This window comes from Trachypithecus francoisi, unplaced genomic scaffold (genome assembly GCF_009764315.1).
Source record: "Trachypithecus francoisi isolate TF-2019V2 unplaced genomic scaffold, Tfra_2.0 Lachesis_group8, whole genome shotgun sequence".
In the NCBI taxonomy this organism is placed as follows: domain Eukaryota; kingdom Metazoa; phylum Chordata; class Mammalia; order Primates; family Cercopithecidae; genus Trachypithecus; species Trachypithecus francoisi.
The window spans coordinates 8,314,251-8,449,690 of NW_022681473.1; the positions used below are offsets into that span (position 1 = coordinate 8,314,251).

General features: G+C 53.5%; 11 protein-coding genes across 38 annotated transcripts in view; 6 read left to right on the forward strand and 5 right to left on the reverse strand.

The window, feature by feature from the left end:
* The window catches only part of FOSL1 (FOS like 1, AP-1 transcription factor subunit), a 9,618-nt gene extending 1,429 nt beyond the window's left edge, over positions 1–8,189 (forward strand). Inside the window, exons 2-4 of one of the 2 annotated variants that reach the window (XM_033207822.1) lie at positions 2,198–2,395; positions 6,273–6,380; positions 7,098–8,189. In XM_033207822.1, coding sequence (XP_033063713.1) covers positions 2,198–2,395; positions 6,273–6,380; positions 7,098–7,508 — 717 coding nt within the window. In that variant the 3' untranslated portion in view covers positions 7,509–8,189. The remainder of the gene's footprint in view (positions 1–2,197; positions 2,396–6,272; positions 6,381–7,097) is intronic. The other variant, XM_033207823.1, reaches the window with a different exon arrangement.
* A 542-nt stretch (positions 8,190–8,731) lies between these two features.
* On the reverse strand, positions 8,732–9,951 carry CCDC85B (coiled-coil domain containing 85B). The gene has a single exon (XM_033207824.1). It carries the CDS (start codon positions 9,581–9,583, stop codon positions 8,975–8,977), a length of 609 nt encoding a protein of 202 aa, XP_033063715.1. The 5' UTR covers positions 9,584–9,951; the 3' UTR covers positions 8,732–8,974.
* A 2,565-nt stretch (positions 9,952–12,516) lies between these two features.
* FIBP (FGF1 intracellular binding protein) lies at positions 12,517–17,480 on the forward strand. Of its 3 annotated transcripts, none has more exons than XR_004436211.1 (10): positions 12,517–12,754; positions 12,956–13,154; positions 13,353–13,479; positions 14,940–15,040; positions 15,693–15,847; positions 16,169–16,277; positions 16,355–16,418; positions 16,720–16,806; positions 16,887–17,065; positions 17,319–17,480. XR_004436211.1 is itself a non-coding variant. In XM_033207826.1 (10 exons), exons 1-10 carry the CDS (start codon positions 12,670–12,672, stop codon positions 17,386–17,388), a joined length of 1,095 nt encoding a protein of 364 aa, XP_033063717.1. In that variant the 5' UTR covers positions 12,517–12,669; the 3' UTR covers positions 17,389–17,441. The 3 variants fall into 3 exon arrangements, 2 of the variants coding, with proteins under 2 accessions (XP_033063717.1, XP_033063718.1); XM_033207826.1 differs by having other exon boundaries at positions 16,887–16,984; positions 17,319–17,441; XM_033207827.1 differs by having other exon boundaries at positions 12,519–12,754; positions 15,693–15,826; positions 16,887–16,984; positions 17,319–17,441.
* Positions 17,481–17,616: 136 nt separating this feature from the next.
* CTSW (cathepsin W) lies at positions 17,617–21,579 on the reverse strand. Its single transcript, XM_033207825.1, has 10 exons — positions 21,419–21,579; positions 21,074–21,158; positions 19,846–19,959; positions 19,036–19,190; positions 18,839–18,935; positions 18,677–18,757; positions 18,462–18,587; positions 18,230–18,294; positions 17,936–18,148; positions 17,617–17,853 (listed from the first exon to the last, which is right to left on the reverse strand). Exons 1-10 carry the CDS (start codon positions 21,503–21,505, stop codon positions 17,743–17,745), a joined length of 1,134 nt encoding a protein of 377 aa, XP_033063716.1. The 5' UTR covers positions 21,506–21,579; the 3' UTR covers positions 17,617–17,742.
* A 6,817-nt stretch (positions 21,580–28,396) lies between these two features.
* On the forward strand, positions 28,397–34,760 carry EFEMP2 (EGF containing fibulin extracellular matrix protein 2). Its single transcript, XM_033207833.1, has 11 exons — positions 28,397–28,555; positions 28,869–28,986; positions 29,213–29,261; positions 29,867–30,073; positions 30,572–30,694; positions 30,985–31,101; positions 31,243–31,362; positions 32,586–32,705; positions 32,794–32,920; positions 33,159–33,354; positions 34,126–34,760. Exons 2-11 carry the CDS (start codon positions 28,876–28,878, stop codon positions 34,285–34,287), a joined length of 1,332 nt encoding a protein of 443 aa, XP_033063724.1. The 5' UTR covers positions 28,397–28,555; positions 28,869–28,875; the 3' UTR covers positions 34,288–34,760.
* Positions 34,761–34,767: 7 nt separating this feature from the next.
* Positions 34,768–42,441, reverse strand: MUS81 (MUS81 structure-specific endonuclease subunit). Of its 4 annotated transcripts, XM_033207830.1 has the most exons (17): positions 42,106–42,441; positions 40,611–41,269; positions 40,397–40,526; positions 40,064–40,149; positions 39,455–39,553; positions 39,234–39,302; positions 38,984–39,069; positions 38,314–38,454; positions 38,017–38,109; positions 37,798–37,919; positions 37,618–37,715; positions 36,580–36,696; positions 36,382–36,477; positions 36,061–36,189; positions 35,883–35,986; positions 35,312–35,395; positions 34,768–35,220 (listed from the first exon to the last, which is right to left on the reverse strand). In XM_033207830.1, the coding sequence occupies exons 2-17, from the start codon at positions 40,743–40,745 to the stop codon at positions 35,154–35,156; spliced, it is 1,656 nt and encodes a 551-aa protein (XP_033063721.1). In that variant the 5' UTR covers positions 40,746–41,269; positions 42,106–42,441; the 3' UTR covers positions 34,768–35,153. The 4 variants fall into 4 exon arrangements, with proteins under 4 accessions (XP_033063721.1, XP_033063719.1, XP_033063722.1 ...); XM_033207828.1 differs by lacking the exon at positions 42,106–42,441 and having other exon boundaries at positions 40,611–41,537; XM_033207831.1 differs by lacking the exons at positions 39,234–39,302; positions 42,106–42,441 and having other exon boundaries at positions 40,611–41,539.
* A 114-nt stretch (positions 42,442–42,555) lies between these two features.
* CFL1 (cofilin 1) lies at positions 42,556–46,983 on the forward strand. Of its 3 annotated transcripts, none has more exons than XM_033207834.1 (4): positions 42,556–42,582; positions 45,536–45,843; positions 46,048–46,124; positions 46,334–46,983. In XM_033207834.1, exons 1-4 carry the CDS (start codon positions 42,571–42,573, stop codon positions 46,444–46,446), a joined length of 510 nt encoding a protein of 169 aa, XP_033063725.1. In that variant the 5' UTR covers positions 42,556–42,570; the 3' UTR covers positions 46,447–46,983. The 3 variants fall into 3 exon arrangements, with proteins under 3 accessions (XP_033063725.1, XP_033063726.1, XP_033063727.1); XM_033207835.1 differs by lacking the exon at positions 42,556–42,582 and adding an exon at positions 43,098–43,702; XM_033207836.1 differs by lacking the exon at positions 42,556–42,582 and adding an exon at positions 44,895–45,224.
* A 1,097-nt stretch (positions 46,984–48,080) lies between these two features.
* SNX32 (sorting nexin 32) lies at positions 48,081–70,198 on the reverse strand. Its single transcript, XM_033207837.1, is given in 14 exon segments — positions 48,081–48,505; positions 48,850–48,914; positions 48,917–48,934; positions 49,013–49,172; positions 49,251–49,337; positions 50,124–50,163; positions 50,399–50,474; positions 50,640–50,745; positions 50,946–51,050; positions 51,241–51,364; positions 51,516–51,637; positions 51,757–51,867; positions 52,535–52,639; positions 69,720–70,198. Coding segments are annotated over 14 exon segments (1,209 nt in total). The 5' UTR covers positions 69,756–70,198; the 3' UTR covers positions 48,081–48,451.
* Positions 70,199–70,292: 94 nt separating this feature from the next.
* Positions 70,293–118,754, forward strand: LOC117081646. Of its 19 annotated transcripts, none has more exons than XR_004436218.1 (9): positions 70,293–72,208; positions 78,259–78,545; positions 80,084–80,209; positions 86,944–87,114; positions 97,197–97,320; positions 103,658–103,767; positions 115,443–115,535; positions 116,757–117,047; positions 118,367–118,754. XR_004436218.1 is itself a non-coding variant. In XM_033207839.1 (2 exons), exons 1-2 carry the CDS (start codon positions 86,796–86,798, stop codon positions 103,675–103,677), a joined length of 339 nt encoding a protein of 112 aa, XP_033063730.1. In that variant the 5' UTR covers positions 86,496–86,795; the 3' UTR covers positions 103,678–103,770. The 19 variants fall into 19 exon arrangements, 1 of the variants encoding a protein (XP_033063730.1); XR_004436219.1 differs by having other exon boundaries at positions 116,959–117,047; XR_004436222.1 differs by lacking the exon at positions 97,197–97,320.
* On the reverse strand, positions 110,570–120,756 carry OVOL1 (ovo like transcriptional repressor 1). Of its 2 annotated transcripts, none has more exons than XM_033207840.1 (4): positions 120,242–120,756; positions 113,542–113,759; positions 113,063–113,252; positions 110,570–112,744 (listed from the first exon to the last, which is right to left on the reverse strand). In XM_033207840.1, the coding sequence occupies exons 1-4, from the start codon at positions 120,402–120,404 to the stop codon at positions 112,449–112,451; spliced, it is 867 nt and encodes a 288-aa protein (XP_033063731.1). In that variant the 5' UTR covers positions 120,405–120,756; the 3' UTR covers positions 110,570–112,448. The 2 variants fall into 2 exon arrangements, with proteins under 2 accessions (XP_033063731.1, XP_033063732.1); XM_033207841.1 differs by having other exon boundaries at positions 120,305–120,750.
* Positions 120,757–126,452: 5,696 nt separating this feature from the next.
* Positions 126,453–133,539, forward strand: AP5B1 (adaptor related protein complex 5 subunit beta 1). Its single transcript, XM_033204292.1, has 2 exons — positions 126,453–126,985; positions 127,085–133,539. The coding sequence occupies exons 1-2, from the start codon at positions 126,836–126,838 to the stop codon at positions 129,569–129,571; spliced, it is 2,637 nt and encodes an 878-aa protein (XP_033060183.1). The 5' UTR covers positions 126,453–126,835; the 3' UTR covers positions 129,572–133,539.
* Positions 133,540–135,440: the final 1,901 nt, after the last annotated feature.

The window sequence follows — 135,440 nt, forward strand, 5'->3', positions numbered from 1 at the left end:
CTGAGCCCCATCCCAACCCACTCCTCAGATAACAGGTTGATAGAATGGGAACAGGGACGTCGTGCTGGGTGCTTGCCACATCATTTACCGTATTTCACGGAGTCGAAGACCTCATCAATTGAAAAAACCCACCATAACTTTATGCTACTAATATTCTTTCTTTCTTTCCTTTCTTCCTTCCTTCCTTCCTTCCCCTCCCTCCCTCCCTCTTTCCTTCTTTCTTTCTTCTCTTTCTTCTCTTTTCTTTTTTCTTTTCTTTTTTGAGACAGGGTCTTCCTCTGTTGCCCAGGCTGTAGTGCAGTTGCACAAACTCAGCTCACTGTAGCCTCAACCTCCTGGGCTCAAGCAATCCTACTGAGATCCTAGCTGGGAAGCGACCTGGCCACAGGCACGCACCACCACACCCAGCTAATTTTTAAAATTTTTTTTGTAGAAATGAAGTCTCACTGTGTTGCCCAGTGTGACCTCGAACTCCTGAGCTCAAGTGATCCTACACAGCCTCCCAAAATGCTGGTGTGAGTCACCTTGCCTAGTCCACTAAAATTTTTTAAATTGCCAATTAAACTATGATTTCAGAGGTATTAAATGGTACTTCTTAACATCAATGAAATCCTGTAGTCTTCACCTGTAACAATATTAAAAATGAGGAAACTGAGGCACATGGAGGTTAAATAACTTGCCCATGGTCACACAGGCAGTAAGTAGCTGAGAGCTGAGATTAGAATTGGGACAGCCTGCCATGCCAGGTGGCTAAAGCCTGTCATCTCAACACTTTGGGAGGCTGAGGTGGGTGGACTGCTTCCGCTCAGGAATTTGAGACCACCCTGGGGCAACCTAGTGAGACCCTGTCTCTACAAAAAATTTTTAAAAAAATTAGCCAGGCCGTGCGCGGTGGCTCATGCTTGTAATCCCAGCACTGTGGGAGGCCAAGGCGGGTGGATCACCTGAGGTCAGGAGTTTGAGACCAGCCTGGCCAACATAGTGAAACCCCATCTCTACTAAAAATACAAAAATTAGCCAGGCACAGTTGTGGGCGACTGTAGTCCCAGCTACTTGGGACTACTTGGGAGGCTGAGGCAGGAGAATTGCTTGAACCAGGGAGGTGGAGGTTGCAGTGAGCCAAGATCAAGCCACTGCATTTCAACCTGGGCAACAAAGCAAGACTCTGTCTCAAAAAAAAAAAAAAAAAACAAATGTGGTGGTGCACGTCGGTAGTCCTAGCTACTTAGGAGCTAAAGTGGGAGGATTGCTTGAGCCCGCAGGTCACTGCACTCCAGCCTGGGCAACAGAGTGAGTCTCTGTCTCAAGAAAAAAAAAGCACTGGGATGGCCTGAACCCACAGCAGTGACTCTTTCCTGCCTCAGCCCCTCTGCACTGGGCACCTGCCACTTACCAGACTGTCGCACACATTCTCTCACTTGATTCTCACAGCCTCCCCATGAGATGGGAGCTGTAATTATCTTCTTCGTGCAAACAGGTGCAGGAGTGGGTAAGAGACCAGCTGCTGGGCTCAAATACTGTTTCCTACTCACTGGCTCTGTGTCTGTGGACAACTGTTCTCCTGTCTGAAAATGAAGATACTAGGCTGGGTGTGGTGGCTCAAGCCTGTAATCCCAGCACTTTGGGAGGCCAAGGCGGGTGGATTACCTGAGGTTGGGGGTTGGAGACCAGCCTGGCAAACATGGTAAAACCCTGTCTCTACTAAAAATACAAAAATTAGCTGGGCGAGGTGGTGCACACCTGTAATTCCAGCTACTTGGGAGGCTGGGGCAGGAGGATCACTCAAACTTGGGAGGCAGTTGAGCCAAGATCATGCCACTACACTCCAGCCTGGGCAACAGAGTGAGACTCCATCTCACAAAAAAGAAAAAAGAAAAGAAAATGAAGATACTACTGTGCCAATGATATGAGTCAGTATTTGTAAAGTGGTTAGAACAGTTCCTGGCAGTTTATACTTTATAAATGTTAGCTCCAATGGGGAAACAGGGGCACAGAAAGGTTATGTGACCTGCCCAAAACCACACAGTTTATGAGCAGGGATTTGCCACCAGGTCAGTCTCTGACTGCCAGGCTGTGTTCTTTCCGTTCTCAGAGCTAGCCTGTACATTGAAGGTAGACAACAGTGTAGCCTCTGCCCAGTGGAAGCCCCTCAATCCACACGGACCTCATCTGTGGCCTTCCATTTCTTATTCCTTAGAAGTTCCACCTCGTGCCAAGCATCAACACCATGAGTGGCAGTCAGGAGCTGCAGTGGATGGTACAGCCTCATTTCCTGGGGCCCAGCAGTTACCCCAGGCCTCTGACCTACCCTCAGTACAGCCCCCCACAACCCCGGCCAGGAGTCATTCGGGCCCTGGGGCCGCCTCCAGGGGTACGTCGAAGACCTTGTGAACAGGTAAGGCATTGCAGTGGTTCCGACTCCACCCAGGAGTGCTAGAGTGCAGAGAAGCTCCTGCCAGAAAGGAGAACATAGGGTTAGGAGAGAGTAAGGTAGGCTATAGGTGACTACTGCCCAAGGCTGAAAGTGATAGGAGCCCCATGGGAGGCCCAGAGGATACAACAGTCACTTCTGGATCAGGGAAAGCTTCCTGGAAAAGGTGGCATATTAGCCTAGAAGGATGGGTAGGACTGGCAGAGGCAGAGAGGAAGGAAAGTACATTCCAGGTAGAGAGGGATGGCAGGAGCAAGGATGGAGGTGGAGGCAAGAACATGTAACGTGCGCACATGGAATGGCGAGGGGGTCTCCACCTACCAACATGCATAGAGGGGACGCTTATGTTGTCTGGGAGAGAACAGGAACAAGACGGTTCCCTTCAGCTACTCCCTCAGTCTCAGTTTCCCTGTCTCATTTAATCCTCAAGAAACCTCTCTGGGGAATGTACCCTGGTTTTCCCCATCTTCCACCAAGGAAATGAAGGCACAGAGGGGTAGTCACTTGCCCAAGATCACACAAGTAGTGAGTAATGGCACAGAACTGGCCTTGGCTCCAGGTCTATCCAACTCTGAAGTCAGATCCTAACCACCAAGCCAAGGCCAGGTGCAGTAGCTCATGCCTGTAATCCCAGCACTTTGAGAGACCTAGGCAGGAGGATCACTTGAGGCCAGGAGTTAAAGACTAGGCTGGGCAACTTAGAGAGACCCTGTCTCTACTGAAAAAGACAAAATAAAATAAAACCCCCAAAACTAATCACCAAGCCACTCTGTCTCACTGGGAGCTAACAGAAGGCTCAAAGTAGAGCTAACTGAGAATTCTTGGCTCCCCAAAGCCCTTACCAAAATAACTGAATGGCGAGTCTTTAAAGGAGTGGCTCTCTTTCCTCTCCGTGGGGCATTTTGGTGTGGGAGACTATAGGGGATGAGTTTAAAAAGCTTGGTTGGCAGGTAGAGGATGGGGAGAGAGGTTAGGGCCCTGGGAAAGATGAGAGATAGCCAGGGACAGGTTTCCCAGAACAGGATGTCTGGCCTTTGTGGTGAGGAGGGACTGTGGTGTGAGCCACAGAAACGGGCCCGGGTTAAACCCTCTTGTGCATCCTTCCTTCCGCCTGGTTCTGCGGGTGACCCTTTGATCCTGCGTTCTCCAGGTAGGGCTGTGAGCTGTGAGTTGGATCCTTTCGGCAAAATGGTCTCACTCATCTGGCCTGTCACTCAATGTGGAATAGAGTGAGTGGGTTCTGTGGGTTCTAAGTCCTACTCTGGAACCATAAGCAAGTTACCCTCCATGGGCTTCAGTTTTTCATGGAAAGTTGGGTTAAGAATCTATGTTTGGCTGGGCGCGGTGGCTCAAGCCTGTAATCCCAGCACTTTGGGAGGCCGAGACGGGCGGATCGCGAGGTGAGGAGATCGAGACCATCCTGGCTAACACGGTGAAACCCCGTCTCTACTAAAAATACAAAAACTAGCCGGGCGAGGTGGCGGGCGCCTGTAGTCCCAGCTACTCGGGAGGCTGGGGCAGGAGAATGGCGTAAACCCAGGAGGCGGAGCTTGCAGTGAGCTGAGATCCGGCCACTGCACTCCAGTCCGGGCGACAGAGCGAGACTCCTCCTCAAAAAAAAAAAAAAAAAGAATCTATGTTTAAGGCCAGGTGTGGTGGCTCACACCTGTAATCCCAGCACTTTGGGAGGCTGAGGCGGGCAGGTCATGAGGTCAGGAGATTGAGACCGTCCTGACTAACATGGTGAAACCCCCTCTCTACTGAAAAATACAAAAAGCCGGGCGTAGTGGTGGGCGCCTGTAGTCCCAGCTACTTGGGAGGCTGAGGCAGGAGAATGGTGTGAACCCAGGAGGCGGAGCTTGCAGTGAGCTGAGATCACGTCACTGCACTCCAGCCTGGGCGACAGAGCGAGACTCCGTCTCAAAAACAAACAAACAAACAAACAACAACAACAGGCCGGGCGCGGTGGCTCACGCCTGTAATCCCAGCACCTTGGGAGGCCAAGGAGGGGGATCACCTGAGGTCAGGAGTTTGAGACCAGTCTGACCAACATGGAGAAACACCATCTCTATTAAAAATACAAAAAAATTAGCTGGGCATGGTGGCACATGCCTGTAATCCCAGCTCCAGCTACTAGGGAAGCTGAGGCAGGATTATCGCTTGAACCTGGGAGGTGGAGGTTGCAGTGAGCCAAGATCACACCATTGCACTCCAGCCTGGGCAACAAGAGTGAAACTCCATCTCAAAAAAAAAAAAAATCTATGTTTAAAAAAAAAAAAAGAGGCCAGGTGTGGTGGCTCCTGCTGGTAATCCAAGCTTTCTAGGAGGCCAGTGCAGGAGGATCCCTTGAGCCCAGGAGTTCCAGACCAGCCTGGGCAACACAGCAAGACCCCATCACTACAAAAAAAAAAAAAAAGTCCAAGCACAGTGGCTCATGCCTGTAATCTCAGCACTTTGGGAGGCTGAGGAGGGTGGCTCACCTGAGGTTAGGAGTTCAAGACCAGCCCGGCCAACATGGTGAAACCGCATCTCTACTAAAAATACAAAAATTAGCCAGGTGTGGTGGTGTATGCCTGTAATCCCAGCTACTTGGGAGGCTGAGGCATGAGAATCACTCGAATCCAGTAGATGGAGGTTGCAGTGAGTCGAGATCAGGCCAATGCATTCCAGCTTGGGAAAGAGTGAGACTCTGTCTTAAAAAAAAAAAAAAAAAAAAAAGGCGGGCGCAGTGGCTCATGCCTGTAATCCCAGCACTTTGGGAGGCCGAGGTGGGCAGATCATGAGGTCAGGTCAGGTGATCGAGACCATCTTGGCTAACACAGTGAAACCCCATCTCTACTAAAAATACAAAACATTAGTTGGGTGCGGTGGCGGGCGCCTGTAGTCCCAGCTACTCAGGAGGCTGAGGCAGGAGAATGGCGTGAACCCGGGAGGCGGAGCTTGCAGTGAGCCAAGATCAGGCCACCGCACTCCAGCCTGGGCGACAGAGCGAGACTCCGTCTCAAAAAAAAAAAAAAAGCCGGGCGTGGTGGCTCACACCTGTAATCCCAGCACTTTGGGAGGATGAGGTGAGCGGATCACGTGGTCAGGAGATCGAGACCATCCTGGCTAACACGGTGAAACCCCATCTCTACTAAATATACAAAAAATTAGCCAAGCGAGGTGGTGGGCGCCTGTAGTCCCAGCTACTGGGGAGGCTGAGGCAGGAGAATGGCGTGAACACGGGAGGCGGAGCTTGCAGTGAGCCGAGATCGTGCCACTGCACTCCAGCCTGGGCAACAGAGCGAGACTCTGTCTCAAAAAAAAAAAAAAACTTTGCATATTCTCAGTGAAAAAAACAAGAATCTATATAAAGTACTTGGCTGGCACATAGTAGGTTTCCAACACATTGCAACTTAATCAGCAGCACTCATTATCCCCTCCTAGTGCTTACAGCTCTTGGAAGAGGAGACTTGGTTGTCCAGAGATCCAGAAGGATGAGGGTCCTGCAAAGGGGGTGCTGAGGGGGAAAGGTCACTTCTGGCTGGGGAATAAGAGGGTTTCCTGGAGGCAGGAACATCTTAGTTGAGTCCTGAGAGATAAGGAGGGTTAGGGTTTGTGGAAGGGGAGGGCATTATGGGAGAGGAATGTTCACTAAAACTAGGTGCGAGGAGGAAATTTTATCAATCCAAGCAGACAGTGCCTCAGTGCAGAGAACTGGTTGGGTGCAGTGATCCCTAAATCACAGGCTGAGGGGGCCCTGCCATTACCTCTGCCAGGTCCTACCACTGGGCCACCGTGAGGGGCAAGTGCCAGGCAACCAGTGGCCCAGGGTCCTCCTCACTGCTGGTCTCACCCCCAGATCAGCCCCGAGGAAGAGGAGCGCCGACGAGTAAGGCGCGAGCGGAACAAGCTGGCTGCGGCCAAGTGCAGGAACCGGAGGAAGGAACTGACCGACTTCCTGCAGGCGGTGAGCACCAGCCCTGGTCCACCGAACTCTGAGGGACCCTGTCTCCCAGGAGCCCCCAAAGCCCCAGTATATGTAGCCCCTTCCCCACCATCCTAGCTCCTTGTCCGAGGGGCAGTCCTGGGAAAATGATGAGGAAAAATTGATTAAAAATTGGCTGCAGCATGTCTCACTGGTGGCAGAGCAGAGCTGAAGCTCAGCCAGCAATTTCCTTTTTTTTTTGAGACAGTCTTGCTCTGTCACCCAGGCTGGAGTGCAGTGGCGAGATCTCGGCTTATGGCTCACTGTGACATTTGTCTCCCAGGCTCAAGCAATTCTCATGCCTCAGCCTCCTGAGTACTGGGACTACAGGCACCTGCCACCCTACCCAGCTAATTTTTATATTTTTAGTAGAGACAGGGTTTCGCCATGTTGGCCAGGCTGGTCTCAAACTCCTGACCTCAAGTGATCCACCCGCCTCAGCCTCCCAAAGTACTGGGATTACAGGCCTGAGCCGCCGGCCCGTGCCAGCAATCTCCTAAAACGCCTGGGCCTGATGGGAGTCGTGCCCATTTTCTCCCAGGGGCTCATGGGAATTGCAGTCCAGACTTGCTGGGGACTCTCCACTGCCCCCCCTCACTCCCCACCCAACCCCAGCTCCTCAGAACCCTGAGTCCAAACATCTGAGGCTTCAGGATATTCAGCCCTCACCTTCCTGACTCCTCTCCTGATGTTCTACAGGAGACTGACAAACTGGAAGATGAGAAATCTGGGCTGCAGCGAGAGATTGAGGAGCTGCAGAAGCAGAAGGAGCGCCTGGAGCTGGTGCTGGAAGCCCACCGACCCATCTGCAAAATCCCCGAAGGAGCCAAGGAGGGGGACACAGGCAGTACCAGTGGCACAAGCAGCCCGCCAGCCCCCTGCCGCCCTGTACCTTGTATCTCCCTTTCCCCAGGGCCTGTGCTTGAACCTGAGGCACTGCACACCCCCACACTCATGACCACACCCTCCCTAACTCCTTTCACCCCGAGCCTGGTCTTCACCTACCCCAGCACTCCTGAGCCCTGTGCCTCAGCTCATCGCAAGAGTAGCAGCAGCAGCGGAGACCCATCCTCTGACCCCCTTGGCTCTCCAACCCTCCTCGCTTTGTGAGGCACCTGAGCCCTACACCCTGCAGGTGCCACCCTAACCAACGTCTTCTCCCCTTCCCCCACTGGTCCAGCTGGCCTGGACAGTATCCCACATCCAACTCCAGCAGCTTCTTCTCCATCCCTCTAATGAGACTGACCATATTGTGCTTCACAGTAGAGCCAGCTTGGGACCACCAAAGCTGCCCACTGTTTCTCTAGAGCTGGCCTCTCTAGCACAATTTGCACTAAATCAGAGACAAAATATTTCCCATTTGTGCCAGAGAATTCCTGGCAGCCCAGAGACTTTGTAGATCCTTAGAGGTCCTCTGGAGCCCTAACCCCTTCCAGGTCACTGCCACACTATCCGTCACCCTCTTCCTGTGATCCACCCAACCCTACCCCCGACAGAAGGTGCCACTTTGCCCACCTAGAACACTAACTCACCAGCCCCACTGCCAGCAGCAGCAGGTGATTGGACCAGGCCATTCTGCCGCCCCCTCCTGAACCGCACAACTCAGGAGGTGCCCACGGCTTCTGTGATGAGCAGGTCTGCGGATCTCAGCTTTGAGAAGCCTTCAGCTCCAGGGAATCCAAGCCTCCACAGCGAGGGCAGCTGCTATTTATTTTCCTAGAGAGTATTTTTATACAAACCTACCAAAATGGAATAAAAGGCTTGAAGCTGTGGCCTGAGCGCCTCACTGGACCCCAAGGCCAATGGGAGAGTATTTGAGCCCTAGGTCCCAGCCTTAGCTCTGCAGACTCACTGCATGACCTTGGACAAATTCTTTGATATTTTTGGACTTCGCCTTATCTGACAAGTGGGGCTACATCCGCTCGGCCTCATCTCCAGGACTGAGAGGAGAGAGTCCTCTGGGGTAAAAGCGAAGAGGCTTACCATCCCTCTTCCCGTGGGAGCCCACAGTGCTGTTGCGTGTGCCACGGTGGGGCGCTGTTATGCCCCCTTCCAGCCTCAGAGGAGGGGGCCGAGTGGTTCTAGGCCCCCAGCAGCTGCTTCCTGCCCCATTGTCTTGAACAGGAAGGAGCCGGGAAGGGAGCTGGAGCCACTTCAGGGGCGCCCGATGGGGGAAGTCCGCTTTACCACGGCCCCGCATCCCACCCCAGGCTCGAATGGGGGAATCATTAGTTCTGCAGTTCTTCTGGATAGGAATGGTACCCAGTTTCAGCACCCCACCCTCGCCCCCCAACCCCGGCGAGTACCAAACAGACGCTGCCCAGGCCGCGGGCTCCGCTTCCGTCCGGGTTTATTACTCCCAATCCAACCCCCAGCAAGTCCCTCCGCTCCAGCCTTCAGTCCCCCTGCTGCCCTGCCAGCAAGAGCGAGGGGCCCTTCTCTGTGTCAGGATTTCTTAGTCCATGCCAGCGACCCCTCTTGCGCAGCCAGGACGGCGTCCAGGTCCCGAGGTCCACAGCGGTCCCGGGGCTCGGGGAGCAATCCAGACGGACATCGGCGTGGAGGAGGCAGTGCCTTCAGTCATCGGGGGAACAGGCCAGGGGCAACTGATCCGGACTGCCCACGCTGCCAGTGCTGGAGCTTCCATCCCCTAGGTCGCGGGGCCCACACGGGGGCAGGGCAAGCTCGGGTGCTGGCCCGGCGCCTGAGCCCCCCGCGCCGCCAGGGCCGCCGCGGGGGCCCCATTCTTCGCCCAGCGCCAGGCAGAGCTCCTTAAGCGCCAGGTTCTCCCGCAGCAGCTCCTCCTGGCGGCCCTCCAGCTCGGCCAGCTTCTGCCAACAGCCGCCCAGGTCCTCGCGAACTGCCCGGGATGCTTGGGTCCCGAAGAGCTGCCACTGGCGCGCGGCGCGCCGCCCGCGCTGGCGCTCCGAGTCCAGGAAGCAGCAGAGGTCGCGCAGCTCACGGTTTTCTGCCTGCAGACGCCGGTTGAGCTGCTTGAGTTCGCGGATCTCGCCCAGGTGGCCCTGCAGCTGCCGATTCACCTCCTGCATGAGGCGGCCACGCTGCACCAGTGCCGCCAGGCGCGCCGCCTCCTCCCTCCGCAGGCGCCGCACTAGCTCTTCCTTGCCCAGCGCCGCCATCTCCTCGTCCGTCAGCTCCTCCAGGCCGCCTGCCTCGGCCTCCATGGCTGGTCAGGCCACTGGAGCATCGCCCGCCCGCCGCTGCGACCCAGGAGCCCCACGTCGGGCCCGGCGCCACTCAGGGTCGGGCTCCAGCTCCGCGCGCGGCAGGCAGTGGCCAAGGCAGCGTAGGCTGCAGCAGCTACCCCGGCTGGGCACGCGGCGGGGCGCGCGCCGGGGCGGGGCCGCACGACGTTATGAAAGGACAGCCAATCCGGTGAAACGTCCCCAGAAAGGGGCGGGGCCTGAATTCAGGGGGCCCCTTCCCCACCCACTCCTAGTGTTACTGATCCTCGCTGTCCAGGAAGGCCCGCGTTATCGCCCTCCGCACCGGTCTCAACCCGAAACTAGAAGCTTCGAACCTCCAAGTACCGGATCGCCCTAAGCTCGAGCCTAGGCGTCTCGGCTCTTCTGAGAACCAAGATTCAGGCGTCCACCCCTGACTCCTACTCATCCCCGACGGAAGTCAGATGGACCGCTCTCCAGTCCCTCTTTACCTTTGATCAAATTCGAAAGTCTGGGCTAAGGATTGCTCCCGGTTCCTCGGAACCCTAAGTCCAAACGTTCTAGCTCACCGTTAGACCACTATCCCTCCCAGGGAGCGTTTCTTGCCTGGGGGGAGGAACATACAGGATTCGTTTGTTCAATAAACGTTTTTTATGTGCAAGGCCCATGCAGAAATAAATTTAACCAAAATACTGATTCCTTCCTCAAGGAGGACGCAGTCTGTCCAGGAAGACAAGCTGTGTTAAACAAGAAACAAATCGGGGAGAAGTATGGTCTGAGGGTCCTTAAGAGGATTCCCGAAAGGGATGCTATCCAAGAGGCTCTGGTAGATCCACAGGACTTTGCCCAGTAAAGAGCTATTTCAGGGAGAGAGAATAACAAGGTAAAATACATTGGTGCCCGAAAGAGCTTAGCAGCTCTAGGAACAATGAGGATAGCTTCATGGTTTTTGAAAAGCAGATGTGTCCAGAAAACGCTGAGAGAGACAGCGAGGCTTCAAGGGTAGGTAAAAGCTAGATTCTTAAGAACTTCCAGTACTAGGTTGGAGCATTTCCAAAGGCCAGTAAGGATGTTAAGCAAAGGAGTAACATTTGTAAGGATGTTAAGCAAGGGAGCAATATTCTTTTTTTTTCTTTTCTTTTTTTTTTTTTTGAGACGGAGTCTCACTCTGTCGCCCAGGCTGGAGTGCAGTGGCCGGATCTCAGCTCACTGCAAGCTCCGCCTCCCGGGTTTACGCCATTCTCCTGCCTCAGCCTCCTGAGTAGCTGGGACTACAGGCGCCCGCCACCGCGCCCGGCTAGTTTTTTTGTATTTTTTAGTAGAGACGGGGTTTCACCATGTAAGCCGGGATGGTCTCAATCTCCTGACCTCGTGATCCGCCCGTCTCGGCCTCCCAAAGTGCTGGGATTATAGGCGTGAGCCACCGCGCCCGGCCAAGGGAGCAAATATTCTAAGATGTGCATTTGGCCGGGCGCAGTGGCTCACACCTGTAATCCCAGCACTTTGGGAAGCCGAGGCGGGCGGATCACGAGGTCAGGTGATCGAGACCATCCTGGCTAACACAGTGAAACCCCATCTTTACTAAAAATACAAAAAAGAAAGTAGCTGGGCGCGGTGGCAGGCACCTGTAGTCCCAGCTACTGGGGAGGCTGAGGCAGGAGAATGGCGTGAACCCAGGAGGCGGAGCTTGCAGTGAGCTGAGATAGCGCCACTGCACTCCAGCCTGGGCGACAGAGCTAGACTCCGTCTCAAAAAAAAAAAACCCAAAAAACAAAAAACAAATATATATATATACACACATACACACACACACACACACATATATATACACACACACACACATATATATATATATGCATTTAACTGGCCAAGATGGTGAAACCCCGTTTCTACTAAAAATACAAAAATTAGCCGGGCGTGGTGGGAGGAGCCTGTAATCCCAGCTACTCCGTAGGCTGAGGCAGAGAATTGCTTGAACCCGGGAGGCGGAGGTTGTAGTGAGCCGAGATCGCGCCACTACACTCCAGCCTGGGCGACAGAGCGAGAAGGCTCTGTCAAAAAAAAAAAAAAAAAAAGTATTTAAAAAGATTGGGCCGAACCCTGTGTGGGCCGAACCCTGCTGGGAGGGGACATAAACAGGGAGATTGGTAACTGTGACAAGGAGCAAGGAGGGCTAAGCAGAAAAACGGCTGGGGCAGTGTCAGTGGGGGTGGAGAGGACAAACAGATACTAGAAATATTCGGGAGGCAAATCAGCCGAACTGAATGTGGGGAGAGGAGTCTGGGAGAACGCCTAGGTTTCTCCTATGAGAACTGGCAGATGTTAGGGTTGTCACTGAGATAGCGACGCAGGAAAGAAACAAATGGGGAGAGCAAGAGGTCTGTCTAGAATATGTTGAGCTTTTGAGGGGCTTACGGGAAGAGTGTGGACGGACTTGGCCAACAGGCGGCCCCTCCGGATGTGAACTTCCAGGCAGAGCTCAGAAGGGCAGAATTAGAGACGTCAGTAGCTCGTGGGGATGGGGGTGTGGTTAAAACCAAGGTGGGAGCAGGAGCCCCAGGCCCAGGAGAGGTGCTCATGCGCAGGATGGACAAAAGGGTCTCCAGCAAGAGCCCGAGGAAGTCGGGCCATACCCCATTTTTGCGGAGAAGAGATTTAGTACAGAGCCCTGTGAAACCCCCTAAGTTTAGGATACAGATCAAACTTAGGAGGTCCCGAAGAGGGGAGAGAAGGTGGGAGAAAAGCCAGGAGGAAGTGAGGGGAGAGGTTGCGGGGACCGTGGTGGAGACGAAAGGAGGAACTCGCTTCGTGCTCCTGCAGACCGCCGGGGGGAGACAGGACGCAGGAGCCCGGACTCCCCCTGCCGGCGGGAGGAAGCGTTACTCCTCCGCGCAGTCCTCCCCCTCTCTTCTCTCGCCGCTCCCGCCCCGTCCCCGCCCCCACTGGCTGTGTCCCGGAAGTGGTCCTATGCTGGGTCCGCATGCCGGGAGCGGAATCTCGGCACTCCCGGAAGTGGCCTGGAGGCGGCGCGCCAGGCCCGAGCGGTGCTCACTCCTGCTCGGGGCACTGCGGCCCCGGGCGTCGCCATGACCAGCGAGCTGGACATCTTCGTGGGGAACACTACCCTTATCGACGAGGACGTGTATCGCCTCTGGCTCGATGGTTACTCGGGTCCGTGAGGGGCGTGTGGGGAAGCCCGTCAGCGGAGCGGTTGTTTTGAATGGGAGAGGGGGCGGGGCTAGGACTTGGGCATCCTTTAGGGAAGTGGGCAAGCGCCTGGGAATAAGGAGTGTTATAGGGGTAGAGGATGGAATCCCTTAAGGGCTTCTGGCGTCGGCGGGGCGGGACCTGATGCTAGCGCCCACTTTCCAGTGACCGACGCGGTGGCCCTGCGGGTGCGCTCGGGAATCCTGGAGCAGACGGGCGCCACGGCAGCGGTGCTGCAGAGCGACACCATGGACCATTACCGCACCTTCCACATGCTGGAGCGGCTGCTGCACGCACCACCCAAGCTACTGCACCAGCTCATCTTCCAGATTCCGCCCTCCCGGCAGGCACTGCTCATCGAGAGGTGCTCACCCTGTGGGATGGTGGAGACATCAACCAGTCTGACTGTATACCCATTTTCCCGGCTGAAACGGGCCCAGGGAGGGATGGGACTTACCCAGCCATCAGAAAGTTGAGAGCAGAAGGGGTCAGACCCAGGCCCCGCCAGGCCCCCTTTCCTCTCTTTTGTGGGAGGGTCAATGGTGTTGTCTGACTCCACAAGGTACTATGCCTTTGATGAGGCCTTTGTTCGGGAGGTGCTGGGCAAGAAGCTGTCCAAAGGCACCAAGAAAGACCTGGATGACATCAGCACCAAAACAGGCATCACCCTCAAGAGCTGCCGGAGACAGGTGGGCACTGCACCCACACAGACACAGCATCCCATTTGCACTTCACTCCTTCCCTTTGACCACTGCCCCAGCTCCAGCCTCTGACTGTGGCAGCAGCTTCATACCTAGTCTTCTCCTCCCTTTCCCTTTCCCCTCCTTTTTTTTTTTTGAGATGGAGTCTTGCTTTGTGCCCCAGGCTGGAGTGCAGTGGTGTGATCTCGGCTCACTGCAACCTCCGCCTACTGTGTTCAGGTGATTCTTGTGCCTCAGCCTCTGCAGTAGCTGAGATTACAGGTGCCTACCACCACACCCGGCTAATTTTTGTATTGTTAATAAAGACGGGGTTTCACCATGTTGGCCAGGCTTGTCTTGAACTCCTGGCCTCAAGTGATCATCTGCCTTGGCCTCCCAAAATGCTGGGATTACAGGTGTGAGCCACTGTGCCTGGCTCCCTGTTGCTCCTTCCAAGCTATCCTGTACTGTATGGCCAGAGTGACATTTCAGAAGCCCAGATCTGACTTTGGGCTCCCACTGCCTCCTGGGTAGCAGCTGCACTTCTTGGCTTTGACCTATGGACTGTCCTGTGATCTCGTCCCTGCAGACCTCTCTAGGCTTACATTTCTCCAGCCCCCAGGCTTTCCTTTACTCATGTTGCTCTACCTGGAGGGTACTGTTCTTGGCAATATCTACCCCTTGAAATCCAAGACAGGAGATGAGATGCCACCTTCTCCACAAGCCTTTTTGGTACGCCAGGAAGAAATAACCCTTCCGGGCCTTTGATGCCTTTCTTTTGTATCTCCTGTGAGCTTTCTGTTTATAGCTTAGCATTTGTTTTTTATTTTTTAGTTCCTGGGGCTTAGCCAGGAAAGTCTGTTCCAACTCAAACTTGTGAAAATCTGGAGAGCATGGTGCTAAAATGGGGTTGGATTTAGAGCTAAGATTGAGTAAACATTTATCCAAGGCAAGATACGGCAGGATCGGCCGGGCGCGGTGGCTCAAGCCTGTAATCCCAGCACTTTGGGAGGCCGAGACGGGCGGATCACGAGGTCAGGAGATCGAGACCATCCTGGCTAATACGGTGAAACCCCGTCTCTACTAAAAATACAAAAACTAGCCGGGCGAGGTGGCGGGCGCCTGTAGTCCCAGCTACTCGGGAGGCTGAGGCAGGAGAATGGCGTAAACCCGGGAGGCGGAGCTTGCAGTGAGCTGAGATCTGGCCACTGCACTCCATTCTGGGCGACAGAGCGAGACTCCGCCTCAAAAAAAAAAAAAAAAAGATACGGCAGGAGCTGCTAAGCATTTGAGTTGATAACAAGCACTAATAACCAATAGTTGGTTGAAGGAATAACAGATGCTAAATCAGCACTTGCCAACTGGATAGGTGGATGGGGAAGGGAAGGATGTTCAATAAGCGGTTTATTGGGTGAGTGACATGGTGGACACTCTGACCAGTCCTCTCTTCTACTTTAACTGCCCTGCAGTTTGACAACTTTAAGCGAGTCTTCAAGGTGGTAGAGGAAATGCGGGGCTCCCTGGTGGACAATATTCAGCAACACTTCCTCCTCTCTGACCGGTTGGCCAGGTGAGGAACTAGCCACCTCCCCATCCTGCACACTACTTCCCTGGGCCCTGAGGCTCGTCCACCTCCCTACCCCAACCCTTCTGACCTCCTTAGTATGCCGGGGGAATGATTATTCCACTTTTGGTCTGTACTTTTTGTTTTTTTTTTTTTTTTTGAGACAGAGTTTCACTCTTGTTGCCCAGGCTGGAATGCAATGGTGCAATCTTGGCTCACTGCAACCTCTGCCTCCCGGTTCAAGCAGTTCTCCTGCCTCAGCCTCCCGAGTAGCTGGGATTACAGGCTTGAGCCACCGCACCCAACTTGGTCTGTACTTTGGACCAGACTGACCTGGATGCGAAGCACAGTCCAGCGATTGCCAGTTGGGCTGTTGAGAGATGCCATATGTAAAGCCATGGCACAGCCCTGGCACTTACGAAGTGCTCAGTAAATAGTAACTCTTATCCTTGTGGTTTCCCACTGTATCCACTAGGAAACTTGGGCTGGAACCTTCTCTTCGCACAGATGGGGAAAGGGCGTAGAGAAGTGACTTGAGACATGTCACACAGCGACTTGAGGCGGAGAGAGGCCAGAACTCGGACACCCAGCTGAGGTTGCAGCTGCTTCCTAAGAAGGAATTTCAAGCCCTAAGAGGACTCTCCTCTCTTCTGTGCAGGGACTATGCAGCCATCGTCTTCTTTGCTAACAACCGCTTTGAGACAGGGAAGAAAAAACTGCAGTATCTGAGCTTCGGTGATTTTGCCTTCTGCGCTGAGCTCATGATCCAAAACTGGACCCTTGGAGCCGTCGGTGAGGCCCCCATTGACCCAGGTGCCTGGATGCCTCCCCATCCTCAGGACCTGATTCCCCACCAGTAGTTTCTCCCACAGGCCCCCAGTTCCCAGCATTCGCTCCCGTTCAGGGCCCACACCCAGACTCCCCCGCCCATAGAATGTTTTCCCTACACACAGCTTGTCTGCAGACAAAGGGCCTATAGCCTCTCTGTGGCCCGGGGCATGTCACTGCATCTCTCTGACACTCCATTTCCTCTTCTGTCCCTAGGGGGGAAATGAGGTAGTGGGTGAGGAAAGGCTTAGGCTATCCTAGGAGGGGATTTTATCACACACCGCAACCCCCTTCATGGCCTCATAGACTCGCAGATGGATGACATGGACATGGACTTAGACAAGGAATTTCTCCAGGACTTGAAGGAACTCAAGGTGCTAGTGGCTGACAAGGACCTTCTGGACCTGCACAAGAGGTAACCTTGTAGGGGGCCATGGGGCAGGGCCTGCAGTAGGGGCCCAGGTGGCTATAGGTGTGACCCGGTCTCTGCAGCCTGGTGTGCACTGCTCTCCGGGGAAAGCTGGGCGTCTTCTCTGAGATGGAAGCCAACTTCAAGGTCTGTGGTCCCATCCAGCCCCTGGCCCTTGGCATCGTCAGCCTCCAGTTCGCCACCCCTACTGGGCAGCTCTGCCCCTCCCAGGGACTGGCCAGCAGGTGGTGCTGCTGCTCCCTCTGGTGGCCGCTGACGGTGGCTGCTGACGGTGGCCGCTGACGGGAGCAGCTCATAAACAATGGGGACTTGGTTGATGGAGGGAGGTGGATGGATCTGGGGAGGGACCTACTCCTCCCCCAGCTTCTGTGCTCAGCTCCCAACTTCTGGGGCAGAAAGCAGAACTCCAAGGATCCCTGCCCCACAGAACCTGTCCCGGGGGCTGGTGAACGTGGCCGCCAAGCTGACTCACAATAAAGATGTCAGAGACCTGTTCGTGGACCTCGTGGAGAAGGTGAGCTGTCGTGCCCTCTGACACCCAACCTGGCCTGTTCCCGGCCTAGACGAGTGCTAAGTATTCTCTTGGGCCCACAGTTTGTGGAACCCTGCCGCTCCGACCACTGGCCGCTCAGCGACGTGCGGTTCTTCCTGAATCAGTATTCAGCGTCTGTCCACTCCCTTGATGGCTTCCGGTGAGCAGTCCTGTCCTCCTGTCCAGCTTGGCCTTGCCCCAGCCTGCCACCTGCCAGGACCTCTCCTCCTGCAGACTCAAGGTTCCTCATTCTGCTACCCTGGGGGTAGGACCAAAACTCTAGCTCCCCCTCTTAGAAGCTGTGTGATTTGGGGCAGGTTTCTTAACCTCTCCATGCCTCAGTTTCCTCATATACAAACTGGAGTTCGTCATGAGAAGAATTGTAAGAATTTTCTAAGGGCTAAATGAATGAAGGTGTAGAAAGCACTCAGGGCAGGGCCTCCACCACTGTGAGTGTTGTGAAAACTCAGCTGTCACTGTTCATGTTCTTACAGACACCAGGCCCTCTGGGACCGCTACATGGGCACCCTCCGCGGCTGCCTCCTGCGCCTCTATCATGACTGAGGCCCCTCCCAATGTCCCGCCCACACTGACAATAAAGTTGCCTTGAGTTTGGAGACTGGTCTTCGCTCCGGGGAGCAGGTGAGGGGCGTGCAGATGTGCCTGTGTTTGTCTCTGAGCACCTGGTGTCCGTGTACAAGGATGGACATTTATAGTGGCCCCTTGAGATATGACTGGGTCATATCTCAGGGAATGGTGTCTGTGCTCCGCCCATCCACCAGAAGAGTCCACTCACAAGCCAGAGGTCTTGGTTTATTCAGGCCGTATTGCGATTGGGAAGATGGGCAAAAACCTGGGGGTAGGGCTGGCGAGGAGGCAGCTGGCCTAACAGGACAGAGCTGAGGGGCCCAGGTGGGTTCAGGGAGGGCAGGAGACTCGGGGCTTCACATCCGGTTTCTGCACACGGGCAGTGAGCGGGAACTTGGTGATGCCACAGGTATTGCTCCCTCGGTGCAGCCGGAAGTAGCCCTAGAAGGTTAGGGGACACAGGGGTGGGAAGGTGGGAAGAGGCCTGTTCTGCTTTGCCCCTCCCCCAATAGATCACACTCACCTTCTCTCCCCACTGGGCCCCCCAGGAGTTCTTCAGGATCCAGTATGGGGTGGGGTGTGGAGGCTGAGGCTGAGGCTGAGACTGGGATGAGACTGTCTCCGCCCGTGTCCCCTCTGACTTGATGCTGCCAAAACCCACCAGCAGGACAGAGTGGTCTACAAGCTGGGGGTCACAGGTGGTGGGTGTGGCCTTGATCACACCTTTCTGGTATAGCTGCAGGGGGTGGGGGCCGAGGGGCTGAGTGTAGGGCCAAGTCCCCTGTATTCCCCTCCCCCGCCAGCTCCCCCATCCCACCTGCAGGGGCTTCATGTTGATGGTCACAGTGATGGGGCCGTAAGTGGCCAGGTACTGGGCAATTCCTGGGGACGAGAGCATCATCAGACCCTTGGCATGTGGGCGTGTGGGTTTCTCTCTCGCTCCTTCGCTCCCCCACCCCCTCTTGTCTTCTAGCCCTGTCGCCCAGTGTGTCTGCCTCTGTCCTGGTGTCTGTCCCTGCCATCCACCCATGTCCCTGCCCTGCCCGCACCGTGCTCGCTGTTCTGCAGCATGATGAAGTCCTGGATCCAGGCCACCTTGTGGTACTTCTTGGCGTGGCACCCTTGGGCTCTGACTTGGCCCTGGAACGGGTAGTCCTTTTCACTGGCCAGGCCGCCTGCAGATAAGTAAGACAAGGGAGGAGGCTCCGCACCTGCCCACCCTGTCCCCCTGCAGATGCACAGAGTGGCAGGGCAGCGCACTCACTGTTGTTGAGGACAGTTATGAACGCGTCCCAGACGAAGCCACCATGGCAGCCATCCCCACAGCGACCACAGTCCAGCAGTTCTGGTGCAAGAAGGGACAGTGTGGGTGACCAGGCCCTAGGCCTCCCTCCCCTGTCACACCCGCACCCTCTCTCAGCCCTACCCTGCACGGAGACATCCACGAAATCCCAGAAATGGATGCGCCACAGGGCCTCTATGTTGCCTGCTGCTGCCATGGCCCAGCAGCAGTTGCAGTTTTTCTGGAGGGCGAGAGGGTGAGGCGGGGCTAGGTGTTCGGGCCATGCCCCTCTCCTTCCCACCACTTAGCTGAATTAGAGTGAGCTGAGTAGGGGCAGATACCTGGTCCTTGATGGGTGAGATGGCACCGGCCACCTTCCGCCAGTCACAGGTGAAAGGCACTGACTCCTCTGGCTCTTCGGACCCTATCTCTCTGCCCATGCCGGGGACCCTTCCAGCTGCCCTCCGAAACCCATAGAGCTGGCCAAACTCCTCCTCTGGGGAACAGACAGGGCCACTGAGGTCTCTGTTTTGACCCCTTCTCCCTGTTCTGCCTCTCCCACTCCAGCCCTTGGTCCCATAATGCCCTGAGGGGCAAAAAGGCAAGGATAGGCTGTGCGTGGTGGCTCATGCCTATAATCCCAGCACTTTGGGAGGCCAAGGCAGATGGATCACTTGAGGTCAGGAGTCTGAGACCCCATCTCCACAAAAAGTAGAAAAATTAGCTGGGTGTGGTCGTGCGGGCTTGTAGTCCCAGCTACTTAGAAGGCTGAGAGGTTGGGGGAATTGCTTGAGTCTAGGAGGTAGAGGCTGAGTGAACTGTGATTGCACCATTGTACTGCAGCCTGGACAACAGAGCAAGACCCTGTCTCAAAAAGGCAGGGGTGCCAAGCCTAGAGAGGCTGGACTCCCTGCTGGGTGCTTCTGTGCAGCTGCTGTGCTGGCCCCTAGGCTGGGCTAGGACACAGGGCTGCAGAGATTCTGCCCCTGCACTGGGTGATTTGATACCAGCACCCAAGCCCCTGGTCCTCAGAGAAATGAATTTCCTTCCCTGGGAAGTGAAAATCGAAGGTCCACTGGGTCTAGCTGCCAGTGTCCCTGGGGAGACCGCTTCCCCCACCACCACCTACAGGCCAGAAGGGTTAATGGTACCTGTGAGGTCACTGAATGGAGTCACCCCAAACTCAGCTGTGCCCAAGTCCTCCTCCTGCAGCCGCTGAGCCTGCGCCAGGTTGTGGGCAAAGATGTCCAGGCGGCGAGCATGCTCTAGACCAAGAGGGAGTTGTCCTAGGCTGACTCCCAAACCCTCAGGGGCAGGAAGTAGCCACTGGCTGGGCATCCTTCCACCCACACCCACCCAGTTGAGCACTGGCTCCTTTCGTGTAGCCCCTACAAGGCCCCACTGCAGATACCCAGGCCCAGGAAGTGGTTACCCAGCCCACTAGGGTTGGGTTTTCCCCAGAGACAGCGAGAGGACCATCTCTGGCCACCCTGGATGGGAAGTCAGGCAAGGGGTCTGGTGGCAGTGACTCAAGGAAAGGATGTGCGGCCAGAGACCAGCTTCCTGCCAGGCCACCTCCTTTACACCTCTGACTGCAGGAGGAGAGCTGGAACATGACGGGGAGAGGAGGCGACGGCACGGGCAGCCTGGGCTAAAAGGCACACGCAGACCAGTGCCCTAGAAAGATCAGTACAGCGAGGGGGCAGGGGCAGGGGTTAGATCATGGGCTAGAGAAGAAGTCCCCAACGTCGGGACAAAATGGGTGTCCTTGGGTGTTTGCTGAATGAACGAATGACTAGGTGGTGGCCCCCTGCCCACTGCCTGGAATCGCAGGGAAGTGACTGCGGAGCCAGGAGATCATGTAGGACTAGGGCAGGACGTCACCCCCTGCCACTGCCCTCCAGATCCATAGCAAAGAATGATCCTGGACCCACTCATGCTTTCAGGAAACCAGGGAGTACATGCCCAGCCCTGCCCTGTCCTGCTGAGTGGCCTTGGCCATGCCTGTTCCCCACCCTGAGCTTCGATTTTTTCATCTATTACAAAGTGGTATGGCTGGGCTCGGTGGCTCACACCTGTAATCCCAGTCCTTTGGGAGGCTGAGGCAGGTGGATCACCTGAGGTCAGGAGTTCAAGACCAGCCTGGCCAACATGGTAAAACTCTATCTCTACTAAAAATGTAAAAGTCAAGTGTGGTGGCAGGCGCCTGAAATCCCAGCTACTTAGAGGCTGAAGCAGGGGAATCGCTTGAACCCGGGAGGTGGAGGTTGCAGTGAGCCAAGATGACGCCATCGCACTCCAGCCTGGTCAACAAGAGTGAAACTCCGTCTCAACAAAAAAGTGGGGGCTTGGAGTGGAGATGTATGTGCCCTGTGATACCTTCTGGGCTCAGGTAACTCCGGTTGAACTGGATCTGGAACAGCTTGAAGGCCTCTTTCAGCTCCAGCGGCTGGGGACCGAGGTCCTGGCAAGGAACCAAGGGTAGAGAGGGGCAGTAGGCAGAGGAATCATTGCTGGGGCCGCACCTTAGCTCCTAGCCGTGCAAGGACTGGGCTAGGGGTCAGCCAGTTAGCCTTTTCTGTCTTCCCATGTGCCCTTGGGCACGTCAGCCCCCTCTCCAGCCTCAGTGACTCCCTCTGAAAAATGAGAATGACAGGCCAGCTATTTCTGAAGGGATGACCCCAGGTGTGGGACTGGCAGTGGTAAGGTTTTGGGAGTACTTACCTGGGCCCTAAGGGAGCCTCTGATGCCTTGGGCTAGGCCTGCCACCAACAGGGCCAGGAGGCAGGAGGGGTAGGCAGTCAGTGCCATGCTGGTGCAGTCTGGAGTGGCGTGGAGGCAGGAAGCCGTGCAGATCGAGGGTGTGAGGGCAGGGCTAAAGAAACCACGAAGGGGAAGACAGGCTTGGTGGGTGGGGGGTGGACCCCTAGAACCCACAACTTGCTTAGGCCTTCAGGCTTTCAGTCCTCTGCCTGTCTGCTCCCCAACCCACCCCTTTTTCTTTCTTTTTTTTTTTCTACCCAGGTTGGAGTGCAGTGGCACAATCTGGGCTCACTGCAACCTCTACCTCCCGGGTTCAAGCGATTCTCCTGCCTCAGCCTTCCGAGTAGCTGGGACTACAGGCATGCACCACCATGCCCAGCAATTTTTTTGTATTTTCAGTAGATACAGGGTTTCACCATGTTGGTCAGGCTGGTCTCGAACTCGTGACCTCAGGTGATCCATCCGCCTCAGCCTCCCAAAGTGCTGGGATAACATGCGTGAGCCACTGCACCTGGCCAAAGGAACCACTCTTGCTCATACTATGAAGCTCAGTCACCTCAATGGCTGCCTCTTTCAAGAAGCCTTCCCTGCTTCCCCAACCTCTGGTAGAAGCTTTGCAGCCCCTTCAGCCCAGCTGCACCTGTGCCCATTGGGCATCTGCCTCCAGCCACACCAGAAGTGTTCGGTTTGCTCATGTCCTCGGTGCCCAGGATAGGGCTAGGCATGGGGCGGGCTGGCTAGGTGTTTGTTGACTAAACAATTGATCATCATAAGTTGTAAACAAGAAAGCAGGCTGGCCGGGCGCGGTGGCTCAAGCCTGTAATCCCAGCACTTTGGGAGGCCGAGACGGGCGGATCACGAGGTCAGGAGATCGAGACCATCCTGGCTAACACGGTGAAACCCCGTCTCTACTAAAAATACAAAAAACTAGCCGGGCGAGGTGGCAGGCGCCTGTAGTCCCAGCTACTCCGGAGGCTGAGGCAGGAGAATGGCGTAAAACCCGGGAGGCGGAGCTTGCAGTGAGCTGAGATCCGGCCACTGCACTCCAGCCCGGGCGAAAGAGCAAGACTCCGTCTCAAAAAAAAAAAAAAAAAAAAAGAAAGCAGGCTGGGCACAACGGCTCATGCTTGTAATCCCATCACTTTGGGAAGCCAAGGTAAGAGAATCATTTGAGCTCAGGAGTTGGAGACAAACCTGGGCAACTGAGCAAGGCTTCATCTCTACTAAAAAAATAATAATAGGCCGGGCGCGGTGGCTCAAGCCTGTAATCCCAGCACTTTGGGAGGCCGAGACGGGTGGATCACGAGGTCAGGAGATCGAGACCATCCTGGCTAACGCGGTGAAACCCCGTCTCTACTAAAAAAATACAAAAATCTAGCCTGGCGAGGTGAAGGGCGCCTGTAGTCCCAGCTACTCGGGAGGCTGAGACAGGGGAATGGCGTAAACCCGGGAGGCGGAGCTTACAGTGAGCTGAGATCCGGCCACTGCACTCCAGCCCGGGCTACAGAGCGAGACTCCGTCTCAAAAAAAACAAACAAACAAACAAACAAAAATACTAATAAAAAGTTAGCCAAGCATGGTGGTGCTCTCCTGTAGTCCCAGCTACTGGGGAGGCTGAGGCCAGTGGGATTGCTTGAGCCTGGAAGATTAAGGCTGCAGTGAGCTATGATCATGCCACTGCACTCCAGCTTGGGTCCAAGATCCTGTGTCAAAAAAAAACCAGGCCAGGCGTGGTGGCTCACGCTTGTAATCCCAGCACTTTGGGAGGCCGAGGCAGGTGGATCACCTGAGGTCAGGAGTTCAAGAACAGCCTGGCCAACATGGTGAAACCCTGTTTCTACTAAAAATGCAAAAAAGTAGTTGGGTGTGGTGGCGGGTATCTATAATCCCAGTTACTCGGGAGGCCGAGGCACGAGAATGACTTGAACCTGGGAGGTGGAGGTTGCCGTGAGCCGAGATCGCACCATTGCACTCCAGCCTGGGCAACAAGAGTGAAACTCCCATGTCAACAAAACAAAACAGGAAAGCGCAGAGTCAGAGTCCAGGAGCAGCCATTGCTGCTAGTGCCTCTTGTTCCTCATCCCTCCCGTGGTCTAGGGATGAGGATGAAGAGCCAGAAGGATAACTGTGAGCATCACAGACAGAGGGAGGCCAAAACCTAACTTGTGAGGTCAAGGGCTGGGCAGCAGTATTAACACCCGTTACTGCTGCCTTTGTTCTAAGTGGGTCCTTGGGCTGGAGACCTCCCCTCTAGGAGTTCAGGCTGAGAACTGGTAACCAAGACCAGAGAAGGGTGTGAAGAGCTGGCTCTCTAGGGTTCCATGGGGCGGGAGACAGGACAGCTGTAATCCTGGGATTTATTCACTTGCATGCTCACTACTGCATTTCTTTATTAGGATTCCTCCCAGAGTCGTGAGGCCACACTTTGTCGCCCTGTCCAGAGAGTAAGCCAAGGGGCTTCTCTCTCTGAAAAGCATGCTGCTGCCTTTATTGAAATGCTGTGGACAGACCATCCCCAGAGTGGTGCCTGGCCCTGTGGTTCTAGAGCCCAGTTATGGGCCCCAGCCAGGCTTATCCTGTTGTGTGACTGATGGTTAAGGCTCCATGTCAGCCCTCAGGTGGAGGTCCCAATGTCGGTCTCTTGTGATGGTAGGATGTGGGAGGCCACGGAGAGGAGGGACTGGAGGTGTGGGGCCCAGTGGCCTTCCTCTTTGATCCCCTCTTTCCTTCCCTTGAACGGGAGCTCCCAAGGCCAGGAGGTTTGGGTCTGTTTTTAGTCAGTGCTGTGTCCCTGGTGCCTAGCACCACAGCATCTGCTTCACAGTGGCCACTCAATAAACATTTTTTGTTTTGTTTTGTTTTTTTGAGATGGAGTCTCACTCTGTCGTCCAGGCTGGAGTACAGTGTCACGATCTTGGCTCACTGCAACCTCCGCCTCCCGGGTTCCAGCGATTCTCCTGCCTCAGCCTACCAAGTAACTGGGACTACAGGTGCGTGCCACCACACCCAGGTAATTTTTTTGTATTTTTAGTAGAGACAGGGTTTCACCATGTTGGTCAGGCTGGTCTCAAACTCCTGACCTTAAGCAATCCACCTGTCTCAGCCTCCCAAAGTGCTGAGATGACAGGCATGAGCCACTGCACCCAGCCGAGTACTCCACCCACTCACTCGTGTCCATTCACCTGCCGACCCTGCAGATCCTTGCTGGCACCCAGTAAGGGGTGGGCCACGGGCACAGGGGCCTCACTCCCTGAGAGGAGCTCACTACTTGGTCGGAGAGAGACACTGATCCAGTGGTGTCTGGGACCTTGAAAGGGACCCAGTGCAGAGCAGGCCAAGGGAGGGAAAGTCACTGAGGGTGCAGAGGACCGGGGAGGCAACTCCAAGTGGGAGGCTCACGCAGACTGGATAGTGCAAAGATGGAGGTTCAGGTCCAGTTTGTGCACCAGCTGTGCACTAAGTCATCCCCCCGGGCCTCATGTCTTCATCTCTAATTGGCAATGACAATTCTCAGGCTGAGGCTTGAGTGGAATGATACTTAGTGGAGCACCCACCACTGTGGCACACAGTGGGTGTTCGCAGGGCGGGTCCTTAATGCTCTAATATGGGGCAAGGAGTTCAGCAGGTCGTGAAGTCCGTGGGACATGAGTACAAGTCCCATGGACAAGTCTCTCAGCCTCCCTATCTGTGAAACGGGGTGATAGCAGCACCCCTTTCCTGCCTTTTTTTATATTTCCTTTTTTTGAGACAGGGTCTTGCTCTGTTGCCCAGGCTGGAGTGCAGTGGCACGATCTCGGCTTGCTGCAGCCTCCACCTATCAGGTTCAGGTGATTCTCCTGCCCCAGCCTCCTGAGTAGCTTACAGGTGTTCACCACCATAGCCAGCTAATTTTTGTGGTTTTAGTAGAGTTGGGGTTTTGTCATGTTGGCCAGGCTGGTCTGGAATTCCTGACCTCAGGTGATCCACCCACCTTGGCCTCCTAAAGTGCTGGGATTACAGGCGTGAGCCACCATGCCCGGCCTATTGTGGTATTATTACAGACTATAAAATTCACTTTTTTTTTTTTTTTTTTTTTGAGATGGAGTCTTGCTCTGTCGCCCAGGCTGGAGTGCAGTGGAGTGATCTTGGCTCACTGCAAGCTCTGCCTCCCAGGTTCACGCCATTCTACCACCTCACCCTCCCGAGTAGCTGGGATTACAGGCGCCCGCCACCATGCCTGGCTAATTTTTTTGTAGAGGTGGGGTTTCACCATGTTAGCCAGGATGGTCTTGATCTCCTAACCTCGCGATCCACCCGCCTCGGCCTCCTAAAGAAACTTCACTTTTTTGAAGTGTACAATTCAGTGGGTTTTAGTATGTTTGCATAGTTATGTGACCATCACTGCTATCTAGTTTTAGAATATTTTCATTATCCCAAAGAAAACCCAGATCCATTAGCAGTCACTCCCCATTCCCCACCTTCCTCTGGCAACCATTAATCTACTTTCTGTTTTTCTGGGTTTGTTTTTCTGGTTATTTCATATAAATGTAATATGTGTGCTGGGCATGGTGGCTCACGCCTATAATCCAAGCACTGTAGGAGGTCGAGGTGGGTGGATCACTTGAGATCCAGAGTTCGAGACCAGCCTAACCAATATGGTGAAACCCCATGTCTACTAAAAACACAAAATTAGCCGGGCATGGTGGCAGGTGCCTGTAATCCCAGCTACTCGGGAGCCTGAGGCAGGAGAATTGCTTGAACCTGGGAGGCAGAGATTGTGGTGAGCCGAGATCATGCCATTGCACTCCAGCCTGAGCAACAAGAGCAAAACTCCACCTAAAAAAAAATAAAAAATAAATAGAATATGTGGCTTTTTGTGTCTGGCTTCTTTCACTTCACATAATATTTTCAAGAATTCACCTATATTGTGGCATGCATCAGTACTTCATTCCTTTTTATGGCTAAATAATGTTCCACTGTATGGATGTACTGCATCTTGTTATTCATCAGTTGACAGATTTTGTATTGTTTCTGCATTTGGCTCTTATATATAATGCAGCTATAAACGCTGTGTACAGATTTGTGTGTGTGTACATATCTTTTCAATTATCCTAGGTTTGTGTCCCTAGGAGTGAAATTGCCAGATCATGTGATAACATTTTGAGGAACCATTTTCCACCAACAGTGCATGAGGGCTCCAGTTTCTCCATATCTTTGCCAACACTTGTTATTGTCTTTCTTGTTTTAAAGAGCTATTATTATTATTATTATTTTTTTTTTTTTTTTGAGGTGGACTCTCGCTCTGTCACCCAGGCTGGAGTGCAATGGCACAATCTCGGCTCATTGCAACCTCTGCCCACCCAGGTTCAAGAGATACTTCTGCCTCAACCTCCAGAGTAGCTGGGATTAGAGACACGTACCACCACACCGGCTAATTTGTGTTTTTGTTGGCCAGGCTGGTCTTGAACTCCTGACTTTGTGATCTGCCCACCTCGGGCTCCCAAAGTGTTGGGGTTACAGGAGTGAGCCACCGCGTCTGGCCTATTATTATTTTTAAGACAGAGTCTCGCTCTGTCACCCAGGCTGGAGTGCAGTGGTGTGATCTGGGCTCACTGCAAGCTCCCCCTCTGGAGTTCAAGCGATTCTCCTGCCTCAAGCTCCTGAGTAGCTGCGACCACAGGCACGCGCAACCACGCATGGCTAATTTTTATATTTTTAGTAGAGATGGGGTTTCACCATGTTGTCCAGACTGGTCTCGAACTCCTGACCTCAGGTGATGCCCCCGCCTCGGCCTCTCAAAGTGCTGGGATTACAGGCGTGAGCCACCGCGCCCGGCCCCTGAAGAACTATCATTTAACCTTCTGGCCCCAGCGGCTGGGAGGGATGGTGGTGGTAGAGTGGCGAGGAGCGGGAACTGCGCAGTTAACCTGAACCCCAGGCGCTCGCCTCGGGACCCACCAGCACGTCCCCTCCTCGGCCGGCTGGGGTCACGTGGAGGGCGACTGCGGGAATAAGCAGGGATGGCAAAGGGAAAGGAAGGGCGGGCCCCAGGCGGGGGATCCCCGGACACGCAGCGCTTTCCCGCCTGGCCCCGCCCAGAGACGTGGGCAAACAGAGGCCACTCCCCTTCCTGGGAGCCAGCACCGCCCATACTCCGCCCCCAAGGACACGGCCCCACTTGGGGCGGGGGCGGAGGCGGAAACCGGGCAGGGGACGCGGATGCGAGGAGGTCGAGGAGGCGCGTTGGCACCCGACCCTGGCATCCTGCACGTCGGACATCAGCCCTGCCCTCCTTCTCAGGGGCTTCCATTCATTTTGTGCCAAAAGGGAACTGCCGCCCTCGCCCCCAAACTTGTAGTTTTGTGGATGGAGGGTGCGGGGGACGCCGTGTGCAGTGAAGACCACCTGGCTAAAGACGGTCCTGGGGGTGGAGGGCAGGAGGGAGCGAGGAGGACAGTTCTGCACCTGGGAGCCTCTCGTTCCTGGGCGAGGGTCTGGGGACCCTGGATGAAGTTTTAGGATGTTTTAGAATGACGGTCTGGGGCAGAGAATAAAATTTTGAAGGGAGCAGATTGAGGGTCTGGAGGACTGGGTTAGGTGGGCTCTGGGTACCCAGGACGATCTCGGGAGGCGCAGAATGAGAATCTGGGGGCTCCAGGATTACGGTGTGGGTGCACAGGATGAAATTCTGGGGGCGCAGATTAGGTAGGATCTAGGCGAGCAGGATGACATTTTTGGTGAGCGTCTGGGGGCCCCCGGTAAGTCTGGGGGCCTGGCATCAAGGTCAGGGCCCCAGGATCGAGCGCTGGGGGACCCTGGACCCGCGTCGGGAGGCGGCTCCGGGCGGCGCCGCGGGGGACCGGGTGGGGGCCTGTGGCTGGCCGGGGGCGGAGAAGCGGGGGGTCGGGGTCCCTCCCCCTGGCGCGGGCTCAGGAATCCGCCGAAGGGCGGGCGGAGGCGCCGGGGTGGGCCGCGTCGCGGCAGGCGGGCGGGCGGGGGGCGCTTCCTGGGGCCGCGCGTCCAGGGAGCTGTGCCGTCCGCCCGTCCGTCTGCCCGCAGGCATTGTCGGAGCCAGCCGAGCCGCCAGAGCCGCGGGCCGCGGGGGCGTCGCGGGCCCAAGTGAGTGGCTGTGACCGTCCGTGGTGTAGAGCGCGGGCCGGAGTCTCGGCCGAATCCGCGGCAGCGTAGCGCCCACAGAGGCCCGCGCTCCTCGGCCTTCGCCGCAGGGGCGCGGGGCGGAGTGGCCGGGGCGGGTGGGCCTGGGACCCGGGCCTGCGACCTGGGCCTGTGAGGAGTCGGCCCCCAGCCCTGGGAGGCCCCGAGACCCAAGCACGTTGCTGAGCGGGCAGTGGCGGGGGCTGGGTTCGGACTCCCGGCACAGGGAGTGGGGTGCCGCGGCAGAGGCCCGTAACTGGTGTCCACCATCTCGCAGCCCCAGGATGCTCCCCTGTGCCTCCTGCCTACCCGGGTCTCTACTGCTCTGGGCGCTGCTGCTGTTGCTCTTGGGATCAGCTTCTCCTCAGGATTCCGAAGAGCCCGACAGCTACACGGTGGGGACAGTGAAGGCCGCTGGCCTGGGATGGGAAGGGTAGGGAGGAAGAGACTGGGACCCCGGGGTGGCTGCTGCCGGGGAAGTCTCCTTCCCCTGGCTGGTGGAGGGCTGGGGGCCCTTGTTTGGAGCAGGCCTGAGGGTGGCCAGGCTCAGGCCCTAGTCTTGGCCTGGTCAGTAGGAGGAGATCTTAGGGTGACCACTGGCCACTTCTGGTTCCCTTCCAGGAATGCACAGATGGCTATGAGTGGGACCCAGACAGCCAGCACTGCCGGGGTGTGTGTGCCTGGCGGACCAAACACCCCCAGGAACCCAGAAAGGGATTGATAGCTGCTTTCCAAGGGACAGCCCCACATCGGAGAGCTGCCATGGGAGCCCAGCAGCTCATCCTATGCCCAGCTCTGCTACACCGAGGCCAGCTCTGGTTCTCTGGAGGCCAGTTCAGCTAGGGGTGGCCTCGCCCTCTCCCCGAAACCCAGGAAACCTTGCCCCTACCCCTCAGAAGAGCTGGATCCTGTACGCCTTCTCTGAAGCACTCTCCTGTCCCAGCTCTTTGTCTCATCACAACCTGGGAGGGCAGTGTCCCTAGGGGTGGGTAAAGAGGCCCCCGCTCTTGAGCTGAGCTAGGGCTAGGGCTGTGGGGAGGGCTAGAGACCCACTTGCAGGCCAAGAATGAGGGCAACAGTGGGAACAGCTGCCCCACCTCCAGCCTTGACCAACCCTGGGGAGGGGTCCTGGGCAGGCAGACTTAGCTTGTTGAGCAGAGTGGGAAGGCTTTGCTGGGGCCACACATCTTGGAGAAGGCCGAGCTGGGCTCCCGCTCCGCTCCCTCCAGGGCCAGCCCAGGAGACTGGCTGTGCCCAGCAGGCCCCTCTCTGCAGATGTCAACGAGTGTCTGACCATCCCTGAGGCCTGCAAGGGAGAAATGAAGTGCATCAACCACTACGGCGGCTACTTGTGCCTGCCCCGCTCCGCTGCCGTCATCAACGACCTACATGGCGAGGGACCCCCGCCACCAGTGCCTCCCGCTCAACACCCCAACCCCTGCCCACCAGGCTATGAGCCTGACGATCAGGAGAGCTGTGTGGGTGAGTGGGGACTGCTCTGGTGCCTGGCTTCCAGTCCTCTCACCAAGCGTCTTAAATTCAGACCTCATGTTCCTGCCCGGCTCAAAAGGGCCGCTGGTGACATCCACACCCTCATCCAGACACTCATGTTGTTTGCGACCTGCCACAGGTGGCCCCAGCTTGTGTGCCACTGCTCCAGCCAGCTCCAGGCCCCTCCCCTTGGTTGCTGCAGAGACACTGCAGGAACTCTGCCTTCCAGTGTCTGTCCCCTGGGAGCCACAGGCCTTGGAGGAAGGAGAGTCCAGGAATCAGTGCTTCTGGGGGTGTGTGGACAAGACCTTATTTCCTATGCAACCCCCAACATGCGGTTTTAGAGGTTAGGGGTGCCTTTCCTGTTGGCTCCAGGCTGGTGAACTCTTACGTGTGCTGTTGAGAGAACTGAATTCAAGTGTTGGATCTATGTGTCATGTTGGGTGGTGTGCGGGATCCCAGGCAGGGGCTGAGTGGTGTCTCTCGCAGATGTGGACGAGTGTGCCCAGGCCCTGCACGACTGTCGCCCCAGCCAGGACTGCCATAACTTGCCTGGCTCCTATCAGTGCACCTGTCCTGATGGTTACCGCAAGATCGGGCCCGAGTGTGTGGGTGAGTCCAGGGAGCAGCTTCTCTAGGCTCTGTGTCCCTGGTCTGGCCCTTGCCCTAGCACCTGACCCCCATTCAACCCATGCTTCACCTCCAGCCCCTGCCACCTCACCCTCCTGTCATCAGACACAGAGGACTGTATGGGGGTGTGTTTGGGAGGTGTCCTGGCTGACCCTGCCCAATTCAGCTCCCCGGACACAGGCAGGATTATGGGTGGTTAAGCCTTGAGTCCCAGCTGGCTCGAGCCCACCTGCCCTCTGCCCTCCGCCCTCCTTCTCCTGCCTGTATCCCAGACATAGATGAGTGCCGCTACCGCTACTGCCAGCATCGCTGCGTGAACCTGCCTGGCTCCTTCCGTTGCCAGTGCGAGCCGGGCTTCCAGCTGGGGCCTAACAACCGCTCCTGTGTGGGTGAGGCTGGGCCGGGCCAGGCTCCTAGGTCCTGGGCAGGGAGGTGTGAGGTGGGGGCGCTCCCTTCCTGACCAGCCCAGGTAGAATGGAGGCTCTGGGCTGCTCCTCCGCTTTCATCCCTGTTTTTCCTGGCACCCCCAGATGTGAACGAGTGTGATATGGGAGCCCCATGCGAGCAGCGCTGCTTCAACTCCTATGGGACTTTCCTGTGTCGCTGCCACCAGGGCTATGAGCTGCACCGCGATGGCTTCTCCTGCAGTGGTGAGAGCTCCACCCCTGCTGCGTACTCTTCCATGAGCCCCCAGGCCCTACCTATGCCGTGCCTCCTGCCACACAGTTCTCCATTTGAGGCCTCCGCGTCCCGTCACTGTGCACCCAGCTGCCTCCTGGGTACTCCACCCCGGCTGGCTGTGGAGCACTCCCAGACCAGTGGGTAAGGCATAAGAAGAGGCAGCTAGGTCCCTACTGAAGCCTACTGGGGAGACTGAGGATGTGGGTGCCACTTGTCCCACGTGTCAGGCTCACCTGCATTTACCTGCATTTGAATTTTGCACTAGGACAAGTCGCTTCTCTCTGAGCCTGTTTCTGCTTCTATAATGGGTTGTGTTGAGGATTAGGTGAGAATGTGAAAGATGGGCTCCAGCCAGTCTCAAGCTGCAGTGCTTTAAAGTGAATTAACTGCCACTTAATGAGAACCTGCCCTCGTAGTGTGTTCCCTGACACACTTGGCCTCCTTCCTCTCAAGAATCCTAGGAGGTATGATTTTCTCCTTCCTCTACAAAATGAGGACATTCAGATCTCCCTCCAGGTTTGTTGAGAGGATTACATTAAAATAAGCACAAAGACCTGGGTAAATGGTGACTTTCATTATTCAGCTAAGAGAGGTTAAGTGACCTGCCCGAGTTCATACAGCCAGGATGAGATGGGGCCAGGGCTCGACCCTAGACTTCTCACACCCTGTAAACTGGCACATACCCCCTGTGTTATGCTTTGCTGCGGGATGAGGCCTCACTGCCACCTGGCAGCATGAGTGGAACAAGAGAAGGGAAATGGTCTGCCTGTGAAGCTCAGTTAGCTGGAGGTGACTGCTGGGTGCTCGGGCTGACTGTGGGTTGCAGGAATTGGGCAGGTTACAGCACAGGGCAGACCCACGAGACTCATCTAGTCTAACACACTCATTTTACTGATTGGGAAAATAAGATTCTCCTAAATCAGCCGGTGGGATTCACACCCAAGCCTCTAGATTCCCACTAACTTTACTCAGTGTTTCTTCCAGTTCTGGGCAGAGAGAAGTCTGAGCTGGGGCAGCCTGGGCAGAACTTTGTTTGAACCCTCCATCTCCCGGCTGAGCTTGTGGCTTGTCTCATCCCTCCGTCTTCCTACATTCAGCCTAACACGGGGCTGGGCCTTCTTAGGAAATGTTTGTGGGACTGAATGGTGAAGACTGCCCTTGACCCGGGGTCCCCATCCCCATGCTTCCTCAGATATTGATGAGTGTAGCTACTCCAGCTACCTCTGCCAGTACCGCTGTGTCAACGAGCCAGGCCGTTTCTCCTGCCACTGCCCACAGGGGTACCAGCTGCTGGCCACACGCCTCTGCCAAGGTACAGGATGCCCGGGTAGAATGGGCAGGATGGTGTCAGGAGCTGGCAGCCTGACGCCCCCGATTCTAGCCCCTCTCCCCTGGCACAGACATTGATGAGTGTGAGTCTGGTGCGCACCAGTGCTCCGAGGCCCAAACCTGTGTCAACTTCCATGGGGGCTACCGCTGCGTGGACACCAACCGCTGTGTGGAGCCCTACGTCCAGGTCTCTGACAAGTGAGTCAATTTGATGCCAGGCCCCGAGAGAAACTACGTCTCCCAGGGGGCTTTGGGGCTGACTGGCATCTATTCGAACAAGTGAGTGCCCCTGAGGGCTGATGGGAATCATAGTCCTTCATGACAACCAGTCACAGGGGTAGGAGGGTCCTTCTGGAATTCCCTTCCTTTGTAGGGTAGGAGAAATTGGGGGGACAGGCAAGGAGCTCATTCATGTCCCCCACCTCGGGGTCTCTAGCCGCTGCCTCTGCCCAGCCTCCAACCCTCTGTGTCGAGAGCAGCCTTCATCCATTGTGCACCGCTACATGACCATCACCTCGGAGCGGAGCGTGCCCGCTGACGTGTTCCAGATCCAGGCGACGTCTGTCTACCCCGGTGCCTACAATGCCTTTCAGATCCGTGCCGGAAACTCGCAGGGGGACTTCTACATTAGGGTAAGGTTTCTGCAGCCCTCAACTGACATGCACAATCTAAAACTGAACTCCAGGACGCCTTAAGGGGGAACTCGGCCAGGCTGCTATGCCCCTCCCCTCCCCAAAGCTCCGCCCCCCGGGAGGCGAGATTTCTGTAGGACGACAGGGGTATTCTAAATTCCCATGGTGCAATGGACAGGCGGTTAAATGCAATTCTAACGAAGCACTCGGACACGGGAGTTTGAGTCCCGGTACTGGTTTTCCATATCTGATCTCAATTTCACCTACAAACCAAGGCAATGGCGTGTGCAGGTGCCTGGGGTCAGAAAGTCCACTCCTTGCTGGTGGATGTTAGGTGGGAGGGGGCCAGGGGTGGCTCACAGTGAGTGGCAGTGGCATGCATGGGTCTCACCAGGAGAAGGGGTTTGTCTAGAACCAGCGCTTCTCTTTCATTTTGAAACTGAATGCTCTGAAGGGAGTCTGCTCACTTTAGGTCACCAAAGGTCCCACCACTCCCAAGAGCCACATGGTGACCTTGAATCATCAGTTAGCCTGAGTCAGAACGAGCTGGAAAGGGTGGGAAGAGCCCCAGCAGGAGATTTCTGAAGGCAGGAGCCTGGGTTGGGGAGGAGAGACGTTGAGGGTGTCAAAGAGCTGGATGAGAGTCTGGGGTCACAGCCTGGCCAGGGCTGTTCCTCCACCTCACAGCCACGGGGCAGGGAGGTGGCACTGGGGCAGGGGCCTAGCACACAGGCTGACACAGCATATATCCCTCCACCCACTGCCCTGCAGCAAATCAACAACGTCAGCGCCATGCTGGTCCTCGCCCGGCCGGTGACAGGCCCCCGGGAGTACGTGCTGGACCTGGAGATGGTCACCATGAATTCCCTCATGAGCTACCGGGCCAGCTCTGTACTGAGGCTCACCGTCTTTGTGGGGGCCTACACCTTCTGAGGAGCAGGAGGGAGCCACCCTCCCTGCAGCTACCCTAGCTGAGGAACCTGTTATGAGGGGCAGAATGAGAAAGGCAATAAAGGGAGAAAGAAGGAGTCCTGGTGGCTGAGGTGGGCGGGTCACACTGCAGCAAGCCTCAGGCTGGGGCAGGGTGGGACTTGGGGGGGCAGGCCAAGTTCACCTAAATGGGGGTCTCTGTATGCTCAGGCCCAGGGGGCCCCATTGACAGGAGCTGGGAGCTCTGTACCACGAGCTTCAGCCACCCCAAGAAGAGAGGAGGTAACGAGGAGGGCGGACTCCAGGCCCTGGCCCAGAGATTTGGACTTGGCTGGCTTGCAGGAGTCCTAAGAAACCCTACTCCGGAGAGTGCCAGGAGGCCCTGGGTTCCAGTCCTAACTCTGCCTCAAAGTGTACATTTGGATAAGCCCTAGTAGTTCCCTGGGCCTGTTTTTCTATAAAAAGAGGCAACTGGACTGTTAGTGGTTTTCAAGCTTTTCTTTTAGGAAGTTTTATTTATTTTTATTATTTTCATTTTCCCAATGAGCCCTCTGCACTCCTAAGGAAGTTTTATTTGATGAGGACCAACTGATGACATAAAATCGATTCAAAGCTGCAGTGCCCCACTGACTCCATCTCCTGACCAGGGAATCCCAGGCCCTAAGCAGCTTTGTTTAAAAACCACTGGTCCAGATGGTATCCCTGGTTCCTGCGTATTTCACAAGGTCCCCAGGGCCAGGCATCTTCTACATAACACATATGGCTGCAAACACTTAGATTCTAATTTTACCCCAAAAGATGTTGTTAAAAGGCTGGCTAGCCTGCGTGGGGGGGCAGATGGGGGCCGGGGGCCGTTTCACGGCATAGGCTCAGGTCAGGGGGCTGTAGCTGCAGTAGAGCTGGGCTAAGGTCCTGCTCAGAGCAGGCCCCAGATTCCTGCAGGAAGAGAGGCAGCGAGGGTCACGCCCTGGGCCTAGGGCAGCCTCAGTCCCCACCACTCCCTCCAGGTTCCGTCTCTTGCCCTCACCTCTGTAGACGCCCACACTTGATGGTGCTTAGCAGTGTCTCTTGTTCCTTGGGGGTGGCACAGGCATCATAGGCGGCCAGGAGGCTAGGGGGCAGGGGCTTGAGTTTCTGAGGCTGACAGTGGCCCACTCTGGGCCAGCACCATCAGAGGCCACGCAGAGGGGTCAGCATGGGATAGAAGAGTTGGGACACTGCCCCACTGCCTGAGCCTGGCACTCAAGGCCCCAGGCCAGCCTGGCTGTCCTCCTTCCCTGTGGGAACCCTGGGGCAAAACCAGCAAAGGCTCCAAACCGTCACCCTCACTCCCCCTAATGGCCCAGCCCCCTTCTCCAGGAAGCCTCTTCGCCACCAGGTGGGACGTCTCCCTCCCTCCTGTGGCCTCCACTGCCTGGGACACTGTGTGGGTCTGCTGGCTTCCTCCCCCCTTGACCTCCACGAGCACCCTGGGATCTGTCCATCTCTGGTCTGCACAGCCCACACAAGGCCAAGCCCCTCCACGAAGCATGGATTAAGGTGCATTCCATGCACGGAGGGCGGGGGCTAAGGACACCTAAGGGCCCTCTAGGGCCTACCTGGCAGGGGTGCTGTATCGATCCACCAGGGCTGCTGCTTTCTCCCCACTCACTCCGCGCACCTGCATCAGCTGCCGGGCAAACACTTCTCGCACCGACTGGGCCTGGGTTTGGGGAAGGGCTGGATCAGTGGGGGTCTGGGCCAGGCCACGTCCGAGAAGCTGGGCAGAGACAGTACCTTATTTTTGATGGCTCCTGCGTTGAAGTCACTGAAGGTGAGGAGTGAGCAGAGAGGGTTTGGAGAGGGCATGGCCCCTGATTCAGGGTTCCCAGGGGTTCCCCAGGGGCGGCTGCGTAGGGTGTGGCCCTGAGGGAAGAAGGGACTGAGGCCAGGCTGGAGCTCGAAGGGACAACTCCAGCCAGCCCCTGCCCAGTCAGCCTCGGGGGGCCAGCCTGAGAAATCTCACCCACCTTGCTGCTTTTGGGGATGCACAGGGCCCAGGCAAGGTGAATTCCTTGTGGGCTGTGTCCCGACACTGGGACAGGGGCCTCTGCTCACCTGGTAGAGTCTCTGCAAGCCCTGCGTCAAGAGGGCCAGATAGGCAGCTGACTCCTTAATGTCTGCTGTGCGCTTCACAAAAAAGCCATCAATGACCTGGGGAAGAGGACCCAAGAGAGGGAAGGTGGTTCCTGGCCCAGACCATGAACCATGGATCACAGGGGCTCCTGCCTGCCTGGCCCTGCCCTCCCCGCTCACCTGAGTGTTAGTGACAGCCTGCAGCAGTGTACTCTCAGGAAGGCTGAGATTGTGGACCGAGCCATGCTCTTCCACCAGGTATACCTGGCGCTCCAGGCCACAGCGCTTCAGGCGGAACTGGGGAAGTGGCCAGAGTGGGCAGGGAGGGTCAGGCTGGATGACCACATGCCTGGGCGTCCATGATGTCACACTCAAAATGGTGCTATGACCCTGTTCCCACCAGTTAGCCTCTGCATCCTCCCTAGTCTCTCCACCTGCCTCAGAGGGGCCTCCGCAGCTTTGCTTATGCTGACACTCTTGTCTAGAAAGCCCTTCCTCCATCTCTCAACACTGCCCATCCTTCAAGCCTCCCCTGGACCGCTACATGGCCTCTGTGACTAGGGGGTCCACCCAGCAGCAAGTACCAACGTACAGCCTCTGTATTTCCAATCCTGGAGGTTTAAGCCTTGTTTATCCAAGACTGCAGGGGCTTGGTACCCAAGAGGTCTTTTTTTTTAAATTTTTTTTCTTTTCTTTTTTTTTGAGACGGAGTCTCGCTCTGCCGCCCAGGCTGGAGTGCAGTGGCCGGATCTCAGCTCACTGCAAGCTCCACCTCCCGGGTTCACGCCATTCTCCTGCCTCAGCCTCCCGAGTAGCTGGGACTACAGGTGCCCGCCACCTCGCCCAGCTAGATTTTTGTATTTTTTAGTAGAGACGGGGTTTCACTGTGTTAGCCAGGATGGTCTCAATCTCCTGACCTCGTGATCCGCTCGTCTCGGCCTCCCAAAGTGCTGGGATTACAGGCTTGAGCCACCGTGCCCAGCCCCAAGAGGTCTTTAATATGCTCCTGAGCTCAGCCCAAAAATGCAGGTACCTGGCTTCCTACTGTGCGCCTGGACAGGCCTGTGGGGGTCTGATCCTGGAGCAACCACAGGTTGGATGTGGCTGGATTCCAAAGGGCTCTGCCTCAAGGAGGCTGCCAGAATTGCCCCTGGATTGCTCTGGGCTGCAAAGGGGGCCTCAGCAGTCAGGGAAGCCTGGCAAAGCCAGCAAAATTACCTTCTGCTCCCGGAAGCGGCCGTCAATGATGCTGCTGCAAAGGTCATCCAGCCGCTTGCGCTCTACAATGTGGTCCAGTACCAACTCCCCAGGGCTCGCTGCTGACAAGCCAGCCGTTAGCTTGTGATCCCCCACCCACCAAGCCCTGCCCCTGGCGCCAGCCTGTCCACGGCCCTTCACCTGGGTCTCTAGGATTGGTTTCCTGTGCCACCCATACAAAATCCCCAACGTGCAGCTTGCGCACTGTGTGGGTCACGTGCAGCCGCTGTAGCTCTCGGAGCAGCTCCGGCCTGTGCCCGCCCCTAGAGTGGCAAGGAGGGAAGCCTAGATCAGGGTAGGGCAGTGCCTACCCCCCAGCCTCCTCCGATCGTCTACCTCATTTCTCCCCACCTCACTCACCCCCGGGTCTCGCCAATGTCCACACACAACAGCACCCTGTACTCTCCAGGCCTCAGCTCCAGTGATGGCTGCTGGAACCCTGCTTCGCTGGCACTAAGTGGGGGGTATCGGTATGTGAGGCCAGAACCCCTTGTGCTAGGGCAGTTGCTCCACACCCATGCCACCCGACACCCACCACCCACCTACAGTAGGGAGGCAGCCACAGCTCAGCTACAGGTGATGGATAGAGGTGGGGTTTTGGCCTCATTTCCCATCCCCACCTCCCTGTTTTCCCCCCTCCTCTGCCCTCCTACTCACAGCTCTGCTGAAGCTGCTCCTGGCACTGCTGTCTCCTCCCCAGGGGGCTCCTTAGGCCCGATGCCCACATTCAGCAAGCTCAGGCCTTCTGACTCGGCTAACTTCTGGGCCAGCTCCAGGCCCTCTGGGGTCAGTGAGTACCTGGGAGGCAGAGGGGAAAAATACAGCTCTCCCTTCTTCACTCATTCCTGGCAGGCTCTCCTGCCTGCCCCCAGCTGGGCTGGCCTCACCACCCCCTTGGCGCCCTGCACAAATGACCCCAGTGGCTCCTGCTCCTCCTGGTCTTCTTGGCTCTTAGAGCAGTTCCTTGGACCTGCTCAACGCCATTCTCAGGTCTGCAAGAAGTGTGTCTCAGACAATTTCCTTCCTCCTATCTTCGCTAATGCTGTTTCCTCCTCCTCAAAATACTTATCCTGAATCTCCACCTGCCAAATCCTAAAACGTGTCGAATGCTATCTCCTCTGAAAAGGCTTTCTACTCCTGCAATAACCACGGCACCCTCCCGCCCCCGCTCCTGCGGTTTCACACCCTCCAGGGACTCCAACAGTGGAGGCTCCTGAGGAAAGGCCCCCAACCTCAACAGCATCAGCTCTGGGAGTTGTTGAGTGACTCTAAGGCCCCACTAAGAAGTTCACGTGTGCTTTCCTGTATCTCCTGCAGTTGGCCCCACCTGGCTGGCTGGTGTGTCCTGAGGACCAGGTTCCTGTGGAGGAGGGAGCGGAGGGCTGGCCAGGGTCGAGCACTCCCAGGGGCTACCTGTGGATCAGAAAAGAGACCGTCAGAGAGCACCTGCTACCACCACAAGTCCATGTTCCCTGTGTCCCCAGCCACGGGCTGCACACGGGCCCACTGCAAGAAAAGGCAGTCTTTGGTGGGCTCCAGAGCCACTTGGGCCTGTCCTCCCTGATCCCTGTGCTCACCCTGGGGGCCTTCTGAGCACACCCCTGCAGCAGCTCCTCCTTGGTTAAGAAGTGGTAGCCATTAGGATTCTGAAACCAAGGTAGAAGAGACAGGGTAGGCTCAGTGCCAGGTCCCCTCCTCATCCCGCTCAGGTGGCTGGGATAATCTTTGCCTGCTTTGCCAGGGCCAGGCACCTCTGGGAACCTCCCACCCCACTGCCATGGTTCCGCCCAGTGCTCACCAGGTGCTCTCGGTAGAGCATCAGCAGTATCATTCGGGCTCCTGAGTGCCGAGCTGGCCAGTAGTTGCCAGAGCCTCCCGCTTTGGACTGGGCAGGAACCTGAAAGGTACAGAGGAGCTCTGAACGTGAAAGCCAGCCAGTCATCTTCGAATAAGTCCCCAGCAGGCTTTGTGGCCCTGGGTAAGTCACTCAGTTATCTCTCAGTTTCCTTCTCTGTAAAATGGGCCAGGTGATGGGATGGCCCACTGCAAATGTGGGATGAGACAGCAGGCAGTTTCCGGGCAGCGGGTGGGGGTGTCTGCCCAGCCTGGCCTCAGTTCTACCACGCGCTGCAGAATAGGTGTGATTAGACAGGAAAACTCAATAATGGTGACCCCGTAACTAACTGAGCTGGGCTCCCTAAGTACCTTGATCATGGAATTCTCTCACTGGCTGTTACCAATATTCCTATTCACAGATTAAAATACTAAGTCAAAAGAGGGTAAGTCGTTTGCTCAAGGCCAGGCATCACTGATGAGATATGGACTCAGGCTTGCCAAATCCCCCAAGCCAGAAAATCATACTCCCGCACTCCCACTTTGCCTTCCGCTCCCCTTGCCCCTTCCTCACTGGCATGGAAGAGTCCTGGACTTCTGCAGGTCGTCCCTGCGGGGCTGGACTGTTCTCTCCAGATGGCGAGCCCCGGGCATAGTCACCTGTGGGAACAGAAGAGAGTCAACTCCACACTCCACGGAATCCGGCAGCTGCGAGGGTCTGGGATGCAACCTGCTCAGATGGTAAGTGAAACCGGTGAGGGAGGCTCAGGGAGGACCAGCCACTAGACCGAGGCCGAACAGCAACTTGGACAGGAGTGGGGAGCTTAAAGCCAAGGGCCTCCAGGTAAGTACGGAAGCTGCACCTGGGGGAGGCAGGGGCTCACCGACCCTTTTCCCAGGCGCTCACCGCCCGATGTTCGGTGCCGCTGCAGCCGCTCGTCCAGCATCCGGCAGAGCCCGTCTCCGAAGTGCTGTAGGATCTTAGCTTCCTTCCCGCTGCGCAGCGGCAGTGGGTACCGTCGGAGGGACCGCAGCGCCTGGCCGGGCAGGGGTAGGGTACCCGGTCAGGGCAGGCCCGACCTGGCCAGCAGCTTTTCCCATCGGGCCACGCCAGGACCCACCTTCTGAAACACGAAGCGTGTGCGGCGCCCGCTGCGGGTCGCCTCGTCCCGCCACTCGGTCAGCCAGCGAACGAAGAGCGGATTGGGACAGGCAGGCAGCGGGCGCTTCCGGCCCAGGCGGACCGGGGCCGCCATCAACCCGAGGGCGGGTCCTCCGGCGCCCCACGCCCGCGGGACTGGGACGCCGCCAGGTCTGGAGTGAGGATTCGAACACCTGGTCCGGGGCGGGGGAAGAGGGAGGCCGAGGGCAGGACCGCTGAGATCACGGGGCCCCAAACACACGGGGCACTAACGAGAGAGAGCCTGCCGCACTCCCGCCCCTGAGCTGCTCTAAGTGGTTGGTGAGGGGCGCTGTCTCTAAACGATCTTTCCCCTCCGCCCCACTCCAGCCAGCCTTTGGGACGCGCCCAATCCCAGCCCCCGGAGCCTGAACCGGCTCCTTCCTGTCACCCCCAGATTCGAGAGCGGGCTCATCTTTGTGTAGGCGAGAGGAAGGCGGACAGCGCCCCCTGTGACGGGGAGGACTGGCTGGGCGGCGCTTAACGGACTAACCTGAACTTGGCCGTTCCAAGTCTCTTAAGATTGCCAGTTTCAGCCTCAAGCTTGAAGGAGGCTGGAGATGGAGACTGGTCTTGAAAAGAGTCCAGGAGAGGCGAGGGCTGGGAGACAAATGGGTGCAAACGTATTGGCGGGAAGGACACCCAGAAATGGGTGCTGGGGATGAGGACACAAAGGTAAGGCAAGATCCTTGGAGGAAATGGTCATCCTCATCCCCGGGATACAGGGCAAAGAGTGTATGGTAGAGAGGAAGTCAGGGACGTGCCGAGAAGGCCTAAACTAGGACTCAGAAGGTCGGGGGTCAGAGGCCTAGAGGAAGGAGGACTGTAAGTAAGAGGTGCTTGGGCACCCTGGCAGTTGGGGAGACCTGAGATGGGCACGTGATTGGGTTCGGGGGCGGAGGAGCAGGCTGCGGGTTAAGAATCCCAGACACGGCCGGGCGCGGTGGCTCAAGCCTGTAATCCCAGCACTTTGGGAGGCCGAGACGGGCGGATCACGAGGTCAGGAGATCGAGACCATCCTGGCTAACACTGTGAAACCCCGTCTCTACTAAAAAATACAAAAAAACTAGCCGGGCGAGGTGTCGGGCGCCTGTAGTCCCAGCTACTCAGGAGCTGCTGAGGCAGGAGAATGGCGTAAACCCGGGAGGCGGAGCTTGCAGTGAGCTGAGATCCGGCCACTGCACTCCAGCCGGGCGACAGAGCGAGACTCCGTCTCAAAAAAAAAAAAAAAAAAAAAAAAAGAGCCCAGACACAGGTAGAGGGGGAGACAGTTCGTCATTTTTGTGGCTAATCAGAAGTGGGAGACCCTCAGGAGGTTGAAGATGGAAACCCTACAAAGGGTTTCAACCTGAGAAGCCTCAAGAACACGTATAACTGAGTTGGACACAGGCGACCCGCCAGGGTTCGAAACAGCACCCTGCATCTAGCTGCTATACCGGAAGTCGCGAGACGCAGGTCTCCAGCCGGCGAGGAAGGGAGAGGTGGGCGCCGGAGCTCCAGGCCCGCCCCTCAAGACTGTGCCTAGCCCACGGCGCAGTAGCCCCACCCGGGCTAAATTGGACCAATGGGCACCGGCTCCCGCCTCCTGCCCGCCGCGGCCTTATAAGGAGCCTGAAGCCGGCTGTCGGGCTGACCCCGCCCCCTCGAGTCTCATGTCCTAATAAGGACATCTAGGGCATCCCGCGGCTGGGGGCGGGCGGGAGCGCGTCTCCAGGGTAACTGCGAAGCCCCCTCCCTCTCCCCGTTGCTCTTGGAAACTCTAAGGCTCGGAAAAGGGGGCGCTAGCCTCTTCATGCAGGGCCGCTCGCGAGAGGCGGGCGTCAAGCTGCTATCTCCACCTGGAGTGCCGGGAGCCCGGGCGGGGGTGATGCAGTGGAATGTCCCCGACTACAACCCCCGGCATGCTCTGCAAGGTACTCCACTCCCTGGATCGCACTCCGTTTACACCCTTAAAACCGTTTATAGGATTAGAGTCCCCAGTTTCCTTTCTGGGTTTGCCTCTGGCTTGTTTGCGACCCAGTCTTCTCTTCCTGCAGAGTGTAAGGCTGTGGTCACTGTTCTAGGACAACAAAATCATCCCGGAGTCCCCCGCTTGTTTCTTTTTTTTAAGGCATATACTACCATAGATCTTGTCTCAGTTTTTCAGGTGTTAGAATAACCACGTACCTGGCTATCAACTCGAGAGCTGGGTGCAAGTCTGGCTTAATATCTATTTTTTTCTCACTGGCACGTAAAAGGCACATAAAGAAGCTTTGAATTGAATGCACAAAGCCTCGTCTTTACCCTTTATCGCCTCATGACTTTGCCAAACATCTTTAAACAAGCACAAAGCTCTCAGAGATTTGCTTGTACCTTTCCCCTGTGCCTTTTCCTATTTTTATTTTACTGACGTTGCACATCGCCTTTTTTTTTCAGGAGACGAGAGTGGCTTTCCACATCGGGAGTAGTAGTGTTATCCGACCGACGACGCCTTCATACTTGTGATTTTCTTTGCTTTAGGTCGGGATTCCAGGCTAATCAATAGTTGCTTCGATTCAGAAAAGCAAAACCCTAACCTCACTCAAGAATTTCAGGCCAACGGATCCAGATAATACCAGATGGGTCTTAAGAAAGCCGTTTTGTTGCGGGATAAAGAGCCGCTTAGTCGGGGATTGTTTTCGGGTCATTTTGCTGAGCACCACCTCGCCGGGTTCAGAGCGGTTCCTGGGAAATTGGACCAATGGGCTCGCGCTGCGCGGTGCGGTGCCGCCCGGAACCCGGGCCTACATTTCCCCGCATGCACTGCAGCTCCGGGCTGGCCGGCGGGAAGACTCCGTTACCCAGCGAGCGAGGCGGCCGCGCAAGGCCCGCGGACTCCATTTCCCGTCGGCCCGCGGAGGGAGCGCCGGAAGCCCGCCCCGCCCCTCATTGTGCGGCTCCTACTAAACGGAAGGGGCCGGGAGAGGCCGCGTTCAGTCGGGTCCCGGCAGCGTCTGCAGCGCTCTTGTCTTCTGCGGCTCTCGGTGCCCGCTCCTTTTCGTTTCCGGAAACATGGTGAGCGGCAGGCCACGACACCCGAGGGAGGCGGCTGCGGGTCGGTCGCCTGCGCGGGGGAGGCGACGGGGGAGCGATGTCCGCACCCCCTCCCCCAGCGCCCCGGGCGGGATGAGGGTCTCGCACGGAGGGGCGGGCGGTGCCGGAATGCGCGTGCGCGCCCGTGGGCGCCGGGGAGGGCCGGTCTGGACGTCGCTCGCGCGCCCCCTGGGCTCCCCTCCCCCACCTGCTGGTGCGCCCGCGCGGAAACCGGCCGCGGGGGGAGGGGTCCGGGGCGCGCGCTGGCGCGCCCCTCGCGGAACGACCGGCGTCGTGCGTTTCTTAGGGGCGCGCTCTCGACCGCAGCACGCGGCGTACAAACCCGGCCCGGGGGCGGCAAGGGAAAAGCGCGCGAGAGGTCTCGGCGCGCGCGCGCCCCACCCAAGGCTGTTCCTGTCTGCGCGTCACCCTCCCTCGGCAGTCGGGTCCGTCTCGGGAGCAGGTGGCAGGGATGCCTGCGCCCGGGAGGGGCGGGCGCTGGCGCGGCGAGGGGCGATGCTGGGAAGACGGAGTCCCGGTTGGGGCGTGGGTGCCTGCGATTAGGGCCTTGCACCGCAAGGCTTGGAGGGGGCATCGCAGAGACTGCGGCGCCTTCGGGAGCACATCTAAGGAGCTGCGTTCTCGCCCGAGCATTGGGCGAGGGCTGGAACGGCGCTGTCTGCCGGCGCGTGCGCGCACGCTCAGGCCCGGCCGCGGATGCCGAAGCCCTGGGCCAGCCGGGCCTTCCCGGATGGGCCTGAGGGTGGAGCCGAGTTTAGGGAAGTGACCCAGTCGGGCACCGCCCGGAAACCACCCCGCCCCCTGTATACGGCCCGAGGGCTGAGAAAACCGAAGGTTATGTAGCGTGCCCAGGCTCCTGCCTGCAGCAGATAGGTCTGATACATCCGTTGTTTTAAGGTGATTCCGTAGGGTTAGGGATCTGGAGATGCTGCTGCCTCTCCGGTACGCCGTTCTCTATTGGGGAGGGGGCCAGACCTATCCGATCTCCTTTCCCCGCCTACTCCGGAAGCTACCGAGTCACGTGGCCGGCTTCCTCTGCAGTTCCGGGGAGTTCAGGGGACCAGATTTACCGTGGATTGCCCCCCCTCTCCTGGTTCGGGCACCGCCAAGCACGACGCAGAGTAGGAGTTTAAAGATTTCGAGGCTTCTGGGCACTTGAGTTTGGCATGTTAATTTTTACCAGCGACTTCTGGGGCCTAGCACCATTCCCGGAAGAAGGGAGTTGTCGGGCAGGGTCCTTATTGGGGGTTGTGATTCTTGTTTTGGTTGGGAAAGACCCTAGAAGGGAACGGGTCGTTTGTGTAGTAACACTGCATTAAGCAGTTCTGGTGGGTTTGTTGTAACTGTTCAGTGTCCTTGGGGTCCCATCTAGCATTGTGGGGTCTTGGCTCTTTCTGAAGAGGAGTCTTGGCTCAGGTGTTTGGGTCCTCCATATCTGAAGTTCTAAGTCACCAGTTTTATCCGAAGGCTGAGAGCAAATATGGTGAGTAGCAAGTGAGTCAGTAGCCGGTGGGTTCACATTTCGGTCAAGGCTCTGCTTTTCACGAGTTTTCCATTTCTGTCCTGTAAAATGAGGGAAGGGGTTGTTGAACTAGGTGATCAGAGGCCATGGCTGCCATTCTAAGGTTGTGTCCCATCTGGTTCTTTGACAGTGGCTTGGGTGGAAAAACTAGTGACTTGCCTTGGGAAGGGCACTAGTGACCACTCAAGACGCGGACTGGGATCTTCTGAGAAAACAAGGGACAGTTCCCTAGGGTCCTTTTCTTGATGAGGTATACATGGCGTGTCTCCTAGGCCTCCGGTGTGGCTGTCTCTGATGGTGTCATCAAGGTGTTCAACGACATGAAGGTGCGTAAGTCTTCAACGCCAGAGGAGGTGAAGAAGCGCAAGAAGGCGGTGCTCTTCTGCCTCAGTGAGGACAAGAAGAACATCATCCTGGAGGAGGGCAAGGAGATCTTGGTGGGCGATGTGGGCCAGACTGTCGACGACCCCTATGCCACCTTTGTCAAGATGCTGCCAGACAAGGACTGCCGCTATGCCCTCTATGACGCAACCTATGAGACCAAGGAGAGCAAGAAGGAGGACCTGGTGTTTATCTTCTGGTGAGCTCATCCTGGCACTTCTTCTTGTCACCTACCCCCTTTCTCATGATGGGAACTTCTGTGGATCCTGGTCAACCCAGAGATGTGGGTTTGGATGGGGAGGGGGTTGTAACAAAAGACTCCTCACTGCCAGCCCAAGGGTTTCTCAAAGTCACCTGTGGCTTTGCTGTTGCCGCGAGTTGCCTGACTCATGTTTCTGTCCAGGGCCCCTGAGTGTGCGCCCCTTAAGAGCAAAATGATCTATGCCAGTTCCAAGGATGCCATCAAGAAGAAGCTGACAGGTAAGGGCCAGCCAGCATTGGTGCTGAGTGCCCTTCTGCTGTGACCTTGGCTGCAGGGTAGGGTGAACAGCACCCAGAGGGGGTCCGCCCCCTTGTCTTCACTGCCAGCTTGTTCCTTTCATCTGCTTTGATTGGCTCCTTCCCAGCCACAGAAACTACCCCCACCCCAGTGCTTACTGCTCACAGATGCTCCCGTTTCTTCCCTACAGGGATCAAACATGAATTGCAAGCAAACTGCTACGAGGAAGTCAAGGACCGCTGCACTCTGGCGGAGAAGTTGGGGGGCAGTGCTGTCATCTCCCTGGAGGGCAAGCCTTTGTGAGCCCCTTCTGGCCCCCTGCCTGGAGCATCTGGCAGCCCCACACCTGCCCTCGGGGGTTGCAGGCTGCCCCCTTCCTGCCAGACCGGAGGGGCTGGGGGGATCCCAGCAGAGGGAGGGCAATCCCTTCACCCCAGTTGCCAAACAGACCCCCCACCCCCTGGATTTTCCTTTTCCCTCCATCCCTGACGGTTCTGGCTTTCCCAAACTGCTTTTGATCTTCTGATTCCTCTTGGGTTGAAGCAGACCAAGTTACCCCCAGGTACCCCAGTTGAGGGGGAGCCTGTATTTTTTTTAACAACATCCCCATTCCCCACCTGGTCCTCCCCCTTCCCATGCTGCCAACTTCTAACCGCAATAGTGACTCTGTGCTTGTCTGTTTAGTTCTGTGTATAAATGGAATGTTGTGGAGATGACCCCTCCCTGTGCCGGCTGGTTCCTCTCCCTTTTCCCCTGGTCACTGCTACTCATGGAAGCAGGACCAGTAAGGGACCTTCAATTAAAAAAAAAAGACAATAATAAAAAGGCTCATTAATGGGATGTGTGTTTCAAGGTTGGGGCCCAGGAGACTTCGGTGGTGGGGGTGCACTGGGAGAATGGTGCTCTGTCTTCTTTGTACCCCATACCCAACCAGTCCCTGCACACCCTTATCTGGCTCCAGTGATTGGCTGAGACGCCTTTCTGATGGTCACCATTATTCTGTTGGTGGGGCTGTGATTGACACTGGACTGGCTGTTGAAGGAGTGGTGCTGGCCACAGGGGTGTTCCAGCGGAAGTGGTTTATGCCTGAACTGGGTGTTCTGTAGCCTGGCCTGGATGGGCAGTGAGGTCCATGATAGTCTTTTCTGTCCCTGCCTAGGTGTGGGCTGATAGGCTAGTCACAGGTAGCTTAAAGGTTCAGTTTGATTTGCTGTCTTCCCTGCATGGCTGACTCAGGTTTATGAGGGTCAGGTTCAGTGGTTGCTGTGAGTCAGCCCAAGTTGAGCCTTTGACCTCTAGATGTGGCTGGAGTCCCTTCAGGGTGGGGCCAGCCAGGTGGAGCCCAGGACTTGAGACCCAGGTGTCTTGAGCACCACCTCCCTATGTTTAACCAAAAGGGCGTTGCCGGCACCCTGAGCCTTTTGCCAGCATTGCCATGGGTTGTTTCCAGCCTGTACTTTGGGCTTTCACCTGCCCAGCAGGCAAAGACATCCAAGAAATCTGGCCCTCGGGTGAGGTGAATTGGGAGTGGTAATGGGGCATCTGTATCTCCTCCCTAATTAACTGAGCTGAGAAAGGAAGAGGCCTCCTGGTGTTACAGTTGGCTCCTTAACTCCCAGGAGCTTGTGAGTGGTTCTGGGAGGAAAGGCTAGATCCCTTTTCTGGTTAGGAAATAAGTGTGGAGAACTTGGGATTCGTTCTTGTGCTAGGGTTTATGGGGGTGGGGACAAACCTGGAAGACTGTTCTGGGGTTTCTAGGTCCCAACTTCTGGGTGTCGCGCCTTCCCACAGGGAGCCTGCTGTCACTGGAGAGAGGGCTGAGGATACTGCGGGGTGCCCTCCTTGGTGTCCCCAGGATCTGATCATACTGCCTTGGCAGAAGGTGTGCCTGGTGGACCCTTGAGCTGTGGGAAGGGCAGCAAGGACAACAGGCCTCCTTGCTACAAAACCAGGGTTTTTATTTGTGAAGGAGAACAGGCTGGGATCAAGAGAGCTATGATTCCTTCAAGGCCCCGGGTGAGAGGAGGCTGTTCCTCAGCTTCCTGGGGAGGGGTGTCGGGGTCCCTGGGGCTCTGCTGACCTGTGGCCAATCACGATGCCTATGCTGCCCTGTGTCTTGCAGGGCCTGGCACCTTTGGTGGTGGTAGTGGTAGGGGGTTTGGGCTTTCCCTGGGAGGATGTGGGGCAGAGTGAGGGTGTAGCTAGTGGCACTGTGCTAGAGAAGGAGACATCTTGCCAGAGAGAGGGGTCTGGGATACCCTGGTCACTGGAGATCCCAGAGCAGGGTCTGGCTGAGCTCTGGCTGCTCTTAAGGCTCCCCCTTTAGGGCGACAAGGGTGTTCCGGAGAATTAGGGTGCTGGCCTGCAGAGGAGAAACAGGTCCTTGAAGTACTCTGCTCGCTGAGTCAGGCTGCCATTCTTTCTGCACCGTAGATAACCCCTTGCTCCCCACACCTCTGTTCTCTGCAATAACAGTTGCTGTTAATTGGGTCTTCCTACCGAGAAGGCATGGGTCGTGAGCCAGGGAAGCATGGCCCCAAGCCTTAGCTGAGGCTGCTCTCATCCACACACGCACGCACGTACACGCAGACACCCACATATGCACATACACGCGTGCACATCCACACGTGCACGCACACCCTGGTTCCTGGGGGAGGGAGGGAGGTGGGAGGTATCACAAGGGCCCAGTGAGATGGGAGGGCTCACCTTGGCGTGTTTGAGCTCCAGCTCTGCCAGCTCAATGAGATTCTTTCGAAAAGAGGAGACCCGCGGGACTTGAAGTCCATGAGCTCTGGAGAGGAGGGGAAGAGGCATGGGGACCTGGGCAGGGCATGTGGCCCCAGGCTGGGGCCGGGGGCTGCGGGCTCACCTTGCTTGGCGGAGTCGGAGAGGCGCTCGAAGCGTTGGCAGCACAGCTGCTGGTGGCTCTCCGCGGGCCGCACCTCCCGGTTCCTGGTGCGTGCCTTGTCCAGCGCCTTGTTGGCATTCTCGTAGTCGGCCAGCGCCCGCAGCCGCCGGTACAGCAGGTCCTAGGACCACGGGCACAGGGTCACTGCTGCCCTGTCCTGGCCTCCAGGCCTGAGCGTTGCTCTGGGGCTGCCTCTCACCTTTGCTGCCTGTGAGTCGCGCATGTAATACCTCAGCATGTCCGACAGCTTCAGGTCCTCGTCGGAAGCCACTCGGCCCTCCAGCTTCTGCATCAGAAAGGTGGGCACTGGGAAAGGAGCTTGTCAGAGGGGCAACTAAGGGGTGGGAGGCACCTTTTCATCTAAATATCCAGCAAAGAGGCCTTAGGTAGCTGTTCCAGGTCAGGCCTGGTGTTGAGGGGTGCAGGCCAGGGAAGGCTTCACAGAGGAAGTGGGATCTAATCTGGATCTCAGGTACTAAGTAAGAGCCAGACAGGGAGCTGAGGGCTTGGCAGCTGTGCAAACCCGGCTACGTGTTCAGGGAACCTTTAGTTCAGGGAGGGCACTTGGGTAAAGCAGGGAAGGGAGGCAGTGGCTGGAGCACAAGAGGCTAAAAGTGGAAGGTCAGGACTTTGGGAGCTTCCAGAAGGGGCAGGGTCTCTGAAGGGCCTTGAGCAGGGAAGAGATGCAGTCCAATAGACGTTTTAGGAAGACAGCAACACTCCAGTGACTTTCTTGGGGAAGAGTGGGGGACGTGTGTACCCAGGCAGTGTGCTGGCAGCTGGGTGCAGCCTGCCAGAGATTTGGGCACATCCTTGTGCCTCCCAACTCTCCCCTGTTGCACACGCGTGTACACGCGTGCGCACCCCCCCCCCCCCCACACACACACACAAAGCTGGATCCTTGTCTTCAGCCCACCTCTCGTTAAACTAGTCTGGAGTGTGAGCCCAACTTGTCACTGGGCCCAAGTTATCACTGAACCCAAGATGATCCTGGAGCTCTTCCCTCTGCCAGGACTTATCTTCCCTGCAAAGATCACCAGGAAAGCTTTTGAGCACAGAAGGCAGTACTCACCCTCAGCCTTTCAAAGAGCTCTGCCAATTTGAGGAAGCTCCTAGGAAGTAGTAGGGAGGAGTTAGGGTAGGGGGCTGAGGAACAGCTCAAAGCCTCTCTGTCTCAGCCCCTCCTTGGGAGTCTCCCTCTTGCCTTTCCCTCCCAACACCCTCCCCCAACAGGAGAGCCTACACCTCCCACCTAGAGCTGACAGTAGACATCTACAGAGTGACCCCTCATGGGAAGACATGGTATTACAGGCATAGGGAGCGGGTAGGGGTGGAGGGAGTCCTCACGTCCTTAGCTGGTTGACTTCCTGTGTTCCCAGACTGCTCAGCGCAGCTGAGATAGGGATATAATCATCTGCCAGGCCTGTTGGGGGAACAGCCCCCATCAGAGCCCCTACATCTGCACGTCAAGCCCTGGTGCCTGTGGCCACAGAGAAACAAGGCATGCCTTGATCTCTTCTCTCCCCCAAGGAGTTGAACCACTGGGGAGAGGGGCAGCGGGATCCAGGACCCCTTGGACCTTGCGTACACTTGTGGGCACGCATGACGCGGTCGGCCCGCAGGCAGGCATCTCGGATACGGGTGTGATACTCCAACAGGAAGGTCCTCTCATGATCAAAGAAGTCATCCACCTCCTAAGGGAGACAGGCAGGACCCCATTTACACTGGGTCACCAAGGAACTTGGCAGCATAGGCACACAGGGTTGGCAAAAATCTCCTTCCAACCCAGGCCAGGCCCCACCAGTGGCTTCCTTCCCACACCCAGCCTGGGCCTCAATCCGTGCTGTGGACTTGAGGTGCTGGATTGAATCTGGAGAGGAGCTCCAGGGGTTACCTTGAGCCCTGACATGCCCGTGATGAGGGCTTCATCTGCAGACTTCACGATATTCCTCAGAAACCCTCCGAGGAGCTCCTTCCTGTTCTTCCCCCGGACACTCAGCTGAGGCACACAGGGAGGGTATGATGCTGGGGTGGGCGTTCTCGCCTCCCATGCCGAGTCGCAAGCCACTCACGGAGCTGTGACACAGGCTTGGGCCCACTGGGGCCCCTTCTCCAGCCCTGCCACCCCTGGGTGCCTCCCCACCCAAGCTAGACTCTGGCCCCAGGGCCAGGGATTTGGCCCAGCTCACATCCTGTCCATATTCCAAAAACACAAAGAAGTTGTGGTCTCGACGCAGGGTGGGGTGGGCCGCCAGGCGCTGCAGAAAGACTTCGTGCATCGCAACTGTCTTCTTAAAGATGGCCAGGTACTCCCTGCGAGAGTGGCAGCGGCTCACAGGCCCTCCTCAGCCCTCATCATCCTGCCTGCCCCCTTTCTGGGGTCAGAGGTCAGGGTCTCTAAACATTCGTGGGGGGAGAGTGGGGAAGATAGCTGGGGATGGCTGGGAAAGGAGGGGGCACTCACGCTTCCAGCTCCTGCTTCATCTTGGCAAACTCTTCCCGAGTGACAGAGCTGTCCCCCTCACCCAATTTCTGGAGCTTTTCCCTTGAAGCCTCAAAGTCTGGCCTCGGAGGGGCTGGGGGGATCTGCTCAAAGGAGGGACAGAGCTGGGAGACCTCTCACTGCTGAGACGGCCGCCACAGCCTTTGGTCCTCACCCAAGTGCTCTGCCTGTCCCTCCCAGCCCTTGCCCGGCCCCTCCTCACGATGAGGCCGGCGTACTCCTCATTCTCCACGTAGGCGTCATGCAGCCAGATGAACTCCTCGTGCTGCCGCACGACTGAGAACTCGGTCTGGGCGAAGTAAGGGAGGCAGCTCTGGAAGCAGGAAGGCCGTCTGAGGTACCCTCTCTGCCCCAAGCCCTGCCTCAGCAAGTCTCCTGGGCACCCACTTTTGGGCCCCCCCATCCCACATCCCAGGGAGGACCAAGTTAGAGCTCAGGTGTGTGTGATTTCATTTAGAATGGTGGATGGGGGCCGGGCGCGGTGGCTCAAGCCTGTAATCCCAGCACTTTGGGAGGCCGAGACGGGCGGATCACGAGGTCAGGAGATCGAGACCATCCTGGCTAACACAGTGAAACCCCGTCTCTACTAAAAATACAAAAACTAGCCGGGCGAGGTGGCGGGCGCCTGTAGTCCCAGCTACTCGGGAGGCTGAGGCAGGAAAATGGCGTAAACCCAGGAGGCGGAGCTTGCAGTGAGCTGAGATCTGGCCACTGCACTCCAGTCCGGGCGACAGAGCGAGACTCAGCCTCAAAAAAAAAAAAAAAAAAAAAGAATGGTGGATGGGGATGATTAGGACTCGGGGCCTCAGGCAGAGGCACCCAGAGCCTAGTTAAGATGCTTGCTTTCCAGGAGGGGCTGAGGGCAAGTGCCAGGTGGAGGAACAGTGCCCACAGGCTGTGTTGGCACGTGCCTACCACCCTGGGGGAGGCCTCCTGCGGGCAGCCACCAGGACCTTTCCTCGAGTCCCGCACTGCCTCACCTTGGTTTGAACAGTGAATTTCACCTTGTCCCGCTCACTCACTGCATCAGAGATCTCCACTTGTAAGGAGCTGTCTCCCTGCAGATCCACCGATGCACACGAAGGCTGCGGAGGAGGGGAGGTCTCTGGCCTAGCTGTGCATGGCCCCTTTGCCCTTCCTCGCCCTGCATGCCTTCTGGTCCACCTGCAGAACCCTCTTTAGCAGCACTGCTTCAGCAATGCCCCAGGTCACCAGAGAGGGGTCCTGATAAGGCACTGACCTGAGCTTTGCAACTGCCAAAACATTTTAACCCCCCCATCCTTGGAGGCAGGCAGAAAGCTTCCCATCTGACAGATACTGAAGCTGAGACAACCAGGATGATGGCCCATCTGCAGCTGGTCTAGTGATGTCTCCTCCCTGGATGGAGATCCCTGCATCTATCCCCTCCTCCTGGCTGTCCCGCATGAAGGAATTGACCCTGAGGTCACTGGTCACTGTTTACAGGGTTATCCCTACATTGTTTCTCCCTCTTTTTTTTTTGATAGTGTCTTGCTCTGTCACTCAGGTTGGAGTGCAGTGCTGTGAGGGGAAGTAAATTGTCTAAGGTTATGCAGCTGCAAAGCGACAGTGCCAGGTTGAAACCCAGTTGTTGTTTTTGTTTATTTGCTTGTTTTTTTTAGACAGAGTTTTGTGCTGCCCAGGCTGGAGTGCAGTGGAGCGATCTCCACTCATTGCAACCTCCATCTCCCGGGTTCAAGCGATTCTCCTGCCTCAGCCTCCCGAGTAGCTGGGACCACAGGCGTGCACCACCATGCCCAGCTAACTTTTGTATTTTTAGTAGAGACGGGGTTTCACCATGTTGGTCAGGCTGGTCTCAAACTCCTGACCTCAAGTGATCCACCTGCCTCGGCCTCCCAAAGTCCTGGGATTACAGGCATGAGCCACCGTGCCCAGCGAAACCCAGTTTCTTAATTCCCAACCCCACGCACTTTCTCAGTTACTTGTCCACCCCTTCCCCAGCCGGCTACTCAGGCATCCCTTAACCAGGGCTTCAAGTGAGTTGGATGAGACATTTTCACCTCTTTTGGGGGAGGGTTGCCAAAACCATTCCATTTACTACTTTTGGTGCCAAGAGGCAACAGCTTACATGCAAAGCACGTGTATTTCTTCAAGTGAAAAGATCAACAAGACACCACGCTACTAGCTCATTCTTGGCATTGAGTTATTCAATATGTATTTATTTATTTTTGAGATAGGGTCTCACTCTGTCACTCAGGCTGTAATGCAGTGGTGTCATCATAGCTCACTGCAGCCTCCAACTCCTGGACTCAAGTGATCCTCCTGCCTCTGCCTCTGTAGTACCTGGGACTACAGGCATGTACCACCATGTCAAGTTTTGTTTTTTTTTTTAGAAACAGGGTCTTGCTATGTTGCCCAGGCTGGTCTCAAACTCCTGGGCTTAACTAATCCTCCCACCTCAGCCTCCCAAAGGGCCGGAAGCAACATGCATTTATTGAATACCTACTGTGTCCACACCATAGTGCCAAGTGATATTAGGGGGAAGAGAAGAGGCTTAAGAATCACTCTGCCTTTCAGCATTGCTCACCAGTATACAAGAGGCACCTGTCCCACCTCTCAGTCTGGAGGCCTCCTCACTCTCTCTTCTCTGATTTTGGCACACTTTAGAGATGGTCCCTGAGATGGGGCTTGGTAATATGTGGGTCCAGAAACAGGCAAGACCTTGCCTGATGGTGGCCCAGCTGCAGCTGGTCTAGTGATGTCTCCTTCCCGGATGGAGATCCCTGTATCTGTCCCCTCCTCCTGGCTGTCCGGCATGAAGGAACTGACCCTGAGGTCACCGGTCACTGTTTACAGGGTTGTCTCTACATTGTTTCTCCCTCTTTTTTTTTTGATAGTGCCTTGCTCTGTCACCCAGGTTGGAGTGCAGTGCCGTGATCTCAGCTCACTGCAAACTCTGCCTCCCGAGTTCAAGAGATTCTCTTGCCTCAGCCTCCTGAGTAGCTGGGATTACAGGTGCATGCCACCACTCCCACCTAAATTTTGCTTGAGCCCAGGAGTTTGAGACCAGCCTAGGCAACGTGGTGAGACACCCTTCGATGCCCACCTCCACAAAAAAACTTTAAAAATTAGCTGGGCGTGGTGGCACATGCCTGTGGTTCCAGCTACTTGGGGGGGCTGAGGTGGGAAGACTGAGCTTGGGAGGTGCAGGCAGCAGTGAGCCAGGATCTTGCCACTGCACTCCAACCTAGGTGACAGAGTGAGGAACTGTCTAAAGAAAACAATAAAAAGCAAAAACAAAAAAAGCTAAAGCTAATTTTTTTTTGAAATGGAGTTTCGCTCTTGTTCCCCAGGCTGGAGTGCAATGGTGCAATCTCTGCTCACTGCAACCTCGGCCTCCCCGGTTCAAGCAATTCTCCTGCTTCAGCCTCCTGAATAGCTGGGATTACAGGTGCCCACCACCATGCCCGGCTAATTTTGTATTTTTAGTAGAGATGAGGTTTCTCCATTTTTGTCAGGCTGGTCTTGAACTCCTGAGCTCAGGTGATCCACCTGCCTTGCCTCCCAAAGTGCTGGGATTACAGGTGTGAGCCACCGTGCCTGGCAAAAAATTTTTTTTAACACTCCAGAAGGCTCCCTCTTGCCCCACACCCATCAATTATCCCCACCCCAGAACTAACCACCATTCTGACTTCTATCACCATATATTATTCTGGCCTCTCCTTTTATTTATTTATTTATTTTTGAGACAGAGTTTCGCTCTTGTTGCCCAGGCTGGAGTGCAGTGGCGCAGTGGCGCGGTGGCGCCATCTCAGCTCACCGTAACCTCCGCCTTCCAGCTTCGAGCAATTCTCCTGCCTCAGCCTCCCGAGTAGCTGGGATCACAGGCATGCACCACCATGCCCGGCTAATTTTGTATTTTTAGTAGAGATGGGGTTTCTCCATGTTGAGGCTGGTCTCGAACTCCTGACCTCAGGTGATCTGCCCGCCTCCGCCTCCCAAAGTGCTGGGATTACAGGCGTGAGCCATCACGCCCGGCCTGGCCTATTCTTTTTTTTTGAGACGAAGTCTCACTCTGTCACCCAGGTTGGAGTGCAGTGACGTGATCTCAACTCACTGCAACCTCTACCACCCAGGCTCATGGGATTCTCCTGCTTCAGCCTCCTAAGTAGCTGGGATTACAGGCGCACACCACCACTTCCAGCTAATTTTTGTATTTTAGCAGAGACGGCGTTTCACCATGTTGGCCAGGCTGGTCTTGAACTCCTGACCTCAGGTGATCCACCCGCCTTGGCCTCCCAAAGAGCTGGGATTACAGGTGTGAGCCACTGAACCCAGCCTATTCTGGCCTGCCTATTCTTGAACTTCACAGAAATGCAGTTATGCATTGTGTATTCTTTTGTGCCCCTGTTCTTTAGAGAGCTCTCTATGTTGTTGAGTGGAGAAGTAGTTGTTTTCATTGCTGTGTCTTATTTCATTATATGATTATATCATAATGCATGTATCTACTGTTGATGGTCATTTGGATTATTTCAAGTTTTTGGCTATTATGAATAAAGCTGCCATGAACAAATTTTTTTTTTTTTTGAGACGGAGTTTTGCTCTTGTTACCCAGGCTGGAGTGCAACGGTGAGATCTCAGCTCACTGCAACCTCCGCCTCCTGGGTTCAAGCAATTCTCCTGCCTCAGCTTCCCAAGTAGCTGGGATTACAAGCACGCACCACCATGCCTGGCTAATTTTTTGCATTTTTAGTAGAAACAAGGTTTCATTATGTTAGCCAGGCTGGTCTCAAACTCCTGACCTCAGGTGATCCGCCCGCCTCGGCCTCCCAAAGTGTTGGGATTACAGGCGTGAGCCACTGCACCTGGTTACTTTTATTTTTTAAGCAGGGGGGTGTTCTCGCTATGCTGCCCAGGCTGGTTTGAACTCATGGCCTCAAGCCATCCTTCCACTTCAGCCTCCCAAGTAGCTGGGATTACAGGTGTGCACCACCACATCTGGCTTCCATGAACATTCTTACATAGGTCTTTTGAGGACTTTATTTATTTATTTATTTATTTATTGAGACATTAAATAATAAGTAAATTATTATTTAAATAATATTTATTATTTATTATTAATAATAAATATTATTAATTAATAAATTATTAATAATTAATATTATTATTTATTATTAATAATAAATATTATTAATTAATAAATTATTAATAATTAATATTATTATTTATTTATTCTCGCTCTGTCACCCAGGCTGGAGTGTAGTGACGTGATCTTAGCTCACGGCAACCTCCACCTCCCAGGTTCAAGTGATTCTCCTGCCTCAACCTCCTGAGTAGCTGGGGTTACAGGTGCCCGCCACCATGCCCATATAATTTTTGTAATTTAGTAGAGATGGGGTTTTGCCATGTTGGCCAGGCTGCTCTTGAACTCCTGACCTCAAGTGATCCGCCCACTTTGGCCTCCCAAAGCGCTAGCATTACAGGTGTGAGCCACCGCATCCAGCCATCTTTTGAGGACTTTTGACCTAAGTCCCCATTTCTGTTGGGTATGAGAAGTGCTTGGTTACAGGGAAGGCATATTATATGTTTAAAACACTTTAGTAAATACTGCCAAACAATTTTCTAAGGTGACTAAACCAATGTACACTGCCAGCAGCACTGTGTATGAAAGTTCCAGTTGTACTACATCCTTGCCAATACTTAAGAGTTGTTAGTCATTTTATCTTTCTCTCTCTTTTTTTTTTTTTTTTTTTTTTTAAAGAAACGGGGTCCCGCTAATGTTGTCCAGGCTGGCCTTGAACTGGGCTCAGGCAATCCTCTGGCGTAGCTGAGAGTTGCTTTTGTGTACACGTATCACTTGACCTATTAAGTATGATAAACTTTGGACTCTCTGTTCCATTGGTCTATGTTTGTCTTTATGATAATATCTCACTGGCCTGATTACTGTAATCTGACAGGTGAGACTGGAAATCAGATAGTGTAAGGCCTCCACCTTTATTCTTTTTTTTCAAAATCATTTTGGCAATTATAGGTCCTTTACATTTCTACACATACGCGGCTTGTTAATTTCTACCCCTAAAAAACGAACTGAGATTTTTATTGTGATTGCATCGAATATACAGATCAGTCTAGGTACAACCCACTGTGACGGCTCGGAATTGTTAGTCTTTTTTACTTCCACCCTGTTAGTTGAGGCATGGTAATTGTGCATGGGAGTGCAACTGGTATTACCTGGTGAGGAATGATGTCGAGCGGCATTTTCTGTATTTATCAGCCATCTGCATATCTTCTTTTGTAAAGTGCCTATTCAGTTCTCTGATTCTTTCCAGCCACCTCTTTGAAAGATCAGATTATCTGTTTTTCGGTAATTTGTAGGAACTCTGTTCCTGGGGACAAGTCCATTGTTGATTATACGTTTTGTCAGTATCTTTTCCTAGTCTATAGTTTGCCTTTGACTCTCTTAGTGGTTCAAATGTTACAAGCTCAACATAAGAGTCTTTTATTTCTATGGTTAAGGCTTTTTATGTCCTGTTGAAGAAATCTTTGCCTACCCCAAGGTCATGAAGATATTCTATTTATTTTTCTAGAGGTATTACAGTTTAAGCTTACACTTGTGTCTATAATCCATTTTCTTTTGTTCTTTTTCTTTTTCTTTTTTTTTTTGAGACAGGGTCTTGCTCTGTCGCCCAGGCTGGAGTGCAAATGATTCCCCTGCCTCAGCCTCCTGAGTAGCTGCGATTACAGGCGCCCGCCACAACGCCCAGCTAATTTCTGTATTTTTAGTAGAGATGTGGTTTCACTCTTTTGGCCAGGCTGGTCTCAAACTCCTGACCTCAAGTGATCCACCCTCCTTGGCCTCCCAAAGTGCTGGTATTACATGTGTGAGCCACCCCACCCGGCTATTATCTATTTTCAATTCATTCTCTTCATTTTAATTTTAATTTCTTTCTTTCTTCTTTCTTTCTCTTTCTTTCTTTCTTTCTTTCTTTCTTTCTTTCTTTCTTTCTTTCTTTCTTCTTTCTTTCTCTCTCTCTCTCTCTCTCTTTCTCTCTCTCTCTCTCTCTCTCTCCCTCCCTCCCTCCCTCCCTCCCTCTCTCTCTCTCTTTCTTTTTTTTTTGAAATGGAGTTTCACTCTTATTGCTCAGGCTAGAGTGTAATGGTGGATCTCGGTTCATTGCAACCTCCGCCTCCCAGGTTCAAGCAATTCTCCTGCCCCAGCCTCCCGAGTAGCTCAGATTACAGGTGCCCACCACCACGCCCAGCTCATTTTTGTATTTTGAGTAGAGACGGGGTTTCACTATGTTGGCCAGGCTGGTCTTGAACTCCTGACCTCAGGCAATCCACCTGCCTTATTCTCCCAAAGTGCTGGGATTACAGGCATGAGCCACCACGCCTGGCCTAATTTTAATTTCTTGAGATGGAGTCTCGTTTTGTCACCCAGGCTGGAGTGCAGTGGCACGATCTTGGCTCACTGCAGCCTCTGCCTCCTGGGTTCACACGATTCTCTTGCCTCAGCCTCCCAGGTAGCTGGGATTACAGGTGTGCGCCACATGCCTGGCTAATTTTTGTATTTTTAGTAGAGATAGGGTTTCTTTTTTTTTTTTTTTTTTTTTTTGAGACGGAGTCTTGCTCTGTCACCCAGGCTGGAGTGCTGTGGCCAGATCTCAGCTCACTGCAAGCTCCGCCTCCCGGGTTCACGCCATTCTCCTGTCTCAGCCTCCCGGGTAGCTGGGACTACAGGCGCCGCCACCTCGCCCGGCTAGTTTTTTGTAGTTTTTAGTAGAGACGGGGTTTCACCGTGTTAGCCAGGATGGTCTCGATCTCCTGACCTCGTGATCCGCCCGTCTCGGCCTCCCAAAGTGCTGGGATTACAGGCTTGAGCCACCGCGCCCAGCCAGAGATAGGGTTTCACCATGTTGGTCAGGTTGGTCTCAAACTCCTGACCTCATATGATCCACCTGCCTCAACCTCCCAAAGTGCTGGGATTACAGGCATGAGCCACCACGCCCGGCAATTTTCAATTTGTTTTGAATATGCAGTGTGAGGTATGGGTTGTGATTCTTTTTTTTTTTTTTTTTTTTTTTTGAGGCGGAGTCTCACTCTGTCGCCCAGGCTGGAGTGCAGTGGCCGGATCTCAGCTCACTGCAAGCTCCGCCTCCCGGGTTTACGCCATTCTCCTGCCTCAGCCTCCCCAGTAGCTGGGACTACAGGCGCCGCCACCTCGCCCGGCTAGTTTTTTGTATTTTTAGTAGAGACGGGGTTTCACAGTGTTAGCCAGGATGGTCTCGATCTCCTGACCTCGTGATCCTCCCGTCTCGGCCTCCCAAAGTGCTGGGATTACAGGCTTGAGCCACCGCGCCCGGCCGGGTTGTGATTCATTGTGCCATGTGGCCAGCTATTTGAGCACTATTTGTTATAAAGATTTTCCTTTTGCTATTGAATTGCTTTGGCGTACACATATCAATTAACCTATTAAAAGTGACAGGCCGGGCACGGTGGCTCATGCCTGTAATCCCAGCACTTTGGAAGGCCGAGGCGGATGGATCACGAGATCAGGAGATTGAGACCATCCTGGCTAACACGGTGAAACCCCGTCTCTACTAAAAATACAAAAAAAAAAAAAAATTAGCCAGGTGTGGTGGCAGGCGCCTGTAGTGCCAGCTACTCGGGAGGCTGAGGCAGGAGAATGGCATGAACCCAGGAGGTGGAGCTTGCAGTCAGCCAAGATCTTGCCACTGCACTCTAGCCTGGGCGACAGCACGAGACTCCGTCTCAAAAAAAAAGTGTCACTCTTTGGACTTTACTGTGTTCCATTGGTCTAAATGTTTATCCTTATGATAATATCTCACTGTCTTGATTACTGTAACTTGACAGGCGAGACTTGAAATCAGATAGTGCAAAGCCTCCAACTTTATCCTTTCTTTTCAAAATAATTTTGGCTATTATAAGTCCTTTACATTTCTACAGATATTCTGCTTGTTAATTTCTACCCCTAAAAAACGTACTGGGATTTTGGTTGTGATTATATCAAATATATAGATCAATCTGGGAAGACTAGATCTCTTTGTAATTTTATAATTTATAATTTTTAATCTTCCAATCTAAAAACATGTAATATCTTTCCAATTATTTAGGTCATCTTTAATGTTTTGTAGTTTTCTGTGTAAAGGTCTTGCATGTCTTCTGTGAGATTTATTCCTAGGTATTTGGTGATTCTCTTTTTTCTTTGCTTTTTATTTTTATTTTATTTATGTTTTTTTTGAGACAGAGTCTTGTTCTTGTTGCCCAGGCCACAGTGCGATGGTGTGGTCTCAACTCACTGCAACCTCTGCCTCCTGGGTTCAAGCGATTCTCCTGCCTCAGCCTCCCAAGCAGCTGGGATTATAGGCGCCCTTTCTTTGCTTTTTAAATTATATTTTTTAAAGTTTCATCTTCTAATTGTATACAGAAAAACAATAGGCTGCGCATGGTGGCTCATGCCTGTGAACCCAGCACTTTGGAAGGCTGAGGCAGGAGAATCACTTGAGCCAAGGAGTTCAAGGCCAACCAGGGCAACATGGCGAAACTCCATGTCTACCAAAAAATACAAAAATTAGCCTGGTGTGGTGGCAAACACATGTAGTCCCAGCTACTTAGGAGGCTGAGGCAGGAGGATCACTTGAGCCCAGAAGGTCAAGGCTGCAGTGAGCCAATGATCACACCATCACACCACTGCACTCCAGCCTGGATGACAGTGCGGGTCCCTGCCTCAAAACAAAACAAAATGGCCGGGCGCGGTGGCTCAAGCCTGTAATCCCAGCACTTTGGGAGGCCGAGACGGGCGGATCACGAGGTCAGGAGATCGAGACCATCCTGGCTAATACGGTGAAACCCTGTCTCTACTTAAAAATACAAAAAACTAGGCCGGGCGCGGTGGCTCAAGCCTGTAATCCCAGCACTTTGGGAGGCTGAGACGGGCGGATCATGAGGTCAGGAGATCGAGACCATCCTGGCTAACACGGTGAAACCCCGTCTCTACTAAAAATACAAAAAACTAGCCAGGCGAGGTGGCGGGCGCCTGTAGTCCCAGCTACTCGGGAGGCTGAGGCAGGAGAATGGCGTGAACCCGGGAGGCGGAGCTTGCAGTGAGCTGAGATCCGGCCACTGCACTCCAGCCTGGGTGGCAGAGCAAGACTCCGTCTCAAAAAAAACAAAACAAAACAAAAAAAAAACACAAAAAAAAAAAAGAAAGGAAAAAAGGCCGGGCGAGGTGGCTCATGCACTTTGGGAAGCCGAGGCGGGTGGATCACCTGAGGTCAGGAGTTTGAGACCAGCCTGGTCAACATGGTGAAACCCCGTCTCTACTAAAAATACAAAAATTAGCCAGGTGTGGTGGGGGGTGCTTGTAATCCCAGCTACTCAGGAGGCTGAGGCAGGAAAAACCCTTGAACCCAGAGGCAGAGCTTGTGGTGAGCCAAGATCGCCCCATTGCACTCCAGCCTGGGTGACAAGAATGAAACTCCATCTCAAAAAAAAAAAAAAAAGAAAGAACGAAAGAAAAAAAATCATTTATTTTTATATATTTACTTTGTGTCCACACAAATTTACTTGTCAATTTTAATAAATTTTTAAAATATCTTGCTGAACTCACTCACTTATTAATTTAATTGTTTGTGGATCTTTTTTTTTTTGAGACAGGGTCTTGCTCTGTCATCCAGGATGGAGTGTGGTAATGCCATCTTGGCTCATGGCAGCCTTGAACTTCCAGGCTCAAGGGATCCTCCCACTTCAGCCTCCTGAGTAGCTGGGACTACAGGCATCTGCCACCATGCCTGGATAATTTTTGTATTTTTTGTAGAGATAGGGTCTCACTATGTTGCCCAGGTTGGTCTCAAACTCCTGGGCTCAAGAGATCTCCTAAATTAGGCCTCCCAAAGTGCAGGGATTACAGGTCTGAACCACCTTCCTGGCCAGTTGTTTTGGATTTCCTACATATACAGTCCTATAATCTAAAATGATGACAGTTTCAGTTCTTCCTTTCCAATCTTTATACCTTTATTTCTTTTTACTGCCTTATTATACTCACCAGGACCTCCAGTACAATGTAGAAGTGATGATATGATGACATGTTCCTAATCTCAGAGGGACTGCATTTAACATTTAACCCCAAAGTGTTTTTAGATATATATTTTTTAATCAAGGGTATCTTAATGAAGCTTAATGGAACTCCCTGCTATGCCTAATTTGATGAGAGTGTTGATTTTTATCAATTGTTTTTCCCTTGATGGAGATAATCATATGGATTTTCTTGTCATCTGTTTATGTGCTGAATTTCATTTGATTGATTTGCAAATGTTAAACTACCTTGCATTCCTGGAAGAAGGCCTTGTTCATGAAGTGCTATCCTTTCGTATATTGCTTATTCAGCTTGATAGTTTTTTTTTTTTTTTTTTGACTCTGTCACCCAGGCTGGAGTGCAGTGGTGTGATTATGGTTCACCGTAGGCTCAAACTCCAGGGCTCAAGCAATCTTCCTGCCTCAGTCTTCCAAAGTGCTGGGACTATAAGCATGAGCCACTGTGGCCAGCCTCAACCTTTTTCTTTTTTTAATTTTTGAGACAGAGTCTCACTCTGTTGCCCAGGCTAGAGTGCAGTGTTTATGATCACAGCTCATTGCAGCCTCAACCCGCTGAGCTCAAGTGATCCTCCTGCCTCAGCCTTCCAAGGAGCTGGGACTACAGGCATGTGCCACCATGCCTGGCTAATTTTTTTTTTTTTTTTGAGACAGAGTCTCACTCTGTCGCCCAGGCTGGAGTGCAGCGGCACGATCTTGGCTCACTGCAACCTCTGTCTCCCAGGTTCACGCCATTCTCCTGCCTCAGCCTCCCGAGTAGCTGGGACTACAGGCGCCGGCCACCACACCCAGCTAATTTTTTGTATTTTTAGTAGAGATGGGGTTTCACCGTGTTAGCCACGATGGTCTCGATCTCCTGACCTTGTGATCCGCCCGCCTTGGCCTCCCAAAGTGCTGGGATTATAGGCGTGAGCCACCGCGCCCAGCCATTTTTTTGTATTTTTAATAGAGACGGTGTTTCACCATGGTGGCCAGGCTGGTCTCGAACTCCTGACCTCAGATGATCCACTTGAGCCTCAGCTTTTTTTTTTTTTTTTTTTTTGAGACGGAGTCTCGCTCTGTCTCCCAGGCTGGAGTGCAGTGGCGCGATCTCGGCTCACTGCGACCTCCGCCTCCTGGGTTCACGCCATTCTCCTGCCTCAGCCTCCCAAGTAGCTGGGACTACAGGCGCCCGCCACCACGCCTGGCTAATTTTTTGTATTTTTAGTAGACATGGGGTTTCACCATGTTAGCCAGGATGGTCTCAATCTCCTGACCTCGTGATCTGCCCACCTCGGCCTCCCAAAGTGCTGGGATTACAGGCGTGAGCCACTGCGCCCGGCCCATCTCAGCTTCTTAAAGTGCTGGAATTACAGGCATGATTCATCACACCTGGCCAAAAATTTTTTTTTTTAGTTACTTATTTTCCAGCCGGGTACGGTGGCTCATGCTATAATCCCAGCACTTCAGGAGGCCGAGGCTAATGGATCACCTGAGGTCAGGAGTTCAAGACCAGCCTGGCCAACATGGTGAAACACCATCTCTACTAAAAATACAAAAAAATTAGCCAGGTGTGGTGGTGCACAGCTGTAGTTCAGCTACTTGGGAGACGGAGGCAAGAGAATCGCTTAAACTTGGGAGGCAGAGGTTGCAATGAGTTGAGATTACACCACTGCAATCCAGCCTGGGCAATGAAGTGAGACTCCCTCTCAAAAAAAAAAAATAATAATAATTACTTATTTTCTTTAGTGTCATATACTCAAGGCTTTCTTCTTTTCTCTTTTTTTTTTTTTTTTGAGACGGGGTCTTGCTCTGTGGCCCAGGCTGGAGTGCAGTGGCCGGATCTCAGCTCACTGCAAGCTCCGCCTCCTGGGTTCACGCAATTCTCCTGCCTCAGCCTCCCGAGTAGCTGGGACTACAGGCACCCGCCACCATGCCCGGCTAGTGTTTTGTATTTTTTAGTAGAGACGGGGTTTCACCGTGTTAGCCAGGATGGTCTCGATCTCCTGACCTCATGATCCGCCCGTCTTGGCCTCCCAAAGTGCTGGGATTACAGGCTTGAGCCACTGTGCCCGGCCTTAATCATGTTATTTAAATCTTCTAAATCCTTACTGATATTTTTGTCTGCTTGTTCTAACAGTTGTTGAGAATTGTGTTAAAATTTCTAACTGGGCTGAGCATGGTGACTCATGCCTATAATTCTAGCACTTTGGGAGGCTGAGGTGGGAGGATCACTTGAGCTTAGGAATTGGAGACCAGCTTGGCCAACATAAAAGACCCCATTTCTAAAAAAAAAAAACAAAAAAACAATTACTTACTATTTAATTGTAGGTTTGCCTATTATTCCTTTTAGTTCTGTCATCTTTTATTTTGCATATTTTGATGCTATATTATTAGGTTCATATAAATTTAGGATTATTTTTCTGTGGAATGAAGTCTTCATCATTATAAAATGTCCCTCTTTTTATTTTATTTTATTTATTTATTTTTTGACACGGAGTCTCACTCTGTCACCCAGGCTGGAGTGCAGTGGCCGGATCTCAGCTCACTGCAAGCTCCACCTCTCGGGTTTATGCCATTCTCCGGCCTCAGCCTCCCGAGTAGCTGGGACTACCGGCGCCCGCCACCTTGCCCGGCTAGTTTTTTGAATTTTTTTTAGTAGAGACGGGGTTTCACCGTGCTAGCCAGGATGGTCTCGATCTCCTGACCTCGTGATCTGCCCGTCTCGGCCTCCCAAAGTGCTGGGATTACAGGCTTCAGCCACCGCGCCCAGCCAAAATATCCCTCTTTATTTCCCTTTTCTTCCTCGATCCCTCCCTCCCTCCCTCTCTCTTTCCTTCCTTCCTTCGACAGAGTTTCACTCTTATCACCCAGGCTGGAGTGAAATGGCCTGATCTTGGCTCACTGTAATCTCTACATCCCGAGTTCCAGTGATTCTCCTGCCTCAGCCTCCCGAGTAGCTGGGATTACAGGTGCCTGCCACTATGCCTGGCTAATTTTTGTATTTTTAGTAGAGACAGGGTTTCACCACGTTGGCCAGGCTGGTCTCAAACTCCTGACCTCAGGTGATCTACCCACCTTGGCCTCTCAAAGTGCTGGCATTACAGGCATGAGCCACTGCACCCGGCCATCCTTCTTTATTTCTAATATACTTTTTCTTCTTCTTCTTCTTCTTTTTTTTTTTGAGAGAGAGAGTCTTGCCCTGTTGCCCAGGATGGAGTGCAGTGGCATGATTTTGGCTCACTGGAACCTCCACCTCCTAGGCTCAAGCCATTCTCCTGCCTCAGCCTCCTGAGTAGCAGGGATTACAGGTGCGTGCCACCAGGCCCAGCTAATTTTTGTATTTTTAGTAGAGATGGGGTTCCACTGTGTTGGCCAGGCTGCTCTCGAACTCCTGACCTCAAGTGATCAGCCTGCCTTGACCTCCCAAAGTGCTGGGATTACAGGTATGAGCCACTGGGCCTGACTTTTTTTTTTTTTTTTTTTTAAGACAAGATCTTACTCTGTGTCCCAGGTTGGAGTGCAGGGACACAATCACAGCTCACTGTAACCTCAAACAATCCTGAGCTCAAGCAATCCTCCCACCTCTGCCTCCCACATAGCTGGGACCACAGGTGTGCATCACTATGCCCAGCTCTCACCCATTTATGTCAACCTTTCTGTGTCCTTATATTTAAAATATGTCTCTTTTAACAGACTCTAGTTGTTTTTTTTCCAAAATACAATCTGACAATGTTTTTTTTTATATTGGATAATTTAGTCCATTCATAATTATTGTAACTACTGATGTAGCAGGCTAGCAACTTGTCATCTTGCTTGTTGCTTTCTCTTTGTCCCATCTATTTTTATTCCTGTATTCTTTCTTTCTTGTCTTCTTTTGAATTAAATAGTATTTTATATTATTTCTTTTATTTATTTATTTATTTATTTATTTATTTTTGAGACGGAGTCTTGCTCTGTCGCCCAGGCTGGAGTGCTGTGGCCGGATCTCAGCTCACTGCAAGCTCCGCCTCCTGGGTTCACGCCATTCTCCTGCCTCAGCCTCCCGAGTAGCTGGGACTACAGGCGCCCGCCACCTCGCCCGGCTAGTTTTTTTGTATTTTTTAGTAGAGACGGGGTTTCACCGTGTTAGCCAGGATGGTCTCGATCTCCTGACCTCGTAATCCGCCCGTCTCGGCCTCCCAAAGTGCTGGGATTACAGGCTTGAGCCACCGCGCCTGGCCTATTTATTTATTTTATTTTTTAAATTTAATTTTAAGTTCTGGGATACATGTACAGAATGTGCAGGTTTGTTACATAGGTATACATGTGCCATGGTGGTTTGCCGCACCTATCAACCCGTCATCTAGATTTTAAGCCCCACATGCATTAGTTATTTGTCCTAATGCTGTCCCTCGCCTTGCCCCTCAGTCTCCCACAGGCCCCAGTGTGTGCTGTTCCCCTCCCTGTGTCCATGTGTTCTCATTGTTCAACTCCCACTTATGAGTAAGAACATGTGGTATCCGGTTTTCTGTTCCTGTATTAGTGTGCTGAGAATGATAGCTTCCAGATTCATCCATGTCCCTGGAAAGGACATGATATCATTCTTTTTTATGGCTACATAATATTCCATGGTGTATATATGGCACATTTTCTTTATCCAGTCTCATTGATGGGCATTTGGGTTGGTTCCAAGTCTTTCCTGTTGTAAATAGTGTTGCAACAAACATACATGTGCATGTGTCTTTATAGTAGAATTATTTATAATCCTTTGGGTTTATTTATTTATTTTTGAGACAGAGTCTCAATCTGTCACCCAGGCTGGAGTTCAATGGCGTGATCTCGGTTCACTGCAACCTTTGCCTCCCGGATTCAAGCGATTCTCCTGTCTCAGTTTCCCAAGTAATTGAGATTACAGGCACACACCACTATGTCTGGCCAATTTTTTTGGATTTTTAGTAGAGATGGGGTTTCACCATCTTGGCCAGGCTAGTCTCAAATTCCTGACCGCAAGTGATTTGCCTCCTTTGGCCTCCCAGAGTGCTGTGATTATAGGCTTGAGCCACCACGCTTGGCTAGTATTTTATATTATTTCATTTTCTCCTCTATTATATTTTTGCTTACATATTCTTTTAATGTCTCTATATTTAAAGGAAGATCTTAGAGAAGGCAATACCTAACCTAGAGGATAAGTATTGGTAGTGAACTTTCAGAGAGTATGGCTCCTGCAAAGGCTGGGGGGTGCATCCATCTGTTCAACAGCTCAGCACATCCTCAGAACATACAGCAATAATAATATAACAGTAATAATAATATAATGGCTAACGCTTATGTTGGCCCTTACAATATGCTAGGTACGACTCTAACCATTTCATATATATGCCCTAAGCATTTTATGTATGTTAACTCCTTTAGCCATGAAGATGAACATAGATAAACATTGAAGCAGACCATTCTGTTCCATGCTTTGTGTCTCTCAGCCCCTGTCTCTTCAAACCACTTGAACCTCGCTCTTCATTTCTTGGCTTCTCTGACACTCCCAAGGCAGGCTTTCCCACTTGCCCCAGAACCCAAACACATGCAGTTTGGCTAACTGGTGCAGCAGGTCCCCTAGTCCCCAGCCTTCTTCCTGCTGCCTTAGTATCTCTGCTCTGACCTACACTGCTTGGTAGCTGCTTGAGGGAGATGGGCCTCAAAGGTGGACTACAGCTGCTCCATCCTCATCCTTAGCCATGGCCCACTGTGCATATGCCTCCATCTCCCAAAAGGGTGCACCTCTCCATGCTCTAACAATCCTTGGCACAACGTGGATACTCGACAACTCTTTGCTGAATGAAGTCAAAAGGAAGAAATAGTCTTATGATTATATGAACTCAGAACACAAATGAAGCCATTAGGGCTGAACAGGATTCTCTCGCCTTGGGAAAGGAGAAGAGGATGCCAGCCTCTGCTCAATCCCTAACATCCTGCCCTTCTCCCCGCCCCCACCTCCCACCCCCTACCCCCATCAAGCCAGCATGAGTTGGTCCTAGGGAGGGTAAGAGTGACAGTGACGGTCCCTTTCCATCTGTCAGGACAAAGGCAAAACCCCGCCTCCCTTGGCATCCTCATCAGTCCCCACACAGGTGCCACAGAGGCTACCCACTCCCTTGCTCAAGTCTCCCTTCTCTCACTTGCGCAGACACACACATACACACAGAGAACATGGGCACACACACACGCAGACACACGAGACAAACACAGACACAGGCACACACAGACACATATAGAAACACACACAGATACACAGACACAGACCAACACAGACACACAGACATAGACACACACAGATACACAGAGACACACGGACACAAACACACACAGACACACAGAGACACCCACAGACACATGCAAACACACACAGACCCAGAAATACACAGACACACACAGACCATACACACACACACAGAGACACCCACAGAGACACAGAGACATACACACAGACATAAAGATGCACGCAGACCATACACAGACACAGAGACAGACACACACAGACACACACACACTCAGACACAAAGAGACACAGACATGCACAGACACACACAGACGCACAGACACATGCGTGCACACACACACACACATGCACACGTGCACACACACAGACCATACACACAGACACACAGAGACACAAAGACACACGCATACCATACACAGACACAGACACACACAGACATGTACACGCAGACACACACACACAGACATGCACAGACACAGAGACAGATACAGACATGCGCGCGCACACATAGACCCACATGGATGCGCACGTGCACACAGACACACGTAGGCCATACACACACATAGACACGCAGACACACAGACACACACAGAGACACACAGACACAAAGACATACACAGATATACAGACACAGACATATGCAGACACATCTACATACACACACAGACAGACACACAGAGACACAGACACATGCAGACTATACACACACACACACACACAAACACACAGAGACAGCCAACCACACACACAGACATACACACACCACCGCATGATTGGGCATCACAGGCTCTCACGGAGAGAGGGGAGGCTGGGGGTGAGGGGGTTCTTCATCCTTTCTCTACCTTGCCCTCCTTCCCAGCCTCCGCATGCGTCTCCATCGCTCTCCTGGGCTGCAGCACACACGGCTTCAGCGTCCGGCCACTGCCCGCGTGCTCCCGCAGGTCGTCCCCGTAACTCGCCCAAGGAACCGACCGAGAGAGTGTGCTCTCAGCTGACGAGGACGCTCTCCCCCGCCCGGCCAAGGAGTCGCCTGGAGTCGGCGGCCGTTCCCACCTCGTTTCCCTCAGCCGCGCCTTTCGATTGGGTACCGGGGCACCGTGCGTGACGCCATTGGCTGCAATGTCTGTCGTTCCTGTCCCAGGCCCCAGCTTTTAAGGGGCACGCGGCACGGAGCGTGGTCCGGTGATAGGCTACAGTGTGGGAGCTGGGGTCAGAGCTCATAGGGTCGCAGAGGCCGCGTGCCGCTTCTCCCTCCAGTCCCCGGCTGACTGAACCCCCACAACCCTGTGCCGCCGTTCCGGGCCCCTCCTTCCAACGGCCACGTGCGGCCTGCGCGTGCGCACTCGCTCAGTTTGGCGCCCACCAGGCAGTGGGGAAGGGGAAGAGGGTGAGGGTGGCAGGGTGGGGACGGGGAATGGGGAGCAGTGGTGGGGATGTGGGTGGTAGACCAGGGGCAAGGGCAGGGGACAGTGTCTGTGAAGAAGGGGGGTCTGTTAAGGTTTCCACCCTTGGGCGGGAGGGAGCGGCGGGGTAAGCAGCCTAGGAGGACTAGGGGGCTCCACAAGGCCCGCGGCCAGGGCGCCCCAAGCGAGGCCTTGGTCCGCGGACGGTCGCCAATGGAGCGGGGCTGCAAGGGGGTGCCGATGCTGCGAGAGAAAACCTGGGAACCTTGGAACGAGCTTATGGTGATTGGGAAAAGAGTGGAGCTCCTGAGTAGAAACACTCAAAAGCCGAAGCTGGAGTCTGAGTACTGGAGACTGGAAGATGTGGAAAAGACGGTCTTGAAAGGGAAGTCAGGTCCGAGTCAGGAAAGGACGGATGTGAAGCTGCTGCACCGTGGAGCAAGTGCACCACAAGCTTCAGTAGATTTGGGGAAAAACAGCCCAAGGGAGATTTGGGGAAAGCAAGAGGTCAAACACGAAATAAGGGCTAAATCTAAGAGTGCAGGGATGACAGCAGGGCCTATGAAGGGGTCTGGGTTTGAAGAGAGGTTGAGGTCTGCTGGGGAGAAGGTAGGGACCACTGGAGAGGACTTGAGATCCAGTGGATATAAACTGGGGCAGAATGAGGAGTTGAGGTCGAGTGCAGACAAGATGAGATCAAGTGTAGAGAAGCTGAGGTCTAGTAGTGAGAAGCTGGTGTCCAGGGGAGAGATGCAAGGGTCCAGTGGAGTGAAGCTGAGGTCCAGTGGCAGAAAGCTGAGATCAAGTGGAGAGAATCTGAGATCAAGTGGAGAGAATCTGAGATCAAGTAGAGAGAAGCTAAGATGGAGTGGAGAGAAGCTGAGATCAAGTGGAGAGAAGCTGGGAACCAGTGAAGAGAAGCTGAAGTTGAGTGGAGAGATGCTGAGATCAAATGGAGAGAAGCTAAGATCAAGCAGAGAGAAGCTGAGGTTGAGTGGAGAGAAGCTGGGGTCAAGTGCAGAGAAGCTGAGATCTAGCGAGGAAAAGTTGGGGACCAGTGGGGAGAAATTGGAGGTTTCAAGAATGGGGAGCATAAATGAGGAGAACATTGAAAAAGTGGTAGAAGTTACTGGTGATGAAAGAGTGATGGCATTTACTGATGATGAGATGGAAATTCCTTTTGAAAGTGTCAAAGGGAGTGAGGAACTACAAGGGAATGAGAAAGGAGTGGGAGTTGATGGGGGCGTCTTGCGTGAAGCGAAATATATCACTGATGAATCTGTTTCTATGGAAAATAAAGATATTATAGGTGAAGGTACCAGTGAATGAGGCAGATGAAGGACTGACACCAAACAAGGAAAGAGGCAGACAAGGGAAGTACTGGAAGTCAGAGGAGAAATTAGAGCCAGGCAAAACATTATTGACACGGAAGGGGTAAAGTTGAGAGAGGAAAGGAGAGAGTCTGAGCCTAAAATAAAAGAGAGTGGAAGTGAGGAAGAAAAGCTACTGGGGCTGAAGGCGGAGGCCAGGATCAAAGGAAGCAAAGAGGAGTGGCTGGTTCAGAGGGAAGTGGGAACATATGGAGGAGAAAGAGAAGACTTGGTAATGTGTTGACAGAGGAAACTTGGGTATTGGGAGAAAACCTGACTGGGAGCTCATAGGGAAATGTTTGAGAAAAGGATGGAGGATGGGCTAGAAGGATTTTGTCTGACACATGATGGGGTGTATGAGATGGAGGATAATTGCAGCAGGATAAAGGGTAGATTTTGAGGGTTGTGGAAGAAGGTGCAGGCTGAAGTGTGCAAAATTTCTGAAAGAGGAGCCTGAAGAATGAAGGGGTCCCAAGTGACAAAAGCAGGAGAGGAGATAAGAAAGAAGTGAGAAAAAACATAAGAAGCCACATGCCATAATGGTGATTGTGTTTGTTGGTAGGTATGTCCTTCTTTTCTTTTCCCTTCCCTTCCCTCCCCTCCCCTCCCCTTCCTTTCCCTTTTCTTTCTTTCTTTCTTTCTTTTTTTTTTTGAGACTGTCTTGCTCTGTTGCCCAGGCTGGAGTGCAGTGGCACAATCTTGGCTCACTGCAACCTCTGCCTCCCAGGCGCAAGCGATTCTCCTGCCTCAGCCTCCCGAGTAGCTGGGATTACAAGCTCCTGCCACCATGTCCGGCTAATTTTTGTATTTTTTGTAGAGATGGGGTTTCAGCATGTTGGCCAGGCTGGTCCCAAATTCCTGATCTCAAGTGATCTTCCTGCCTTGACCTCCCAAAGTGCTGGGATTACAAGCGTGGGCCACCACCTGGCCTACTGTATCCTTTTTTATTAGTGGGGTCTTGTGACCTGTGTCTTGGGAAACTAGGCTTGCTCTTTTTCTTGGGAAACTAGTCCGACAAAATGCCTATGTCAATACCACCTCTTTTTGTTCTTCTGTGTTGCAACTTCTACTTCCTGGATCTTAGATCTTCCTGTTTCTTGTTTTACTCCCTCACTTTGGTCAACTGCATCAGATCTAATAGCTCCTAGAGAAAGTGACTATGGGAGGTAAACTTTGGGACACTATCTGTCTGAAAATCTCAATTCTTTGTTCATAATTGACTGATAGTTTAGCTAGGTATAGAACTCTAGGCTGGAAATATTTTTCCCTTAGATTTTTTAAGGCATTTCCTCACTATCTTCTTTTTTCCCTTTTAATTAATTTTTTTTTTTTGAGACAAAGTCTCACTCTGTCACTCAGGCTGGAGAGCAGTGGCATGAGCTTGGCTCACTGCAACTTCCACCTCCTGGTTCAAGCAATTATTGTGCCTCAGCCTCCCAAGTAGCTGGGATTACAGACATGTGCCACCGTGCCTGGCTAATTCCCTCACTATCTTCTAACTTCCAAGTATTGCTATTTATAAGTCTTTTTGTTCTTTTCTTTTAATTCTATAGAGAGCATTTTTCTTTTCTATGTAAATTCCCTGTTTGCTACCACTCCCTAACTCAACCTATATCCTCATCCCATTTTCTCTGGCTTTACTAGAGGATGTTGGACCCTGAATTATAGCTGTTATCTTTTTTTCTCCTTTTGTCTGTCTCTTTTTATTCTACTCTCTGGACAATTTCATTAACTTTAAAACAATTGATGTATAATAGATGTACATATTTTGGGGGTACATGTAATATTTTGATACATTCATATAATGTGTAAAGATCAAATCAGAGTAATTGGGATATCTATCATCTTAAATATTTATCTTTTCTTTATGCCAGGAACATTCGAATCATTCTCTTCTAGCGATTTTGAAATGTACAATAGATTATTGTTAACTACAGTCACCCTACTGCTCTATAGAACACTGGGTCCCATTTCTTCCATCTACCTGTACATTTCTACTCATTAGCATGTCTTTATTTCCTCCACCCTTCCTGGCCTCCAGTAACCACCAATCTCATCTCCATTTTCATGAGATCCACTTTCAACTTTATTAACTATATCTTTCTATCCTTTCTATTGAAATTTTACATTTTAACTCTCTTGTTCATTGGTTGCTTTTTTTTTTTTTTTTGAGACGGAGTCTTGCTCTGTCACCCGAGCTATAGTGCAGTGGCCGGATCTCAGCTCACTGCAAGCTCCACCTCCCGGGTTTATGCCATTCTCCTGCCTCAGCCTCCGGAGTAGCAGGGACTACAGGCGCCCGCCACCTCGCCCGGCTAGTTTTTTGTATTTTTAGTAGAGACGGGGTTTCACCGTGTTAGCCAGGATGGTCTCGATCTCCTGACCTCGTGATCCGCCGTCTCGGCCTCCCAAAGTGCTGGGATTACAGGCTTGAGCCACCGCGCCCGGCTTTTTTTTTTTTTTTTTTGAGATGGAGTCTCACTCTGTCACCCAGGCTGGAGTGTAATGGTGTGATCTTGGCTCATTGCAACCTCCACCTCCCCGATTCAAGCAGTTCTCCTGCCCCAGCCTCCTGTGTGCCCTGCACGAGCTGGGATTACAGGCATGCATCACCACGCCTGGCTAATTTTTTTGTATTTTTAGTAGAAACAGGGTTTCGCCACGTTGGTCAGGCTGGTTTTGAACTCCTGACCTCAGGTGATCCACCTGTCTCGGCCTCCCAAAGACTAGGATTACAGGCATGAGCCACCACACCCGGCCATGCTGCTTTTTGTATATATAGTATTTCTGTTCTTGTTTCTTTTTTTTTTTTTTTTTTTTTTTTTTTGAGGCAGAGTCTCGCTCTGTCGCCCGGACTGGAGTGCAGTGGCCGGATCTCAGCTCACTGCAAGCTCCGCCTCCCGGGTTTACGCCATTCTCCTGCCTTAGCCTCCCAAGTAGCTGGGACTACAGGCGCCCGCCACCTCGCCCGGCTAGTTTTTTTTTTTTTGTATTTTTAGTAGAGACGGGGTTTCACCGTGTTAGCCAGGATGGTCTCGATCTCCTGACCTCGCGATCCGCCCGTCTCGGCCTCCCAAAGTGCTGGGATTACAGGCTTGAGCCACCGCGCCCGGCCTGTTCTTGTTTCATGAGTCTATTCTCTTAACTTTCCAAGGATTTTTCCAGTTTTTGAGTTTTCTTCTGCTTTTCTTATTGTTTCCCCTGAGTTCCCCTCCCCTGCTTCCCTTCCACCCCCGGCTTCCCCCCACCCCCACCCCCCCGCTCCTTTGTGTGTGTGTGTGTGTGTGTATGTGTGTATTGTTGGAAGTTTTCCTCAAATGTTTGATCTTCAACTGTCCATATTTAAGAATGAGGCATTAAGCAGAGGCAATTGGAAGCACAATTTGGGGCTTGTTGATCTATAGGCTCCACTCTGTGGCGACTGAAGCAAGCAGGATATTTTACTGGGTACACCCAAATATCATAATCTGTAAATCTCACTGAAGGGACCATCTGGTTTCTCCAGAGAATTCTCCAATCTGTCTGGGGGATATCTGCATGGCCCCTGCTATAGAGGTTACAGCAGCAGGGTGGGGAGAGAGGGTTGTGGAGCCACCACTTGGTACATGTTTTCACCTAGTCCCTTGTTTTCAGCTCAGTACTCACTCCATCTTCAGCTGTGCCTGGTGTCCCTGAGTTGGTGCTTCTGAGATTCAGTTTCCCCAGAGAGTAAACCCTCTGCTGTGCTACGGGAGTTGGTGCCCGGCTAAAAAAGGTTGGGGAGGGGATTTGTGATCTTAACTGCTTTATATACAGATGCTTAAACAATTTCTCTGTTCTCAGATCTATGCCTTTTTCCTTCCATCTGAGGTATCTGGTCCCTCGGTGTCCTGAGCTTTTTTTGGGATAAGTAGAGTGAACTGTTAACTTTTTGTTTCTATTATCTTTAAGTACTTAAGTGCCAGCTACCTCCACTCTGCCAAGTTGATTCCCACTCCATCTCCAAACGTTTTTGTTGTTGTTGTTGTTCTGGGTTTTTTTTTTTTTTTTTGTCATTGTTGTTGTTTTTGAGATAGGGTCTCACTCTGTCACTCAGGCTGGAGTGCAGTGGCGTGATCATGGCTCACTGCAGCCTCAACCTCCTGGGCTGAAGCAATCTCCTCAGCCTCCCAAATAGCTGGGACTACAGGTGCACACACCACCACACCAGGTTAGTTTTTTTTTTTTTTTTTTAAGTAGAGATGAGGTCTCTCTATGTTGCTCAGGCTGGTCTTGAACTTATGCGCTCAAGCGATCCTCCTGCCTCTACCTCGAAGTACTGAGATTACCGACGTGAGCCACTGCACACTGCCAACTTTTCCCATCTTAAAAAACAAAAACAAAAAATCTCTCTGTACCCTACCTTTCCCTCTAGTGACTGCCCCATTTTTCTTGCTCCTTATGGTAGGCACAAAAGTGGACCACCAAAGATATATTCACTTCCTAATCCCAGGAACCTGTGAATATTACCTTAAAATGGCAAAAGATGTAATTAAGTTAAAGATCTCGAGAGAAGGGCCCACTTTAGAGGTGAGTCATAAATGCCATTACAAGTGTCCTTATAAGAGAGAGGAAGAAAAGGAGAACAGACACACAGAGAGCAGGAGGCGGTGTGATCTCCCAGGCACAGGCTGGAGTGATGCAGCTATGAGGCAAGGAGTGCCGATGGTCACCTGAAGTTGGAAAAGGCACAGAATGGATTCTTCCCCAGAGTATCTGTAGAGAGTGTGGCCTCCGCCAACACCTTGGTTTTAGCGTCTGACCTCTAGAGCTGCGAGAGAATAAACCTCTGTTGTTTTAAGCCATCAGTTGCTGGTAATTTTTTTTTTTTTTTTTTTAGATGGAGTCTCGCACTGTTGCCCAGGCTGGTGTGCAGTGGCACAATCTCAGCTCACTGCAAGCTCCACCTTCTGGGTTCATGCCATTCTCCTGCCTCAGCCTCCTAAGTAGCTGGGACTCCAGGCGCCCGCCACCATCCCCAGCTAATTTTTGTATTTATTAGTAGGGACTGGGTTTCACCATGTTGGCCAGACTGGTCTCGAACTCCTAACCTCGTGATTTGCCTTCCTTGGCCTCCCAAAGTGCTGGGATTACAGGCATGAGCCACTGCACCCGGCCGTAGTTCGTTCTTCTGTCTGCTGTAGTTCCTGTAGTTCTGTAGTTCCAGTTCCTGGAAGTTGAGGCTAGAGGCCCTGACTTCTCTTTCTCCATCACATTCATCACCTTCTGACCCAGAGCTTTCCTACTGTAGCTGTTTACATTTGTCTGTCCCCACTAGGATGTAAATGAGCTCTATGAGGGGAGCAATATGTGTCTGTCTGGTTACCCTCTCTAGTCCAGTGTGTAACCAGCACATAGTAGCACTCAGCATGTGTTTGCAGAATGAATCAACCCGTCATATTCAGTGACTTTATCAGTCTCAGTACTATTTAATATCTATTGAGAAATTGCTATAATAATTTACCCTGTTTCTTTGAATGTCACATTTTTTGAAGCCTCAAAAGCCTGAAACTCTTTGTTCCATACTTGTACTTGAGGTTTTTCTGGGTATAGAATTTCCCTCAGCAGCCTGAAGACTTGCGCTTTTGTTTTCTTCCTTCCTGCATGGCCATTGAGAGTCCAGATCTATTTTTACGCCAAGCCAGTTGCACAACCAGGCGTTCTGTGTATGAGACCTGTTTGCTTCTCCACAGCTCCACTATTTCTGCTGCTTTATTGGGCAGAAGCTGATAGCTTGTTCTTCCATTTTCTAGGAACTCTGATCCCATTGTTAGACAATAAAGTGGAGATATTAATAAGGTGTGGGCAGAGTTGTAAAGATAAGCTATAGATGGCTCAAGCCTCATGGTAGGATCTTTTTGACAAATGATTATGATAGCTAACGTTTACTGAATTCTTGTAATAACCAGAGTAATTTAATCAGCACCATGCTAAGCACTTTACATGTTCTCTATAATTTAGTCCAATAGCTCTTTGAGACAGGAACTATTACTCTATTGACTCTACCCACTAGACACTGCCAGAGCCAGGCAGCCTGAATCCAGAGCTGAGCTGGAAACCACTCTGTCTGCTGAATGGCCTCCTCTATTCCTACCAGACAAGTCCTGAACCTTGGCTTCTTCACCTGCCAAAGCAAGGCCTGGGATCCTGCATGGGGGCAGGGAATGAGGCTGTGTAGCAACCTTTCCATTCATGCTTGCTGGATGAGCGCTTCAGTGGCAAGTATACAAGAATATAAATGTTGGTGGGGTGTAGTGGCTCACACCTGTACTCCCAGCACTTTGGGAGGCCTAGGCGGGCGGATCACCTGAGGTCAAGAGTTTAAGACCAGCCTGGCCAACCTGGTGAAACCCCATCTGTACTGAAAATACAAAAAGTAGCCAGATATGGTGGCGCACACCTGTAATCCCAGCTACTTGGGAGGCTGAGGCACAATAATCACTTGAATCCTGGAGGTGGAGGTTCAGCGAGCCAAGATCACACCAGTGTACTCCAACCTGAGTGACAGAGTGAGACTCTGTCTCCAATAATAATAATAATAAATATATATATATATGTCAAAAAACAATGAGGTTTATTTTCTTTCCTAGATCTCTGTCATCCTGAGATTATCACTCCTCACCTCCTCTGGAAACTCTCTGAGAGCCAGGAAATCGTCTCTTTTTGTAAGAGGCCTGCACAGGCACAAGGTCATACTTGGGCATTTTTTGGCTTTGTGAAAATCTCTCAGATTGCACCGCACAGTATACAAATGATAAACCAGACAACCACATTCGTTCTTTGGATTGCGTTTTCTCCTGAGATATCAGACGCATTTCACCAGGGCCACAGAAAGAGAAATGAAGACCAAGATACCGAGACCAATGCCGACAACCTGGTAAGTGCAGATATTTTGTTATCTAGGCAACTAGAGCTTTGCATAGGTAATACCCTTTTCTACTAAAATTAACCAAAACACACACATTCCAGGGCTCCTGATTTTATATACATATATGTATATTTAAGTATATATACATATATGTATGTACATTTTATATGTGTATGTATACATTTATATATGTATATAAATAAACATATATATTTAAAAAATATATGTATATCATATGTGTGTGTGTATATACACATGTATATTTTTTTAAATAGAAATGGGGTCTCACTATATTGCCCAAACTGGTCTCAAACTCCTGGGCTCAAGCCTGGATGATTTAAAAAAATTTATTATTTTATTCTTTGTATAGTCCCAGTCTTGTTTCTTGTAACATAATGTGTTAAAGTAACATTAACTTTTGGCTGGGTGCTGTGGCTCATGCCTGTAATCCCAGCACTTTGGGAGGCTGAGGCGGGCAGATTACTGGAGGTCAGGCATTTGAGACCAGCCTGGCCAACATGGTAAAACCCCATCTCTACTAAAAATACAAAAATTAACCAGGTGTGGTGGTGCTCACCTGTAACCCCAGCTACTAGGGAGGCTGAGGCAGGAGAATCGATAGAGCCTGGGAGGTGGAGGTTGCAGTGAGGAGAGATCATGCGACTGCACTCCAGCCTGGGTGACAGAGGGAGACTCCGTCTCAGACAAAAAACAAAATAAAACAAACAAACAAAGAAATAAGTAATATTAACTTTTGGCTAAAATGCATTCTTAGTTGGTCCAATTAATTCATTCAGCAAACAGTGAGCACTTACCGTGTGCCCTCTGGGAATGCAAAAAATGTGTAAAACCAGGCTCTTTTTTGAGACGGAGTCTCGCTCTGTCGCCCGGGCTGGAGTGCAGTGGCCAGATCTCAGCTCACTGCAAGCTCTGCCTCCCGGGTATACGCCATTCTCCTGCCTCAGCCTTCCGAGTAGCTGGGACTACAGGCGCCCGCCACCTCGCCCGGCTAGTTTTTTGTATTTTTTAGTAGAGACGGGGTTTCACCGTGTTAGCCAGGATGGTCTCGATCTCCTGACCTCGTGATCCGCCCGTCTCGGCCTCCCAAAGTGCTGGGATTACAGGCTTGAGCCACCGCCCCCAGCCTTTTTTTTTTTCTTTTTGAAACAGGGTCTCACTCTGTCACCCAGGCTGGAATGTAGTGGCGCAATCTCAGCTTATTGCAGCCTCTGTCTCTGGGGTTCAAGCAATTCTCCTGCCTCTGCCTCCCAAGTTGCTGGGATTACAGGCATGTGCCACCATACCTGGCTAATTTTTGTATTTTTAGTGGAGACAGGGTTTTACCATGTTGGCCAGGCTCGTCTCAAACTCCTGACCTCAGGTGATCCACCTGAGCCTCGGCCTCCCAGAGTGTTTGCATTACAGGCGTTAGCCACCACGCCCGGCCCAGAGCAGAGAGAAAAGAAACTAGCAGGATATGAGCCTAGGGCTAGACTTGGGAGGGAGCCTCAAAGGCAGGATTAAGGATTTGTGACTCTGTTCTGTAGGTGACAGGGAAGATGATGCCATCAGATCTGTACTTCACATAGAGAAGTCTGGCTCAGAGATGGAGTCACCAGGCCATGGTGTGCAGGCACTCAGTAAAGTGGAGATACGATTACTAGATCATTATGGTAAGTAGTTCAGGCCTGGCAAGGTGGCTCAAGCCTGAAATCCCAACACTTTGAAAGGCCGAGGCAGGAGGATTGCTTGAGTCCAGGAGTTCCAGACTAGCCTGAGCAACAGAGTGAGATCCCATCTCTACAAAAATAAACAAAATTAACTGGGCATGGTGGCATATGCCAGTAGTTTCAGCTACTCAGGAGGCTGAGGTGGGAGGATCACTTGAGCCTGGGAGGTTGAGGCTGTAGTGAGCCTTGATCGCACCACTGCACTCCAGCCTGGGTGACAGAGCAAGACCCTGTCTCAAACACACACACACACACACACACACACACAAATAAATAAATAGTTCAAGGTAGAGAGGATGAGGTTATGAATTACAGCAGAGAGGGGAGGAATAAAAACAAGACTTGAGAGAGTATTAAAAGTCCGATTTAACAGAACTGGCTGATTCATGTGAATGGATGGTGAGGAAGGAGGCACCAGGGGCATGGATAGCAGTAGTTGATGTGAAATGTTTACTCTGCGTTAGGCATGTTGCCCGTATTATCTCACTTAATCCCACAACCGCCCTATGAGCAGGATTGTATTACTATCTGCGGTGGCGCTGAAGCCCACCAGAGTGGTCAATCGAAATGACAAAGCTAGTATGTGTTGGTAGTAAGTGGTGGTGTGAGGAGGGTTTGCACCTATGTGGTAGCTCTACCAGCTGGCTGGGTCTTCAGTGCCATGTGACTGGGAGGTGAAGTGACCGCCCTAGTTAGCAGTGAATGAATGAACGGTCCAGAAGCCTGCTGGAACCATCTTCTGCTCTGGAGAGCTCACAGTCAGGTGGCTTTGATGCCACATCAGCCATAGACGTGTTGTGTTTGCCCCAAAGAATATTTTAACACCATGTTTAGAATTAATTGGTACCTTTTTAAAATGCAGAGATTCACATTAAAAAGTGTGTTTCTGGCTTTTCTTGGAAAATGAGAAGATCTGGCCACTCTGGGCCCATATAGGAACTGGAGTTGCCTCTCTCTGTTTCCTTCAACTGGGCCTGTGCCCCCCGTTGGCAAGGCCCCACTGCCTGGGCCCCTGACACCTCCGCAGGCAGCTGGGTCTGCTTTTCTGCTGTTCTGTCACGAGGTGTGCCACTCAGCTTGGCTTTGACGCCAGGCTGTGTTTGTGCATTTAATGCCTGCCAAGCCCAGGCCTCCACTGATGGCTAAATACCTTTTCTGAATTTTAGGCAATATAAGATAAAAACATACTGTGGGAATTGAGAAAAACTAAATGCCCACCCATGCTTGAGTTCCCACAGGGAGGAGGGTTCTGCACAGTTAGTGCAGGAAAAAGGCAAATGGCCCGAGTTCCTGAAACCAGCATAAATTAAAACAAAATACAAATCATACCCTGGCAAATGGCAAGTAACAGCCTATTGCCAGTATGCAAATCACGTTGTGATTTTTAAAAAATTTGTTTTGTAATAAATAATTTGCTTGAATTTCGAGCTGTGTACTTTGGACATATGATAAGGAAGCTTTGGGGGAAGATTTGTGTGTGTGTGTGTGTGCACGCGCACGCGCATGCGGGCGCACACCTGTGCATGTTTATGGGGGCGTGGACCACAGTTTACAAAGCTTGGAGTTTTCTACAGAAATTCAGTTTCAGGCCAGGTGCAGTGGCTCACGCCTGTAATCCCTGCACTTTGGGAGGCCGAGGCGGGCGGATCACGAGGTCAGGGGATCGAGACCATCCTGGCTAGCACAGTGAAACTCCGTCTCTACTAAAAATACAAAAAATTAGCAGGGCATTGTGGTGGGCGCCTGTAGTCCCAGCTACTCGGGAGGCTGAGGCAGGAGAATGGCATGAACCCGGCAGGCCAAGCTTGCAGTGAGCCAAGATCGCACCACTGCACTCCAGCCTGGAGCGAGACTCTGTCTCAAAAAAAAAAAAAAAAAAAGAAAGAAATTCAGTTGCAGAGTCTGCGTGCAGTGGCTCACACCTATAATCCCAGCACTTTAGGACACCGAGGTGGGCAGATTGCTCGAGTCCAGGAGTTTGAGAGCAGCCGAGGCAAATGGCGAAACCCCGTCTCTACAAAAGACACAAAAATGAGAGGGTCCTGGCGGCCCACACCTGTAGTCCCAGCTACTGGGGAAACTGGTGTGGGAGGGTCCCTTGAGCCCGGGAGGTGGAGGTTGCAGTGAGCCGAAATTGTGCCACTACACTCCAGCCTGGGTGACAGAGCGAGACCATGAAAAAGAAAGAAAGAGAGAGAGAGAGAGAAAGAGAGAAAAAAAGAAAGAAAAGAAAGAAAGAAGGAAGGAAGGAAGGAAAGGAAGGAAAGGAAGGAAAGGAAGGAAAGGAAAGGAAGGAAAGGAAGGAAAAAGGAAGGAAAGGAAGGAAGAAAGAAGGGAGGAGGAGGGGAGGGAAGGAGGGAAGGAAACTTCACTTTCAGAACATTTTTTCAAGACTAGCCTGGCCAACATGGTGAGATCCCATCTCTACTAAAAATACAAAAATTAGCCAGGCATGGTGGCGGGTGCCTGAGGCAGGAGAATCACTTGAACTCGGGAAGTGGAGGTTGCAGTGAGCCAAGATTCCACCTTTGCACTCCAGCCTGGGTGACAAGAGTGAAATTCGGTCTCAAAACAAAAAATAAATCACATTTTAATAAACTTTTATGATTTATTAAGGATGAAAACATATTTCTGTACCATAACGTTCAAATGTGAGGCCCACACTGGCAAACAGGTATTATCTGTATTAAATATTTTTTTCCATTTAAAGTATAACAATAATCCCCTATGTCCATGGTCAGGTTGGACAAATGACCACATTTCAGGCTTGTGTGAGTTTTTGTTTGCAATCTGTAAACTGCCCTTAGAGATATAGGTTCAGGCCGGGCGCGGTGGCTCAAGCCTGTAATCCCAGCACTTTGGGAGGCCGAGACGGGCGGATCACGAGGTCAGGAGATCGAGACCATCCCGGCTAACACGGTGAAACCCCGTCTCTACTAAAAATACAAAAACTAGCCGGGCGAGGTGGCCGGCGCCTGTAGTCCCAGCTACTCGGGAGGCTGAGGCAGGAGAATGGCGTAAACCCGGGAGGCGAAGCTTGCAGTGAGCTGAGATCTGGCCACTGCACTCCAGTCCGGGCGACAGAGCGAGACTCTGCCTTAAAAAAAAAAAAAAAAAAAAAAAAAAAAAGAGATATAGGTTCAAACAGGTGCAGGAAGCAGAGCTGCCAGCAAAGCACAGGAGTCAACTCTTTTTCTTTTTTCTTTTCTTTTCTTTTTTTTTTTTTTTGAGCCAGAGTCTCGCTCTGTCGCCCAGGCTGGAGTGCAGTGGCTTGATCTCAGCTCACTGCAACCTCTGCCTCCCGGGTTCAAGCAATTCTCCTGCCTCAGCCTCCCATGTAGCTGGGAATACAGGTGTCTGCCACCATGCCCGGCTAATTTTTGTATTTTTAGTAGAGATGGGGTTTCACCTTGTTGTCCGGACTGATCTCAAACTCCTGACCTCAGGTGATCCACCTGCCTTGGCCTCCCAAAGTGCTGGGGTTACGGGTGTGAGCCACTGTGCTCAGCCTCTAGACTCTTAATCTATGTTCTTTGAGTTATACCTGACAACTTTCCATCACACCTGGCTGCCTGGCTCAGGAACTGGAGGAAGGCGGCCACTGCTGGCCAGGAATTTCTCAGAGGCCACTGGACAGTATTATGGAGTGGCCACTGCCTCTCAGAGGCTCACTGTCCATAGCACAGGGGTCATCCATCCTGTCAGACCACACCGACCCCACTCATGAGAGGCTAGCCCTGCAAGCTCTCCCCTGGGAACAAGAAGTAATTGTGCAAGGTTTGCGTGGCAGATCAGCTTGGTCTTGGTAGCCATGTCTACACAGATCACGTGGGGCTCACAGGGCCATGCTCTGCTGCTCCCTGGACTCTGACCCCTGTCCTGCATATCCTCCTTCCTCCTTCTTCTGGTCCTCAGAGACTCCCCATTCCCTGCCATGTGCACACCTAGGGTGGGACTGGGACGTGCATTGTGGCCAGTTCTGTTCTTGTCTGTGTTGCTCAGAATCCATTGTTTCTTACTGATGCAGACCAGTGCCTAATACTAGGTGTCTAGCACCGTGCTGGGAGCCAGGGATACAACAGACAGGTGCCTCCCTGGGGGATAAGGGGAGCACACACAGGGAATAATCAGTGAACTGGGTAGCGCTTCATTACAGGCCTCTCACAACTGGTATTTTATCTCCATCACATTGTGATTTCGTTTTTGTGATGTGACCTAAAAAGCCTTGGCTCCTCAAAAGATCTGGCCAATTAACAAATGCATTCATTTAACAATATTTATTAAGCACCTATTATTTGTCAGGTACCATTCCAGATGTCAGGATTATAACAGAGGACAAAACTCACAAATAGCCCTGTTCTCTTGGTGCTAACATTAGGGAAGGAGACAAAAAGAAATAATGTCAATAAAATATGTCCGAAGAATTTTAAAGAAAAACTCAAGCCGGGTAAGGGAGAGAGAATGACGGCGGGGAGGAGGGCCGCTCTTGAGGAAGGCCCTTCTGGTGACTGTTGAAGCAGAGCCCAGCAAGAGGGCAGGGGGAAGCTGTGGTTTGGAGGAAATCTTTTCATAGCAGGGAGCCTCAAGGGCAGAGCCCCCGAGTGGGAGTGTGCCCTACCTGTTGGAAGGAAGCCACTGATCTGCAATCCTGTTTTCCTCATCTACAAGTTCATGGGCTTGTTGGGAGGGACAAATGAAATCATTTATATGAAAACATTTATGTCAACTGTAGAACACTCTATAAAAGTTATTCTCTTTATGTTGACTTCATCAAGTATTTGCAGTGTCTAAATCAGGAAGGATCATAATGATTGTATTACAATTCTGCCCTTTCATTTTTTTTATTGAGGTGAAATGCGTAAAACATATAATTAATCATTTTATAGCGTACAATTCAGTGACATTTGATGCATTCACAATGTTGTGCAACCACCACCTCTTTCTATTTAAAAACCTTTTTCATCATCCCCACCTTTTCTTTCTTTTTTCTTTTTAAAATAGAGATGGTGTCTCCCTATATTCCCCAAGCTGGATTAGAACACCTGGGCTCAAGTGAGCCTCCAACCTCAGTCTCCTGAGTAGCTGGGATTATAGGCACTCACCACTGTGCCTGGCCTCTCATTTTTATTTTATTTTATTAATTATTATTATTATTTAGAGACAGGATCTCACTCTGTCGCCCAGGCTGGAGTGCAGTGGTGTGATCATGGTTCACTGGGGCTTCCACCTCCTGGGCTCAAGCAATCCTCCCACCTCAGCCTCCCAAATAGCTGAGACTACAGACATGTGCCACAGTGCCTGGCTAATTTTTGTATTTTTTGCAGAGATGTGGTTTCACCTTGTTGCCCAGGCTGGTCTTGAACTCCTGGGTTCAAGTGATCCTCCTATCTTGGCTTCCTCCAGTGCTAGTATTACAGGCATGAGTCACTGTGTCTGGCCTTTTTTATTTTTATTTTTTGACACAGAGTCTCACTCTGTCACTAGGCAGGAGTGCAGTGGTGTAATCTCGGCTCATTGCAACCTCCGCTTCCCATGAAGGGAGGCATGAAGAGATTCTCATGCCTCAGTCTCCTCAATAGCTGGGATTACAGATGTGCACCACCACGCCCAGTTAATTTTTTCTATTTTTAGTAGAGACAGGGTTTTACCATGTTGGCCCCACTGGTCTCGAACTCCTGGCCTCAAGTGATTCACCCACGTCGGCCTCACAAAGTGCTAGGATTACAGAAATGAACCACCGCACCCAGCCTTTGGCCTCATTTTTAATATTAACTTGAGTTACCATTCTGGAAATAGGATTTCCTCCCATGTCTGACTTTGTCCTTTCTGTTTCTGGCTAGCCTCCAGCTCCTAGGCTTCATCCATGTATTTTTCCAACAGTGATTTATTGAGCACCTACTGTGTGGGAGGCACTATGCTAGGAAGATTCTGGAGACATAACAGTGACAGTGGCAGGGAGGTCCCTGCATCCCCAGGACTCACAGTGTGGTGGGGGATTTAGACAGTGAATGGTTAATTGCCAGAAAACTAATTCAAATTATGATACATGCTTATAAGAAAAAATGTTTTGAAAATCATGCTAAATACATTTGTGTAGTTATTGAAGCTACTAGAAGAGAGACACCACTCAGAACAACATGACTGTGGTTTTATAACTGTGCTCCTAGTTCAGACAAGGGGGAGAAAGATGACCTCAGGGAGGCGACCTGGATTTTGCTAGGGCCTAAGCAGCTAGGCGGGCCTAAGCAGTGAGGCCGGCCCAGGGAGAAACAGCGGCTCTTCCTTCATTTGTTCCTGGTCACCCTCTGAGGTGTGCAAGGGTAGCTGGTGTTGCCATCGCTCCCATTTGAGAGATGTGGAAACTGAGGCTTGGCCAGGCGTGCTTGCCACCTGGAGGAGCTGACGTCTGGTACTTGCTTTAGCCAACGGTCAAAGCGTTGTCCGATAGGGGTCAGCGGCGCGCCAGGCTGGAAGGAGAGCGGCACCCGAGCGCGCGGCGCTCCCGGCGTTCCAGGAGGGGGCGCTGCTGATGCGGCCTCGGATCGCCGCTCCCACCCCGGCCCTGCCCCGCCGCCCTGCCCCCACCTCCCGCCCGGAGCCCAGCACTCGTGACTTCGCCAGCTCTCAGCTCCCTGGGGCATTTTCGTGCACGCTAATGGGTGCCTCTGTTTTCCTAGATGCTGGTTTCTTCATCAAGCGGCGGAATAACGCATCAGGGCAGGTGACCCACGTCACCGGCGTGATGCACTGGTGCTCGCCGGGGCGGGCCCTGTGCCTGCGGGAGCCGCGCGGCCGGCGGGGTGTCGGGGCGCCTCGTGGGGGCCGAGCCGCGCCCGCACGTCCCTCAGGTAGGCGCGACCCGAGTTTCTTTAGACTGGATGACCTGGGAGCGTTTCCACCCCACCCACGACGAGTTTCGCTTTCCTAATGTGGTTAAAAAGTGCGTACTAACTATAGTAGGGTGGTTGAACAGGTTTCAACATTTTACTTAATTTTTTTGTTTGTTTTAGATTTCTTCCTTCTGGTGGATCTCTTTTTTTGTCAAGAAGATGTTGATAACTGTCCTCTTTGGCATTTGTTCAAAGTCTGGTTCTAACAGCGTTTGGACTGTGGCTTAATTTTAACCATAAAGCATTCTTTTGGAATAATTACTTTTGAATCTAGGAAGAGCCAGCTGGATACAGGGCCATAAACACCCCCTGCGGGGAATGTGCAGGCTTTAAGTTAGGTGTTTTTTTTTTTTTTTTTACCGCTAGCATTTCTGGCTCTTTTTTCTTTCTTTTTTTAGAGACAGGGTCTGGCTCTGTTGCCCAGGCTGGAGTTCAGTGTTACAATCACAGCTTACTGTAGCCTCATCCTTCTGGGCTCCAGCAATCCTTCCATCTCAGCCTCCCAAGTAGCTAGGACCACAGGCAGGCATCACTGGCTCATTTTTTTATTTTTATTTTTTGTAGAGACAGGGTCTTGCTGTGTTGCCCAGGTTGGTCTCAAATTCCTGGTCTCAAGTGATCCTCCTGCCTCAGCTTCCCAAAGTGCTGGAATTACAGGCCTGAGCCAGCATGCCTGGCTTAGCATATCTCTTTTTTTAAAAAAAGGAGACTGATGGGGGTTGGGGGGATGCAAATTGTGAGTAGATAGGTGGGTTTGGAGAGTTTGAACATCTGCTTCAATGAGCTAAATGGTGTCAGAATTGTCCTGCGGGTAACCATGTGGCCTCAGATTTCTGGGACAATCTCAATTTCTGGGACAGAGACACACTGGCCCTTTGTCAGGCTACACATCAGGCCACCACCAATTTCCAGTTCTGAAAGTGTGGTCACCAGAGAGACCCGTCAGCAGCCATAGACATTATCTCCTTGGGAATGAGTGGACCCAGGCAGCCAGGCAGAGCTGGGGTCCCCAGAGCTCCTGGCACTAGCTGGAATATTTCCAGTTCCTCTTCTTCCCTTACAGCACAAGTCATTTAGTGATCATTACTCGTATTTGTAGAACCTTAGAGAATTTTGGATGTAGCAGGACAGAAATTGGTTGTCTACCATTTTGTGGCTTGGGTGGCATACATCTTGTTTGGCAATTAAAAAAAAAAGAAGATGAGAAGGAAATAGGATATGCAATGCAGACCAATTCAAGAAAAAGTGATTTATGCCCATCCTAGCCGAGGCAGATGAATTTGGGAAGACTTACTCGTTTTCTAGAAATAGTCTTCACTTGACCAGAGATTCATACTTGGTCGTATTTAAATACAGAGCTCTTCTGGTGTATTTGAGTAGAAGGAGGACAGAAAACCAGAGACTAATTAACCAGTTGTTACCAGCGGGAGATCCGTTTTTTTTTTTTTTTTTTTGAGACGGAGTCTCACTCTGTCGCCAGGCTGGAGTGGAGTGGCGTGATTTTGGCTCACTCTGCAATCTCTGCCTCCTGGGTTCAAACCATTCTCCTGCCTCAGCCTTCCAAGTAGCTGGGTTTACAGGTGCACGCCACCACACCCAGCAAATATTTGTATTTTTAGTAGAGACAGGGCTTCACCATGTTGGCCAGAATGGTCTCAATCTCCTGAACTGTTCATCTGCCTGCCTTGGCCTCTCAAAGTGCTGGGATTATAGGCGTGAGCCACTGCGCCAGGCCAAGAGATCAGTCTTACATAAAAATCAAGGGTTCTGCCCGGGTGCGGTGGCTTATGCCTGTAATCCCAGCACTTTGGGAGGCCAAGGTGGGCAGATCACCTGAGGTCGGGAGTTCAAGACCAGCCTGACCAACATGGAGAAACCCCATCTCTACTAAAAATACAAAATTAGCCGAATGTGGTGGCGCATGCCTGTAATTCCAGCTACTCGGGAAGGCTGAGGCAGAAGAATCGCTTGAACCCATGAGGCGGAGGTTGCAGTGAGCCGAGATCGCGCCATTGCACTCCAGCCTGGGCAACAAAAGTGAAACTCCGTCTCAAAAAAAAAAATCAAGGGTTCAGTTACCCAGTGGGTCAGTAAGAGATGAGGCTTCCATTTAGAAAAATCGGAGCCTGAGACTGGGCGCGGTGGATCACACTTATAATTCCAACACTTTTGTAGGCCAAGGCGGGTAGATCACGAGGTCAGGAGTTCAAGACCAGCCTGGCCAAGATGGTGAAACCCTGTCTCTACTAAAAATACAAAAATTAGCTGGGCGCAGTGGCAGGCGCCTGTAATCCCAGCTACTTGGGAGGCTGAGGCAGGAGAATCGCTTGAACTTGGGGGGCAGAGATCGTGCCACTGTACTCCAGCCTGGATGACAGAGTGAGACTCCATCTCAAAAAATAAATAAAAATAAAAGTAAAAAAATTGGAGCTTGTGCAGCTCTCCTGAGGACAGATGCATAAAGCTGGGTGCGCCCCACCAGCTTGCTAGGTCCCACAGAAGCTCGAGAGGCAGGGGCCGTGTCTTTCACCACTTGTCACTGCTGTGGTTCCCTGTTTAGAACTCTCAATGAGTGTCAGATCAACACATTCATCCACCATATCCCGTGTGTATAAGAACAATCCATCACTCCTGACCTAATCCAGCGCAGAACAGAACCTCTGGAAGAGGACCAAAGAAGGGAAAAAGTGGAAGTGTCACATGCCCAGAGGAAAACAGATGCTACAGAGATGAATAAAACAAAACAAAACAAAACAAAAGGAAGAAAGTCGAGCTAATCTGGGAGTTCCATCACGGCTAAGAACGCATCGTTGTTTTGTCACGCGGTTTCTAGTCCGGCTCAGACCTGGGCTGCGGCACCTCAGGCATCTCCTTTCATCTCTCGGCTCTTCTCCTGGCTCCCGGGCACTTCTCGAGACTTTTTGGACGTGGACTGGTCCATGGCAGAACACCTCTTTCCTGAGTCCTCCCCATGCACCTGCCCAAAGCGGAGGATTGGGGTGGCACTCTCGGAGATGCCAGGCTCCTGAAATGGAGCCGTCACCCCCTAGGCTGTACTTGGCATTGTGTCTCCAAGGAGCCTGGGGAGGTAACCGGTTGGGGACTGATTCACTTGGGAGGGAGGGAGCGAGTGCAGATTGCAGATGCTATCTACTCGGGCCAAGTCAACCTGGGGAAGGGCAGGTCTGTGTCTCAACTGGTTTAGGGATGGGAGAGTGGGATCGGAACTTTTACACCTTGCATTCTTAGGACGTCACAATGGTTTTCCCAAGGCCTCCTTATCTGAGGGTGTTTACCTATTCAACCAGCATACGCAGGATCAGGACTCCCACTTTGTCCGGGTTCTGTCCTCACAGGCACAGGAAGACTAATGCGAACAACAGGGTCTGACAAACCAAAGCTCACAGATAAGAGACTTGGGTTATTGGGGCAGATGCCAGAAGTCATGAGATCTTCACAGGGTGGCTGTAGGCTGAGCAATCTCCCTCGGGATGTGAGGGGGGGCATTTCTGCGTTATTGGTCATTGAGAAATTCCCTAATCTTAGAGAGAAGAGGAATGGAACCAAGGGCTTGAATCGGAGCATACGTAGTTGACCTAATTATAAGGTTGTCCATCCGTCTGTTTAATAAACAGTTCCATGATGTGGGATGGCAAGGTCACTCATAGCCCTGGATATTAACGTTTTCCTAAGGTTCTGGAAAAAAAGTGGTAACAATGTGTTCAGCTGCAGGCTTGTTCTGTCTCAGGCCCCAGGCTGGCATGAATCAGAAATAGAGGGAAATGTGGAGGTAGCACTGCAAATATTAGTTCTAAAAACGGACTGGGAAGAGAGAGTGCCTCTAGACCCAGCCATGGCCTAGCCAAGCCCCAGAAGAATGACATCACCCATTGTGACTCGTGGGGAACCCCTGAGGCTGTCATGGATTTGTAGTCCTATGTGGGACAGCGCTGCTGACGGGGTTATTTCCTGCGCTAGACCTACCCTGTCAGCAAGACACTGTTTACATGAGCTGAGTGCCAAGTTGCGGCACATTATGCACAGTCGCTTTTAAGTTCAGTTAAATTAACGTTTAGAAACATTGTAGATAGAAAAAACTAAAGACCATTATAGCAAACAATGATTACCTAGAGATGCAAGTGCTTTGAACTTGAGCATTAGAGAATCTTGTGAATTTGTAGGAGTTAACCAGGACAAGTACCCGTCTCATGAACGTTGGTAAGGGAAGCACGTGTTTAGGAGGCATTTCAGGTAGCCCAGGGCAGACCAAGAAGGGAAGGAAAGAGATAAGATGTCAGAAAACATCTTTGAATACCCAGAGTTGTTATCCACAAAACATTGGAGGGCAAATTGTTTGTGTCAGTAAAATAGAATCATAAGGAAGAAACCTGTGGAACATTCTGGAAGAATTGGTCAGAGATGGGCCAGGCATGGTGGCTCACGCCTGTAATCCCAGCACTTTGGGAGGCCGAGGTGGGTGGACCACCTGAGGTCAAGAGTTCAAGACCAGACTGGCCAACATGATGAAACCCCATCTCTACTAAAAATACAAAAAATTAGCCAGGCGTGGTGGTGGGCGCCTGTAATCCCAGCTACTTAGGAGGCGGAGGCAGGAGAATTGCTTGAATCCGGGAGACAGAGGTTGTAGTGAACTGAGATTGTGCCACTGCACTCCAGCCTGGGCAATAAGAGCGAAACGCCATCCCCCCCCAAAAAAAGAAAAAAAGCCGGGCGCGGTGGCTCAAGCCTGTAATCCCAGCACTTTGGGAGGCCGAGGCGGGCGGATCACGAGGTCAGGAGATCGAGACCCTCCTGGCTAACACGGTGAAACCCCGTCTCTACTAAAAATACAAAAAACTAGCCGGGCGCGGTGGCGGGCGCCTGTAGTCCCAGCTACTCGGAGGCTGAGGCGGGAGAATGGCGGGAACCCGGGAGGCGGAGCTTGCAGTGAGCCGAGATCGCGCCACTGCACTCCAGCTTGGGCGACACAGCGAGACTCCGTCTCAAAAAAAAAAAAAAAAAAAAAAAAAAGAATTGGTCAGAGATGAATACTCCATCGCAGCCCCTTTGATTTCAGAGGTGAAATAGTTGAACCCCAGACCTCACTGTCAGATGTAGAGTCACTCCAAATTTATAAGCTTATTAAACTAGTATTTCTGACTGTTTACACATTTGGCTGTAGAGAAAATACACAGAATGCTTCCAGCCACACCTATGCCTACTCAAGCCACTTAGCTGACAAGCCACTTAGCTTTTTCTTCTAATTACTCAGGTGCGCGTCTCTGTTGTTTACAGTTTGGTGAAGTCAGGACAGGGGGAATTTATGGTTTGATACCCTTTCCAGCACAGAGGGGTGAAATTCAGCCCGTCTTTTGAAATCAGTCTGAACTGTCAAACTCCCAGTTGAGGACCCCTCTACCCAAATCGGGAATGTTTTTGTTTTTTTCTGGCTATGAGCCAGTCAGGGCTTTGGAGTTCATTTGTGTGCCCTCCCCATTGGTGTTATTGTGTATATTTGCGATACCTGTTCTTCACTGACCGTGAGTGAATAGGAGCTGGTTCACCTAAAAGCTCCCACTCCCCATTCACTTTTTTTTTTTTTTTTTTGAGATGGAGTCTTGCTCTGTTGCCCAGGCTGGAGTGCAGTGGTGAGATCTTGGCTCAATGCAACCTCCGCCTCCCAGGTTCAAGTAATTCTCCTGTCTCAGCCTCCTGGGTAACTGGAATTACATGTGCCCACCACCACGCCTGGCTAAGTTTTTGTATTTTTAGCAGAGACGGGGTTTCATCACATTGGTCAGGCTGGTCTTGAACTCCTGACGTCAGCTGATCCACCCGCCTCAGGCTCCCAAAGTGCTGGGATCACAGGTGTGAGCCACTGCGCCCATCCCCCATTCACTTTTGTTTTATGAAATGAGAAAGCTTCTGCCTTTTTTCTTTCCTTCCTTCCTGGATGTTGGTGAGATCGGTGAGGTAATGGTGATAAAGTACTTTAAACTACCTCAAGGAGAGCGCAGCCCAACTTGTTATTATTTACCTAGGTCAGTTCACAAACCCCCACGATCTAGGGTTCCTGTCTCCTGCCCTGGGGATGGTGCCTGGGAGAAAGGAGATGCCAGAGACCCAGTTCCACAGGGCGCTGTTGGCTGGAGTTGGTCATTCCTGACTTTGACATCAACAGGCTTATCTCCAGAAGTAGGCTAAATGGTAGTTCAGGCGCCGGTGTTGCCTCATCCCGCAAACTCTCAGGGAGGCTGCCTACCCCCAGCCCCTGTTCTGGGAACTAATGATAGGTGGGATGAAAAGACTGTTTTCTCTGATGCGCTTTTATGAGATGTTTTCAAAGATGAGGTGGCAAGGACATGGTTAACCTGCTCCCTTGTGCAGGGAGATGTCAGAATGACAGGGCACAGGGAATCTCCCCGACCCGTTCCCAGGAGAGCTCTTGCTGAGGACAGTCCAGCTGTTGGCTAGAAATCAAGGCAGCCTCAAGCCCTGTAACCCAGATATCATTGGGCTTTTTCGGCTGACAGTGCTGTGGCCTGCGGCAGGCGGTAGTGTGGGTAGAGGACAGCTGTGGCTGAGGCCGGCAGCCCTTTCCACACTGACTTCTTGGGTAATGGCTCTTCTTAAGCTGGTGATATTTAGGGATTGTCAAACTTCTCTTTCATCCTGAGCCACCTTCCCTCACGGGTAGCAGAGGAGTTTTCTTTTCTTTCTTTTCTTTTTTTTTTTTGAGATGGAGTCTTGCTCTGTTGCCCAGGCTGGAGGGCAGTGGTGTGATCTCTGCTCACTGCAACCTCCGCTTCCCAGGTTCAAGTGATTCTTCTGCCTCAGCCTCCCGAGTCGCTGGGATTATAGGCGCACACCCCCATGCCCAGCTAATTTTTGTATTTTTAGTAGAGATGGGGTTTCACCATGTTGGGTCAGGCTGGTCTCAAACTCCTGACCTCAGGTGATCCACCTGCCTTGACCTCCCAAAGTGCTGGGAGTATAGGCGTGAGCCACCGTGCCCGGTCAAGGAGTTGGATTTCTTATGAGAAGAATATTATGGCTGTGTCCTCCAGAGGAGGCACTGTGTCCCCATGAGGGTCCTTCACTGAAAGGAGAGCCTCGAGGACAAAGGAATCTTCTAGAGACAACATTGGGAGGGAGGAGCAGAGTTTGCAGGTGATTCTAGAGGACCCCAAAGTCCAGTGGGAGCTCATTACTGCCTCGCTAGTAGAAACCTTTGTTGTCTGAGTGAGGAAAAGTGACAGAACTGAGGCTGAGAGAAGCTGCGAAGATGCAGCAGCAGTGCTGAAGCCTGAGAGGAGGACACGTTCTATTACGCCAATTAATTCTACCCACCGAAAGGACACATCACATTTTTGGGGTTGCCAAAAGCCGTTCTTAGCAGAAAAAAAGTCTGTGAACTGCTGCACTGGGGACTGGCAAAGGCTTGGTAGCCAGCGCATTGAAGGGGGAGGGGCAGCAAGCCTCACAGCTGGAATGGATCCTTTCTGTGCTTCTGCTACCACAGTTTGCCAATTTGATGCCAACAGACTCTTACTGCTTATGTGTGCATGTTTGTGCTGTTAGATTATCTTCTGAGCAATTTCGAGTTTTAAGAATATGCTGACGAAGTCAACAATGAACAATCCCAGAAGACTTGGTTCCACCCGGGGCCCTGCTCAGGAAAGATGAGGACCCCTCCCAACCCCACCCTGCCTGTCCACATGGCCCTTCCCCCCCACCATCCGCCATGGGGCCCTCCTGTGCCACAACATGGCTGTCATCCTTCTGTCTGGACACTTACCCTGTCTCCTGGAGAGCCAGGCTCCTGCCCTGGCGGGCATGTGTGTGTGTGTGTGAGTGTGCATGTGGAATGTGCATGTGTGCAATTGTGCACGTATGTGAATGTGCGTGTGTGCAAGTGTGCGTGTGTGCACGTGAGTGCGTGTGTGAGTGCATATGTGTGCAATTGTGCACGTGTGTGCAAGTGTGCGCATATGTGAGTGTACTTGTATGAGTGTGCATGTGTGTGCAATTGTGTGCATATGTGAGTGTACTTGTGTGAGTGTGCATGTGTGTGCATGTGGCGCAGAGGGGGAAGAAGAGAGTTCTCTGTGGTGATCGCCACCAGTCTGTTGAAGGGTGTAAGCTGAGCCAAGATGAAGCAAGAGTGACACCAAGTGCCAAGAACAAGTGCTTGCTGTGGGATCAGGTGTACTTGCTCCTCAAATCAGAGGAGCAGAGAGAGGCTCCGTTACAGTCTGCGGTGTTCTCCCCTGTGAGAGGGTGCCGACCCTCCAGAGGTGGCTCAGTGCCGGCACGCCGCTCTGCGCATTTGGATGAGGGGATGGGCTCTCTGAGAACTGGATGCAGAACCAAAGCTTTGAATAGATTTTAAAAATAAAATCCAAGGTGGGATGTTTTGTTGGCTAGAACATGATGCATAGACCCAGGTGGCCATTCTGGCCCTATTGCTGTCCTTCAGCCGCCTTCGGAGAATGACCGGCCCCCGAGGCTGCAGTAGGACAAAGAGGAAGACTGACCCAGTTCTCTGGGTTTGCTCTAGACTCTGCTGCCGCGTCTGGGCCCCTGCTGCCAGAAGTCTTCCCCATGAAGCCGTAGGTGGGGAACTAAAAGGCATATTCCTGTGGGGTGGCCCGAGAGAGACTGGGCGTGGTTTCCACCGAGACACTGGTGAGGGCAGAGAATTCTTTGGCTGCCCGAGAGGACCACCTGGTGCAGGCCAGACCTGCAGCTGTGACTCCAGGGGAGGAGCGTGGCCGCCTTGGTGTCACCATCTGGCCAGTCCTTGTTCCTACAGTTCCACTCCCAGCCTTGTCCTCAGCTTGTACCCACTTGTTTTTCTCCTTCATGGAAGCTAAGGAGGGAACTAGGTTTGTTTGTCCAGATGCCACCAGTCGGATGACTGTTGCGGGCACAGGAGTGTCTTCAGGGCGCAGTGCCAGGCCAGGTCCCACCTCACATCTCTATTCCTCTTCTGGGAGTGCTGGCATCAGCGGGTTGATTCAAAACTGGAAGGTGTTGGGAAACCCCTTGGGCTGGAGATTTCAACATGAGATTCAGATGAGAAAAAACACAGTGGGTGGGGTTCTGAGGCAGGAAGGAGACAGCAAAAGCTCCTGTCCTGACGCTCCGCTCGGTAGCGGGGATCAACAGAACGGCCTGGCATGGACGGGGGCAGCTGCGCTGGCTGAACCCAAGCGCAAGGCTGGCCCTGAACAGCCTTTCCCACCTCTGGACACAGAGCCGCCCCGTGCCTCTCCATTCACCAGGTGAAACCACACCTGGAGCAGCGCTTTCAGTCTAGGGCATGTCGGCACCAGCAGGTGTGGGTAAATCCAAGGGCTCCTGTGGAGGGAGGGCAGGGGAGGAGGGCTGGCAGAGAAGGGGTGAGTGATGAAGGGAGGACCACGCAGCTCAGGAGCCCCAGCCTGGGTGACGTGGGCGGCAAGGGCAGCCCCCATTCTGCTGCTGAATGTCTGTCTTGCCGTCTGCACTCCCTCATCACACAGTCCTCCCTGTGAGTTGGCTCAGGACAGCCTGGCATCAGTGGCTCCTGGTGACAGGTGCCTGTGACATGAAGAGCACAGAGGAAGACGCTGGCTAGATCCACAGGCAGAGAGAGGAGGACATGAGGAGAAGGCGAGGGAAACTGAGGAACAAGGAGAGGAAGAACAATTAAAATGATTCCTTGAAAGAAAAGGAGGTAAAACAGAAAACGTGGCGAGGGGTATCCTAGAAGGAGCAGGAAAGGAAGGAAAAAAAAGGGCGAACGTTGTCTTTCATTTGAAGGACTTGGAGTGGCACAGTCAAGAACGAATCTCCAAACACAGTCAATACTCAGAAAGCTCATCATTGGATTTGTAAATCCATTTCATCTGGGTGGACTGAAGAACATGGTACCCTCTGAGAATGTCTGGGCCCATATTGTGGGAAAGTCAAGAGTGGCGCTGCGACAAACTAGTTAATGGGTTATGAACACGAGGGGCTCATGATTCATGAGCTTGCCCATCTATCTCGTGCAGGGTGGAGACCCATCTAACCGGAACCACCACCCAGCCTCTCCCAGCCTCTTTAGATGACAAGCTCTGGCATCCTCGGTCCACCCAACTCAGCTCCCAAGCATTTCGCCGAAACATCAGTAAGCAGGTATAGGCGAAGGAGGTAACAGATGTCTGCATTTTGTGCCATTTTCTCTCCTTCCCAGTGCTCAGCACACGACTAACCAGGGGTTCTCATCAGGGACCATATATTCACTCCTCAAAGAGTAGTCAGCAGGTCACCAAACACCTCCCTCTGAGCTCTGAATAAGTTTATTTTTATTTAAATTTTTTAATGAAAAAAAATTTTTAGGCTGGGTGCAGTGGCTCACACCTGTAATCCCAGCACTTGGGGAGGCTGAGGCGGGTAGATCACAAGGTCAGGAGTTCGAGACCAGCCTGGCCAATATGGTGAAACCCCATCTCTACAAATACAAAAAAAAATTAACCCGGGCATGGTTGCGCATGCCTGTAATCCCAGTTACTCGGAAGGCTGAGGCAGGAGAGTTCCTTGAGCCTGGGAGGCAGAGGTTGCAGTGAACCGAGATTCTGCCACTGCACTCCAGCCTGGGCACGAGTAAGAATCTGTCTCAAAAAAAAAAAAAATTCTGGGATAGAGTCTCGTTCTGTTCACACAGGCTGGCATGCAGTGGTGTCATCATCACTAACTATAACCTCAAACTCCTGGGCTCGAGTGATTCTCCCACCTCAGCCTCCCAAGTAGCTGGGACTATAGGCCCTGCCACTGTATCTGGCTAATTTTTAAACTTTTTGCAGAAACAGGATCTCACAATGTTGGTCTCAAACTCCTGAGCTCATGTGATTCTCCTGCCTCAGCCTCCCCAGTTGCTGGGATTACAGGCATGAGCCGCCATGCCCAGCTAGTTTATTTTTATATTCTATAGTACTATGGACCAGAAAATTCAAGAGTTTGCCTGAACCCTATGGGAAAATTATCTCTCACCCGTAACATGCCCAGTGTTCTCAGCAGTCAGGGCAAATTCAACCACAGCAGCCGCTGTCCAGCTTGCCAAAGCTAAACTAGACATAGATGTTATTATCTGCTGCATCCAGCATTTGTTTAGAGCTTTCTGCTTCACTGGCCGGGCGCGATGGCTCAAGCCTGTAATCCCAGCACTTTGGGAGGCCGAGACGGGCGGATCAGGAGGTCAGGAGATCGAGACTATCCTGGCTAACACGGTGAAACCCCGTCTCTACTAAAAAGTACAAAAAAACTAGCCGGGCGAGGTGGCGGGCGCCTGTAGTCCCAGCTACTCGGGAGGCTGAGGCAGGAGAATGGCGTAAACCCGGGAGGCGGAGCTTGCAGTGAGCTGAGATCCGGCCACTGCACTCCAGCCTGGGCGACAGAGCGAGACTCCGTCTCAAAAAAAAAAAAAAAACTTTCTGCTTCACAAAGCAACTCATTATCTTATTTAATCTTCACCATTATCCTACATTGCTCTTACTTCCACTTTATGGACAGTGAGTCTCGGAAAGCTAAGGCATCTTCCTCAAAGCAGCTGTAGGATTCAAACTCAGTGTCCGGGGACTCCAGATTCTTTGTGCTTTCTACACATTTAGATTTCATGGTAACATCAAATTCGGGATTCCTGGATCTGGAGCAGTTTATCCCCTTGGCCTTCCTCCCAGCCATTGCCATCCCAGCGCATTTCTGTAACCATCAAATGGGCAATTTTTTTTGTTTTTCGTTTTTTTTTTTTTTTTTTTTGAGACATGATCTCACTCTGTCACCCAGGCTGGAGGGCGGTGGCGCAAACCCAGCTCACTGCAACCTCTGCCTCCCAGGTTCAAGCAATTCTCCTGCCTCAGCCTCCTGAGTAGCTGGGACTACAGGCGCCCGCCACCACGACCTGCTAATTTTTTTGCATTTTTAGTAGAGATGGGGTTTCGCCATGTTGGCCAGGCTGGTCTCAAACTCCTGACCTCAAGTAATCCACCTGCCTCGGCCTCCCAAAGTGCTGGGATTACAGGCGTGAGCCACTGCCGCTGGCCTAAATTGGCAAGAATTTTCACTGTTCAGTGAAGAACATCCTTGTGCAGCCAATTATCCCAACATTGCCTTCCTGAAGGACTCTTTCAAAATCATCAAGAAGATTTCATTACAAAAGCAATATGGGAACATTGTAGAAAAAAGTACAAAATATAGAAAAACAAAAGAAAAGTCATAATTCTGCCATTGAACAAGAATTTAAGATTGTAAACACTGTAGTGTTTACTATTCCATGATTTTTACTACAAACATGTGGACTGACTTATGTTTATAAAAATGACAAGTGTGCCTACCCCATAATACTGTTTTGGAACCTGCCTGTTTTTTTTTTTTTTTTTTTTTTTTTTTTTTTTTTTTTGAGACTGAGTCTTGCTCTGTTGCCCAGGCTAAAGTGCAGTGACGCTATCTTGGCTCACTGCAAGCTCCGCCTCCCAGGTTCGCGCCATTCTCCTGCCTCAGCCTCCCGAGTAGCTGGGACTACAGGTGCCTGCCATCACGCCTGACTAATTGTTTGTATTTTTTTTAGTAGAGATGGGGTTTCACCGTGTTAGCCAGGATAGTCTCGATCTCCTGACCTCGTGATCCGCCTGCCTTGGCCTCCCAAAGTGCTGGGATTATAGGCGTGAGCCACTATGCCCAGCCGGAACCTGCTTTTAAACTTAATATATTGTAAGCATTTTCCTGAAATATTTTTATGTCATCATATTTAAGAGCTACACATATTTCATTATAGTTTTTTGTTTGTTTGTTTTTTTGAGACAGGGTCTCACTCTGTTGCCCAGGCTAGGGTGCAGTGGTGTGATCTCAGCTCACTGCAACCTCTGTCTCCCAGGTTCAAGTGATTCTTGTGCCTCAGTTTCCCAAGTAGCTAGGACTACAGGAGCACACAACCACGCCCGGCTAATTTTTTTGTATTTTTTGGTAGAGATGGGGTTTCACCATGTTGGCCAGGCTGATCTTGAACTCTTGACCTCAAGTGATCCGCCTGCCTCGCCCTCCCAGAGTGCTGGGATTACAGGCGTGAGCCACCACACAGAGCTTATTTCATTATAATTTTTAATGTACTCAGGTTAAATATTTAGATTGTTTCTACTTTTTCAATATTAAAACTAGTTTTATGATTGGCTTTTTTTTTTTTTTCTTTGAGACAGTCTCTGGCTCTGTTGCCCAGGTGGAGTGTAATGGCGTGATCTCGGCTCACTGCAACCTCTGCCTCCCGGGTTCAAGCGATTTTCCTGCCTCAGCCTCCTGAGTAGCTGGGATTATAGGCCCATGCCACTACACCTGGCTAGTTTTTGTATTTTTAGTAGAGATGGGGTTTCACCATGTTGGTCAGGGTGGTCTCGAACTCCTGACCTCGTGATCCGCCTGCCTCGGTCTCCCAAAGTGCTGGGATTACAGGTGTGAGCCACTGCGCTCTTTTTTTTTTTTTTTTGAAAGAGATGGAGGTCTCACCATGTTGGCCAGGTTGGTCTTGAATTCCTGGCCTCAAGCAATCCGCCTGCCTCAGCCTCCCAAAGTGCTAGGATTACAAGCGTGAGCCGTGACACTGGGCCTTGATAGACTTGTTTATAAGTAAAACATACCTAATTTTCATTTTTATTCTTTGGATTCTGAATGAAGTTGAATTTTTTCTTTTTTTCTTTTTTTTTTTTTTGAGATGGAGTCTCGCTCTGTCGCCCAGGCTGGAGTGCAGTGGCGGATCTCGGCTCACTGCAAGCTCCGCCTCCCGGGTTTACGCCATTCTCCTGCCTCAGCCTCCCGAGTAGCTGGGACTACAGGTGCCCGCCACCTCGCCCGGCAAGTTTTTTTGTTTTTTTTTTTTGTATTTTTTTTTTTTTTTTTTGAGACGGAGTCTCGCTCTGTCGCCCTGGCTGGAGTGCAGTGGCCGGATCTCAGCTCACTGCAAGCTCCGCCTCCCGGGTTCACGCCATTCTCCTGCCTCAGCATCCCGAGTAGCTGGGACTACAGGCGCCCGCCACCACGCCCGGCTAGTTTTTTTGTATTTTTTTAGTAGAGACGGGGTTTCACAGTATTAGCAAGGATGGTCTCGATCTCCTGACCTCGTGATCCGCCCGTCTCGGCCTCCCAAAGTGCTGGGATTACAGGCTTGAGCCACCGCGCCCGGCCCGTATTTTTTTTTTTTTTGAGGCGGAGTCTCGCTCTGTCACCGGGACTGGAGTGCAGTGGCCAGATCTCAGCTCACTGCAAGCTCCGCCTCCCGGGTTCACACCATTCTCCTGCCTCAGCCTCCCGAGTAGCTGAGACTACAGGCGCCCGCCACCTCGCCCGGCTAGTTTTTGTATTTTTAGTAGAGACGGGGTTTCACCGTGTTAGCCAGGATGGTCTCGATCTCCTGACCTCGTGATCTGCCCGTCTCGGCCTCCCAAAGTGCTGGGATTACAGGCTTGAGCCACCGCGCCCGGCCTTTTTTTGTATTTTTTTAGTAGAGATGGGGTTTCACCGTGTTAGCCAGGATGGTCTTGATCTCCTGACCTCGTGATCCGCCCGTCTTGGCCTCCCAAAACTTTTTTCATATAATTGTTATCATTTGAAGCTCTTTTATGAATAGTTAATCCATACTCTTTGCCAGCTTCCCACGGTACACATTTTTTTTTTAATTTTCTATTTTATTTTTATTTTTTGAGATGGAGTCTTGCTCTGTTGCCCAGGGTGGAGTGCAGTGGTGCAATCTTGGCTCACTGCAACATGCACCTCTTGGGTTCAAGCAATTCTTGTGCCTTAGCCTCCTGAGTAGCTGGGATTAGAGTTGCACACCACCACACCCGGCTAATTTTTTGTGTGTGTTTTTTTTTAGTAGAGACAGGGTTTTGCCCTGTTAGCCATGCTGGTCTCGAACTCCTGGGCTCAACTGATCTGCCCGCCTCTGCATATCAAAGTGCTGGGATTACAGGCGTGAGCTACCATGCCTGCCTCCCTCCCTCCTGCCTTTCTGCCTGCCTGCCTTCCCCCTCCCTCCCTCCTTCCCTCCTTCCCTCCTTCCCTCCTTCCCTCCTTCCTTCCTTCCTTTCTTCCTTCCTTCTTCTTTCTTTTCTTTCTTTCTTTCTTAGACGGAGTTTCGCTCTCGTTGCCCAGGCTGGAGTACAATGGTGCGATCTTGGCTCTCCGTAACCTCTGCCTCCCAGGTTGAGGCAATTCTGCTGCCTCAGCCTCCCGAATAGCTGGGATTAGAGGCATGTGCCACCATGCTCAGCTAATTCTTTGTATTTTTAGTAGAGATGGGGTTTCTCCATGTTCTCCCGACCTCAGGTGATCCACCCTCCTTGGCCTCCCAAAGTGCTGGGATTACAGGTGTGAGCCACTGCGCCGGGCCGCATTTTATTTTTCTTACAGATATGTAGGAACTCTTTATATTAAGGCTGAAATTTCAAACCCCAAGCAAATCAAACTTCTTAGAGGGCTCCTGGCTTCCTTAGGGAATGCTTCCTCCTCACCTGGGCACGAAACTTAGCCAGGGCAGCTCTCAGCAGCCCCTCTGCCCTGACTCCAGCACCCACCGCCTCCCTTACAGGGCTGTGGCCTGAGGGCTGTGGTGGCCCCACAGAGGTCCCTACTCGAGGCTTCAGAGAACCCTGGCAGGAACCTCTTAGAACTCCCAGGAAGGGAGTGGAAGGGAGCAAACGCTTAGGGGGCGTTTGAGTCAGAGGAGAGTGCGCTGGTTGGGGAGGGCAGGAGGCACCAGTCTGACACACAGGGAACCCCACTCCTCCAGGGCCCATGCTCTAGCAAGGCCTGAGAGCTGGTGAGCGCGCCCTTGCCCTGTTAGTATCGCTGGCAGCTTCATTTGTGCGACTGGTGACAGGGACGCAAGTCCTTCCAGTCCTGGTCTCGTCTGTCCGCTGTGCCTGGGGAGGGAGGCGCTCAGGCCTGTTACCTGCCTGGAGTCCTCAAGGGGAAGAGGCGGAGGGAACCGGCTGGTCTAGCCCCGCCAAGGCCGAGGCGGTGAGGACAGGATGAGTTTCTTACCCACCAAGATCCTTCCTTTGGAAAATTGGAGCTGCAGGGAGGAGTTAGGGCATGGCGGGGGCGGACGTTGGGAGTTCCTTCCAGAGCTCCTGTGGGTTTGGAATGTCTTCGCTCACTCAGGATCCCCCAGCATCTTCCTTCCTGCACTTCCGTCTCACCCGTCCTCCAGGTCTGGGACATTTAAGAGACAGCTATGGCTGAGACATTAGCAGGAGCAAACACACTTGGCAGTGGTGTGGCGGGGCCAGCCCTGGGCACCTGTGGTCTCCCTCCGGGTCTTGGGTTTAGTTCCCTGCAGTTGGGCTTCGGGGTGTCCCCGCTCTCTTTCCTTCTACTTCCACACATTCTTGGGAAGACAGTGGCATGCTCTAGAGAAAGCCCAGGCTGCCGGGACGCTCTGCTCTGTAGGGAACGTGGGCTGACCATGGCTGTTTCTTAACTTCTTTAGGTTTGACTGCCCTTGTCTAGAAAGTGACAGTGACAGTAACAGTGCCAGCCTCTCAGGGTCGCTGGAAGATTAAATGAGATGCCATGTGCAGTATGCCAGACAGATGGCAGGTAGGTGCCCACCCAGGTTAGTATTTCTTCCTCCTTTGTCTTTTCTCAACTCTCTTGACATGGGGTGTACATTCGGGAGCTTAAGAGATTCTTGCTGGAGGGTGGAGTCCGTGGTGGTGGAGTCTCTGCGCCCTGGGGCAACCTGGCCCCCTCCAGTCTGCACTTCTCACCCTCCTCTTCCGCTGCCTGGACTGGGCCATGTTTGTTTCCCCCACTCGAAGGTGACCTTCTGGACAGAGGTCATCTTAGGCATCTTGCATCCTCAAAACCTGAGCACTGCCCCTGGCACAGAGTGGGTGCAGAGTGGGTGTTTGGAGACAAAACGAAGAACTGAATGGGAAGGAGTTTCATAAGCACTTGAGGACCTGAGAGACAAGAGCCCAAACTTTAGAGTGTAGCTGGCGTCAGGTCAGAGCCCAGCTTCATCACTTGCTCACCATGTGACCTTGAGCAAGATGGTTAATTTCCCTGAGTCTCAGTTTTTTTGCCTAAAAATAGCAGCAATAATAGCTACCTCCTAGGGTTGTTTTGGGGACTAGAGATGATGTCAGAGGCTTTGGCCTGATGCGTAGTAGGAGCTCAGGTAGTGCAAGTCATGATTAGCTACTATTACAGGACTATTTACTTCTGCCCCCAAAGCCAAATCTTGCCCCGAGAACTCTTGGTCTTTTTTTTTTTTTTTTTTTCTTTTTTGAGATGGAGTCTCACACTGTTGCCCAGGCTGGAGTGCAGTGGTGCAATCTCGGCTCACTGCACCTCCGCCTCCTGGGTTTAAGCGATTCTCTGCCTCAGCCTCCCGAGTAGCTGGGATTATAGGCACGTGCCACCATGCCTGGCTAATTTTTGTGTTTTTAATAGAAACGGGGTTTCACCATTGTTGGCCAGGCTGGTCTTGAACCCCTGATCTCAGGTGATCCTCCCGCCTCCGCCTCCCAAAGTGCTGGGATTACAAGCGTGAGCCACTGCACCCAGCCTCTGAGCACATTTTAAATGACCTGTTTTCTTTGTGTTTTACTCTGTTTTATTTTTATTTATTTATTTATTTTTTGAGACAGTCTTGCTCTGTCGCCCAGACTGGAGTGCAGTGGCGCGATCTCGGCTTACTACAACCTCTGCTTCCTGGATTCAAGTGATTCTCCTGCCTCACCCTCCCAAGTAGCTGGGACTACAGGCACGTGCCACCATGCCTGGCTAATTGTTTTTGTTTTTGTTTTTTTGAGACGGAATCTTGCTCTGTTACCCAGGCTGGAGTGCAGTGGCACGATCTCGGCACACTGCAAGCTCCGCCTCCCAGGTTCACGCCATTCTCCTGCCTCAGCCTCCCGAGTAGCTGGGACTACAGGCACCCGCCACCACGCCTGGCTAATTTTTTTGTATTTTTTTTAGTAGAGACAGGGTTTCACCATGTTAGCCAGGATGGTCTCGATCTCCTGACCTCATGATCCGCCCGCCTCGGCCTCTCAGAGTGCTGAGATTACAGGCGTGAGTCACCGTGCCCAACCAATTTTTTTTGTATTTTTAGTAGATACGCGGTTTCACCACGTTAGCCAGGATGGTCTGGATCTCCTGACCTTGTGATCTGCCTGCCTTGGCTTCCGAAAGTGCTGGGATTACAGGCATGAGCCACCATGCCTGGCCTTTATTCTATTTTAAAAGATTGATCAAAGTAGGATTATATGGAATCATTTCACAGAGAGACAGAAAGTGAGGAATGGAGGAAATCAGCTCTTACAATCAGGAAACAACCTGGAAGATCTAAGTTACAAGGGAGCGGCCTTGCCCAAGACCCCGATCTCCACACTTGAGTCAACCTACCCCCAGCATGGGCGCCACAGGGATGAGGTGCCTGAGCCCCCATATGCAGCCTGCCTGCCGCCCCGGCTGCCCCCATGCCACCTCCGCAGGGGAGAGCTGGGGTGTTGGGGGAGGGTGGTGAACTGGGAGCTGACTGGTTGGTTGTAGGGACTGAAAGAGCCAGGCCCTGGAGCCTAAGGTGGGAGAGCAGGAGCCAAAGAGACTCCAGAGCTCAGGAGGAGAGCTTTGGCTGTGAAAAGAGTGGGACATCCTGGGTCAGGTGGCTGCCATCGCCCGAGGGAGTGGACCCAGAGGACAGTGAGAGGGTGAGAGGGGAGCCCCTGCCCACAGCGAGTCCAGGTTCAGCTCAGGGAGCCGCCTTGCTGCAGGTCTTGCTGTCCGCTCGGCTGTCTTTTCCATCCCACTCGGCTCACCAGCGTTTTCTCCCTAGTTCTACCTTCTTGGATCTGATGAGCAGGCCTGGAAGTCACGGCCAGTGTACTTTGACCGTAGAGGATTTTGTGGCTGTGTCCCACCTGCAGCGCCAGAACTAGGTCCCTTTAGTGAGTCCCAGCAAATGACCCCCAGCCAGGCCAGCAGCCCTCCAGCCCTTTCCAGCAGCTGGGGGTTGGGGCGCTGGAAGAGTCTCCTGCTGCCTTCACCGCTCTCTTGGCCTCCCTGCCCTTGGCCCCTCCTGCCCGGCAACCTCCCAGCCTTTGGCCTTCTCACCTCTGCCAGTTTGCCAGCAAGTGCCTTCAAGAGTTTTTATGAGGCCCAGCATGGTGGCTCATGCCTGTAATCCCAGCACTTTGGGAGGCCAAGGCGGGCAGATCGCCTGAGGTCAGGAGTTCGAGACCACCCTGGCCAACATGACGAAACCCCATCTCTACTAAAAGTACAAAAATTAGCTGGGCATTTTTGGCGGGCGCCTATAATCCCAGCTACTCAGGAGGCTGAGGCAGGAGAATCACTTGAAGCTGGGAGGCAGAGGTTGCAGTGAGCTGAGATTGTGCCACTGCACTCCAGCCTGGGTGACAAGAGCGAGTGAGACTGTCTCAGAAAAAAAAAAAAGGTTTTTATGGAGTCTTTAGAGCAGAGAGGAACTGGAACTTTTGGATTTAGGAGCCCACCTCATTTTATAGATGAGGAAACAGAGGTGGTCACTCACCCGGGATCACGTAGACAGTGACAGAGGGGCTAGGCTCAGACCAGGCTCCTGATTTGAGGCCCTGCTCTTCCCCTGCACCACTGATGGGTGCCTGACCAAGCAGAGGGAGGCAGCCTTGGCTGTTGGTGCCTCAGCCTCCCGAGTAGCAGGATTATAGGCACCCACCACCACGCCCAGTTAATTTTTTGTATTTTGTATTTGGTGTTCTGATATTGCCCAAAATCACATTAGCTCTTCTTTTTTTCTGGGAGATAGGGTCTCACTCTGTCACCCAGGCTGGAATGCAGTGGTGCAATCTCGGTTTACTGCAGTCTTGACCTCCCAGGCTCAAGCGATTTTCCCACCTTAGCCCCGGGAGTAGCTGAGACTAGAGGAACATGCTACCATGCCCAGCTTTTTTTTTTTTTTTTTTTTTTTTGAGACAGAGTCTTGCTCTGTCACCCTGACTGGAGTGCAGTGGCTCAATCTCAGCTCACTGCAACCTCTGTCTCCAGGTTCAAGCGATTCTCCTGCCTCAGCCTCCTGAGTAGCTGGGATTACAGGAGTGTGCCACCATGCCCGGCAGATTTCTGTATTTCTCGTAGAGACAGGGTTTTGCCATGTTGGCCAGGCTGGTCTGGAACTCCTGACCTCAGGAGATCCACCCGCCTCAGCCTCCCAAAGTGCTGGGATTAAAGGCATGAGCCACCACACCCTGCCTAATTGTAATTTTTTTTTTGTAGAGACAGGATCTCCCTGTGTTGCCCAGGCTTGCCTCTAACTCCTGGGCTCAAGCAATTCTCCTGCCTTGGCTTCCCAGAGTTTTAGGATTACAGCTGTGAGCCACCACTCTCAGCCATCATTAGCTCTTTTTTGGGTGGTGGGGGAAGGGACTGCCCCATTTTCCTGTTGACCTGTTGAACTTCAAGTCACTGAAAAAACCTAAATTGTTTTATAACTTTTTGTTCTGATTGTAAAAATAATATATATTCACTATTAAAAAAAAATGGAGCGGGGAACAGTGGCTCACACCTGTAATCCCAGCACTTTGGGAGGCCAAGATGGGTGGATTACCTGAGGTCAGGAGTTTGAGACCATCCTGGCGAACATGGTGAAACCCTGTCTCTTACTAAAAATACAAAAAATTAACTGGGCGTGGTGGTGGGTGCCTGTAATCCCTGCTACTCGGGAGGCTGAGGCAGGAGAATCACTTGAACCCTGGGAGCCAGAGGTTGGAGTAAGTTGAGATCACGCCACTGCACTCCAGCCTGGGCGACATGAGCGAAACTCCATCTCAAAAAATATATATATTGGAAAATATTCCAAGATAGAATATAAATCTTAATGGCACTTACTGTTGTTGTTTCTCCCACCCTGCACTTGGTTGTTTTGTTTTTAGGTATAAAAATAGGACTCTCCGTTCATCCTTGATAAGGCCATCTGGCTATGTCCCCCAGCTCTCCTGTGTCTCAGAATCTTGTATAGTTACCAGTTCTCGCTGGCACCTAGGCAGGACTCAAAAAATGCCTACGGTGTGCCTGGCTGAATGAAGAGGCATCGGCTTTAGTGGAAACAGGGACGCCTTCCATCCCGCTCCTGGCTTCACTCCTCTGCCCTGGTGTCTGAGCCCACTTTCCTTCCCTGAAACACCTCCTCCTCTGTTCTACTCACATCCTCCTGTTCTTCCAGCCCAGCTGCAGGCCCACCTCTTCCAAGAAGCCTTGGTTCTTTCGGATGCAAAAGACTGCTTTTGGGTTCCATAGTGTTTGTAGTTTGGCCACACGATTTGTTCTGGGTTAGATAATCTCCTATCTTTTTCCCAGTCAGCAGAGCCCTGTACACTTCTCGTTTCCCTCACAGCCGCCATCCAACAGAGCCTGGAGAATATTCTGGGCCGGAAATGTGACTGGCCCCGCCCTGCTAGGGAAGAGTTCGTCTGGGTGACACAGGGCACAGCAACCACCTGAGCTCATCTGAGGCGTGGGAGGAAGTGCAGAGGCTCAGAGGGAGCCTCTTCCACCCCTCCACTACCCCCGCTTCCTGGAGGCATGTCCTACCTCCTGAAATTCATGTGGTGGGCAGTCCCTGGGCTCCCAACAGCGGGGCTGCACGTCTTGGGATAGGAAATGGGATTGAGTTGGCCTTTCACAGAGAGTTCTCTCTAGATAAGATAAATCCTTCATGCCCCGCTATTTAGAGACAGGAGATGGGTTAGGGCCCTTTTTAGTCCTGTGGGCTGACTACAGGGAGCCTTGGAAAAGGATGTCTTCCCTCACCTCACAGCGCCTGGTACCAACCCTTCTCACGCCTCCTGGAACAAGACCAATGTCCAAGGCCTGTAGCTTTCTTATCCATCTGGCCAGGCCATGGTGGAAAAGCACAAACTGGGACTCAGGGCCCCCAAAGAGATCAGTCTCCCAGAGCAATCATGGTAAGCGACAGGGAAAGCCAGACAAGCTCCAGATTTCCTCCTAGTTTGAATTTCCTAGAGGGACCCTACGTCCCCTCCTGCTTTCTCCATCCATAGCATGAGCAGTGTTCCTGAGCAGACCCTGGGCCAGGCCAGGCAGGTAGCATCCCAGCTCCACTGCTGGTCAGTCGTGAGACACTGTGTCAGCTGCCCAAATTCACTCTGCCAGGGTGGGGGTGGTCACAGAACCTGCCTCCGAAGCGAGTTAAGTGAGCCAATACACGTAACACACTTCTGAGTGTGCCTGGCACAGCACAAGTACTGTGCAGGTGTGGCCGTCCGTAGGTGCATGGACACAGGTGTGGCCATCCCTCGGTGCGTGGACACAGGTGTGGCCATCCCTCGGTGCGTGGACACAGGTGTGGCCATCCCTCGGTGCGTGGACACAGGTGTGGCCATCCCTCGGTGCGTGGACACAGGTGTGGCCGTCCCTTGGTGCGTGGACATAGGTGTGGCTGTCCCTTGCTGCGTGGACAAGGTGTGGCCATCCCTAGGTGCATGGACACAGGTGTGGCCATTCCTAGGTGTGTGGATGCAGAGCGTGGCTGTCCCTAGGTGCCTGGATGCAGAGTGTGGCTGTCCCTAGGTACGTGGGCAGAGGTGTGGCCGTCCCTAGGTCTGTGGACACAGAGTGTAGCTGTCCCTAAGTATCTGACCGCAAGTGATGTGAGCTTTGCACCCTCCTTGGGACTGTGGCTCCTCCTATGGTCTAACCCTGAGGGGGATCCTGGTAGGCCAAGACTGGATCCCTGGGTGACTACATAAAGCCTGGTGGTCTCAGCCTGGCAGAGGCCACCAGTCAGGATGCAGGGTGGTATGAGGCAGATGGACAGAGCCCAGGGTACCCCGCTGCTGCCACTGCCGAGAGCAGTGAATGCTGAACCAGGACTCAGCAGGCAGTGACTGTCCGAGGCCCTGGGCAGGCTTAAGCTATCTGGGCCAGGCTCTTGTCTTGACCAGGGCCTCCCCCCGGTGACCGAAACGAAGAAAGGTTTGGATAAGAATAGTCAATCATTTCGATTACTTCTCTTTTTTTTTTTTTTTTTGAGACAAGAGTCTTGCTCTGCCACCCAGGCTGGAGTGCAGTGGCCGGATCTCAGCTCACTGCAAGCTCCGCCTCCCGGGTTTACGCCATTCTCCTGCCTCAGCCTCCCGAGTAGCTGGGACTACAGGCGCCCGCCTCGTCGCCTGGCTAGTTTTTTGTATTTTTAAGTAGAGACAGGTTTTCACCGTATTAGCCAGGATGGTCTCGATCTCTTGACCTCGTGATCCGCCTGTCTCGGCCTCCCAAAGTGCTGGGATTACAGGCTTGAGCCACCGCGCCCAGCCTCGATTACTTCTCTGCATGGGGAAAAAGGGGCCCATAAGACAAAAACATCCAAAACACAGAAAACATTAGATCTCTAATTTTAATAGTTGAGAGGAAGGTTATAAAATAAAACAGACAACACAGTGCTTCATGACGGCCTCGGATTGGCAGTCAACCCAGGGATAGAGAAATGTAAACAAAAACAGAGCTTCCAGATAACATTATTGTGTGCTGTGTAACTTTCAGAATACGACAGCTCCCCAGACACTCTAAAGTCAAGTGAAACAAGAGTTTTTAGAATCAATCTATACACATTTCAGAGGGCAGTCCAGGAAGGCGCCTTCCTCTTAGGTCAGCCCAGGGCTAGGCCCGAGCCTGAGCCCAGGGTGGTGCAGACGCTACCCATTTTGGGCAGGGGAGGCCAAAGTGGTTCTGCTTCGGGCGGGGTTTGGCTTTAAGGGGCTGACCCGCTGGCTGTGTTGTGGGGACCGGTTTTGCATTTGCCTCTGGCAGGCTGGCTCTGACCCCTGCCTGTCTTTCCCTTTGGCCCACAAGACACACACCCCTTTATACCCAGAATCCCTTTCCCAGCTGCAGCAAGGGAGCCAGCCAGCCAGCCAGGGTGGTTCTCCCCACAGGCACTCCAAACGCCAGCCTGGCCAGGTGAAGAAGTCAGAAAAAAGGCAACAGATACAATTTGATAGCCATCAAATCCTCTCCTCCCTCTGGAAGTTTCTGAGGTGCTGGTCGTCATTCTGTCCCATTTTTTGCCACTGTGCTAGGGCTTTTGACTCAACCAAGAAAAGGGCCGGCCTTCCAGCCTGGCCCTGCAAGAGTGTCCTAGTGCTTCAGGTAGGGATGGGCATCGGCATTCGTCCCACCTGCCTGCCCCCTAAAGCCCTAGAAGGACACACCCTCAGCATCAGGCCAGCTCTCCAGGTCACTGGGGCTTGCCTTGACAGGATGTGCAGGGCAGAGCCTGGAGGGAAGAGCAGAAGATGCCACGTGCTGTTTGCAGGAGCGGCCATCCAGGGCACCGCTGGAGGAAGATCTTCCAGTGACTGTCTCAGCACGTACAAAGAATGGGGGTGGGCTGGGGCAGCCCCTGCCCAGAGCCAAGGCACAGAGGAGGTTTGAAATGTCTAGGATAAATAGAAGCGCATGGGAATGGAGAAAAGCCAGCTCCATCCCCCTCTTAAAAACATCGCCATTGGCACCAAAAATATATTAACATCTGTACATTTGTCATCTTTAAAAAAAAAAAGGAAATAAAACCTTCTTGGCACCTTGCAGTTTATTTCTTAGAAATGAGGTGATATGTGGAAAGGCTTCCTGTGTGTACACATGCACGCACACACAGAGCAGTGCATACACACAAGCACATGCACACACACAGCTGGGCACACATGTGTGCCTCTCCTTGCCAGAAGGACAGAGCCCTCCAGAACCCTGAGCATTAGAGGAAGCCCTGCCAGGTTGGGGGTTCGCTGCCAGCCCCCACCACGGTTGTTTGCAGAGGTGCCCTTTGCCAGTGCTTTTGACTCTGCTGTCCACTGGGGACCTGCAGCCCCTGCCCTGTGCTGAGAGGCGGGGGCATTGGGATCCTAGCTCAAATTTCCTCTGGGTAGGAAGTCCTGCTGCCAGGCACACAGTGCCTGTCTCTGTGGGCGGCTGCTTCTAATTGAAGGCAGCCTTGGCCTCATCCCATCTCCAGACATAGACACATCTTCTCAGGCTCAGAGCAGCCTCAGCCCATAAGTTAAAAATGCAAAAATGAGCAGAGGTCATTGCTGGGCCTGAGTGAACACGTGTGCCCAGAGGGGAGATCAAGGCACGGGGGCTCCAGTCCTGATCACTGGTGTTCGGGTGAGAGGTCGCAGGAGGGTGGGCTGGTCAGGCAGCTGGGAGGCAACCCTGGACCCTCTCAGGGCCTCTGGGAGCACCCCCAGGGCTCGAGCCACTCACAGGTGGGGGCTGCCCTGCAGCAGGGAAGTGACAGTGTTCTGTAGTGCCACGGCCACCTTCTTGGAGGTCTTGCGCAGCAGTGGGCTGTCAGGGTGGTGCTCCTTCAGGTGCAGGACGTGGCCCTCCTGGCTCTCAGATGTGCAGCCACACTCCTCACACACGTACAGCTTGGCCCGCCGCTCTTTGTACGCGTACTTCTGCTGCACGCCATGGATCTTCTTGAGGTGAGACTCCAGAGAGCAGCGCTGCGTGAAGGCCTTGTCACACAGGCTGCACTTGTAGGGCCGCACGCCTGCGGGGAGGACAGGGGCCAGCATCAGAGACCTGGCAGGGACTTTGGAGGCTGTCGGCTGCTTCTGGACACAGAAAGGACAGGACCCCTGCCTCTCGAGCCAAGGGATGGACGGAGGCCTGTCCAACACCAATTTCCCGAGTGACTCTCAAATCAAAACTCCTAACTGATGAGCTCAGGAGGACTTTGGCCCTGAGCTCCGGGATGCCCTTCCAGGCTGCCCGTCACCGAGGGAGAGCAGGGGGTGCTGGGCTTTTCCCGCACAGCCGCAGCCAGGCAGATCTGGTGTGCTTCTCCCAGCCATGGGCTTCTGCTTACCAGTGTGAGTTCGGACGTGTCTCTTGAGGTCGAAGGTGTCATTGAAGCCCTTCCCGCAGTATGTGCAGAGGTGCCTCTTGACGTCGTTGTGACACTTCATGTGGCGGTTCAGCATGCGCTGGTAGGTGAAGGCCTTCTGGCAGATGTGGCAGGTGAACAGGTCTCCACTGGGACTGTCCCCAAGGGTCACCTGTGGGTGAGGACAGCATTGCTGACAGACATCCAGAAGTTGGGGCCACAGGCCGGCAGACTGGGAAGACGTGGATGCCAGCCCCCAGTGCCCCTGAGGAGGGTGGTGCCCACCTCCCAGAGGCCACAGCTCTGTGCCATCTGCCCGGAGATCAGCACTCCTCTGCAGAAACCTTGGCCCAGGTCCCAGGTCAGTCTCTGCCTACATCTCGTTTATGCCATGTCTTACGAGCTGGACGCAGGTCTACATGCACGCCCCTGGCCCTCAGAGACAACGTGAGTGGCATTACCTTCATCTTGGTGCGCAGGAAGCCATGGTCTCTGCTCTGGGGGTCTGTCAAGTGTCCCATGTCTTCAGAGGGCAGCTGGGCCACCACACAGGGCCCAGGGGCCACACTGTAGCTAGAGTCTCGAAGGCTCATGTTCAAAGCCAGGGGGCAGGAAGGGGGTTCGGCCACAGAGGGCTCCGGCTCCTGGTAGGGTTGTGGTGGGCAGAAGCCCAGGCTGACTGGGGAGAGAACAGATAGGTGAGGGGCTTGGTAGAGAAAAGAGGATCCAGCGGGGTTTCTGGAAGCTTCCCTAGCCATGAGACGGCTGGAACCTGGAGACTCCGTCCCTCCCATCGCAGACATGTGGCAGAGCGGGGCTGCCCTGACCACCACTGCTGTACCGCCCTCCCGCCCTATTAAGGTAATTGCAGGTGATGCCAGCCAAGCGCCACTGCCCGCTGAGTAATTTGTGTCTTAGCGGAACTGGGAGGACCGAATTGCCCTGCCAATTATCCCTCCGGAGTTGTCTGCCTGCCCCACCTGGGCCAGTCCCTCTGAATGCCAGGCCTCATCCACTCTCCTACAGGGACAAAGGGCACTGGGAGCCGGAGCCCTCTGTGGCCAAACCCCCTTCCTGCCCCCTGGCTTTGAACATGAGCCAGTGGAGACCTTCTGCCCAGGGACAGCTCTTGGAGCCGCATCAGAATGGTCCCCGGTGGTCTGGACCACTCCAGGCCTCTCCTCCGACAGATTTGGCTGCTGGTCTTGGGGGTGTGGGTGGTCCTAGCCCTGCTTCCCACCCCTACCCCAGCAGGCCAGTTCCTGCTGTTGCAGCCCAGGGCTCCAGGCTCTCCACTCCCAGCTGGTCGCAGCTCTGCAGGGAAACAGGCCAGGTGGGTGGAACAGGGAGGAGGTCAGGGAGCCGCAGGTGGATGCAGCCTAACAGTCTCGGCGGCCTGCCCAGGCTTATGCAACCCTCCCCCTCGGCAGGACCGCTCGCTGGGGCATGTCGGGCTGGGCTCCCTCAGCAGCCGCAGCACCGATACCTGGCAGCCCTTGGATGCAGCCACGCCCCGTGGCAGGCACCTCACACCGAACGGGCCAGGGAGGCTTGGCTTCAGACCCTAAGCCCAGTGCTGACTACAGAGGACCAGAAAGAGAGCACTCTCGAGGGACACAGAGAGACAATTCTCAAAGCCAACAGAGCTGGGGCAAATTTTTCAACTTAATATTTTTCTTCCAAAGAGCCTGAGCTCAGTACTTGAAACCCATAAGCTAAGGACATCCTCCAAGCTTCAGAAGGAAAAATCATGAGGGGCCTATGACCTAAAGGATGAGTGAGCTTCTGAGGGAGGCTGATGTGGGATTGCAGAAGCAGGAGCATGGCCCTGTGCACCCTGCCGTCTCGCAGCCAGCAAGGCAGAGAACGGGCAAGGGCCCAGGCAGGAGGGCTGCTGCTCTCACCTCTTCTCCCAGGAGGACAGGGACGTGGGGGAAGCAGAGGAATGTGGTTGTGGAGCAAGGGTGCGTTTGACAGTGCTGAAGTTTCGGGAGAGGCCCCCGCTCTCGCCCCCTCAAAATACAACAAAGGTCTGAGAGAGAAGAATGCGCCCGCCGCCGCCCAGAACCCGTCCTGCAGGTACTGGCGTCCGTCTGTCCGGGGGCCTTTAATGGGCCACCTCATTCCTTGGGTTGATTCACCAGCGCCTGACCCAGGCCTGGCCTCTGGGCTGGCATTGCACCTCTCGCTGAGCCTGAGTGTCGAGGTCTGGCTGTCTACCCCGGCTTGTTCCCCTGCCACAGGAGCTGTCTGGCTGGGGGTGGGCAGGGGCGATGGTGAGCTTCTCATGCAGGCTCGCCAGCTATTGGAGACCTTGGCTGAGAATTCATAGCTGGGTGACAGTTTCCATTTCTCAATCCAGGTGGAGACAAACAGGAACCCTACCCTCCTCTGCCTGTCAGTACTGGATGGTGTGAGCGAGGTCCCCCAGCCACACCACAGCAGGAGACAGCAGGTGAGGGACGGGCTGAGCCCACAACGGTGGCTGCTCTGGGCTGCCCTGCTCCACCAGAGGGGAGGCTCATGGTTAGGGTCCTGAGATCCATGCATTTGTGAGGAGACCTGTGTCCTTTGCCCGCCTCTGCTGTTCCACACAAACCTGGCCGAGCTGGTGCTGGGAGACCGGGGCCAGAGAGTGGGCCTGCCTGCTTTGGCTCTCTGGTCCACCTCCACCCTGAGTGAGGGGCAGAGGAGGCTGGATGGGCGGCCACCCGCCGCCAGGGTGGGGATGTTTGCCTCATCCCACCCACCCTGCCAAACCTATCTCCCTGCCACCCCCATGAGCATGTCCCTCCTGCGGCCACACGCACAGGGAGTGTGCACTGGCGTGCCACCTGGCACTGAGTGTCGCTGAGTGGCAGGAGGCAGGAAGCAGAACTGGTTAGGCCCTGCTTGTGGTGCTCTCTGTCCCTAATTAGATGTTTCCGGCAAGGCGGTGGCGCTGTGACCACTCATCACCCACCCACAGCTGTGGAGTATGGCAAGGTCGAACTAGCCTGGCCCTCTTCCTACTGCCTGTCCCCTCCTACTGGCCCAACTTGCCTCTACCTGGAGAATGTTGAGGGCCAGGCCCAGAGCAGAGGCACGGACACCGAGGGACCATGTCCAGGGCAGTTGCCCATCAAGGCCTGTCTCCTGCCTTAGCCTCTGTAAGTCCTCCATCTCTTGGATGGAAAGCTGTTGGCCCAGATGTTGGGCAAAGTGCCAGATCCCCCCATCCAAGGCCTCAGGACAGGGCTGGGCACGAGGTCTGTCCCTGGCTCTCTGCAGAGAGCAAATGAAGCAGATGCAAGAATGACCCCCTCCTGGGCCCCGCTGACCACATGGGTGCTGCCCGGAACATGGGGGTCAGCCCAGTTCTGAAGGTGAGACGGGGACCCAGCATGTCAGCACAGTGCAGCTGGTTTTCAGCAGCCTTACACCCTTATCAGGAAGGGCTGGTGCCCCCGTGCCCATCTCCTCTGTTCCCTGTAGATCCGCTAGCAAATCATCCAAAAGGACCCAGCACCAGCCAGAGGCAGGCCAACCCAGAAACGCATGGGCCAGTCTCTGCGCCTTCTGTTTCCACTGTGAACTTCCAGAAGTTCCTTCAGACAGTATATTTTCCCTCTTTCCCAGCCACTTTTCACTGGGTATCCACAAAGAAGTTAAAACTGTGCCTTGGCCCTCCTGCCAGGGTGCCCGCCCAGAACAGTGGGGGCAGTGCTTCCTGTTGCAGCCCCCACCCAGCCAGGCACAGGCCCAGTGTCCCTGTGGGACTCCATCTAGGACTTGTTGAAATGGCCAATGATACAAAGGAGCCCCGACTTCACCCATGGCCAGCTTCCCTCGCCATCCTCCCTGCGGCCAAAGGACCTGCCCTCACCTGTTCTTTCCAGGACAAATCATCTGCCAGGTTTCTGCCTCAGGACACCCAAGCTCAGCACAGACCGCCTAGCAGCCTGGGTGACAGGATCCCGGGGGACAGGTAGGAGTCTCATCTAGCTGGCTGCCTAGGCCCATCCTGCTCTTCTGTCTCTATCCACTGTGTGGCTGTCCACTCTCCCAGCCCCACTCCCTGGCAAGCACAGCAAACATCTCCTTCGCTGCCAAACACGGCCCAGGAATTACTACAGGGTAACCATTCCATTGGAGGCTGGAGCTCTCCCCCTCCTCACCCCCGACGCATCCTCGGGCCCCAAAGCTCACTCTCAGCCTCCCTGACCAGCTGGAAAGAGACCTGCCCAAGTGCCCACACTACCTAGTGGTAGAGCCAGGCTGGGCTGCATTCCTTGAAGGAAGCTCCAATGTCCCACCGCCCAGCCTGCTGGCCTCCCTGAGCTCGAGTGTCCACCAGGCTAGTGGCAGAGCAGACTGTGGCCAGCCCAGTGACAGAGGGGAGGCTGGGAAGCCTAGAAGAGGCCCTGGGATGCTCCTCGACTCCAGCTTCCAGTCTGTCCTCAGGTGCCTTCCTGACCTGGAGATTTCACTCAGCAGGGAGTGGGGCTCCGCTGGGGGGTTGGGAGAACCAGCTTCAACCCTGTTCCTGGAGCCCTTCCCTGGTCAGTCCAGGAGGTAGAATTTACCCCCTAGGTACAGGTGCCTGGGTTTATCCTCAAGAAACCAGGCATTACTCCCTGTCACTCCAAGTCAATACTGACATAACAAAGGAAGGCGAGGGGGGGCAGTTGTGGGGGGGGCGGCAGTTCAAGGTGGCTTCCTAGCCAGTAATCCTTTCAAGTCTCCAGGGCGCATGCACGGAGCCATCTTCACCTCTTCCCAGGGGAAAGATTCTGGCCTGGGAGTGAGAAGCTCTAGAATTCTACCTGGGGGAGAGAGGCTGATGTGATTGTCAAACTGGGGCCCTGGAATCAGTGCTGTCGGGCTGGGGCCCAGCACCTCTGGCCAGTAAAACCTTCCCCTTCCAGGTGGTCTCTGGGAGGCTTTGAGGGTCTCAGAGGAACCTGGCAGGAAGGTCAGAACTCAAACACTCCCACGTTTCTGGGCCCTCCACTGGAAATAGGGTCAACGCTTAGCTGGTCACAACGTTCCAGGAATCTGTGAGGCGAACGGAAACGTGCCCAGCTGGCTCTGGGGTCATGGTTGGCTGGTGATGGAATGGCCCAGCCAGGGGACAGGCCAGCACAAAACACACCCCCACTCTCCAGCCATCTGAGGCACCCGAGCGTGGACTGCGGACATTCCCTTTCTCATTGCCAAAAACTGTGGGAAAACTCTTCAGTGGGCCACATGGCTTTCAGAGGTAAAATTAAGTTCTCTATCTTCTACCCTTTACTTGACCCACAGGATTCTCTCCTTGCCAGAGGGATGAGGACAAATTCTCCCTTCATCCTTGAGATTGGACTCCCGTCACACATCCTGGAAGAGCCTACAGAGAAGCCGGCAGGTCTCCCTCACCTGGACGGTGGCAGCCGGTGGCCCAGACCACCCGGAGGCCCTCCCCTGCACCTGATGGGACAGACCCTGGGGCATAAGTCTCCCCTGCCACTTCCACTGTGGTCACTAGAACTGTGGTGGAGAAAATCGCTAGGACACAAATAAGTCAATAATTTCAACAAACGGAATTTCTTTGTCCTTTGTAAAAGTCAACACATGATCTGTTACTGATTGGGATGTGAAATAAAACTAAAAATAACAGCACACTGAGCCTGGCTCAGAGCTCAGCTCACCTTTACCACGGTCCAAGTTCAGTTTATCAGATCCCAAGGAGCAGCTAAGCAGCAAGTCAAACACAGGTGGGGGCGGAAGGCGGAGCGGGGAGGGGGCTCCGGCCCTCTGCGTGCCCCCACAAACTCCCAGGTAGAGAACCAGCCAGTTCACCAGGGATGGTGGCCAAGCAAGAAGCTATAAACAGAATCCTGAGCCCACACCCTAATCTGCCACAGGTGAGGAGGCCACTCACGTCCCTTTTTGCCTCAGTTTCCCCAATGGGGTTATCAGGGTCTTCTGGCACATTCCCTTGTTTTAAGGAACTGTGAAAGAGGGGTCCCCTTGAGATCAGGTTAAGCTGTGAAACATCCTGCCAGCACCACAGGCCACAAAGACCTCACCACACTATCTCCAACAGCTGATTCAGGAGGGAAACTGAGCAAGAGCCCTCACAGGGCCCCTCACTGCTGCCCTCATTTCCCCACTTTCCTACAAGGCCTGGGGCGGTGCCAGGGAGTCTGCAGATCAAGGGTCAAAGTCAGTTGGTTAATTACTCCCCCCTCCCCCCTCGGAGGGGCTGGGCTGGGCGTTCAGAGCGTCCCCGCCCCGCCCCCAAGGCCTGGGGAGGGGGCGCTCGGAAGGAAGCAGGCTTTCTCCAGACCAAAGACTTTGTTGGGGGTTGGGGAGGACAGAAGGGGTAGGAGTGTTCTTGGGGCGTTCAGGGGAAGATGCCGCTGGAGGAAGAAGCAACTCGGGTTACTCATTCACAGTCGACGCTGTCTAGGCGTCTGCCAAAAATAACTGGGTACACCAGCTTCCCCGGGCCTGGCCCCCCGCTGTGGGGTGGGCTCCCTTCAGCTGCTTTCTATGCAATTGTGTCCTCCGCCAAGGTGAAGGAAGTGCGTTTCTAGCAGACTTGAGACCCGATCCCACCTCTGCTTTAAGGGCAAGAGGGGCGCAGCGGGCGCCTGCCCTACCGTCTCGACGCACTGCGCAGGACCAGGAGCCAAAGCCCCACGAAAATTTGGGGGCCCACACCCCTCACCGGCTCGACCCTCACTCCGACCCGGCCACCAGTGTTGTCGGGGAGGAGGAAGGACCTGTGCGAGCGGCTGGAGCTCAGAGTCTTTTAACACAAATCTCGGCCGAAACTCCAGCTCGCTCCCAGCCCCCCAAAGTGGCATCGCTCCAGTGCCCTCCTCCTGCCTCATGCAAATCCCGGTTTTCTGGATTTACGACGTCGGAGCCGAGGGTCGCCTGAGCGGTGACACACCCCGCTGCCTCCTCTGTCCGCGGTTCAGGGGGTGGGGGGTAGCGGTTCCGCGCCCCCTAGGCCCTGGGAGCGGCTCCGCTTCCACCATGCAGCCCCCGCCCCCACCGGCGCTCTTCCGCCGGCCCCGCCCCCGCCCCCAGCGCCCCGGGTCGGGAGCCGCGGGCCCACCCAGCCTGGGCCGCGGCCGCATCCAGCCCCGGAGCCCACACCGCGCCTGCCGTCCGGCTCCGCGGACCTACCTGCGCCCGCCCGCAGCCTCGACGCCGCCGCGGGCGCCGCAGGCCGGAGGGCGGCTGCCTCACCTGGCACGTAGATCTCGCCGCGCTCCTCGTCTGGGAGCTCGCTCCAGTTCCTCTTGCACGTGGAGACGCACGGCTTCTTCACCAGGAACGCGCGGGGCATTTTCGAACCCTCGTCGCTGGACACGGGCCGCTTCCGTAACTGAAGCCGGGAGCCGTCCCACCTTTGCGGAGCCGGGCTGAACGCCGGGAACGGGGCACAGCAGGGAAGGAGTCGCTAAGGCGCCCCTACGTTCCGGGAAAGGTCCGAGCCCGGACGGCGCGCGCCGGTTCCAACTCCGCGGAGTGTCGCCGTCCTCCCTGCGAACGAGGTCCCTTGCGGCCAGGTACACCGGGCGGCGCGGGGAAGCGGCAGGTAAGCGTCTCCCGGCTCGACTGGCGTCCCCGCGGCCGCTCGGGAAGTCTTAAAGTGCGAGCCGGACGGACGGGTTGACGCTTTATTGGCTCGCGGCGGTGTGTGTTGGTGGCTGGGGCGGGGAGGGGGGGGCGGTGATCTGATCTAATTAGCTTGGAGTGGCCTGGGGAGCGACGGCGCATGCGTTGGGAAATAACGGTGACAACCCACCTATTTGTTACCTGTCGAACCGGTTTCCATTCCGCTGTGGGTGAGGTGGCCTCGCGGCCCGGGCGGGGCGGCCAGGCGGGGCGGGGGGCGGGCGTCGGACACTCAGCCCCTGGCTGCCCAGCGGGCCCGGCTCCAGCGGGACCTCCCAGCCGGGCGTACTGGCGTTTGCAAACGGGTTTCGGAGGGAGTGGAGCAGGGAGGGAGGGGGCAACGTTATTTGCACCGGCGCTGGCACGCTCCGCGGGTGATGACACGAAACTCGTCCAACTGGGGCCGGCCCAACCTGGCGCGCCCGAGGCTCCTGGGGAGGCGCGAAGCCGCCGGGCGGGAACGGGCGGCCCGGTCCGCACTTGTTGAACCGGGCCTGGGCCCAGGCGGCGCGGGATCCCAAAGGCCTGGCTGAGCAACTCGTGGCTCAGCCGGTGGGTGTTTGCTGGGCGCCGGCTTCGTGCGAAAAAGCACGCAGGGCCGCAGGAGCGTCCCCGGCCGGTGTGTGGGGAGGCGCCGACCGCGCGACCGAGTAGCCGGCAGAGAACCCGCCTTCTGCCCTGAAGCCTTCAGGGAGGAAGTGGCTTCAACTGCGCAGAGTGCGCCAAGAGCCCGACAGACCCCCACGTCTTGGCCACTGGGACTTATGCACCCTCAAAAACTCTCCTCCTTGTCCCAAATGGGTGGATTTCAGGTGCAGCCAGGCTGGTGGAGTGCGGAGGGCTGGGGACCTCAGACCGGGAAAGGCCCAGCCGCCTTTGCCCTGCTACGGCCACCGCGGAGAGCTTCCTACCCACGGCCTGCCCTGGGCTGAGGTTCAGCCTGGGACCCGCGCCCCCAGCCACTCTTCATACTCTCCTCAGGCCCCAGGCCTATGTGGAGGGATATCCCCGCTCCTCAGAGGCCTCCATGAAGCCCACGCTCCCATGGTGACACTTTGGCGTTGGCTGGGCTTCCCTCACTCGCTGACCTACTTAAGGGCAGGGATGGGGCGTTCGTGTTTGCCTCTTCCCCTGCCTTTCCAAGGGCTGTGACCTCCACTCTGATCCCAGCCAGACCTTTGAGTTCAACTGACATTAAGTGAACACCTGGTATGTGCCTATCTTCTGAGGTGAATCCAGAAGAAAACCTTAAACCACACTCTGTCCAGGAGAGAGGTGCAGTTAGTTCATTCATTCAACACATATTGATTGAGCAGTTTTGTTGTGCCAACCCCTGATGGACTGGTACACAGTGGGTGCTCGGTGGATACGATGGTGAAGTCTTCACAGATGTCCCTAGACACAAGGTGCAGTCTTCCCCTTCGGGAGCAACTCCAGTGTCCAGAAGGACAGGACACTGGGTAAATAAAGTGAAGCTGGCCAAGGGAACCCCTCCCTGCACAAGTGGGTTACAGGGTGTGGAATGGGGCCCGAGGTGGGAGGCAGTGTTGTCTACTGCTATATCCCCAGCTGTGCCTGGCACAAAGTGGGTTATCAATAAATGTTTGTTGAATGAATGAATCTCCTCTTTTTTTGATTCCTGTGACCCATTCACCTTTCACAGTCCAACTTTTGGTAGAGACACAGATACAGGAAGACAATACTACAAATTCAGTGACAAAAGACAACTGACCCTGGCGGTCAGGGGGAGAACGGGTGGGGGGGGGGGACTGGAGAGAATGTGCCTATCTGAAAGGCAGCCACAATCCTGTCATTCAGGTGCACAAACCCCACGTGGCCACAGCTTTCCATTTTCCAAGAGAAGCCAGAAGTCCAGCTTTGTAAGTGAAACTAATTTTTAAATGTTAGCTCAATTTTTTTATTTTTAAAATAATTTTAAGAGTTGGGGTCTCACTAGGTCACCTGGGCTGGAGCACAGTGGTGCAATCTTGAATTACTGGGCTCAAGTGATCCTCCTGCCTCAGCCTCCTGAGTGGCTGGGACTACAGGTGTTTGCTACCACACCCAGCTAATCAAAAAAATTTAAAACATGGAATGGGTCCAACTAAACACCTTTGTGGGTTAGGTTTGGCCCACAGGCCGCGGTGTGTGGTGTGGCTGTCTTCTCAGGCAGCTCAGGAGACAGACGATGTATGTGACGGCAGGGAAACATGTAGTTGAACTGTGAGCGCCATGAAGGCTGGCGCCCTCTGCTCTGTTCACATCTAGCAGCATATCTCTGTTCATCTAGCAGCACAGTGCCAGCTAGATGGCATTCATTCATCCCTAAATTCATCCCTTAATTTCTGAGAACCTGCTGTGCCAGGCACTGAGATTCTACAAAGCAAGGCAGACAAATAAGGAAACAAGTAAGCATAAGCATAAGATGCAAACAAAACATTTGGCAAGAGAATGTGATGGTGGCAGGTAGGGGTGCTGAGGCCTGAATGAGAGGGAGGAGCCAGCTGTGCAGAGTGGAGAAGACAATGACCAGCAGAAGGAACACCTGATGCCAAGGCCGCAAAGCAGGAGTGAGTCTAGTGTGTGTGCCACGAACCCAAATGCAACTTGGCTGTGCGATGAGGGGAAGAAAGGGCAGGGGAGCTGAGGTTGGAGAGGCAGGTGGGCCACACGAGGTGCTGTTAAAACCCAGGCCAGGCCTCTCCTCGGCTCATACCCTCCAGTGGCTTCACTGCAGCTGGAATAAGAGCCTGAGGCCTGGCGTGCCGGGGCTCCCCTGACCTCCTAATTCCCTTCCAGCTGGGTCCCTGTATGCCAGCCACACTGCTGTCTCCTGCGTCCCCTGAACAAGCCTTGGCCTGTTCCCAGATCTGACCCCTCCTCCTGATGCTCCTGCCTGGAACACTTTTCCCTACTGGATTACTGGCCACCTTTCTTCATTCAGGTTTCAACCAAATGTCCCCTCTTCTGAGGGGCCTCTCCGTCCACCCCAGCTAAATCCTTGTCCCCCGCCACCTCTGTCCCACTATCCTATTTTCTTTGCCACAACTTTCACTCTGTGGCGTTTTGTTTTGTCTTCCTTGTTTATTATTGGTTCTCCTCCCCACCAGTGCAAGTTCTCAACTTGAGGGACCCATTTGTATTTTATTTTTTATTTTTACTTTTTGTGTCTCTGCTGGTCTGGGGTGGGACCCCTTTTTAAATGCCATTTTAAATAGCTTTATTTAGATAGAATTCATATACCATCAAATTCACCCTTTTATAAAATATACAATTCACTGGTTTTTACTAACCTCACAGAGCTGTACAACCATCACCACTAAACCTCTGAACATTTTCATCGCCCCAGAGAAAACCCTATACTCATTAGCTGTCACTGTGTCTCCCCTCTCCGTGGCCCGGCACCCACTATCTGCACTATCTCCATGACTTTGCCTATTGAGTCGTTCTTTCCTAAGCCTTCCCGTATCTCCAGCAGCCAGTGCCGCGAGGGTGTGTTTGTTGTAGCCCGATTTTACAGATGAGAAAACTGAGGCTCAGAACCCTTGGGAAACTGACTTTCCCTTTTCCAAGCCTTGTGTCTAGTGTCTGCCCATAACTGGGCTGCATGGCGAGGACAGAAACTCAGCAGGAGAAGAAATGAGAAAGGGCATGGAGTGGGGAATTCCCAGCTCAGCATCCGGCAGTGGCCCACACCTGGGCCCTTGGCTGGCATGTTGCTGTCGCGGGTGAGTCTGATGACAGTCTGAGCTCAGCTCCATGCTTGGCTTTGCCAGGGACAAAGCCAGCACCACCCATCCACAGGGGAACAGACAGGTGAGAACAGGGCCCACCCAAGGACCTGGACACCCAAGAGGGCCAAGGGTACCTGGTGTAGGGGGAGGACCAGGTCAGATGCAACAAGGGGCTATTTGTGAAAGTCGAGGCTCCACCTCTGAGGGGCTCTGTGACTGAGTGACCGCACCTCTGTGGGCTTCTCTTTCCTCATCTGGTACCCACCCTCGGTACTTGAGTTGCTATGAGCCTCAGTAAGTCCATGCAGATTCGTCCATTGCAGCATTGGAGACCACAAGTGGGTTCCCTCCCTCCAGACCCTGAGCCTCAAGGAGCCAACACTCAGGCAGGAAGTGTGCAGAGGCCACGCTGTCAGAGGCTGAGCCGGGGCCAGAGCCAGTGTCAGGCCTCCTGACCCTTGGAAGCCTGTCTCCTCAACTCTGCGAGGGGTTTAATAATCATTCCTGCCTCACCGTGAGGGTAGTGAGGGCCGGGGATGTGCAGTTACCAGCACCCTCTGGGCTCAGACAGGGAAACCAGACTGGCTCCTACTGCAGGCTGCCTCCCCTCCCTAGGGCTGCTCTCATCCTGCCCTCTTTCATCTTGGGTTTAATTAGCCAGGCTGCCTCACCCCACAGCCTCTTGGGTGGGAGGTATCACTCACATTTTATAGATGGGGAAACTGAGGCACCTAGAGGGAAGTGGTTTGGGGCTGCCGCCTGTGAGTCAACTGTGGAGCCAGGGCCTAGAGGAGCCAGGACCGGGCCTTCTGGCTGGACCTGTCCCTCCGGGTGGGTCCCTATCTCTCCATCCCCAAGGGCACCCAGACAGCCTCCTTTTTGGCATTCTCCACCCCTCAACTCTCCACCACCTCCCATCTGGAGCAGGATGGGGTAGGGAGAGGCCAGTTGGCAGTGGCTTGCATGGGGGCTCAGGCCTGTTTCATCTTCAAAGCGGCTAATTAGAGCCAGAGGTGGGTGGTGGGGTTTGGGCGCCGGCGGTTCTGTGCCCTGGAAACCGGTGGTCTGTGGGGCACCTGTAACCTGGGCCTCTGGCCTAGGAGAGGCGGCGGCCCAGACCCCCGAATGCCCGCAAACAGCCAGAATCCAGCCCACTGAAGTCGAGAGTGCTGCGTTCCGGCCTTGCTTCGCCCCAGGTCTCGATTGGCAAGGCCGCCCTCCTCCCGGGCCTGTTTTCCCCATCGCTAGGCATGCCTCGAGCCCCGTGACCGGCCAGGCCCTGACAGCCCGCACTTCCCGAGTATGGATCCCGTTGTTTTCGACTTAGGGCCCTGCCCCACCCTCGCCGTCACGACCCCTGCGGGCCGCCAACGCGGCCTCGGGCGAACAAGGGTCAGCAGCTCCTGGCGGGCCGCAACCGCGGCGCCGGCTCCTCGCCCCCAAGCCGAGCGGGCGGGGGGCCCAGGCAGGCGTCAGGGAAGCGAAGCCAAGCCCTGCGGCGCCCGCCCGACCGGTTCAGCTGGGGCGCTCTTCCTGCGGGCGCCCTGCGACCGCAGCTTGCTCACCCCCAGCGGCCACTCCGGGAGCCCTAGGACTCGCACCCCCGCCCCCCGGGGGCCGCGCATCTGGCGTAGGGTGCGGTGCGCCCGGGCGCCGGCGGGGGGCGCGCTGGCCGCCGCCCTGCGCGGCTTGACGGGCGCTGGTGGGGCCGGGCCGCTGTCCGCCGAGGCCCGCGGGATCGCAGCCCTGCGCCGCGGGACCCGGCATCGGGGGCCCAGGCCCACCCTGCTCCGCCGCCCCTACCCACTCCCCTCCTCCTTTCCTGCCTGGACCTGCGGCGGTTTCGGGTAAGGGGGCCTGCACGGCGGGACAGTTACTCAGCCCCCGCGAAACCGGCGAGTCTGCACCTGAGGGAGGCGGTGGCCCCGTTACGCCCCGCCCCACCCCACCCCACCCCGCCCGGCCTTGACCGCCCCCGCGCCGCGCCCCGCCCCGCGCCGCCAGCCCGGAAGGAGCCGGCCGGCCTGAGCGCCCGCGGCGGCTGAGTCAGGCGGCGAGCGCGGCCCGTTACCGCGGGGGCCGGGGTGGCGCTGTGGTTTCGGTGCGGGCCGCGGGCGGGAGGGCGGCGGCCTAACGAGCTCTCGGCACGCACCTTCCCTCGCCCTGCTCCTGTCCCGTCCCGCGGGGGCCCCGGCGGCGGCCCCGAGAGCCCTGGTGTCACCGTGGGAGCCGGGCGCGGGTTGCGCCGGCATCTGCGCGGCGGCCGGGGGTGACTGTAGCCCCTCGGGGTCGGCGGCGGGCCCGCGCTCCTGGTGGCTGCGGCCTGAGGGTCCCTCTCCCTGCGCAGGGGCCCGCGCGTCTCACGATGGGGCCCCTGAGCCGGGATGCCTGGGCCCAGCGCTTGGGGGCCTTCCGAGCCAGCCCGTCCGCCTTCATGGCAGGTCCCGAGGGGGAGGATTTGGGTCGCAACCTGCTGGGCGACCTGAGGAGTGAAAAGCTGAGCGAGCAGACCAAGGTAGGCCCCCACGCGTCCCCTGCCCTCGCCCGCAGGGTCACCCCAGCCCGCTGCGTCCTGAACCGCATCTTCGTGATTCCCTCCTAATCCCCCATCCAGGTGTCCCTGCTGGCCCTGAGCTTGGAGTACCCTGCCCAGCTGTGGCCTGACGTCTCTGCAGCCGAGATGGCCGCCACCTCCCTGTTGGACACCTTGGTCCTCCTACCCCCGCGGCCCTCAGCTCTCCGTCGGCCCCTGCTGCTGGCGGCCACCACAGCCCTGGCGGCGGGCGGCGCGCTGGGCCCCACCTCGGGCGCCTCCTGCCGGCTCCTGCCCCTACTGCTCGGCCTGGCCTCCGGCAGCGATCTGGGGCGAGGCTTTGTCCCCGCCTCGGAACAGCGCCCCTTGCAGGCCACCGCCTGCGAGTGCCTGCGAGAGCTAGAGAGCTGCAAGCCTGGGCTGCTGGGGGGCTCCCTGGGGCTGCTGCGGGGCCTGCTGGGGCAGGAAGGCCCCGTCCAGCCGCTCAGCCTGCTGCTGGCCCTTGTTTTGCGCAACACCTTGGTGCTCCAGTCCCGGGTTGGGGCTGGCCTAGGGGGACTGCTCACGGATAAGGTCTCCCCAACGGGGGGTGGTCCCTGGGATTGGACACTAGTGGAGAAGGGCGATGGACGCCTTCAGCCCCAAGCACCCAGCTGGCCGGCAGCTGAGGAGGGAGAGGGGGAGCGTAGCCTTACAGCACGAGAGCACAGCCCTGAGGAGGCGCGGGAGCTGCGGGCTGCGGTGATCCAGCTTCTGGACACCTCCTATCTGCTCACCCCTGTGGCCCAGGCCCAGCTCCTTTGGCTGCTGGGCTGGGCCCTGCGGGGTCTGCAGGGACAGCCACCCGCACTCTTCAAGCCACAACTGGTACGGCTGCTAGGCACAGCACAGATGACACTGCTGCACGCAGTGCTTGCGCTCAAGGCGGCCTTCGGTGAGGCCCTGTTCACAGCCCAGGATGAAGCGCTGCTGCTCCGCCGGCTCACCTTGGCTGCCCAGCACCCTGCTCTGCCTCTGCCCACCCATCTCTTTTACCTGCACTGCCTCCTGAGCTTCCCTGAGAACTGGCCGCTGGGCCCGGAAGGTGAGGAGGCTGCCCCACTGCTGCTAGGGCCCCAGCTATGCCCTGGTCTCCTGCCCAGTCTCCTGCATGACCCAATGGCTCTCCTGGCCCGCCTGCATTTGCTATGCCTGCTCTGTGCTGAGGATGAAGAAGAGGAGAAAGGCCAGCTTCCAAGCCCACGGCACTACCTGGAAGAGCTGCTGGCTGGCTTGCGGCAGCAGGCAGCCCTGGATGAGGGCCCCCGGGCCTTGGCCACTGTCTGCTTCCAGGCCTCATATCTGGTGACCCGCTGCCTGGCTGGGCAACCTATAGTGCTGACCCCCTTGATCCACGGACTGGCCCAGCTATACCGAGTCCGGCCCATGCTGGCTTCCCACTTTGTGGACTTCTTGGATCAGGTGGACTCTGAGCTGAGGGAGCCCCTGAAGGTGGTGTTGCGGCAGGAGGTGGTGTCCAGGCTGGGCAGGGATGAAGCTCTTTGCTGGCACCTGAAAATGCTGGCAAAGGTGGCAGATGGAGATGCCCAGAGTGCTACCCTCAACTTTCTACAGGCCGCAGCTGCCCACTGCACGAACTGGGACCTACAGCAGGGCCTACTGCGGGTCTGCCGGGCACTACTGCGGGCAGGGGTGAGGGGTGGCCTGGTTGACTTGCTGCAGGTGCTGGCCAGGCAGCTGGAGGACCCTGATGGGCGTGACCACGCCCGTCTCTACTACATCCTTCTGGCACACCTGGCTGGACCCAAGTTGGGGGTGGCCCTGGGCCCCTCGCTTGCCCCACCTGCACTGGCCTCTTCACTGGTGGCTGAGAACCAGGGCTTTGTGGCAGCACTGATGGTGCAGGAGGCCCCGGCCCTGGTACGGCTGAGCGTGGGGTCCCATGGGGTCAAGGGCCCACTCCCAGTGCTGAAGCTCCAGCCGGAGGCGCTGGAGCCCATCTACTCTCTGGAGTTGCGCTTCCATGTGGAAGGGCAGCTGTATGCACCCCTCGAGGCTGTCCATGTGCCCTGCCTGTGTCCTGGTCGCCCTGCCCGCCCTCTGCTCCTGCCGCTGCAGCCCCGAAGTCCGGCCCCCGCACGGCTGGATGTCCACGCCCTTTACACCACATCCACTGGTCTCACCTGCCATGCCCACTTGCCACCGCTGTTCGTAAACTTTGCCGACCTCTTTCTGCCTTTCCCGCAGCCCCCAGGGGGTGCTGGGCTGGGTTTCTTTGAGGAGCTCTGGGATTCCTGCCTGCCAGAGGGTGCCGAGAGTCGTGTGTGGTGTTCACTTGGGCCACAGGGCCTGGAGGGCTTGGTGTCCCGACACCTGGAGCCTTTTGTGGTGGTGTCCCAGCCCCCTACCAGCTACTATGTAGCGATCCACCTGCCCCCGAACTCAAAGCTGCTGCTGCGGTTAGAGGCGGCCCTGGCAGACGGAGTGCCTGTGGCCCTGCGGACCGATGACTGGGCTGTGCTGCCCTTGGCGGGGGACTACCTCCGTGGGCTGGCGGCTGCTCTCTGAGCCCCGGGAGACCAGGTGGGGACAGGACTCTGGCCCTTGTGGGGGCCAATGCACACTCCTGTAGCTCTTTCCCCAAAACCCTGCATTCCCCAGTGCCCTCGCTGGCTTGTTTTCTTTTGGGCCCCGGCTGGGAACAGGCTCATGGGGATGAGGGTCTGTCTTAGTCTGTTTTTGCTGCTTTAGCAAGATACCTGAGACTGGGTAAGTTACAATAAACAGGAATGTATTGGCTCAGAGCTCTGGAGGCTGGGAAGTCCACAGTTGAGGGCCCGGAGCCCAGTGAGGACCCTTCTGCATCATCCCATGACAGAGGACAGAATGGCAGGAGTGAGGGGAGAGAGTGAACCCACTCCCAAGATAATGGCCTGAGTTCACACAGGAGGGCAGAGTCCTCGTGGCCTGACCACCTCTTAGGGTCTAATCTTACACTGTTACAGTGGCAATTACATTTCAACATGAGTGTGGGAGGGGACAAACATTCAAACCGTAGCAGGGTCATAGGCCCTGAGAAGGCTTCCAGACAGAACCCAGCACTGCAGAGCTGCAGAGTACCTTCTCACCCAGACACACTAGCGCTCTCCACAATCCCTGCCCAGGAGGCAGGGGGAAATCTCCTTTCTGCTTCCCAGAGAGGGTCTGGCCTTGCCCAAGGCCGCCCAGTGATTTAGGAAGGAGGCTGGAGCTAGTGTGGACCTCCTGACCTATCAGACAGTACTTTCTTTGTTTTGGGGGGAGGTTAAAGACAGGATCTCACTCTGGCGCTCTGGAGTGCAGTGGTGTGATTAGGGATCATTGCAACCTCTGCCTCCCAGGCTCAGGTGATCCTCCCATCTCAGCCGGCCTCCTGAGTAGCTGGGACTACAGGTGTGAGTCACCACTGTATTGTTTGCAGACAGGATCTCCCTGTTTCCTAGGCTGGTCTCGAACTCCTGGGCTTAAGTGACTCTCCTGCCTCAGCCTCACCCAAGTGTTGGGATTACTGGTGTGAGCCACCACACCCAGCCGAGCCAGCGCTTCTCCACTCCCAAGGTTTGCAAGCTCCCTGCCCCAGGGAGCTCACGCCAGGCAGGCCAGTGGGCCTAAGCCAGAAACAGAAAGGCTGCAGTGGCCAGGTGGTTTCTTCCCCAGGAAGAGAGCTTCCCAAGCTGTGCCGATTAGAGCCAGCTCTAGGAAGGGCCTGCTAATAAGGTCTAGGAGCTGAGACTAAGCTTTTTCTAATCTCAGCCCCTAAGAAATCTAATTTGTGCTTAGGAATCTTCCCAGGTAAGAAGAACTAGTTCCTCTAGTTGTTTTTTTTCCCAAACATGCAAACACTGAGGATTGAGCTGTGTGGGGTCAGCTTTGCTGCCAGGCACATGTACGTTGCCTCATTTCATCCTTGCAACAGCTCTGCAGGGCCCCGCAGGTGAGGAAATCTGTAGGCAGGAGCGGTTGAGTGATTTTCCTAAGGTCACCCAGCTGTTGGGTAATAGTGTTTTGTCATCTGGTAGCAGGTTTCCATTACCATGCCATCAGAGCAGACAGCCAGGGCCACAGAGGTCCAACCCTCTCCGCCGCCTTCTGCTGCCCCTGCCTCATGGGCTCCCAGCCACAGGTTCCCCATGGGCCAGCTTTACCCCCCCTCCCCCTGATCCTTCTGATTGGGGCAGGCTAGGAGAGGAAAGACAGGCTTGGGCTGGGTGTGGTGGCTCATGCCTATAATCCCAGCACTTTGAGAGGCTGAGGTGAGTGGATCACCTGAGGCCAGGAGTTCGAGATCAACCTGGCCAACATGGCGAAACCCTGTCTCTAATAAAAATACAAAAATCAGCCGGGCGTGGTGGTGGGCACCTATAATTCCAGCTACTTGGGAGGGTGAGGCGGGGGAATTGCTTGAACCTGGGAGGCGGAAGTTGCAGTGAGCCAAGATCACGCCACTGCACTCCAGCCTGGGTGACAGCGAGGCTCTGTCTCAACAACAACAACAACAAAAACCGACCTGGGACAGTGGGACTGTTAATAGGTAGAGTCAGGAGGCCTGTCTCAAATTTGAGATGTGGCAGTAACTTGCTTTGTCACCTTGGCAAGTCATTTCCCAATCAGGAAGGGGTCAGTTTCAGGAAACAGAAACTTCTCCAGCTGTTTTTGGCAGAAGGGAATTTAAGGGAATCAGGGTACTTAACAAAGTACATGGGAAGGCTGGAGAAGTCGCCTCCAGGAGGCTCCCACTGGAGCTGAGATCAGAACATACTGTCCTGCCTGCCATCCACCCCCTCTAAGCACCCCGGAAGCTGTGCTTGGGCCCTGGGACTTGGGGTGCAACTGCCACTCCTGCCTCCTGACACCCACAAAGCCAGAAGCTTGCTGCTACTGCAGAAGGACTGAACATCCCCAAGGCTGGGCCCGCAGGGCAAACTTGCTTGGCCCTGTTTCCTCCATCCACATCCTTCAAAGGACATCTCATTAGTGGACTCCATTTCTCTCTTCCACAGAACTCCAGTGGCAAGAGAATCCAGAAACGTTTTCTTTTTGCCTGGAGATGCTAATTCTTAGCCTAAGAGTAAGGTAACTAGTCCACGTGAGGACTGACCATCCTTTCACCCATCTGTCTGCCCACCTGTGCATCCATCCCATTTTATCCATCCATTCCTCCAGTGGTGGACACCAGATGACCTTCAGCTCCCCCCACCCCAACCAGAATTGTGCTGCAATGGCCATTGTTATATGCCCTTATGGACCCATGAGACAATTTCTCTGGGATACATACTAGGAGCAGAATTGTTGAATCATAGGGAATGCATGTGTTTAGCTTGGCTAAGCAATGTTGGAGTAAAAGCTTTTGGTTTTGCATCTTCTCAGCACTCCTAGGGAGGCACCAAGAGGGAGGATGGCATTGAGTGAGCCCACCTGAGATAGCTCCTAGACCCCAGCCCTCTGTGTCCTCAGAGTCACACACTGCTGCTCATCACTTCAGCTTCCCGAAGATCATGGCAATAGCAGCATGCCTGTAACTGTCCCAAGTACATCCAAAAATTCTTCCTAAAGAGAGGGAACCAAAGTCACATGGGTTACTTTCTCACCTGTGTGGATGTTGCTCATGTTCACATACCCTTCCTTGCCTCCTTCAAGGCAGATCTGGCCACAAGTCCAGCTCTGGCTAATGAAATGTGAAGGGGGTCAAGGGCTGGGCGCGGTGGCTCATGCCTGTAATCCCAGCACTCTGGGAGGCCAAGGCGGGGTGATCACCTGAGGTGAGGAGTTCGAGACCAGCCTGGCCAACATAGTGAAACCTGTCTCTACTAAAAATACAAAAATTAGCTGGGCGTGGTGGTGTGTCCATAATCCCAGCTACTCAGGAGGCTGAGGCAGGAGAATCGCTTGAACCCGGGAGGTGAAGGTTGCAGTGAACTGAGATCAGGCCACTGCACTCCAGCCTGAATGACAGAGCGAGACTCCTCTCAAAAGGAAAAAAAAAAAAATGTGAAGGGGGTCAGTTTTGGGGCACAGTATGTCATTGCCAGTGCTCATTTTTCCAGCCCTCTCTTCCTCTACCATGACAGTTGGGGAAGTACATGTTGCCATGGAGGTGCTAAATAGCTGAGTCATAATCTCACCTTGATATGCTGTAACAAATGCCCTGGATTATCAAATTAGTTATGTAAACTAAAAACCCCAAAACCCCACCGACTGAACAGACGCCACCTCGTGGCCAAGGGGACCTCAGAAAAAACCTAATTCCTGGCCCTGACAGGCTGGGAGGTCAGATGCAACTTGTTATACCCCATCCCTTTATGGTTTAGACACAACTGCCCAGCATGAATGAACAAAATAGGGATCATGAGATGGACAGAACAGACTCTGTGGCATAACATACCAAATTGTAAACAGGACCTAAGGCCGTGCCAAGCAAGGGTTAAGTCATGTAGGGCCCCCCTTCACGCTCTGCCTCCCCTGCCCCCCACTTATGAATAAACTATGTTCTAACTGCACAAGCGTTTTTTTTTTTTCTTCTGCAGCAGCTAAAAAGCTTAAAAACAAAAAAAACACTTTTTTCGTTTGTGTGTTTTTGTTGTTTTTTGTTTGTTTGAGACGGAGTCTTACTTTGTCACCCAGGCAGGAGTACAGTGGCATGATCTTGCTCACTTCAACCTCTGCCTTCTGGGTTCAAGTGATGCTCCCGCCTCAGCTTCCTGAATAACTGGGATTACAGGTGTCCGCCACCACGCCCAGCCAATTTTTGTATTTTTAGTAGAGATGGGGTTTCACCATATTGGCCAGGCTGGTCTTGAACTCATGACCTCAGGTGATCTGCCCACCTCGGCCTTCCAAAGTGTTGGGACTACAGTCGTGAGCCACTGCACTCAGCCCAAGCACGGACTTTGAGATAAGCAATATTAAAAACATTTTCGGCTCCACCAGATGCTGACTAGCTGACCTCCAGCCACTGTGTCACCAGCCATAACTACAGCTTTGGTTGGACAAGACTGATTTCAGTAATTTCTTCCTGACAAGATGACCACCCACCATGGACTGGTTCTGGCTGGCTTACAGAGCTCCTGCACTTGCATGTCTTTGTGTCCTGAAAAGACATTTTGCCATATAGGGCCTAATTATAATACACTTAAATGTTAAGTCTCCACCCCAGGGTGACCATGGGTTGTATGTTACATGCATGTTTGTTCAATATGTGTGTGTCAGAACCACCTTCATGAATATTCATAGCTCCTCATGTAACCTATTGAATATGTATGTTTAGTCAATCCATTGAGCATGAAGCTCCTACCCTAACCCCTCTTCCTTTGAAGTTCCTGTCTCTGGTCTTGACTGGAGGCATGCTTCCCAGCGGGTCTCACTCCTTTTCTGAGGCTGGAGTGCAGCATTGCGATCATAGCTCATTGCACCCTCAAACTCCTGGGCAAAAGTGATCCTCCTGCCTTAGCCTCCGGGTACCTAAGACTACAGGTGCATGCCACCACAGGCTAATTTTTAAAATTTTGTGTAGAGATGGGGTCTCACTATGTTGTCCAGGCTGGTTAAGGCCTCCTGGGTTCAAGTGATCCTCCAGCCTTGGCCTCCCAAAGTGCTGGGATTATAGGTGTGAGCCACCAAGCCCAGCCTAACCCTTTATAAGAAATAAAGTCTCCTCCTTTCAAAATTTATAAACTGTGTATATTGAGTTTCTTTTTTTAATTAACAATTATCAATAATACACTTTATATGAAACAAGGGGAAAGATATTGCTTAATCTCTATTTTACATGGAAGGAAGAAAGTATGAATTGTTTGTGCAATGGGTTACAAGGCCCTAATTAGGGTTGCTAGGTTTAGCAAATAAAAATATTATATAGGATTTGCATTTAAATTTGAATCTTGGAGAAACAATGAATTTTTTTAGTTGTTAATAGGACATACTTATACTAAAAAAAAGTAGCTGCTTCTCCAAGGTTCAGATATAATTGGTGGGTTTTTGTTTTGTTTTTGTTTTTGTTTTTGAGACAGTCTTGCTCTGTTGCCCAGCCTGGAGTGCAGTGGCATGATCTTGGCTCACTGCAACCTCCACCTCCCGGGTTTAACCCATTCTCGTGCCTCAACATCTTGAGTATCTGAGATTATAGGTGCGTGCCACCACACCTGGCTAATTTTTGTATTTTTAGTAAAGACAAGGTTTTACCATAATGGCCAGACTGGTCTCCAACTCCTGGCCTCAAGTGACCCACCCGCCTCAGCCTCCCAAGGTGCTGGGGTTACAGGTGTGAGACACTGTGCCCGGGCTATCACCAGTGTTAAATCATGTTTAGCCTAAAGCTGCCTTCTTACATATTTTAAGTCTGGCTTAAAGGTTTCTCTGTACATTGTGAACTATAACCTAAATGGACTTGTAAGCAGACTGT

Excerpts from the sequence above, each read along its gene's own strand:
- FIBP (XM_033207826.1), top strand. The coding sequence starts at position 12,670 with ATGACCAGCGAGCTGGACATCTTCGTGGGGAACACTACCCTTATCGAC. Across the intron at positions 15,041-15,692 it reads CTCTCTGACCGGTTGGCCAG|GGACTATGCAGCCATCGTCT; the intron begins GTGAGGAACTAG and ends TCTTCTGTGCAG. Across the intron at positions 16,278-16,354 it reads CTTCTGGACCTGCACAAGAG|CCTGGTGTGCACTGCTCTCC; the intron begins GTAACCTTGTAG and ends CGGTCTCTGCAG.
- MUS81 (XM_033207830.1), bottom strand. The coding sequence starts at position 40,745 with ATGGCGGCCCCGGTCCGCCTGGGCCGGAAGCGCCCGCTGCCTGCCTGT. Across the intron at positions 39,070-39,233 it reads GTGCTCAGAAGGCCCCCAGG|GTAGCCCCTGGGAGTGCTCG; the intron begins GTGAGCACAGGG and ends TCTGATCCACAG. Across the intron at positions 37,716-37,797 it reads AACCAATCCTAGAGACCCAG|CGAGCCCTGGGGAGTTGGTA; the intron begins GTGAAGGGCCGT and ends GCTTGTCAGCAG.
- CFL1 (XM_033207834.1), top strand. Across the intron at positions 45,844-46,047 it reads GACCTGGTGTTTATCTTCTG|GGCCCCTGAGTGTGCGCCCC; the intron begins GTGAGCTCATCC and ends GTTTCTGTCCAG. Across the intron at positions 46,125-46,333 it reads CATCAAGAAGAAGCTGACAG|GGATCAAACATGAATTGCAA; the intron begins GTAAGGGCCAGC and ends TCTTCCCTACAG.
- CTSW (XM_033207825.1), bottom strand. The coding sequence starts at position 21,505 with ATGGCACTGACTGCCTACCCCTCCTGCCTCCTGGCCCTGTTGGTGGCA. Across the intron at positions 19,191-19,845 it reads TCCATTCAGTGACCTCACAG|AGGAGGAGTTTGGCCAGCTC; the intron begins GTACCATTAACC and ends TCTGTTCCCCAG. Across the intron at positions 18,588-18,676 it reads CATAACTGTCCTCAACAACA|GCGGCCTGGCCAGTGAAAAG; the intron begins GTGAGTGCGCTG and ends ACTTATCTGCAG.
- OVOL1 (XM_033207840.1), bottom strand. The coding sequence starts at position 120,404 with ATGCCCCGCGCGTTCCTGGTGAAGAAGCCGTGCGTCTCCACGTGCAAG. Across the intron at positions 113,760-120,241 it reads GAGGCTGCGGGCGGGCGCAG|TCAGCCTGGGCTTCTGCCCA; the intron begins GTAGGTCCGCGG and ends TTCTCTCCCCAG. Across the intron at positions 112,745-113,062 it reads ACACGTCCGAACTCACACTG|GCGTGCGGCCCTACAAGTGC; the intron begins GTAAGCAGAAGC and ends TCCTCCCCGCAG.
- LOC117081646 (XM_033207839.1), top strand. The coding sequence starts at position 86,796 with ATGCGGCCTCGGATCGCCGCTCCCACCCCGGCCCTGCCCCGCCGCCCT. Across the intron at positions 87,115-103,657 it reads CGCGCCCGCACGTCCCTCAG|GTTTGACTGCCCTTGTCTAG; the intron begins GTAGGCGCGACC and ends TAACTTCTTTAG.
- CCDC85B (XM_033207824.1), bottom strand. The coding sequence starts at position 9,583 with ATGGAGGCCGAGGCAGGCGGCCTGGAGGAGCTGACGGACGAGGAGATG.
- AP5B1 (XM_033204292.1), top strand. The coding sequence starts at position 126,836 with ATGGGGCCCCTGAGCCGGGATGCCTGGGCCCAGCGCTTGGGGGCCTTC. Across the intron at positions 126,986-127,084 it reads AGCTGAGCGAGCAGACCAAG|GTGTCCCTGCTGGCCCTGAG; the intron begins GTAGGCCCCCAC and ends TCCCCCATCCAG.
- EFEMP2 (XM_033207833.1), top strand. The coding sequence starts at position 28,876 with ATGCTCCCCTGTGCCTCCTGCCTACCCGGGTCTCTACTGCTCTGGGCG. Across the intron at positions 31,363-32,585 it reads CGATGGCTTCTCCTGCAGTG|ATATTGATGAGTGTAGCTAC; the intron begins GTGAGAGCTCCA and ends ATGCTTCCTCAG. Across the intron at positions 32,706-32,793 it reads GGCCACACGCCTCTGCCAAG|ACATTGATGAGTGTGAGTCT; the intron begins GTACAGGATGCC and ends CCCCTGGCACAG.